The sequence below is a fragment of the Scyliorhinus torazame genome, chromosome 2, assembly GCF_047496885.1.
Source record: "Scyliorhinus torazame isolate Kashiwa2021f chromosome 2, sScyTor2.1, whole genome shotgun sequence".
Lineage (NCBI taxonomy): Eukaryota > Metazoa > Chordata > Chondrichthyes > Carcharhiniformes > Scyliorhinidae > Scyliorhinus > Scyliorhinus torazame.
The window spans coordinates 255,580,996-255,717,473 of NC_092708.1; the positions used below are offsets into that span (position 1 = coordinate 255,580,996).

Below are 136,478 nucleotides of genomic sequence, written 5' to 3' on the forward strand. Positions count from 1 at the left end.
TTCTTCAGGAGGCAGCAAAGGTACGATTACCAGGCAGTCCTGGACAAATTCTCCAAGTACTGTGAAGAAAACGCAATCCAATCGGCAAGTAAAGGTAAGAAAAGCGGCAGTACTCACCTCGTGGCCGGGATCCCGGAGCCCGAATTCCCAGAGGCCGAAATCCCGGGCCTGAGAGAGGGCTGGGTCGAGGTCGGCGACCATCTTGCTAAAGGTATCACGCTAGCACAGTTGCGCGAGCAGTGCGCAGAACCGGAAGTTTTGTTTGCGCATGCGCGAGATGCTGCGCATGCGCAGTCAAGAAAACGGCCATCGGTAAAGGAACAGCGATCTGCGCATGCGCAGTCGCTTCCTACGTGCTACATACCGAGCGTCAGGATGGCAGTGGCGACCAGCACCGGCGGTCCAAGACGGACACACCAATTCGCGCCATCGCCAGACGTTGATGCGAGCAACAATTCTCTCTCCAAGGCGACATGCTTCGACGTTTCTCTGCGGAGTCGCCCTTCCGGCACAGCAGTTGGCCGGAACCAGCGTGCACGGTCTCGGCCAACTTCCACATCTGGCACAGTCATCGCCTTGCATGATATTAGTGATGGTGCTTCTTCAATGGCAACGACCCATCGGCTACAAGATGCCGTCCACCACAAACATAAAAAGAAAAAAGACTCCACCTTGTTCCTGGCATGCAGGGCGGATGGATTGGGGCGTAGGCGCAATCAGCGAGCTTTGCGCCGCCTTCCACGCTCGCAACTGAACCGTACGCACACGCCGGATCCTCCACTGGTTCCCAAGGATGACTTCGTGGAGATGCCACGGATCATGCCCCTTCCATCGCCACCCGTGACCAGGCCACAGCAGCTAAAATCCTCCCCATGCAGAAGCTAAGGCTGTTCCTGGGACCTTGCCACCTGTCAAATCCAGGGCAAACTTTATTGAAGCAGACAAGTATTTTCTCCCTTTTGAGTTGGCATGCCAGTCGAAATGTCCCCGCATAGTCAGCACATCATCTGAGTGTTTACAGAAATTAATTGATAGAATTATAGAGACAATATGTGGTTGTTCTCAAGGACCACAAACCGACGAAGGTGTTCAGTTGCAGATAATTAAGGCCTTACTAACTACAGTAACATCTCAGCACATAGAAATACACAAAGGAACTGTGTTACAGGCTGTTAGAACGCGCTACAATATACACCTGGCCAGCAAAAAAAACTTAGTAAACCAAACCACAGCCAAGGCAACACTAACAAAGATGTTGAATGTTATATTTGCACAAATGAAAAACCAAGCACTGCACGAAGTACAACAAATGGAAAAGTAGAGACTTTGGCAACAGCATCACCTCCAACAGTCCAAGGTGAACCAGTGTGAACCCAAATCTCCACAGCTGAACTGGCTTGAAGACCAGCCTATTCTTGAGGCGGTCACCCATTAGACTGGACTTATAACGCTGTTCATACGTTCAAAAAGTCAAACACTTCTGTATTATAACCTGTTGTTGTTTATCGTTCCAGATATCGTCTGACCGGACCACTGTTCAAGTTTTTTTTTCTCGCATTCATGTTTTGTTATGGTACAACCTTGTTAGTGTGACGCACCCGACATCGCCCCATGTAAATAGTTACGTCATATACACACGCTGTACACAACACACACACACACTCTTAGATGCACTCACGACACGATCATATTTATAACCACGTAGGCACATATCTTTTTTTTTTAAAAAGGGGGGATGTCATGATATTCAAACACACACATCATGATAGACACACCAACAGACAAATCAGAACACACAACACCACAACCAATCACAGAAAGATATAAAAGCACAAACACGACACCTGGTGATCAGTATTGGCTGGAGACAAGGACAAGGACAGACCTGCTACACGACACACTCAGGGAGACAGCACGTGCAGAGTATCCAGAACGAACTGTATACAAGAGTTAAAATAAAATAGAGTTGTACCACATACAACTGTGTTGGCTCATCTGTGCACCAGAGCACCCAACACCACAATCATCTCTCCAGTTAAGACAGAAGACCAGCCATGATCATATTGAATAGCGGAGCAGACTTAACAGGTCATATGGTTTACTTCTACTCCTATTTCTTATGTTCCTAATCATACTCTTTCCTCTACTGCTCTGCAGCTTAATGAATGCTATCCTAGCTGGGATCATAATTAGGCATTTAGAGTCTTGGTAATTTAGACTGCTCTAGTCCATAAAGTAAAGTGATTATATTCTGACTATGACTGTTCTAAATTGTCTCATTAGTGGGCCTCTCTCTTCTCCCTGTTTATTGCATTGTCTGAAAATTTACCAATTCATCTATTGCATTCATGAGAGATTAAATCAAGTGTTTCTCAAGGAGATCAGGAGTAAAAATTACCAATAGTCTTACAGTGCACATCAGAAGTGCCCAGGTGCAATGAAGGCAGAATCTGTGGGTGCAATACATTCAGAAGGAAAAGAGGGAAACTGGGAACCATTTTGGGTTTATCAATGATGAGTATGAACTTTTACTTCATATCTGCCAGTTCTCAGTATAAAAAATAAAGATTAAGCTGCTCACTTCTTGGGCAGGATTCTCCATCCAGTGACGCCGGAATCGTGAAGCGGGATTGGGCGTAGAATCGACGTCAGCCGAAAAACAAGACCGGGGATCGGCACCCAACTGAATGTCATGCTCCGGTGCCTTGACAGTGGCGTGAATGTGTTCTGTGCCACACACTGGCGTGGACATGCAAATTGTACAGTAAACACCATTGGCATATCATTAACGGACCCGACCCAGCAATTTCCAGGCCCTTCACAATGTAGGGTTGAGACCCACACACACACATGGGGAGAATGTGCAAACTCCACGCAGACAGTGAGTGGGGCCGGGATTGCATCTGGGTCCTCGGCACCGTGAAGCAGCACTGCTAACCACTGTGCCACCGTGCCGTCCTTGGTTTCACAACTATTAAAAGAAAGAACAGGGGACTTCTGGTGGCGGCCATGGTGTGAGTCGCTGCACATAGCAGCTCCTGCTTCAGGCTGTTTTTGCAGACCTTTTCCCCATTTGTAGGGCGGATGTTTTGTGGAAAAAAGTTGCAGGGGTGACTGGAGAAATGTTTAAATCCACAGGTGGGGCTGGTGGATGGATCCACGGACCAGAAGTGGGTTGAGAAGAAGGGAGCAATTGGGGCAAGAGATTCTTTGTGCGCCACAGGTCAATATGGCGGAGGGTAAATGGTCTGCCTTGCCTGTCCAATGGTCGACGAAGCAACTGGTGGACATCTTAAATCAGAAGTTTAGCCATCGGATGAAGGAGGCCCAGGAGGATCTAGTCAAAACGGTGGAACCACTAAAAGTGGGAATTGACCACATGGAGCAGAGGCTGTAGTCCCAGGGCCAGACTATTAGGAAAGTGGAGGAGATGGTGGGGGAACAGAAGGAGCAGCTGCCTCGTTGGCAGCAGAAGTAGATCTGATTCGAGAGACCCAGAAGCAGTTAAAGGAGAAGTTGGAGGATCTGGAGAACCGCTCGTGGAGACAGAATATAAGAATCGTGGAGATGCCTGAAGGCATCGAGGGAGCGGATGCTGGCATGTATGTAGCCAAGATGCTGGAGAAGCTGATGGGGAAGGGTACCTTTGACTGGCCCCTGGAGGTTGACCGAGCGCACAGGGCGCTGATGAGGAAGCCACAGGCGAAAGAGCCGCCAAGGGCGATGGTGGTGCATCTTCACTGGTTCCTGGACAAGGAGAAGATATTGAGATAGGCGAAGCAGACGAGAAGATGCACCTGGGGGGGAGGGGGGGCGAGCTTTGGGTGTACCAGGATCTGGGCGCGGACCTGGCGAAGAGGAGAGTCGGGTTTAATCGGGTGAAGGCTGCCCTCATTAAAAAGGGGGTGAAGTTTGGGATGTTGTACCTGCTCACCTCTGGGTGACTTTTAATATTTTGGAACACCAGAGGAGGCGATGGAGTTTTTAGGAGACTATGGACTGGCAGGAGAAGGAGGACATTGAACTGTGGAGCAGTTGTGAGGTCCATTGTTTCTTGTTCCCTTTTTCTCATTTGTTGGTTGTGGAGAACTTTTCTCCTTCAAGATATTTTGTTGCGTTGAGGCTGAGTGCATCTTTTTCATTGTTTCATTGTTGTTTGCGAGTGAGGGCAGCACGGTGACGCAGTGGTTAGCACTGCTGCTGCACGCGCCGAGGTCCCAGGTTCGATCCCGACCCTGGGTCACTGTTTGTGTGGAGTTTGCACATTCTCCCTTTGTTTGCGTGGGCTTCGCCCCCACAACCCAAAGATGTGCAGGGTAGGTGGATTGGCCACACTAAATTGCCCCTTAATTGGAAAAAAAGAATTGGGTCCTCTAAATTTTAATTTTTTAAAAAACTTGTTGTTTTCGAGGTGTGCAAGTTGGGGGGGGGGGGTGAATCAGCAGGGGGTAGGAGGCTTAGGTGTCTCAGGCGGGGTCTGCCAGGCTAGCTGTGTGGGCTAGTTAACAGCACAATGGGAGGGTGTGATCAGGTGGTTAGTGTAGCAGAGGGGATGGGGTTGTTGTTTTGTTCAGCGGAAGGGGTGGGGGGAGGGTGGGGCTGCTGACAAAGATGTTGCTCTGGCATAGCATGGGAGGAAGTGGTGATGGTGGACATCCGAGGGTGGGCCTGGAGGGTCGCATGGCATGAGCTGGGGCCTATCTCATGAAGGGATATGGTTGATTAGCTGGGAAGGGGCACTGGGTGCCCTCCAACCAGGCTGGTCATGTGGAATGTGAGAGAGCTGAATGGGCCAGGTAAACGGTTGCGTGTTTTCACGCACCTGAGGATCTTGAAGCCGACATGGCCTTTTTACAAGAAACACATTTGAAGTTCCGGGATCAGACAAGGCTGAGGAAAGGGTGGGTAGGGCAAGTTTTTCATTCGGGTAGACACGAAGATGAGGGGGTGGCGGTGCAGGTAAACAAACAGGTGGCATTTGAGATGGGGAACATAGTAGCACGTTCGGCTGGAAGGTTTGTGATGGTGAATGGGAAACTGGAAGGGATGCCAGTGGTCCTGGTAAACATTTCTGCTCCAAATTGGGATGATGTAGAGTTCATAAGGGGAGTGCTGGGGACGATCCCGGACCTGATCTCGCACCGGTTCATTATGAGGGCGAAGGTGCACAAGATGTACTCATGGATTGAGTACATTTTAGACCGTGATTTTAGACCAAGCATGCATTGGGTGGACTTGCAAGTAGATCGGGGGAGGGGGGCCCAGCGCCCGCAGTGAGTGCTGGACCTAGGGTTGTTGGTGGATGAGGAGGTGTCTGAGTGGGTGATGGCTGCCATTCGGGCATATGTGGAACTAAATGGAGTAGATGAGGTTTCGTCCGCCACGCTGTGGGAAGCAAGAAATGTTAGGGGGGAGTTCATATCGAGGGAGCATAGGGTGAAGGAGGAGCGAGCAGAGATGGCAAGGTTGGTGGACGGGATTCTGCGGGTGAACAGGAGATATTTGGAGGCCCCGGAGGCTGGATTGTTGAAGAAGAGGACATGTCCTGGGTCCGGATGGCTTCCCGGTAGAATTTTAAAGAAGGTCTTTTGGGAGGGGTGGCGCAGTGGTTAGCACTGGGACTGCGGCGCTGAGGACCCGTGTTCGAATCCCAACCCTGGGTCACTGTCCGTGTGGAGTTTGCACATTTTCCCCCACAACCCAAAGATGTGCAGGTAAGGTGGATTGGCCACGCTAAGTTGCCCCTTAATTGGAAAAATAAATTATTGGGTCCTCTAAATTTATTTTTAAAATAGTTTTTGGGAGACCTGGGGCCCCTACATTTAATGAGGCGAAGGAGAAGGGGGAGCCACCCCCGCCCCCCTCCACGCCGCCCCCCCCCCCCCCCCCGCAGATTGAGGACTGTGTGTCGGGGGTAATAGGAGCAGACCAAGGGCAGCACAGTGGCGCAGTGGGTTAGCCCTGCAGCCTCACGCCGCCGAGGTCCCAGGTTCGATCCCAGTTCTAGGTCACTGGCCGTGTGGAGTTTGCACATTCTCCCCATTTCTGTGTGGGTTTTGCCCCCACAACCCAAAGGTGTGTAGGCTAGGTGGATTGGACATGCTAAATTGCCCCTTAATTGGAAAAAATTAATTGGGTGCACTAAATTTATATATTTTTTAAAAATAGGGGAAGACCAGGCTGCGTTTGTAAAGGGGAGGCATCTGTTAGGCGTTTGTTGAACGTTATAATGATGCCCTCGGAGGGACGGAATGTGTTGGTGGCGGTCGCTCTGGACGCGGAGAAGGCCTTTGATCAGATAGAATGGGAATATTTGTGGGAGGTACTGGGGCGGTTGGTGTTTGGGCAGGGGTTTGTGGAGTGGGTCCGGTTGTTGTATCGGGTGAAGGCAGCGAGTGTATAGACGAACCAGGTGAGTTTGGGGTATTTTAGGTTGGATCGTGGGATGAGGCAGAGATGTCCAGTCTCCCTGTTCCTCTTTGCCTTGGCGATAGAGCCACCGGCAATGGCACTTAGAGCGTCAACGGCTCGGAGAGGGATACTGCGGGGCGGGTGGGGGGGGGGGGGGGGGTGGGGGAGCATAGGGTTTCGCTAAATGCAAACTATCTGTTGCTCTATATATCGGACCTATTGGAAAGCATTGGTGGTATCATGGACATTTTGGTGAAATTCGGCCGGTTCTCTGGGTCTAAGTTAAACACGGGGAAGAGTGAGGTCTTTCCGATCCAGGCGAGGGGGCAGGAGAGGAGGTTGGGCAAACTGACATTTAAGCTAGTGGGGGTGAGTTTCAGGTACCTGCGTATCCAGATGGCGCGGGAATGGGAACAGTTAGATGATCATAATAAAAATCTTTGTTATTGTCACAAGTAGGCTTACATTAACACTGCAATGTAGTTACTGTGAAAAGCCCCTAGTCGCCATACTCCGGCTTCTGTTCAGGTACGTTGTGGGAGAATTCAGAATGTCCAATAGCCTAACAAGCACGTCTTTCGGGACTTGTGGGAGGAAACCCACGCAGACATGTGGAGAACGTGCAGACTTTGCACAGACAATGACCCAAGCCAGGAATCGAACCTCGGACCCTGGCGTTGTGAGGCAACAGTGCTAAACACTGTGCTACCGTACCATAAATTGAATCAGGCGCGGTTGGTGGAGAGGATGAAGGGGGATTTTAAGAGGTGGTACGTGCTCCCGTTGTCGTTACTCCCAAGGTTTCTATTCATGTTCCAGAACTTTCCGATTTTTATTCCAAAGGCCTTTTTTTAGGAAGATTAATGCATTGATCTTGGTGTTTGTATAAGCGGCGAAAACACCTCGGGTGAAGAAGGTGCTGCTGGAGCAGGGACGTTGGGGAGGGGGGGCTGCTGACCTTGCAAAATATGATGAACAACTACTGGGCAGCAAATATAGCCATTGTCAGGAGGTGGGTTGTGGGGGAAGGATCGGTGTTGGAGTGGATGGAAGCAGCCTCATGTTAGGACACTAGCTTAGGGGAATTATTTTTAAAATAAATTTAGAGTACCCAATTATTTTTTCCAATTAAGGGGCAATTTAGCTTGGCCAACCCATCTAACCTGCACATCTTTGGGTTGTGGGGCGAAACCCATGCAGACACGGGGAGAACGTGCAAACTCCACACGGACAGTGACCCAGAGCTGGGATTGAACCTGGGACCTCGGCGCCGTGAGGCAGCAGTGCTAACCCACTGCGCCACCGTGCTGCCCATGAGCAGGTTTTTTGAGGGGATGGAGGATAGATGCGGGTGGGCGCGGGGGGGGGCCCGTGAACCACACCCACATGTTTTGGGCCTGTCTGAAGCTGGAGGGATTTGGGCTGTGGTTCGCTGACATGATGCTGCAGTGCTGAGGGTGAAGGTTGTCCCGAGTCCAGAAGTATCATTTTTGGAGTGTTGGAAGACTCTGGAGTCCAGGGGGTGAGAGAGGCCGACGTTTTGGCCTTTGCCTCTCTAGAAGCCCGGTGACGGATCCTGTTGGAGTGGAGGGACTCAGGGCTGCTGATACCAGGGGTGTGGGTGAGCCACCTCGCGGAATTCCTAGGTTGGAAGAAATCAAGTTCGCCTTGAGAGGGACTGAGTAGGGGTTTACCTGGAGATGGAAACCGTTTATCGACTTCTTCAAGTTTAGTTAAGAAGTCAGCATGGGTGGGTGGGGGGTTGGTGCGGGGGGACTTTGGATTTTAAAAAAAGAGAGGCAGAGTGGGTGGAGGGTAATGGCAGGGCGGTTGGGGTGTGGGGCTGTTGGTTATTTATTTGTTTTGTGATTTCCTGTTTGTTCTCTTTTTGGTTTTGGTTGTGTTTGATGTATGTATATAGATGCCTTAATAAAAACATTTTTAAAAGAAGAACAGGGGCGGGATTCTCCGACCCCCCCACCGGGTCGGAGAATCGCCGGGGGGGCAGCGTGAATCCCACCCCCGCCGGCTGCCGAATTCTCCGGCGCCGGGGATTTGGAGGGGGCGGGAATCACGCCGCGCCAGTCGGGGACTGTTGGCAGCAGCCCCCCCGGCGATTCTCCAGCCCGCGATGGACCGAGTGGCCGCCCGTTTACGGCCAGTCCCGCCGGCGTATGTTACGACAGGTACTTACCGGCGGGACCGGGCTCTGCGGGCGGCCTCCGAGGTCCTTGGGGGGGCACGGGGGGATTTGGCCCCAGGGGGGGCCCCCATGGTGGCCTGGCCCGTGATCGGAGCCCACCGATCCGCGGGCGGGCCTGTGCCGTGGGGGCACTCTATTCCTCCGCGCTGGCCGGTGTAACGGTCCGTGATGGCTAACATGGAGATGAACCCCCCCTGCGCATGCGTTGGGATGATGCCAGCACACGCTGGCGCTCCTGCGCATGCGCCAAGTCGCGCCGGCTGGCGGAGGCCCTTCAGCGCCTATTGCCGTGGCGCCAAGCCCCTTCCGTGCCTCTGGCGCAGCGCGAACCACTCCAGCGCTGGCCTAGCCCCTGAAGGATTCCGCACCTTCGGGGCAGCCCGACACCGGAGTGGTTCACACCACTCCTTCGCGCCGGAATTGCCCGACCCGCCGGTTTCCGAAGAATCCCGTCCCAGATCCTTCGTTGGCAAAGGAGACCCGGGAAATAAATTGGGAGGGCCACTCCATTTGAATTTACCAGGATCTGAGCACAGGCCTGGCAAAGAGAAGAGCAGCCTTCAACAGGGATCCTATACCATCCCATACCAAAGGGAGTTAGGTTTGGCATGATCCACTCAGCTCGCCTCCGTGTGACTGTTGGGGAGAAGAACCGCTTTTTGATTCTCCAGATGAAACAATCTCACTTATTCAAAAATATAATTCAAATTCTGTTCGTGTTTTTTTAAATTATTTTTTTCCAATTAAGGGGCAATTTAGCGTGGCCAATCCACCTACCCTGCACATTTTTTGGGTTGTGGGGGCGAAACCCACGCACACATGGGGAGAAAGTGCAAACTCCACACGGACAGTGACCTGGGGCTGGGATCGAACCTAGGACCTCGACGCCGTAATGGTGTCCACTGCGCCACCGTGCCGCCCAATACTTGTTCATGTTTGTTTCCCAGTGTATGGCCGTTTTATATTGGATGTTTCTATCAGGTTTAGGGTATGTGCTTGTTGTTGGGTTTAAAATTTGATTGCTATTGTTACACTGAAAATTACCCCCTGGACATGGGGCAACCCAGTGATGGCGGAGAAACCTGTTACCTGGGCATCTTGCTGGGCTTGGTCCATGTAAAAGTTGATGTAGTTTTAGGCCCAGGCATACAGGGCATCCGTGACCTGTCGGATGCACCTGTGGGCATCCGCTCGAGCCCAGGAAAGATCCTGAGGCATAAAAGTTCACAGCTGCGATGACCTTGACGGCCACCAGGAACGGGTGTCCTCCCCCTCCATGTGGTACCAAGTCCGCGAGGACATGGCACAGGTGCCGCACCGTATCTTTGCTGAGGCGGAGCCTCCTACTGGCACATGTTGTCCGTCATCAGTTCGAATGACCAGCAACGTCTGTACACCCTGGGCCGTCGCGGGACTCCCCCTCCGGCTCCCTCCCTGGTCTGATGGGCGGCTATGTCCTCAGGGTGTGGTGCGGGGTCCAGCACATGAGCCGCCGCCTCGTGCATCTGCAGACACTGCTACTGCCACCATCTCTGGCGTCTGGCTGCCCGGCCTAGCAACAGCACCACTAGGGCAAGTTCTGCTGAGTCCAAAATCCTTGCCATAACGTTCAATATCTGCAAGGCATTGGGAGAGAGTGTTAGACTGACAAACAGTGGTGGCTCCCACCCCGGGACCCTCCATTCCCCCATTAATCCCCCCCCACCTGGAAAGCTTTGTCCACACAGTGGGCTCCCCTCAACAGACCCCAGACCCTGTACCCTGGACATCCGCTCATAACATCACCTGGATCGGGCACTGGTCCCCTCCCAATGACACTCACCCATCCTCCGACCGTAAACTTGTCCCCCGGAGCTGTGTCCAATCCCCTGGGAGTTCGGATTTTGGCTTCTGCGTCAATAATGTTTCCTATCACAGTATTCAGGCACAGGCATCATGGCCTGATTCAATGACTCCCACATGCTATATGGCCTGCCCATCCACGGGAATCCAGTTGAGTTGTGTGAAGTGCTCACTTAACCATGATTGCCAATTCCCGATTAGCAATAGCGTTCAGCTGCACGGCCAGAGGTCTCGGCAGTCGGTGGGAGTTATGGGTGATCGGTGGGGCAGACAGGTAGGGATGGATACACATGATTCAGGAGTTGGCATGCTGGTGCCGCGCACGATTGCCCCCAGTGCTTCCCCCCATCCTTCCATGGCAGCCCACCCCTGCGGAGGGTTCCCCCACCCCCACCGTGGTCACAAACACCCTGCCGAGCACTGGAGTGGCAAGCCTAATGCCCTCGGGCTCTTGCCTGTGAGCAAAGATTGCTACTCACCCTCTCGGCTCACCGCAGAAGCCCTTCCGCCAGGTTCAAGTTTTTCAAAAGTAGTACTATTCGGCGCCAGCATGGATAAGGGGTGGCTCCTGTTAATTGTATGGAAATGAGAATTAAGTGGTGATAATTGGTTTCTCACCACGCTATGCCGAGATCCTGATTTCGTCTGAGGGAGCGGGCCGGTTGCATCACAAACTATTTAGCGCCTGGTGCGATTCTCGTTTTTGGCCTCTCCCACTATTCCCTGGCCTCTTCTTCCTTGAGCGAGAGCACAACAAAGTCCTTAGAATTATTTTCAGCACTGGGGAGCTGAACTCCGAGATCGGGCCGCGTTTTGAAAGGATGGCCCGATCTCGAAGTTTCCATGGGAAATGGCACCCCACACACATGGGCACTAACACATACAACCCCCCAAGTGAGGACAGCCCACTATCAGATCCCTGGGAACCCCCCTCTTCAGGCACCCCCCCAAGCTCCTTTCCAGCAAACCCCCCTTCCAGGACCCCTAACTGTCACCCACCAGCCTCCGAGGCCCCTATGTACCAGCCCTGTACACCCCCACCCTTCAAACCCCCCCCATCACCCTCCTTTATGGGCAAGGCCGCCCTTGGGCCCTGAGCCTTGTCAGTGCTTAGGTACCAGGGCCAGCTTGGCAGTGCCACCCAGAGACCTCGGCAGTGCCAGGGTGGCAGTGCCAAGGTGCCAGGTGGGCAGTGCCAAGGTGCCCACGCTCCAGGGGGAGTGCCAGCTGGCCACCCTGCACTATCACTGACCACCCAGGGATCTCCGATAGCCCGGGAGAGCCCCTGGGTGCCATTCCGCCTGGTCCACATTCCAGCACAGACCAGCACTGATCGGCGCCAGGCTGCAGCCTCGCTTGGGAAACCGGTGAATCGAGGGAGGCCGGTGTATCCCAGGTACATAGGCCTTAGGACTTACTTAAGTGAATGCCGTCTGATCCCTCCCCTTTTGGGCGGAGTTTCGATTCTGACGCCCCGCGGGATTTGGGTGTATCCCATGAGGCGTGGTGGCTGCCAGGAGGCCCGTGGGAGGCCTCGCCCAGGATTCAAGCACGAGCTTGAGCGCAATGCAGCCAGAGAATATCGCCCTTTATTGTTCTGGGATTGCTTGCTTGGTAATCCTCTTTGGATATAGCTGAATCTGGTGGAAGAGGCAGTGGGGAACCTCTACTTCGATTTGTAACTTGGAATGCTCGAGGTCTGAATGGTCCAGTAAAGCAGGCTAGGGCTTTTGCCCAACTTAAGAATCTAAACACTGATGTGTTTTTACAGGCAACCCACCTACATGTAAAGGATCAGACAAGGCTTTGTGAGAATTGGATGGGGCAGGTCTTTCACTCGGGTTTTAACGATCGGGCTAGAGGCAAGGCAATTCTAATTCATAAAAGGGTACAATTCTCCTCCTCTCAGGTTATTGATGATCCTAATGGTCGCTATATTATGTCTGTGGTTCACTGGCAAACACTCCAGTTATCCTGGTAAACATCTGTGCCCTAATTGGAATTTCTTTTTTTTAATTTAGAGTACCCAATTCATTTTTTCCAATTAAGGGGCAATTTAGCGTGGCCAATCCACCCACCCTGCACATCTTTGGGTTGTGGGACGAAATCTACGTAAACACGGGGAGAATGTGCAAACTCTACATGGACAGTGACCCAGGGCCGGGATCGAACCTGAGACATCAGCGTCATAGGCAGCAGTGCTAACCACTGTGCCACCGTGCTGCCCTTGTCCCAAATAGGATGATTCAAACTTTGTAAATTTGCTAGTGAATTCTCTCCCCAACCTAGATTCACACCGGATAATTTTGGGAGGCAACCTGAATTGTATCTTGGACCCTAAATTAGACTGTTCCAAACCAAGATCTCTGGTCCTATCTGGGATGGCTAGGGAATTGTCCTCATTTGCAGGGCAGATGTGTGGGGTTGATCCGTGGCATTTTCTGCATCCAAACGATAAAGAATTAATTTTCTTTTTTTCCACATGTCCATCTGATTGATTCCCTAATCGACTTCTTTACTTTTGATAAAGCCTTTCTCCCTTCAGTGGTGGCAGCCGATTACTCGGCGATTGTCATCCCAGACCATGCCCCTCATTTTGTTGATTTACGCTTATATTTTGATCTTTCCCAATGCCCGCCTTGGGGATTAGACATGACTTTGCTGTTTGACAACAAATTCTGTGAACATTTGCCTACTGCCACAATGGACTTTATTAAGCCCAATAGGTCGGAGTCAATCGCTCCTTTTATTCTCTGGGAGACTCTCAAGGTCATCAAAAAGGTTGGGGTGGGGGGGGGGAATGATTTCATATAGGGCTTATTGCATGAAAATGGAGCGGCAGAGGCTTCTTTCTGGAAGTACCGCCAGTACTCACTTGCTCCTGCGCCGGAGCTATTGACTCACAGGAAAAAAACTACAACTCCAATTTCAACTGATATCTACTAGTAAGGCTTTGCGTCAGTTATGGAACTCTAGGGGCACCATCAACAAACATGGGGGTGGGAGCAGGCCAGTCACTTTCTAGCTCATCAGCCCAAACAGCAAACTGCCTCTCGAGAGATGCCTATGATTCGGAACGGGGAGGGTAATCTTGTCTCCGCTCCTCTCTAGGTCAATGCAGCTTTCAGTTCATATCACCGTGAACTGTATGAATCAGAACCTCCTCTGATCAAATTAGGTGTGATGGGTTTTCTAGATGGTTTGCATATTCCAACCATCGGGGAGGGCTGGAGACAGGAATTGGATTCCCCTTTACGCTCGGGAGAGATATTGAAGTGCATTGGGTGACTGCAGTCTGGCAAAGCCCCGTGTCCCTCGGCTTCCAGCCGAGTTTTATAAAATGCTCTCGGAGCAGCTCATACTTTTAATAATGGATATGTTTAACAATTCGCTGTCTAGGGGTTTACGACCCTGACCTTTACTCAAGCTTCAATTTCTTTGCTCCTCAGGAGATACAAGGACCAGTAGATTGTGGGTCATACCGACCATCTCACTTTTGAATACGGATCTGCAGAGGTGGAGTAGCCACCCTTTATCCCTGGCAGGTAGGATTCAAACAGTCAAAATGAATGTGCTTCCCAGATTTCTTTTTTCCTTTCAATATATCCCCTTTTTTTGTCCAAATCATTTTTTATTATGGCCAACAAATTGATTCTACTTTTACTTGGGCGATAAGTGTCCCAGAGTCTGCACCATTCTGCTCCAGAGGGACAGGGGATCAGGAAGCTTGGCCCTCATGAATCTGTTTTAATACTGAGCTGCCAACATTCAAAAAATACTGCAGTGGCTTAGCGCTCCTGACAAGATTTGGGGCAAGGTGGAGGCTCAATCATGCACCATCGTCTCCTCCCTTCACAATATAATTACTTCACCGCAGCCTTTCTCCCCTGTAGGTTTTTCCTCCAGCCCTGTGGTGATTTCCTCCCTCAGGAATTGGAAACAGATTTGACAGCATTTCTACTTTCTCTCCCTGTTTTCGTTATCCCCGATTTGCGGTAATCATCTCTTGCCTTCGGGCTTGGACGCATTGTTCAAGTCTTGGCGGAGCAAGGGGACTTTTGCATTTCGGGAATCTATTTGTAGAAGGGAGATTCGCCAGTTTTGAGAAGCTGGCCGACAAATTTCAGTTGCTCAGTTCTAACCTCTTTCGGTATTTTCAAATTTGTGATATTTTTCGTAAGTTTTTTTCCTTCTTTTCCTTTGGCCCAATCCCCCTCCTTGCTGAGGAATATTTTGTCCTTGACGCAACCGGACAAGGAGTCTTTTTCAGATCTGTATGGCTTTATCCTTTCATCGGATCTCGCCGCTTTGGAGGAAATGAGGGAAAGGTGGAAGAGGGAACTGGATCCTGCACTTACTGATGAGGCTTGGAGAGGAGCCCTCTACAGGATGAACTCCACGTCTTCCTGGCCTGACTGTGTCTAATTCAGTTTAAAGTATTGCACAGAACGCATTGGACCAAGGCGACGATGAGTGTTTTTTTCAAGATGTGGAAGACAAGTGTGACTGTTCCTCGCTTGTGCCAGCTAACAACATTCATGTTTTGGTCTTGCTCCAAACTTGTTAGCTTCTGGGTTACCTTTTTTAATTCTATTTTTATTTAAATTGAATTTAGAGTACCCAATTATTATATTTTTTCAATTAAGGGGCAATTTAGTGTGGCCAATCCACTGAACATGTGCTTCTTTTGGGTTGTAGGGGTGAGGCCATGCAGTCGTGGGGAGAATATGCAAACTCCACACAAACAGTGACCCGGGGCGGGATTGACCTCGGATCCTCAGCACCGTAGGCAGCAGTGCTAACCACTGTGCCGCCCTCTTTTTAAAATTCTATATCGGAGATTTGTCGGGTGGCCCCAGAACCATGTCCATTAGCAGCCATATTTGGGGTCTCAGACTCATTTCACTCTGGGGTGGGAGCAGATGTTCTCACCTTTGCCTTGTTGGTGGCCAAGAGTGAATACTGCTTAGCTGGAGGTCTCCCACACATCCTAGTGCATCCACCTGGTTGGGCAACTTGATGTCATTTCTACACTTGGAGAAAATTAAGTATGCCATCAGGCGTCGGTGGGGAAGTTCTACCTGAGGTGGCAGTCTTTTATCTCATTATTTAAGAATCTAGATACTGTCAGATGTTAAGGGGTTTAGTTTAAAGTAGGGTTAATCTGTTACAATTCTAAGGAAAGATGTATGTGTAACCTTTTGCCTTTGTATTTCTATGCCTTTGCTGTTTGACTGTTGATAATATGCTTAATGATTGTTTATGAAACTCAATAAATATATATATACTTTTAAAATTAATACCGCAGACCAAGTGATCGTGGAGCATATCGGACAAAACAGTTCCATTCTCACAAAACCCGGCTATCTTCCGTAGCTGAGACACAAACTCGGTGACGGACTCACTGGTGGACCTCTCCGCCGAATCAAACTGATATCTTTGAACGATTATCAATGGAGTTGGGTTACAGTGTTGCGCCACGGGTGTACTGAGCTGGCGGAATGTACACGTATCCGGCGGCACTGCTCACGTGAGACTCCAGATCACCCCGAATGTATGCGGTCCATGGGCCGTCAACAGTATGATCTGCCGCTCATTCTCCATGATATTGTTGGCCCGGAAGGAATAACGCATTCGTGCAGCATATTGGTTCCAGTCCTCAACACCTATGTCAAATGAATTTATCCACCCAAATAGAGGCATGGCGAATCAAGAAATCCAAATCTGGGTCCAGAAAATCGGGGAGGTGGCTCAGCTGAGTAGGTCGCAGCATCTAAACCAGTTAACTCCACGTCGCCAGTTTAAAAAGGATACAAGGAGTCCGGATGGGAGCAGATGTTCTCACCTTTGCCTTGTTGGTGGCCAGGAGGTGAATACTGCTTACCTGGAGATCTACAGGGAGTCCACACCGAGTAAAAATAAGAACGATATTTTTTTTACAAACAATATATAGACACTTCCTGGTAGACCCCTACTGGGTTCCTTCCTGGTTGGTGCCTTATTGTACTATATACACTGGGTAATCGAGACCCCCCCCCCCCCCCCATAGGGGGAGCTCATACTCCGTAAGGAACACTGGGAAGACAAGCATTCCCACCCCGTAGGTATTGTGCTGGATATTACACTCACCCTCACTTTGAATAAGCTCCTTGAGGTTGGTATTGTTGAGTTCTGACAGAATTGATAGACAGAATTGGCAGCACGGTGGCACAGTGGATAGCATTGCTGCCTCATGGCAGGGGACCCGGGTTCGACCCCGGCTCTGGGTCACTGTCCGTGTGGAGATTGCACATTCTCCCCGTGCCTGTGTGGGTCTCACCCCCACAGCCCAAAAAGATGAGCAGGGTAGGTGAATTGGCCATGCTAAATTGCCCCTTAATTGGAAAAAAAGAATTGGGTACTCTAAATTTTTTTTTTTTTTAAAGAATTGATAGAGAGAAACTGTGTTCACTGGCAGGAGTGTTGGTAACCAAGGGACACAGATTTAATGAAAGCATAGAGTACAATAAAGTAGGGAAGTTTTATAAATCAATGGTTAGGCCAAAGCTGGACTTTTGCCTCCAATTCTGAGCTACACAATTTAAAAAATATATTTTATTCAGGCATTTGCATAAACAAACAACAAATGAAAGCAGAACGGTAGCACAGTGGCTAGCACTGTGGCTTCACAGCACCAGGGTCCCAGGTTTCATTCCCCGCTGGGTCACTGTCTGTGCGGAGTCTGCATGTTCTCCCGTGTCTGCTGGGTTTCCTCGGGTGCTCCGGTTTCCTTCCACAGTCCAAAGACGTGCAGGTTAGGTGGATTGGCCATGCTAAATTGCCCTTAGTGACAAAAGAAGGTTAGGTGGGGTTATTGGGTTATGGGGATAGGGTGGAAGTGAGGGCTTAAGTTGGTTGGTGTAGACTCGATGGGCCGAATGGTCTCTTTCTGCACTACATGTTCCATGATCAATGTTCTAAAATTATACAATGTAATAAATAACGAAAACACACTCCCCTCCTCGCCTTACCCCTCCTCCCATCCTGCCTTCCCCATTTTAACCCCTTAAACCCCCTCCACCTCTGTTGACACCTCATTCCTCCTTAAAGAAGTCAAAGAACAGCTTCCACCTCCGAGCGAACCCATCAACTGACCCCCCTCAGGACAAACTTGACCTTCTCCAGCCGAAGGAATTCCACCAGGTCGCTCACCCACTCCCCTGCATTTGGCGGTTCTGAGTCCCTCCACCCGATCAAAATCCGTCTCCGGGCTATCAGGGAGGCAAAGACCAAAACATCGGCCTCTCTTGCCCCCTGTGCTTCCAGGTCTTGCAACATCCCAAATATTGCTACCTCTGGACTCAGGACCACCTTTACCCCCAACACCTCAGACATTATGTCCGCAAACCCCTGCCAGAACCTCTTTAGCTTTGGACATGCCAAAGCATGTGGCCATGATTCGTGGGCCTCACCGCGCACCACTCACATCTATCCTCCTCCTCGACTCCCTCAGAAAACATACTCATCCGCACACTGCCCACACCTGTCCTCTACTCCCTCAAAGAACCTACTCATACTCGCCACTTGTCATATGTGCCCTATGAACAATTTGTTTTAAATAGAAATTTAGAGCACCCAATTCTTTTTTTCTAATTAAGGGGCAATTTCGCGTGGCCAATTCACCTGCCCTGCACATCTTTTTGGGTTGTGGGGATGAGACCCATGGACATACGAGGAGAATGTGAAACCTCCACGCGGACAGTGACCCGTGGCCGGGATCGAACCAAGGTCCTCGGTGCCGTGTGGCAGCAGTGCTAACCACTACGCCGGGAAACAAAGAAACAGAAAAAAGGTGCACTCACCCTTGATGCTCCCAAGCACCCCACCACCAAACCAACCAAAACATTTCAAAAGGAAAAAGATTTTCCAAGAACAGCAAAAAGAAAACACCTCCTCAAAAGCTCAGTGTCTTCCTTCTCCCGCCAGTCCATTATCCTTCAAAAACGTCATTGCTTCCTCTGATATACCAAAATATTCTGGAAAGTCGCCCAGAGGCGGACCGGATACAGCACTCCAAACTTCACCCCCTTCTTGAAGAGGGAAGCCTTGACCCGATTAAACCCGTCCCTCCTCTTCACCAGTTCTACACCAAATCTTGACACACCCGCAGCTCATTCCCTTCCCAGGTGCACCTCCTAGTCTGCCTCGCCCACTGAAGAATTTTTTTCTTTGTCCAGGAAGCGTGCAACCGCACCACCAGTGCCCTAGGCGGCTTGTCCTCATCAATGCCCTGTGCGCTCGGTTAACCTCCACAAGCCAGTCGAAGGCCCCCTCCCCCATCAGCTTCTCAAACACTTTGGTGTGCTGACCTCCGCTTCTTTGATGTCTTCGGGCATCCCCATGATCCTCAAATGTTGCCTTCTGGAGCGGTTCTCCAGGTCTTCCACCTTCTCCTTCAGCCCCTTTTTGGTCTCCTGCATCACCCCCACCTCGGCCACCAACGAGGCAAGCTGCTCCTCGTGCTCACCCACCACCTCCTCCACTTTCTGGATCACCCGGCCCTGGGACTCCAGCCTCTGCTCCACTCGCTCAATCCCTGCTTTCAGCGGCTCTACCATCTTCGCCTGGTCCTCCAGAGCCTCCCTTCACTGCTAGCTGAACTATCATTTTAAAAATCCACCAGCTGCTCCTTTGACCACTGAGTGGGCATAACAGGACCTTTGCCCTCTGCCATCTTAACCTGTGGCGCACCTCGAAGATTCTCCTGTTCCAACAGTTCCCTTCTTCTCGACCCACTCCTGGTTCGTGGATCCATCCACCGGCCACACCCGAGGAGTTACATCTTCTCCTGGCACTCCTACACATCTTTCCACCCAAATGTTTCATCCCTCTGATGGGAAAGGACTGAAAAATTCCACTTTGAGCAGGAGATACCGAATGTGCAACTGTCACTCCATGGCGGCCACCGGAAGTGAGCAGCACACTTTAAGAGTCCAAGCCCTTGGAGAGGATGCGGAGCAGATTTATTAGCTTGGAAATTGGAACTGGAGTTTTGTGGAAGAACTGAGGAACTTGTGGAAGTAGCTGAGATTTTTCTCCTTAGAGCAGAGAAGATTCAGCGGTTGGTTCAATAAAGATGTTCCAAATTATCAGGTGCTTTGATAGAGTAAATGGAAACTGTTTCCATTGGCAGGAGGGTCGGTGACCAGAGGACGCAGCTTTAAAATATTAGCAAAAGAACCAGAGGGATAGATATGTTTTTATTTTTTAACTTGCAAAGGATCTGGGATGCACTGCCAGAAAGAGGGGTGGCAGCAGATTCAGTAGCAACTGTCAAAATAGAATCAGATAAATACTTGAAAAATAAATATTTGTAGGGCTGTGGGGAAAGAATTGGCCAGGAGGACTGATAGGATAGCTCTTTCAAAGAGCCAGATGGCCTCCATATGTGCTGCAAGATTGTATGATGCTGCATATTATGGGGAGACCCAAGAAAGAGATGGAAAAGTATCCAAAAAAGAGAGATACTCAAAGAATAAAGGAAAAATGTTCTAAGATGTTTGTGGGATTAACACCATTTCCTCATCTTTTGGTAATTGTATGATGTTATGACATTGATTAACACACATTAGGTAACTGGTTAATTGCTGCTTTATGCTTGATTACCATACTGAACTGAGAATGTTTCGCAGAAATTAATTAGTTTGGAAGAGGCCTCATTAGGCTCTCTGTGGAAGACATGTGTTTGCTTTCTCCTTGAGGACCTCTAATAAGAATACAGATAAGAGTCAATAATTTTCTAGATGATCCCATCTTTGGGATTTCCAAGGGGGCAAAGATAGCTTCTAATTTTGCCATGTGTTACTCATTCTTTGATCCTGCTCAGAACTTAAGAAGTTTCCCCAAGCTCCAAATTGTGTGGCATGTAAATTGCAGCCAATTGGTGCGCTGAACCAAGAATAGCATGACTGTCCTTGCCCAAGATTAGAGTACTTCAAGCAGAAATCAGTGATCAAAAGTTAACTGTTATAACCCTCGCGGAGATCACTGTATCAGGACTATCAGATTCCTCGTGAACTCCACGGAATACGAGCTTTCCCAGTAATGGAGGCGGGCCTCCCCTGAACAGGGATTAGATCACTAGTATATAAACCGGACCTGGGCGCAAGTCGTGGGGGAAGAGCCTTTGGAGATTGGAGATTCTTGTACACTGTAAATAAATCTAAACTTTGCTGCTTGGTTCATGCATGCTACTTTAGCAGATTCTACACAAACTCTCTGTGATCAGTCATTGCAGTGTTAATGTAAGCTTACTTGTGACAATAATAAAGATTTTTTAAAAACTTAACTCAAAAAATAGCGTTCAATCCCAGGACACTCTTGGACTGTGTGGTCCACTGTTCCACTAGAATTCATTAAAGAACAATGTAAGACCTGTATTTACGTGTGTGGTGAATGTATAATTACTGATAATTCACCAGTGCACTGTGTTATGTTATTAACCCTGTGGGCTCTACCTATGGGCCATTGTGTGGCTTCACCCACAGGGGATATGTTGGGGCATGTACGGGCTCCGCCCATGGCTCCACCCCCTTTACAGGAAGTATAAGAGCTGCTGACCTGCGGGGCCGCCTTTAGTGGTGTACCGGTCACAGGCAGGCTCAGTTCTAAGCTGATTAAAACCACGGTTTACTTTTCCACGTGTCTTCGAGTTAATTGATGGTCGCATCAACGTTGCATCTCAGGACATCCCAAAGTACTTTACAGAAAAGTGAAATAGTCTTGGCTATGTTGTTGGCTATGTTGTTGGGCAGCACGGTAGCATTGTGGATAGTACAATTGCTTCACAGCTCCAGGGTCCCAGGTTCGATTCCGGCTTGGGTCACTGTCTGTGCGGAGTCTGCACATCCTCCTTGTGTGCGTGGGTTTCCTCCGGGTGCTCCGGTTTCCTCCCACAGTCCAAAGATGTGCAGGTTAGGTGGATTGGCCATGATAAATTGCCCTTAGTGTCCAAAATTGCCCTTAGTGTTGGACTGGGTTATGGGGATAGGGTGGAGGTGTTGATCTTGGGTAGGGTGCTCTTTCCAAGAGCCGGTGCAGACTCGATGGGCCGAATGGCCTCCTTTTTGTAGCCACCTAAAATGGCTGATTCCCTATTAATTTGGCCAAAACCCGATTTAAAATGGCTCACCGAAAAGGCTGATGGGAAAAGCAGCCAACAGGACACAAACGGACAGCTGCAGACAGAATAGCATATTCGTCTCTGGGGAAGTCAGCCCAGATCGATACTCAAGACCATTAGCAGCACATCAACCCAGACATCTGCAGTTTAATCGGCTATCCCCGGGAACAATTGCAACATATTAGCAATTGAATGCCGGGCCAGACCTGTCGGTGCCTGCAGTGGCCGAAACAAAGACAGGTGAACGACTACCCCCCGATCGAGGAATCGCCCCGTTATAGGACGTATCGAACCCAGTGATTGGGAACAAGTCCAATCACTTGGGACCATAAAACCATAAGACCATAAGACATAGGAGTGGAAGTAAGGCCATTCGGCCCATCGAGTCCACTCCATCATTCAATCATGGCTGATTTCAACTCCATTTACCCGCTCTCTCTCCATAGCCCTTAATTCCTCGAGAAATCAAGAATTTATCAACTTCTGTCTTAAAGACACTCAACGTCCCGGCCTCCACCGCCCTCTGTGGCAATGAATTCCACAGACCCACCACTCTCTGGCTGAAGAAATTTCTCCTCATCTCTGTTCTAAAGTGACTCCCTTTTATTCTAAGGCTGTGCCCCCGGGGCCTAGTCTCCCCTGTTAATGGAAACAACTTCCCTACATCCACCCTATCTAAGATCAGGGTCAAAGGCCGCCCCGAGAGGCGGGAAGCCCCTGGGCCCTATAAAATAAGGGGCCAAGTTCAGATCGCTCTCTCTCTCCCTTCTTCGCCTGCTCGCGACCTTCGCAAGAACATCGACCAGAAAGCGTAAGTTTGACTCCAGCGATCGCTACCCGATAGAGACTCCTAGCCATCGACCCGTATCAGCCTTTTGAATCGCGCGGGCCAGATCCGATTCAATAAGCCATTTGTTCCCCTGACCTGGTGGGCCCTTCCTAAAGTTAAGTATTGGCCAGTAGTGATAGGTTTCTATATAGAGAGTAGCATTATTGTGTAAGCATTACTTGTTGTATAATAAATGACCGTTGATTTCAATCTTACGAAGCGGTGTGCTGACTTATTAATCATAACTCGAGCTTGAACCACGTGGCGGTATCAGAAAGATACCTGGCGACTCATGAACAAAGGTGACATAATCAGAGGTAATAAACTAAGGCTAATAAGAGCAACATTCTGCACTGTAAATTCTATGAATCTATGAATGTAGGAAATGCAGCAACCAATTTGCACACAAAATCCCACAATGTGATAATGGCTATATAATCTCTTTTCATGATGTTCATTGAGGTATAAATATTGGCTATAAATGTTGGCCAGGACATCAGGAATAGCTTCCCTGCTCTTCTTCAAAATCATTTCATAGGAGAAGGCCACCTGAAAGGTTAAGCAGAACCTCAGTATATTGTCTCATCAGAAAGAAGGCACTTCAGACAGTGCAGTGCTCGCTCAAATGCGATCCATACTTTCTAAGTAGTTACAATAGAAATCTATTTCAACAGGTTTTGTACAACCCATGAACATCAATATGATAAATTTCAAGCCACGCTGTGTTTCAGCCTGAAGTCAAGAGGGCTTAAACATCATCACCAGATGAAGTGGCATTATCAGCCCATTATATCTCTTGACAGAGAAGCCAATTTGTACTGCTGGCTTATGCTCTGCATCATTAGTAACAGAAAATGTAAGTATAATAGATTCTGGTCATACTCAATATCTCCGAAATCCAGCACTTCTGAATCTACCCATTTTCAAACATAATATTTTTATATGTGCCAAGGCCATGTGCTTCCTGTCAAAACTATTTAATGCAATACATCACAACCTCATCATTTCACCTCAGAGAAAATGAGAGATTTGTGTAGGGAAGTGTGGGTTGTTTAATGGGAGGAAAATCCATTCTTCCAGATTTAATGGTGGAATCTGTTGACCATTCTGCCAGACTGTCAGGTGAGTAATCTGCGGCACGAGGCCACGACCATAATGAGGTAGTGAGAAATCAGTGGTGAGGGAGGGGGCATCAATGGGGGAGACAGGAGAGTTCGGGAGGGGCATCAAAGGAGTATCTGCAGAGATTGAGGAAGGAGGGTAGAAGATAGCAGGAGGCCTGTAGAGGATGTTATGGGATAATGATCTAGAGGAGAACACAGAGGGCCATGGAAGACCTAGAGGGAGAAAAGAGCAGGGAGGATATTATGGGCTGTAGAGGAGATTGGGAGAGTGTTGGATTCTGGGATTGGGAGTTGATCCAGGTGCTGGGAGGTTAACAAAGTAATTTGGTTGGCTGGGGATGGGTGGATGTGTGGGAGAACACCTTTGCTCCTCCTAAGCAACAAGCAGTTCTGGTCTCTCCAGCGCAAAGTTTAGTGCTTATACCGTTTGTTTTTTGTACAACTGTGTTGTGAACTGTTTTAATAATCAAGAATATCCTCCCCTCCACTCCCCGTATGTTGATACAGAGGAAAGGGTACCCCGTTTCTCCAATGCAAAATTAGTGTTTGTACCATTTGGCCTTGTACAAATGTAATGGTTACTGTTTTAATTTTAAAAATATGAACAATGCTGAAAAAGCATTTGTCTATTTCATGTGGTAGTCCTCACCTTCCTTCAGTGGTTGGGTTACCTGAGGTAGAGGAAACCTGGCCAGAAATGAATGTGCCATTGAGTGCTCTTCCCCTTATTATTAATTAGGAACCAGGTTATGCTGAGTTAGGTATATAAATTATACTGCCAAGCAGGCTGAAAATACCCTATGAAAAATAAAGTACAAGTCAGAAATCGATTCTACCCATGCATCACCAAATCCATGTGTCATATTCATATACAAATCCACCAGTTGGGGCAGGGGAGTGTATCTTCAATCACATGACACATAATTTCTAAAACGGTTGTCCACTGAAGGAGGCTGACATTAGATGATGAGCTTCGAAGCTCAGTAGGTGTAGCACTCAATTTTTGATGGAATCTTGTGGCATCCCATTTCCCTGTTGCTTGCTGAAGTAATTCAATTGCAAAATACATTGCAATGTGTACCTTGGGTAATCTATAGAGCTGGAGGGAATTGGTCAATGTGTAATTAAGGGAAGATAACTTAAGGGCATTATCTGCAATTTGAAACAGGTTGCTTGGCCATCAAAAACACGATAATTAGACTACAATCAGAATATTGTGATACGTTAAAAAGACATTGATTCAATGGAGGTGGTTAAGAAAAAATAGCAAATATTTCAGATAAGACTTACTGAGCAGAACATCTCCTCATTGGAGAAAGGAAGAATGAGGAGAGATAGGATCGAGGTTTTTAAAATGAGATAATGAATAAGATGGGTGGAATTTGAACTGTGGATGTTCAAAGGGCACAACTGAAACATCAATAAGTCCAAAGCAATACCTGAGGTTTTTGCCACAGTGAGCACGTGAAATAAAACTCCCAATATTTAACCTCCTTAACAAAAAGCTTAACTGGTTAAGAAAGGGGTGAAATGTTAAGAGGACTAATTTTAGGTCCATATAGTCGTGTTGTGTTGCCCTATTATGTTGTGTTGCCCTATTATGTATTTTCTTTTATTCCCTTTTCTTCTCATGTACTTAATGATCTGTTGAGCTGCTCGCAGAAAAATACTTTTCACTGAACCTCGGTACACGTGACAATAAACAAATCCAATCCAATCCAATCTTTGGAATGTGATGCGTCATGCGCTGTTGAGAATTTGCAATGGAGGGGGTATAAGTGCAGTTATTATTTTTTTTAAACGTCTTTGATGACCATAAGATGTCGCAAAGTGGTCTAAAACAATTAAAGAATTTTGACAATATAATCACTGTTGATCAGTTGGAAAAGCAGCAATAAATATTAGGACAGGTGACCAAGGGGTTAGTCAAAGAGGTAGGTTGAAAGGAAGGTTTTAACAGAAGGGAGGCAGAGAAGTCTGTAAAAAATTTCAGAAATGAGGCTCCAGATGGTACAGCTACCATTGGTAGAAAAGAAAGTCTGGCATTTATATTGCATCTTTTTATGACCTTATGACATCCAAAATACTTTACAGCCAGAGGTACTTTTGTAGTGTAGTCGCACTTCGCTGTTGTAATATGGAAAACACGGCAGCCAATTTGTTCAATAATAATAATCTTTATTAGTGCCACAAGTAGGCTTACATTAACACTGCAATGAAGTTACTGTGAAAATTCCCTCGTTGCCACATTCCGGCACCTGTTCGGATACACTGAGGGAGAATTCTGCATGTCCAATTCACTTAACAAGCACGTCTTTTGGGATTTGTGGGAGGAAACCGGGCACCTGGATGAAACCCACACAGGCACGGGAAGAATGTGCAGATTCCTCAGTGACCCAAGCTGGGAATCAAACCGAGGTCCCTGGTCCTGTGAAGCAACAATGCTAACCACTGTGTCACCGTGCCAAAGGGAGCTCCCACAAACAGCAATGTAATAATGACCAGATAAACTGTTTGTGTGATGTTGAGTAAGAGACAAATAGTGGCCAGGACACTCCCCTACTCTTCTTCGGAATGATATCACTGTATCTTTTACATCCACTTAAGAGAGCAGATAGGACCTTGGTTTAAAGTCTCATCTGAAAGATGACATACTGCATGCTTCCAGTTCTAGTTTTTTGAGCTCAGATCCTGGGGTGGAACTTGGAACCCACAACCTCCTGACTCAGAGGTTGACGCGATACCACTGAGCCATGGCAGAAATGGATGCTGGACAAGAGCTCAAAGTTGGAGGAAAGGAGTCTGGGAAACTGTAGGTTCTGAAGAGATAGGGAAGGGAGGGGTCACAGAGGGAGATGAACATGGGTGGTATAGGGAGGCTTGGTAATGAAGAGGACATAGGGTCAACTTCGAACAGTCAAGGCGGTGGAGTCTGGTTCAAGCTGAAAGGGAGTCCCCTTAAAACAGGGAATAGGAATCTAATGGAGTTTGAGGGAACGGGGGAATCCGTCAGTGTAGAGATTCAGTGGACAGTATTGTCTTAAAGGAGATACAATTTATCATGTGTACATAGGTATCTGATTTTGAATTGTCTTTTGGGAAAAGAGCCAGGAGAATCATGTGTCACTTTTATCACGGTGATGTCATGTACGAGTAACCTGATTATGTTACACGTGGTGCGCTCCAAACGAGATAAAAAATTTGCCAAACATTTGCCTCAGTTTTGTCGAGATTATCCACATGGTTCTATTATTTTGTTAAAAGAGACCGACGGTTCGCAAACTTTTAGCGCCAATGATGAGCAAGCGTTGACCACAGTGGCAACGGCTGCACACTGGATCGAGCAGGTGGAGACTGGTTTGTGTGTTTACTGCATGTTGAGGGGGAGGTGGGTGGAATTGGGACAAATCTGCTCTTGGCCCGTGTCCGGAGATGGCGCAGTAACGCTGGCACCAGGCGTAAGGGTGGCGTCTACTTGTGTTGGGGGAAAGGGGGAAAAGATGCTCTGTCAACAATCCAGATTTCTTCTTAGGTGGGCTGACTTCTTGTGGCGCAAGGGGGCTTAGTGCATTCTCGACGGCCAAACATCACTTTTTAATCTTACGGGTTTTTTTTTAGTGAATCTTCAGGTCGATGAGACAGACGAGAGAGACGAGGGGAACGTGTGTGCGTGATTTGCAGAATGTTACATTCCACCTCCCGGCGAAGTCACGTTCCCGGAAGCGGAGCAATGACATGTTTTCTTTCTCTGGGGTTGGGTGTTGGATCGCCAATTGAAGTCGTGCCGGACTCTTGGAGCTCTCAGGTCGGTGGATAGAGAGAGAAAGAGGCGTGGGTAGGGGAGGAAAGAAGGAGGAGGAGGGAGAGCGAAGAATGTGCTGGAAATTGAAGTGCGTGCCTCGCCGCGTCTCAGCTGCTTGCAAACTTCGACACAAGGTACAGTAGTGACCCGGGCTCCGCACACACTCCCACTGATGCACTTTCAGCTGATCGGTTCCTCCTTTCTCTCTCTCTCCCCCCTCCCAGCCGAGCCCAGCCCTCCTCCATTGCAAAATGCGAAACAAAAACAAACAACCAAAAAAAATGAAGTCCCGTCTCAAAACCCAACTCTCTCACTTTGTTGTTTTTTTCGAGTGCGGAGCAAGTTTGTGCAGAATACCAAATGCACAAGCGTGCGTCGTGTTTTTAGTCTTGTTTCTCCCCCCCCCCCCCCCCCCCCCCCCCAAAAAAAAAAACGTCCGCTCCCTGTTGACCAAGAGCAGGGAGGAGAAAAATATATTCTTTAGAACTCCCATGGTCGTTTCTTCGCTCCCTCCGCAAACAGGGGGGGGGGGGGGGGGGGCAATGGATCGATTATTTGCGATCGGGAAGTGATCCCACTCGCAATGTTCCTCTGACTTGATTTTGCATTTTTATCCCGGGGAAGGGAGTGGAACTGATGTATTTATTTTTGTATATGTGTGTGTTAAAGAGAGGAGGCAAAGGTTATCTTTGCTGTTCCAAGGCGGCCCAATCCCCCACGCTCTGGTCGTGTTGAGGGGGGGGGGGTGTACTTTCTGCATAGAGCCCCCCCCCACACACACTCCATCCCCTCCGTGTCCCCGCCTCCATCATTATTTATCCATTACCGCGGCCCATATGGCAACCGTTACTTTTACTTTTGTTATGCAAATGTAATTTATTTAAAAAAAAAATTCGCGCACGTAATATTACCCACCAGCAGAAAAAAGCCAACATGGCGCTGGTCTGAGGGGGGGTGGGGGGTGTGTGAAGAGAGAGAGAGAGAGAAAAGTTGCTGCTTTTGGGGGGTGGTGGTTGAAAGAGGAAAACAATAACAGGCGAAAGAGGAAATGTTTTGGTAGCCGGCCTGCCTGCCTCTCTGTCCCCGGTGGAGGGTTCTGATGTGTGGTCCGCCAGCAGCTCCAGCCGCAGGTAAATGTCAGCTTGTCAATCAGCGAACCCCGGGGGGGGGGGGGGGTAACTGGCGTGCGGCGCTGGGCTGCACCCCCCACCACCACCCCGGGGGGGGGGATCGGCGCGCGGCGATGGTCGCCAACATCGGATGCAGCAGACCGGCCAGAGAAAGGAAAAGGTGATGGATGCATACATGGATGGGTTTGCAGGCAGGCTCCGGTTGCACGGGGTGCAATGCAACGAGTCGGGCCGGGTCGCAGCTTTTCGAAGTTGTTTTATTTGAAAGGGGAAGGGTGCAATTTTGAATTTAAAAATAAAAGGGCGATGGATGATTAGGCGCGGGGAGTGTGTGCGCGTGTGGGGGTAGTGATTGACGGGCCACGGCCGGGCGCGCGCCGTGTCAGTTGGACCCCGTCCGCGAGCCCCCTCGTCGGGGTTTGAACCCCCCCCCCCCCCCCCCCCCCGTGCTCCCAACCGCCGTCCGCCCGTGTGGCGCAGGCCGAGATTCCACCCTCGGAAGGCCGGCCCCACTGAGGGAGGAACGATCCGGCCCGTCCTCCCTGACAACCCCCCCCCGCCAGCCCTCCCGGGGTCGGGCAGTGCAAAGGACAGGGACGGGGAAGCTCAACAGTCCACAGGCCTTCCTCACTCTCTCTCTCTACCTCTACCCGAGCCTCTTCTCTCTCTCTCTTCCCCCCCCCCCCCATCTCCCTCAGCCGAACCTGGAGATGGGTAAAGAGTGGAAGGAGGAAGTGAAAGTCGGGTGGGAGAGAAGAGATGTTGAGAGGGAGGAATAAGGTGTGAGGAGTACTCAGTAGGGAGGGACGGGGGGGGGGGGGGGGGTGGAGAAGAGGAGGAAACAACCGGGAGAGTGGAAAAGTGAAAGGTGTGGGGGATAAAAAGAGGAGAGGAAAGAAGTGAAAGAGAAAAATGTAAAAACCGACCGAGGGGAAAAAAGGAGACAAACGTGGGAGGAGGCGAGAAAGGCAAAGGGTGAAGAAAAAAAATGGGAAAGGAGAGGAAAATATAAAGAGATGGGGCTGCAAAGGGAAAGAGGGGGATGATGACAATAACCCAAGCGAGAAGGAAGGAAAATTAAATGGGGGACGGAGGACAGGCAGTCATGGTGGGGTAAGAAGAATAAAGATGGAAGGAGGGAGGTGAAAAGACAGCACAAAGGTGATGGGTAATGGGAAGAGCAAATTAGCGAGGGAAGAAAAAGATAAAGGGCGACACCAGAGCAGAGGCTGAAGGGGGAAATTGAGAGAATGGTCTCTGAGGGAAGAGGAAATGAGGTAAGTTGAGAGAATTGTAAAGAGGAAACCTGCATGATGGGGTAAAGGATGAGAGAAAAGCATGAGGGATGTGACATAAAGGAGAGAGAATAATGAACGTAAATAAGAGCAGGCGAAGACCATATAGCCCGTTGAGCCTGCTCTGCCATTCAGTATGGGCATGACTAATCTGTGGTCTCAACTCCATTCCCCCCCCCCCCCCCCCCCCGCGCCCCATATTGTTTGATTATCTGCAACACCAAAAATGTGTATCTCAGCCTTAAATATAATCAACGATGGAAGAAAATTACAAAGATTCACAACTGTTTTGAGTGAAGAAATGTCTCCTTCTCTCAGTCCTAAATGCTGCCCCCTTATCCTGAGACACTGTCTCCTTTTTCTAGATTATCCAGTCAGGGAAAATTAGTGATGAGTGAGAAGGAAGAGCAGGCAGAGAGGTGAATTACGAAAGAAGGGAGCAGATAAACTGAGGGAGAGAGGAATGGCAGAGTTGTATACTGAAGAGAAAAGGAGATCTAGAGCAGAAATGTAGGGTTAGGTGTTATAAAAGAGTGAGGAAAATAATATCAATTGAGTCGAAACAAGCAAGGGAAAAGAAAGTGAGCGGAGGTAGGAGTAATCGGGAGGGGAGAGGAAACAAAGGTTCAAGGATCATGGGGAGGATAGGAGGAAGTGAAGGATCAGGGAAGAGGAAGTGGAGAGAAGACGTGGGGGAATAAGGGAGGAAAAAGTTAAGGGCTGATGCTGGAAATGGATGAGAAGAAAATGGAAGATTGATGAAGGATAAAAGGGAAGAAGTGGAAGTTAAGGGCTATATGAAGAGCTTAGAGAATGAGGTAGCAAGTAGGAGGAAATGGAGTGTGAGGAAATGAAAATAAAGGAGAATGAGAGGAAGGGATGCAAAAAATGATTGTGAAAGGAATTAGTGAAGAGCAAATGAAGAGAAGGACAGAGGAGGAGTGAATAAAAAGGGGATAATCGAATCATACAAAAGAGAAATATGAACTGAGACACCAAGTGGGAAAGCATGTTTTTTTAAAATATAAATTTAGAGTAGACAATTATTTTTCTTTTCCAATTAAGGGGCAATTTAGCGTGGCCAAGCCACCTAACCAGCACATCTTTGGATTGTGGGGGTGAAACCCGCACAGACATGGGGAGAATGTGCAAACTCCAAACTTTAAATTGAGGGGAGATAGATATAAGACACATGTCAGAGGTAGGTTATTTACTCCGAGAGTAGTAAGGGCGTGGAATGCCCTGCCTGCAACAATAGTGGAATTGCCAACACTAAGGGCATTCAAATGGTCATTGGATAGACATATGGACGATAAGGGAATAGTGTAGATGGGCTTTAGAGTGGTTTCACAGGTCGGCGCAACATCGAGGGCTGAAGGGCCTGTACTGCGCTGTAATGTTCTATGTTCCACATGGACAGTGACCCAGGGCCAGGATTCGAACCCGGGTCCTCAGCGCCACAGTCCCAGTGCTAACCATTGTGCCACCTGCCGCTCTGGAAAATCATGTTAAGGGAAGTGCAGAGAAGAACTAATTATTCTGTCAAAGATCTGAGTTTGAGGAAAGATGGCACAATCCTGGGTTTCTCAGTCTGAAAAGCAGTCTGGATTTGGTCTTGCAGAAGTGTTTGGTAATTGTATGGAGCAGGAAAATCTGGAAAATTAAACTGGAGGAGAGGCAATAAACGAGAAAAGAATGGTGCTTAAGTGAAGGAGGTGGGGAGATGGGTTAAGAGAAATATTTTGAAAGATGTGAGGACATGTGAATGAGAATTTGGGAAGGGAGGGAATGGGTGACAGACATTGGGGGAAAGTGATGGGACAGTGGGGAAGAAGGCAGTCCATGATGAGGAAAGGAGAATCATGACCAGGTGTAGGAGGGCAGAGAAAAGGTGGGACAGAGCATGCAACGAATTGAGGGTAGGGTGAATAACATCTTTGTTTTCTCAGCAATGGATCCACAATGTGCTTAGGGCAGCACGGTAGCACAGTGGGTATCACTGTTGCTTCACAGCTCCAGGGTCCCAGGTTCGATTCCTGGCTTGAGTCACTGTCTGTGGAGTCTGCAAGTTCTCCCCGTGTCTGCATAGGTTTGCTCCGGTTTCCTTCCACAAGTCCTGAAAGACGTGCTGTTAGGCGCATTGGACATTCTGAATTATCCCTCTGTGTACCCGAACAGGTGCTGGAATGTGGCGACTAGGGGCTTTTCACAGTAACTTAATTGCAGTGTTAATGTCAGCTTATTTGTGACAATAAAGATTTTTTTTTTTCCTTAGTTTAATTAGATGAAGATGGAAGGTTGGGTGGAGGATAGAAGGAATTTATTTTTACTACTTCCAATGTACTCCTGACATGTTGTTTGAGGTGGTGGAACCATGTCTAGTGCTACCATGTGCTCATGCTTGTGGGTATTGGATCTGGTTATTATACCAGCAGATTAGGTAGGACATTGATCTGATGGGGTAAGGATGTTGAAAGCAGAAACTGGATAGTTGACTTGAGTGGCATGAGAATGCTGGGTTTGATATGGGCGGAGGCACAAATTACTCAGATGAAACATTTGAATGATGGAGATTTGTGCAATGGTGAGGTTGAAGACATGGCTATGTATTGGTTAGGAAGATTGAGGGTGAGAATTTATAAGGAAGTGGCTTTGGGAATGCAGGGTGCAGCTCATGAAGGTGAAACCACAGCTTATGAAAGGTTAAGTGAGGATAATATGGAGGTATTTCAACAAGAAAAGTTACGGAATGCTTTTGGATATTCCAACCCAGTGAGGACTATGACGTCTGTTAGGAGATGACGGTGGAATCCTTCCAATGAAAAGATAATGGAGAAGTTGGTGTGAAGCTAAGATGGGAAGCTAAGAATGAGGAAACAGGTGGAGTAGGAGAAATGTGAGAGTATAAGCAGGAATGGTGTATACAAGGGGGGTTGTGTGATATTTAAAGTAGTTCAGGGTGATTCTAGGAGTATGAAGGGAGAAACTGATTTAGATGCATTCGAGTTTCATAGTTTTATAGACGCTGCCTCATGGCGCCAAGGACCCGTGTTCGATCCCGGCCCTGGGTCACTGTCCGTGTGGAGTTTGCACATTCTTCCCGTGTCTGTGGGTCTCGCCCACACCACCTAAAAATATGTTCAGGTTAGGTGGATTGGCCATGTTAAATTGACTCTTAATTGGAAAAAATAATTGGGTACTCTAAATTTATATTTTAAAAATGCTAGTTTTATAGATGCTGGATCTTCTGGAATGACAGTGAATTTGCCTTTGAGAGGAAAGCAACTGAAAGTTAGGTGTAAAGTAACTTTGGGGCAGATGGCAGAAAGACATGTGTCTCCTGTGTGCAAGGATGGAAGAGAGTTAACTGCATTTTATTGACAAATTGTAACCTGTCCACTACTTTGAGACTCATTTGTCCTCCTTGACCTGCATCTAGCTCTGGTACAGTTTGTACTTGATGTGTATGCTGTTGTACCAAAATAGGATTGTGGGGAGAAATGTGTTAAGGAGCTGTATTAACTATTTTACTTCATGTTAGCACTTATGATAAGCTGTTTTGTGTGCACTGGGTACAGGCTACTTGAAATCCAGGCTAATTGGCACCAATACTGTGCAGTGGCAGCTAATGCGATTTGGAAAATGACTTTCGAAAGCCTTTTTGTGAGATGGCAAACACTTGGACCAAAAGATTTTTAAAAAAGCTGTCATGGAATATGTCCATTTTGTGTAAAGTGACTTCTTGCGCCTCATTGCTTTGGGCAAGCTATAAGCTTTTGGGTAGGATGAGATGTGATGCCATGCTGGCTCGGGAGGATCACAGCCCACCTACGCCTTGTCAATGTTGGGGCATTTTGATGTTCCTGATTCTGTGTGGGTTGTACTTTTGCCAGTGAATGTCCTGTTGATTGATTGCAAATTGTTTTTAAAAGTGGTTGGGGAATATTTTCAAAGGACTGTGGTGCAGGGGTGATAACATTTTGGCTTCAAAAGAGCAATGAAAAAGAACAACTCTGGACGAGAGGAACATTTCAAGGAGAGAACATGTATAATCATTTTGTGAGCTATATTTCACAATTTTGAGAGAATTGTTATTCTCACGCCAATGCTAAAACTTCTGTATATCTCTTTAGTTGATACCTCAATGGGGTTTCTAACATCAGCTACCACCACTACCTAAGTCACATATAGGTTTTTGACAGAGTGTTGTCACTTGTGCAAATCCTGGTAAGGTAGGGAATATCATAGACTACCTGATCCTGTCTTCACCGTAAGACAGCCACATGTGTACTTTAAGAGTGGGTCATTCTGCTTGAACCTGATCAGCAACAGGAATGTGAATAATTTTCCTCTTTCCCCCAACACTGTGGCACTGAAGCCATTTATATTGTTTCAACCTCCTTCCCTGATGGAACAAATAATAAGAATAATGTTTATTGTCACAAGTAGGCTTACATTAACATTGCAATGAAGTTACTGTGAAAAGCCCCTAGTCGCAAATACCTCAGCACAGACTTAGGAGTGAGATGGGGAGAGGAGAGTTCAGCACTGCGGATAGTGTCAAGTATACAGAGGATTGGAGAATAGCTAATAGTGTTCCATTGTTTAAGAAGGGTAGCAAGGATAATCCAGGTAATTACAGGCTGGTGAGCCTAAACAGGATTTACTCCCATTTGGAAATAACATGGTTTTGTGAAGGGGAGGTCGTGTCTCACTAACTTGATAGAGTTTTTTGAGGAAGTGCCGAAGATGATTGATGAGGGTAGGGCAGTGGATGCTATCTACATAGACTTCAGTAAGGCCTTTGACAAGGTCCCTCATGGCAGAAGGTGAAGTCACACGGGATCAGAGGTGAGCTGGCAAGATGGAAACAGAACTGGCTCAATCAAAGAATCGGAGGGTAGCAGTGGAAGGGTGCATTTCTGAATGGAAGGCTGTGACTAGTGGCGTTCCACAGGGATCAGTGCTGGGACCCTTGCTGTTTGTAATATATATAAATGATTTGGAGGAAAATGTAACTGGTTTGATTAGTAAATTTCCGGACGACACAAAGGTTGGTGGAATTGTAGATAACGATGAGGACCGTCCAGAGGATACAGCAGGATATAGATTGGTCGGAGACTTGGGTGGAGAGATGGCAGATGGGGTTTAATCCAGACAAATGTGAGGTAATGCATTTTGGAAGGCCTAATACAGATGGGAAATATACAGTAAATGGCAGAACCCTTAAAGTATTGATAGGCAGAGGGATCTGGGTGTACAGGTATACAAGTCACTGAAAGTGACAACGCAGGTGGCGAAGATGGTCAAGAAAGCAACGGCATGCTTGCCTTCATCGGCCGGGGCATTGAGTTTAAAAGTTGACAAGTCATGTTGCAGCTCCATGAAACCTTAGTTAGACCGCACTTGGAGTACAGTGTTTCTAGTTGCAACACTACCAGAAGGATTTGGAGGGGGTACAGACCAGATTTACCAGGGTGTTGCCTGGTATGGAGGGCATTAGCCATGAGGAGAAGTTGGAGAAACTTACTTTGTTCTCACTGGAATGATGCAGGCTGAGGGGGAACCTGATAGAAGTCTACAACATAATGAGGGACATGGGCAGAGTGGATAGTCAGAAGCCTTTTCCCAGGGTGGAAGAGTTAATTGGTAGGGGGCATAGGTTTATGGGGCAAGGTTGTAAGGATATGTACGAGGCAAGTCTTTTTACACAGAGGGTGGTGGAAGCATGTAACTCGCTGTTGGGGGAGGTAGTGGAAGCAGATACGATAGTGACTTTTAAGGGGTGCCTTGACCGGGGGAGGGGGGGAAAATAGGGATGCCTTGACAAATACATGAATAGGATGGGACTAGAGCAATATGGTCCCTGGAAGGATAGGGGTTTTTAGTTCAGACAGGCAGCATGGTTGGTGCAGGCTTGGAGAGCCAAAGGGCCTGTTCCTGTGCTGTAATTTTCTTTGTTCTTTGATATAGGTCTTTCACAAATAGGTTCAAATTTTAAAAGTTGATAATCAGGCCAAGATAAGAACTGGGGGGATAGAGGAAAGTTAAAAATAAATGAACAATTGAAGTACTGAGGAGGGTTGATTCGGGAAATGTGCTGCAACAACTTCAGTTGTCTTGATGGTGTGTGTGCGCGCGTGCGTGATTAATAGTGTAATCCTGTTTATATCATATGCATTGTCCACTTCTGATGTAACAGACCTATGCAGGTACAATGGGGACTGTAGTGGATATCTCGCTCTTGTATGTTCTTTGTGTCAATTTATGGACATTGTTCACCATCTGTTTCACTAATGTCCTTTAGGGAAGGAAATTTGTGTCCTGTTGCTAACTTTTGGTTGGCTCTTAAATGTTGCTCGTTGCGTCTTTACTTAATTTGCTCTGTTTCTATAATCTTTGCTCTAGAGTCGCCAGGTATCTTTATGATACCGTCACGAGGTTCAAGTTCAAGTACTGATCAATAACTCAATACACCAGTTAGTAAGTTTCAAATCAAAACACATTTATTATACACAGTCAATCACTACTCGTGCCTAAAACGCTACTTACTAGACTATCTCTTAACACTATAGGCCTATACTTAGCTTTGGACTGGCCCACCAGGTCAGGGGAACAAATGGCCTTTCGTTCGGGATCTGAATCTGCAGGCTTCAAAGCTGGTACGGACTAGTAGCTAGGAGCGCCTATCTTGTAGGGTGCGTTGACTGGAGACTTACTTGTTTGGTGCAGAAACTTAGGCAGTTCGCTGTCAAGGGTTGGTTCGATCTGCTGAGTGACCCTGCCAAGAAGGACAAATTGAACTTGGGGACTCTATTTTATAGTCCGCAGGGGCTTCACGCCCCTTTGGGCGGACCCCGTACCTGGTTCTAAGTGATTGGACTGCGTTCCGATCACTTGGATCGATTTCTCCAATACTGGAGCTGTTCCCTGATCGCTCGGTGTTCCCTAAGTGTCCGTTGGTCGTCTTTGTCTTGGCTCCTGCTGGCGCTGAGGAGTCTGGCTTGGCCTTGTTTATCTTAAATGTTTCAATTGTTCCTGGGGATCGCTCATTAATATGCAGATGGCTGTTGGTTTCAGTGCTGTCTGGGTTTCTGCAAGTTTTAATACGCAGGAAACTTTGCACCTGCTAGTTTTTCCTGGCTTGACTAAATTTCCCTGCAGTCTTTGCGGGTCACCATTTTAAAGTCGGGAAGTGGCCAACCCAGGTGGCTACAGTAATGTGGTTGACTCTTAACTGTCCCCTCAATGGCAATTAGGGATGGGCAATAGATGCTGCCCCAGCCTGCGACGCTCACATCCCATGAACAAATTTTTAAAAAGTATCTGTTGTCTCACATTAAAGTATGGATTGTGTGACAGGATTGTTGCTTTGTAATAACCCCCTGTGAAAAACATAGGGGATGTTTGCAGCATAGACTGGGTGATGATTTCGCTCTAAACAATTCTCAATACTGGGAGTCTGTATGATCAGTTAAAATCACTTTTGAGGGAGACTTGCAAATTACAATGTTCAAACAACAATTTAACAAGAGATTGCCTTGGGGCAAGTGCTTAACATTGCCTGTAATTAGCTTGTGTTAATCAGTTCTGATTTATAGTGAATGAAGGTGTTTGTACATGCTGCTGGGGGAGAAGAAGAAAGATGATCAAAAGGACATGGATTTTTGAAAATGTAGCCTAGTTCGTAAAGATGTGACATGGCATTTGTTAGAAATAGTGAACTGACTTATTGGGAAGGGGATTGAAAGCATGTCAAATAACAATATTGCATAAAAATTGCAACATGGATGCAGACCATATTGGTGTTCATCTTCACACAAACAGTGGTTCTAATCCTTTGACCACCCTGTGCTTATATTCTATATTTCCCTCTTAACCGCCTATTTTTACTTTTTAAATGTTGGTTGTATTCGCTCTGATCAATCATTAATTCGGGTTGTGTACTTCACAATTTCACAATCTATTTTTCTCCTTTGTTTTAAATCTCTGGAGAAGCTAGGGAGATTGCTCTTGGAGCATAGATTAAGGGATGATTTAACATGAGGTGCTCAGGATTATGGGGAACGTTTGATACGTGGATGGTGATGGACGTTTTCCATTGAAAGGATTGTTGGATTTCTTAAAAAAGAAACTTACAAGGCTGTGCCACAACTGAAGTGCAAATTTTCAACAGCAGTGCTTCAATTTTCATTTTTTATTTCCAAGCTATTTTCTTTCAGACAAGACATCAAACCAGTTCTGGTGGACATAAACATGGCACTGGTTGAAGGGGAATAGGGAATACGTGAAATCCTGACAATCATTTTGCCTTCAGCCAATGTCACACAAAAAACAATTGGTTAGCACCTCATTTGCTATTTGTGAGATATTGTAGTGTACAATTTGGCTGCTCTGTACCTACGTAATGATGATTATACTTCAACGGTAATTAATTAGCTGTGAAACGCTTTGGTACATCTTGAGTATGTGAGAAGGACCTATGCAAATTCACAAAGAAAGACCTGCGTCAGCACCTTTTGCTGGTTGTCTCAATTGCTTTATAGCCAATAAAACAGATTTTTGAAGTGTGAGCACTTTTGTAGTGAAGGAAATGCAGCAGCCAATTTGCACGCAGTAATATAACATTGATGAGATAATGTACTTTGGGATGTTTAGTGAGGATAAATATTGGCCAGAGCACTGGGGATAAATCCCCTGCTCTTTGAATTAGTGCCATGGGATCTTTTTACGTTCACCTGATGGGTCAGATGTACTATGGAGCACCTGTTTAACAGCTAATCGGAAAGGCAGCACCTCTGGCCGTGCAGCACTCGCTCAGTACTGCATTGAAGTGTCAACTGATAATTTTGTGCTCAAGTTCTGGAGTGGAACTTGAACGCAGAACCTTGTGACTCAGGTGAGTTGGCTACCAACTGGTAATGTTCAACACATTTAAGTTTGACAAGTTTGGTTTTCTTAGCTTTGATGGAAAAATATGCCACATCAGATGTGGCATGAAGCCAAATAAATGAGACCGGTTCCTGATTTTATCTCTGCTCAGTGTTGGCTAATTTCACCTAGCCTGAATGTGAAATTGGAATAGGAATGGTGGATGAACAAAATGGTTTGACTGCTGGAATGAGCTTGCCGAAGGGCAGAGGACAAGAATAGGATTCACTTTCGATGCAATAAACTCCGCAGTTGAATAGTCAGCTGGGAATGTATTATTTGGTCGAGAAATTTTGAATTATTATCCAATGGTTTGAATCTGAATAAAACAGTTTATTTGTTGAATTTGAATGCAGCATTTATGAATTGAGAAGGAGCGATACTATATTACTCAGTCTCTCAGCAAGAAAGACTATTTGAACAAGATGTTGCAGAGCTACTGGCACCTGTGGTTTACACCTTCAGAGAAGAGAGAAAAAAACCTGTTGACCTGAATACAGAGACACCAGTGTGTTCTCAGGTCACAGCTGATGTAATATTTACTATTTTATAAACTTTTAAAGACCTATGGTGTGCAGATATATTTGTTATTCTGAGAATGCATGGCACATCCTCTTCTGATTTAATCAGTAGTGACACAGCCACTCTCAGTAATTCTACCACCAGGCTTGCCTGACCTCTTGTCCAAATGCTGACATTCCCGTATTTCTATGCTGAAGAAGTGTCGGATCTTCCCTTGCTGGCAGTTTAAATTGGTTTTCCGAAACATGGTTTCAGTGTCTGGTTAATGCTGTGTGGATTTGATTGTCAGGCGGGCTGAGGAGATTTGCAAACTTGGCAAGTTGAGTTTCTTTAGAAGTGGTTTTTGCCTCGCGTTTCACTGTTAGTGCAGCACCACGCTACTGAGTCTGCAGAAATGTTGTATGCTTCACAGGAGAGCCTCTTGAGCTCGGTGCTAAAGGGGTGGGGTGTGTGTGTACAATGGTAAATTGTTAGGATCTTTGAGCTTTCTTCCCTGTTGCCTCAACAGCCACCTCTGGTTACAAAGAATAACGCTGAGGCCTAATTGAAGGTAAAAATCCTTTTAATGGCATGTGCTGATTTGAAATGCTTGGGTTTGCTCAGTCTTGTTGCAACTTTACAATGACTTCAGCAATTGCTAGCTGCTAACTCTAGCAGAAGCCTTGGAGACCTTCTCCTCATGCCACCTGGGGTTTATTTGCAGCATGCATACGTGGTATAACAAATTAACTGCACATTATCTAATGGATTGAGTGGAATAAACATCTGATATGTGTTGACTAATCTTTAAGAGAGCTACAAGAAGTCTCAATTGATCTGCTGCCAGTTAGTAAAGAAAGAACTTGCACTCTAAAGTACCTTTCACAACCTCAATGTCCAAAAGCGCTCATCTGCCAATGAAGTATAGTCCCTAGTATAATGTAGGAAACATGGAAATCCATGGGCAACACGGTGCCGCAGTGGTTAGCACTGCTGCCTACAGCGCTGAGGACCCAAGTTCTATCCTGGCCCTGGGTCACTGCACACGAGTTTGCACATTCTCCCTGGGTTTCACTCCCACAACCCAAAGATGTGCAGGCTAGGTGGATTGGCCATGTTAAATTGCCCCTTAATTGGAAAAAAATAATTGGGTACTCTAAATTTATTTTTTTAAAACATCGAAACCCGCTTAAACCCACAGCTTTTTGACTCAGGTGAAAATGGCACCAGCTGAACCACAATTGGCTTGTAGTTCTGAAACAGGAGAGAATTAAATAAATTGCCTAGCTAGGATATTCTACTCGCTTCCAAAAATCAAATGTTCTATTTGTTTTATGTAAGATTTTATTGAATCTAGCATTTTAAAAACTCATTATTTTATGAAAAGTGAGAAGTAGAGGTAAATGTCTCCATGGCCTGCTAGCTGAATAGTATAGGAGCTTGGCTGGAATCCATGTACCACCAAGGTTTGGCAGAGCTGAGGTCACAAAGTCTATGTAATGAGTTCTGTATCTCTGGCTGGCCTCTAAAATTTAAAGTAGACCCGGGGAGTTGTGTTGAAATTTGCGTGCTTGTATATCTGGTGGCGGGTTGGGAAAATTTCAGCACAAAAGCACCTTGGTATTGAGGCAAAGGATGGACCATTGGCAAGAGCTCAGCAATTTGAAGGGGAGATGATGGCATAGGGACTAATGTCATTGGATTAGTAATCCAGAGGCCCAGGATATGCTCCATGGGCATGGGTTCAAATCCCACTATGGCAGTTGGTGGAATTTAAACACTTCCTCTAAAGGCAGTGGAAGCAGAGTCTTTGAATATTTTTAAAGCAGAGATGGTGAACATGTATTTGGTGTAGGAGGGAATGTGGTGTTGAAGTTAAAATGAGATCACCCATGATCTTACTGAATGGCGGAGCAGCCTTGAAGAGGCGAGTGACCTGCCAATCCAAATGTTTGTATGAAGCACATTAGACAAAAGCACCTGGTTCCAATTTTCAGCTGAACATGGGTGATTTTCATTGGTTCATGGAGGAATGTTCTCCTTTATATTCCCGCGCCCCCTGCCCCAATATAGCTGTGTTCTCATCACCACTAGCTGTTAGCAGGATAAATGGATAACCTGTTTTGGCCTGCATCAACATTGCTTTGAGATTGGTAACTGGGAGTTGCCTAAGATGAGTTCAAGTTGACCATTTCCCTGTCTCAACAGCCCTGTTGTGATCAGGAACAAGGTGAAAGTACCATGACCATGAGCCAGGACCTGTTCCTGAGAGACTCACTGCACTGCCAGCCTCTGTGCTATGAACATGTCATTCTGAAGCAAAGGAGTGGACCGTTGATGTCAAATGCCAGATCTAAGTTTTAAACATATATTCAGTCCTTCAGCTGAAATTGTAACCATCAGTCTGTCTGCCTTCTTGGGCTATTGATGTAAGATCCCACAACACTACTTTGTAGAAGAGCAGGGAAGAACTTCCTGGGTTCCTGGTTGATATTTATCCATGAAATGACACCAGTAGAATAGAATACCCAATTCTTTTTTTTCCAATTAAGGGGTAATTTAGTGTGGCCAATCCACCTACCCTGCACATCTTTTGGGTTGTGGGGTGAGACCTACACAGACATAGAGAATGTGCAAACCCCACATGGACAGTGACTCAGGGCATGATCGAACCCGGGTCCTCGCTGCTGTGAGGCAGCAATGCTAACGACTGTGTCACCATGCTGCCCACCAGTAGCATAGATAATAACAGAAAATTCTGAATACCCAGTAGGCGAAGTAACAAATTTTATAATCTTTATTAGCGTCGCAAGTAGGCTTACATTAACATTGTAGTGAAGTGACTGTGAAAGTGCCTAGTCGCCACACTGCGGCCTGTGCGGGTACACAGAGAGAATTCAGAATGTCCAATTCATCTTAACAAGCAAGTTTAATTTAGAGGGAAATGCAGAGATAACCATTTAGGCGGATGATGTATTGTCAGAAATGTTGCTTTTGTGTAGAATAGATGTTTGATCATTAGCACATTGCTGTTTGCCAGACCTTGATGTGCACAAATTGGCTGCCACACTTTGTAAATTGCATCAGTGACTCCACCTATAGTACTCAATTGGATGTAAAGTGCTCTGGGACATCCTGATATCATGAAAGGCACTATATACATGCAAACCTTGTATCTGCTTTTGCATTTTCTTGCTCTCTCTTTCATCAGGGATTCAAAGGTCTTTGTTCTCTTTCTGGAACCCTGTCATGGGGTGAGTGCACTTGTGGTCCCTGTTACGTATGCATCACACAGGTAAATCTAGCCCTGCATTCTGCACTGGACGGTAGGCACAAATTAATTTTGGAATATTGAAACAATGCCAAATTTTTGGAGATATCCCACTTTAAAAAAAAAATCATATTTTATTTTTGTAAATTTAGAGTACCCAATTTTTTTTTTCCAATTAAGGGGCAATTTTTAGCATGGCCAATCCACCTAACCAGCACATCTTCGAGTTGTGGGGGTGAAACCAACGCAGATGGGGAGAATGTGCAAATTCAACACGGACAGTGACCCAGGGCCAGGATCCGAACCCGGATCCTCAGTGCCACAGTCCCAGTGCTAACTACTGCGCCACATGCTGCCTCCCCCGCAATATTGATTATTGATAATAAAGGAAGTCTGCAGTGGTTTATCAATCAGATGTTGACATTTGGTATACAATTAATAGAAAATCAATTCTGTACAGACTGATGCACATTTGATTTAAATTGTGAAAGCTGTCTGGATTCTGAATGGGTGTTTCCTAGTTTCTGTGTGGTCCACATATCTTGATAAGGTGGACAGGTCCTGGAGGCTGTGGGCTAGGTAAGCCACACTAGATACGACACCCCAGAGGCTGAGATCATGTGATGTGGAGTGAGCTCATGCAAATGCAGATCATCTCCATGAATGGAGAGTTTTGTCTTAGGTTGGACGGCACGGTGGCACAATGGTTAGCACTGCCTCACAGCGTCAGGTACCCAAGTTCAATTCCGGCCTTGGGTGACCGTCTTTGTGGAGTTTGCACTTTCTCTGTGTCTGCATGGATTTCCTCCGGGTGCTTCGATTCCTCCCACAGCCCAAAGATGTGCAGGTTAGGTGGATTGGCCATGCAAAATTGCCCCTTAGTGTCCAAAAGATTAGGGTGGGTTATGGGGTAGGGTAGTGGTGTGGGCCTAGGTAGGTTGCCCTTTACAAGGGGTGTTGCAGAATCAATGGGCCATATGGCCTCATGAGAAGGTCCTCACCCGTACTTCACTCCTGCAGGGACCCTGACTCGCGTGAGACAGACTATTCCCCACCAACTCTCTTATCGCTATGTCCCAGTGTGTGAGACCACTGTATACAGAGCCTGACACATGTGTCCTAGTTTATAAGATTACCTGCAGGTTTCCATTATAGGATGATGTGCTACAATTTCAGTAAAGCACAATCTGCAACGCTAGGTATATTATATGTTTGTTTTGTGTTTAATTCAATGATCAGGATAATCAGCAACAACAGTTTATATTTTTGAATGTAATAAAATATCCCAAGATGCTTCACAGGTTCATAACTAAAGCAGCATTTGATACCGACTGGGATATTAGGGTGGATGATCAAAACCTTGGGCGAAGAGGGTAGGTCTTAAGGAACATGTTAAAGGTTGGAAAAAAAAATGGAGGGGCTTAGACGGACTTGCGCCGCTAGTCTGTAGAAAGGCTGTTGACCAATATTACTCTCAGATTTTTCGACATTTTTCATGGGATGTCCTTGGCAAAGCATTAATTGCCCTCAAAATGGGTGTCTTGTGGAGCCATTTCAGAGGGCAGTTGAGTTAGTTGCATTGCTGTGGGTCTGGAGTCACACGTGCAGTAGACCAGACCAGGTGGATGGCAGATTTCCTTGCCTAAAGAAGATTAGTGAACCAGATGGATTTTTTACAAACATTAATAATCGTTTTCATGGTCACAATTGCTGAGACTAGCATGTTCCAGATATATTAATTTAATTTTAAATTCCACCAGCCTCCGTGGCCAGCTGCAGTCGTGGGACTTGAACTCATGTTCCCAGAGAGTTTAACCTGGACTTTTGGATTACCAGCCCAGTGACATTTCCACAAAACCAGCATCGCCCCACAGCTGAAGTACTGGAGGCTGCAGATCTGTAACTAGTGGGCATTTAATGTGATTAGTTGACAAGTATTGTAAAAGAGGATATTGCTCAACATGAAAGCATAGTTTCTGAAACATATATTTGTCAATATAGTAAAGGTGCCAAATTCTGAAGGGTCAGGGGGGAAAGAGCTTTTTGTCTGTTCTGGCTACTGCATTGTTTGGTTAAGTGACCTATCGTGTGGTTACCTGAGCTGCATGCTGAAGGCTCAGCAGCTTCTCTGGAATGGATTTTAAATACAGCATTACAAAATCTGAACTGAAACCGTGACAGTGCGCAGAGGTGAATTTGTGGGCTGCTGTGTGATGTGATTTGATATCTGTCGGGCTGACAGAGTAACTTGTATCAGCAAGCCAGCTCTGGTCAGCTGGTGATTTGGTGATATTTATTACTGTCACAATACTGCCCAGAATGTCCCGTTTGTTCTGGTTTGGAAAGCATTTCCTGCCTTGGCAAATGAATTTGGATGACTGAACAGCACAAAGCATTCAGCTAAACCTGTAAGGCTAGGGCAGCACGGTGGTGCAGTGGTTAGCACTGCTGCCTCACTACACCGAAGACCCGCGTTCGATCCTTGCCCTGGGTCACTGTCCGTGCTGAGTTTGCACATTCTGTGTCTGCGTGGGTCTCACCCTCACACCCTAAAGAGATGTGCAGGGTAGGTGGATTGGCCACGCTAAATTCCCCCTTGATTGGGAAAAAAATTGGGTATTCTAAATTTTAAAAAAATAATAAAAAACTCAACCTGTTTTCAACTCAACTCAACTCAAGCTTGATATGTTATAAAATGCCACAATGGTTTATGCACTTCTTAAAGTGTGGGCGAAGATTTCATATAAAAATCTTAATAGTTTGTCCCAATGAAAGAGAATCTTGGAATGAAAGAAATTCTGCTTTTAATGAATTTGGAGCAATCCAAAAGCATTTCTAATTAGTCACATAGTCACTGTTGTAATTTAGGAAACTGTCCATTGCCAGATCATTTGTTGTGTATTCACTAAAGAGTAAATATTGATCAAGACATTGGGAAGAACTCTACTGCTGCTGTTTGCAATAGTGACTTGTGCTGATCTGTGCCTGCGAGGACAGACTGGGCCCCAGTTTAATGTGTCATCCAGAAGATGGCACCTCCGACTTGTTATGGGAGCTAAACCAAAAGTAAACTAGGCATTCAATTCTTGTTTCTGACCTGGAAGCTAGCTTTTTTGACCTCGAGCTGCGGTTACCAGGATTCCCCAAGACGTGCTTGAGCAGTGGCCTTGAAACAGGTCACGTTAAGCAACTCCAATGTTTTTAACTATTCTCCACACTCCAAGGCATCTTGTGAGAAAATACCAAGAAATACCAGCGGCTAACTAGTAATAAGCTCGAACAGTTATTGGGCGAGATAGTTGAGGTGGACAAGGAGTATTCAAGGACCCCCACCGCGGATGGATTGGCGAGAAGGAAAAAGTTACAGGGACAATTCGATAGGTTGATGATGAAGGGGAGGGTGGTGAGGCAGCTGCGCAGGGCGAGGGGGTTGCAGTATGAGTATGGAGAGAAGGCAAGTCATCGTTTACGGAGCTGGCTGCATCCAGGGAAATTTTGAGGGTACAGACAGGGACGGGGGAGGTGGTGTCAGTGCTCAGGAAGATGAATGAGGCGTTTAGGGAATACAGGGTGGACCGGGAGAGGGGTGGGGGGGGGGTCGACGAAGAGGGGGATATGGGGTGGTTCTTAGATGGGTTGGAGTTTCCCCGCCTGGAGGAAGAAAAGAGGCAGGCGCCAAAGGAGCCTTTCAGGCTGAGGGAGGTAAAGGAAAACATAAGGGTGATGAAGTCCGTAAAGGCTCCGGGAGCCAGATGGTTACCCGGCGGAATTTTAAAAGGTGTTTGCGGTGAAATTGACACCGCATCTGTTGGGGGCGTTCAGTGAGGTGCTGGAGAAGGAGCTGCCGGAGACGATGACACGGGTGACGATTACGCTTATACCAAAGAAGGGGAAGGAGCCATTAGTATGTAGGTCATACAGGCACATATCACTGTTAAACACAAATGCAAATGTACTGGCCAAGCTGGTGGTGGGGGTAATGGAAGAATGTGTCCCGGGGTGGTTGCGGAGGACCAAACGGGCTTTGTAAAGGGCAGGCAACTCTTGAAAAGTACAAGGCGATTCTTGAAGGTGATTATGACCCCGTCGAGAGGACGCGTACTGGAGGTGGTGGTGTCCATGGACGCGGAGAAAACATTTGATCGGGTGGCATGGCAGTACCTGGGAAGGTTTGGGTTCGGGCCGAAGTTTGTGTCATTGGTGACCTGTTTATGTGGCCCTGGTGGCGAGCATACGGACCAATGAGATTAATTCAAAGTTTCAGGTCGCCACTGCTATTCGTGCTAACGATAGAGCCCTTCTGGGGTCAGTAGAGTGACATGGGATTAGGAGGGGGCCCAGCGAGCACCGGGTGTCACTATACGCAGACGACCTGATATTGTATGTGTCCGACTTGCTGAAGAGTATGGGGAGGTTTATGGGCTTATTAGAGAGGTTTGGGGCTTTCTCAGGTTATAAGCTGAATGTGGCGAGAAGTGAGTGTTCCCGGTGAACGAGTTGGGTCGGAGAGCCAGCTTTGGTGGAGGGGGCTACCATTCAAGGTAGCCAGGAATAGGTTCAGGTATTTGGAGATCTAGGTGACGGTGCTGGAACTGAACAAAATTGGTGGAGGGTTTTAAGAGGTGGGATACGTTGCATCTGACTCTGGCAGGGGCGGCCCAAGTGGTGAAAATGAATGTCCTGCCAAGGTTCTTATTCATATTCCAGACACTTCCGATTTTTGTACCAAAGGCCTTTGTTCGGAAGTTGGATACTGTTATTTCAGAGTTCGTGTGGGTGGGGAGGGTACTAAAGCTAAAGAGGATCCTGTTGCAGAGGCAAAGGCAGAAGGGGAGCTTGCTGCATTATTATTGTGTGGCGGTGGTGGGAGGGAGAGGGGGCAGAATGGGTTAGGACCGAGGAAGAGTCCTGTCGAGGGTCCAGCCTGAAGGCTATGGTGACGGCGGCGCTATCGCTGGCACCAAGGAAATATGCGGAGAGCCTGGTTGTACAGTCCACGATTAAGGTGTGGAACCAGCTGAGGAGGCGTTTTTGGATAGAGGGGATGTCGGTGTTAACATTGGGATGTGAGAACCACGGGTTTGAGCCGGGGGGCGGATGGTATGTGTAGGAAGTGGAGAGAGGTGGGGTTGGTGAGGGCGAGGGATTTGTACCAAGAAGAAAGGTTCACGAGCATAGAGGAGCTTGGGGAAGGGGTAAAGCTACCAAGGGAAAGCAAATTTAGATATTTACAAGTAAGGGACTTTGCACAGAAGGTGTGGAAAGGGTTCCCCCAAGCTGCTGACGCATGCCCTATTTGAAGGGTTGCTGCTTCCGCATGTGGAAGGGTAGGGTAGGATTGGGGACATTTATGGACGGTTGGGAGAGCAGGGGTGTGTGCAGGTGGTGAGGATCAAGGAGAAGTGGGAGGAGGAGTTGGGAGGGGAGATAGATTGGGGGGTGTGGAGTGAGGCCTTACGCAGGGTGAATTCGACCTCCTAGTGTGAGGATGAGCCTGATGCAGTTTAAGGTGGTACACGGGGTGCTTATGACATGGGCGAGGATGAGTGAGTGGGTTCTATCGGGGTAGCAGATGAGTGTGAGAGGTGTGGGCAGGGGCCAGCGAATCACGCGCACATGTTTTGTGGGTGTGAGAAGCGGGAGTGTTCGGGACGTTAACAAAGATTATGGGAGAGGGGGTTGGGCCGGACCCTATGGTGGCGATCTTCGGGATATCGGAGAAGCCGGAGCTGATGGAGGGGAGGAAGGCCGATGACATGGCCTTCTCTGATTGCCTCGCGGAGAATTTTATTGGAATGGTGGTCGGCAACGCCTGGCTAAGGGACCTTCCTCCAGTTGGAATATGAACTGAGGGGCTCGGCGGAGGGCTTCCAGAAAAGGTGGGGACTGTCCGTGGCTGGTTCGAGGTGGAGTTTGTCACCGCGGGGGCTGGGGGGACCCTGCGCAGACTGTAAAATTGAGTTGGGGTGTATGTTGCCCGGATTAATTATATTTGGAATAAAATACATTAAAAAATAACAAGTAAGAAGCTACATTGTAAGCTCAGCAGAGACACTGGGTACAGAAAAGGCCTTGGGCTGGATTTACCGACCCTGCATCCGCTGACTGCACCCCTCGTTGACTGGAAATCCGTGTGTCAGCATGAGAACCAGAATATCCCACTGGAGTGAACCTCCGGTAGATTCCGCCCCCTATGTCTATTAAGAAATTGGGCAGACAAACAACCAAACAGATCTGACAATGGGAAATGTCATACGAGGAGCAGTTAAGGACTCTGGGACTGTACTCAATGGGGTTTAGAAGGATGAGGGGGGATCTCATTGAAATTTACGGACTACTGAGAGGCCTAGATAGAGTGAATGTGGAGAGGATGTTTCCACGAGGAGGAGAAACCAGAACCTAAGGGCACAGCCTCAGATTGAAGGGACTATTCTTTAAAACTGAGATGAGGAATTTCTTCAGCCAGAGGGTGGTGAATCTGTGGAACTCTGCTGCAGAAGGCTGTGGAGGCCAAGTCACTGAGTGTCTTTAAGACAGAGATAGATAGGTTCTTGCTAATAATAAGGGGATCGGGGCTGTATGGTGGCACAGTGGCTAGCACTGCTGAGGACCCGGGTTCGATCCTGGCTCTGGGTCACTGTCCGTGGGGAGTTTGCACATTCTCCCCGTGTCTGCATGGGTTTCACCCCCACAACCCAATGATGTGCAGGTTAGGTGGACTGGCCACGCTAAATTGCCCCTTAATTGGAAAAAATTATTGGGTACTCTAAATTTATATTTAAAAAAAAAAAGGGGACCGGGGTTATGGGAAGAAGGCAGGAGAATGGGGATGAGAAACATATCAGCAATGATAGAATGTCGGAGCAGTCGCGATGGGCCGAATGGCCTAATTCTGCTGCTACGTCTTATGGTCTTAAATGTGAAGTATCAGCCGTAACACAAGGTTGAGGGTGACATTACAAGCCAGTACAGTACTGAAGGCGTGTCAGATGCCATCTTTCATATGAGCCATTAAGTTGAGGTTCCATATGGTATGTCTGTACTATTTAAGGAGTCCTCCCCAGCACCCTGGCTAATATTTATCCCTCAATCTACAAGCCTGGGAATCAGGAGAATGGTTGAAATGTTTAGCTGTGATCTTGAACCTGTTTCTTAAGTGTATTGCTCAAACACTCACCTGTGAAATCTCAGTAACTATAGCTTGGGCGTCGACAAGTTGAAAATGTTAGCATCCAGATTAAAAATGAGAATTGACCATTGATATTTGTGGAACCTTGCCGTATGCAATTTGGCTGCTACATTTCTTGCATCACAACAGTGACTACACTTCAAAAGTACTTGTGTCTGGAGTTTGTGAAAGGGCCTCTTGTGTAATTGCAAGTTCATTCTGTTTTAAAAAACTAGTGCCCACCATTGGGAAAGTGGGGGGGGGGGGGACTGTGGGGCGGAATGATGTGGGTTCTAAGCGACAATAAATAGAAAATCATTAGCACAGGGGTGTCAGAGGACCTGGGAAATTTGCAGTGATTACTTTCAATTGTCTAGGCTGTGAAGTAATTAAGGAAGCTAATCGAGTGCTGTGCTATACAACCTACAGAACTGTACTGTGGCTACACACCAGGCCTTTATAATACACAGGGCTGACAGTGTGTGGGATACAGTTCTGGTCACCGTGCGAGAAGAGAGAGGAGCAACAGAAGTAAGTGCATGAAGAAAGATGACAATCTCTATCTCTACAGTCCAGAATGATGGTAGTTCAAAAGTGATCTTCCATAAAATACCAAGTGCAAGTTAAGAGCTGCTTTAGACTCCTTTTTAACTCCCATTTCCTGGATCGATTTAATGTTTTTGGAACAATCTTCAGTCAATTAAGGGAAAAGGCAGGTTATTTTAAAATGCAATGGATAGTTGTGGTTTTGGAGGGTTCCTCTTGTCCATGACTTTTCCGATTTATAGCTGCCTGCAAGGTTTCATTGTGCCATGTTGATCATCAGCTACTGCTGGAAGTGAGGGGCGATCGTAGGGCAGAGGGGATAGTTATTTAATTTTGGGAATTAAATGCAGCACCCATTTGCTGTCCTTGTCTGGAAAGGTGGTTTTTGACTCCATTGGCTACTCTGAGTGAGAAGGTTGAGATCAAGTCCGACTTCAGCATTTCACATGAGGAACAATTAAGTGTAGTACTCAGTGCTCATTGTTGGGTGCTTCCTGTGATTTTAAACAGAGGCTTCATCCGCTTATTCAGTTGAAGTAAAAAAATTCTTGTATAAATAAAGACTTGCACCTTTCACAACCGTGGGATGTTCCAAAGTTGTTTACAGCCGAAGCTACTTTTGAACTGTAGTCACTATTATAATGTGGGGAACATGGCAACAAATTTGTACACCACAAGCTCCCACACGCAAGAAATGCAGTGATGACCAGACAATCTGTTCTATTAATGTTAGATTCAGGGATGAATATTGACCAGGATGCTTGGGGAACTCGCTTGATGATTTCATATAGTGCCATGGAATCTTTTACCTGAGATAGATGACTGGGTTTTCACACCTAAATGAACTATCTTGCCCAAAAGACAGCACCTCCAACAGTGCAGCACACTTGTCAGTCTGAGTGTCAGCCTGTATTGTGCTCAAAAGTTTCTGGAGTGAGACTTGAATCCACAACTTTCAGATTCAGCCATCATCGAGTGAGACCAGAGACTTGAACAAATTCTGTCTTTCCTTCCCTGCCCCCACCAAAGAGATTGGTAGATGGTATTGATGACTCAGTGAGAAGTTGTTGATATGTTAGGTTTTGATTGAAAGAACGACGTGCACATGCTGTGCAGAACACAGCGATACAGTGTTGGGACAAGGGCACTTGAGTAGGATATTGCAACACAAATGTGCTGCAGCTTAAATCTGCACTGGAATTTTTCAGAATCATTTCTCGTGTGTTCCCAATATCCATTCAAGACCATGTTCTTTCTGATTTCCTTTTAGAGAACTCTGCTTCAACATTATCATCCACTCTGCATTAAAGATTTTCTTCCTGACAGCACTCTCCCTGCAACCAACCCCCATTCCTTTTGTGATCATTTTCAATTTTTGCCCATTTGTTACCACCCTACTGGTCAATGGGAAAAATCTCTTCACTTAGCTTGGGAGTTATGCTTTCAAGTTCCACTCTAGAAGCTTGGGCATATAATTCCGACTGGCAACATTGGAGGGAGCACTGCACTGTCAGAAGCTGTCTTTCAGCTGAGATGCTAAACTGAGGGTCCGTGTGCCCGATGGATGAGATGTAGAAAATCTCATGGTGCTGTTTGAAAAGAGCAAGGGAATTCTCCCTGCCATCCTGGCTTTCATTTGATTTCATTCAATTTCATAAAATCATTAGCTGTTCATTATCTCATTGCTGTTTGGGAAGCTTGCTGCTATGTTTCCTACATTATAATAACCATGATGTGGAGATGCTGAATTGGGGTGGGCACAGTAAGAAAGCTTACAATGCAGGGCGGCACAGTGGTTAACATTGCAGTCTTACGACGCCGAGGTCCCAGGTTCATTCCCGGCTCTGGGTCACCGTCCGTGTGCAGTTTGCACATTCTCCCCGTGTTTGCGTGAGTTTCACCCCCCACAACCCAAAGATGTGCAAGGTAGGTGGATTGCACATGCTAAATTGTCCCTTAATTGGAGAAAATGAATTGGATACTCTAAATTTGAAAAAAAAAGTCTTGCAACACCAGGTTAAAGTCCAACAGCACTCGCCTGATGAAAGAGCTGTGCTCCGAAAGCTCGTGATTCCAAACAAACCTGTTGGACTTTAACCTGGTGTTGTGAGACTTCTTACTATATTATAATAGTTGCTCTCCCAAATTATTTAATTGACAAAAAGTATTTTGGGACTTCCTGAGGTCATGAAAGAAAATTTAGTTCTACTTGTAATTCTTCTAAAGCTTGCAGTGATCAGAGAACAATTTTTCCAAATGTCCCAGTATATGAAACTAGTTGTTAGTTTCATTGTTGTATTGTTCCTCTGTGTAGAAAGAACAGGACTGATGTGACAAATGACCTTTCATTAAGTCCTTGTGCTGGGTTTTGTACTGAAGGAGTGCATCAGTATTTGATCTAAAGAGCTGTGATTGTTGCAGAGAAATGTAGTGATTTTGCTGTGAGTGGATCCTCTCCAGTCATGCAATTTCCTGAAGCTTCGAACATGGAACACAGCAAAGGGTGCCTTAAATTGGGTGCAGAACAGAGATCCTGCATAAGAGTAAATTTGTTCTAAAGGGCTAATTAAAATAGGGAGCAGGGTGGTAAAGAAATTACCCCATGACCTACCCCTCACTGTCTCTGTACCCTCCACAACCACCACCTCTACAACGGTCAGATCTGTGGTCATATAATTCTGGCATCTTGTGCATCTGGATTTTCATTGCTCCATTGTTGGTGACTGTCTTCAACTGATGAATCTCAAAGCCCTAGAATTCCCTCAAAACGTTTCTGCCTTTCCACACCTTGACTAAGTGTTTGGTCACCAATCTTGATGCATCTTGCTTTAGTTTGGTGTTGGTTTCTGTCTGATTTTGCACTTCTTATAGATGCATATTACTGTACTGTGGGTCCCAGAGAGAATTCATAACTAAACAGTTCTTTTTTTGGCTTTGCACTGTCTTGTGTCTAAAATCTTGTGATTCCTGGTAGTCTAACTCTCACTTAAAAATAAAGTTTTTTTTTAAACTTAAGAGCACCCAATTCATTTTTTCCAATTACGGGGCAATTTGGCATGGCCAATCCACCTACCTTGCACATCTTTGGGTTGTAGGGGCGAAACCCATGCAAACACTGGGAGCATGTGCATCCACATTTAAGGGCAACACGGTAGTGTAGTGGTTAGCACAATTGCTTCACAGCTCCAGGGTTCCAGGTTCGATACCCGGCTGAGTCACTGTCTGTGCGGAGTCTGCACGTTCTCCCTGTGTGTGTGAGGGTTTTGGTGCCGTGAGGCAGCAGTGGTACCCACTGTGCCACCGTGCTGCCCTCAAACCTAAAAATGAAGTTGATGTCCTGACAGTATGCTATTTGCACCAGCAAGCTGCTGAAATACTAACCTCACTGGGAGATTGTTTTGTTTTGTTGTATGATGCAGAATACTGGGTGACTGAGTGGCTCTTGGAGCAGTCCAGCGAGTGCCTGAGCTGTGAGAGTACTTGGTCAGTATATTTTTCATGCTGGCAGTTACTATTCTTGCATCTCATCTTAGTTCTGTCAGGAGCACGGTGTAAAAAAATAAGTATTTTCAATGGAATTTGGGAAGCAAAAAAAGCAGCCTGGTCTGCTGTTAGTTTCCCCAGTTTAAAGAGAATCCATCGTGGCTCAGTAGGTAGTACACTTGTTTGAGTCAGAAGATTGAGGTGAAGTCCTACTCCAGATACTTGGGCACATAATTCCGATACTTCTAGTGTAGGATTGAGGATACATCTACCCCATCAGCTGGACAGAAAAATCCAGTAGGTCCAATGTGCACTGTGGGTTTTCAAATTGGGGCACCACGGTAGCATAGTGGTTAGCACAGTGGCTTCACAGCACTAGGGTCCCAGGTTCGATTCCCTGCTGGGTCACTGTCTGTGCGGCGTCTACACGTTCTCCCCGTGTCTCCGTGGGTTTCCTCCGGATGCTCCGGTTTCCTCCCACAGTCCAAAGATGTGCAGGTTAGGTGGTAGGTGGATTGGCCATGCTAAATTGCCCTTCGTGTCCAAAAAAGGTTAGGAGGGTTTATTGGGTTAGGGGGAGAGGGTGGAAGTGAGGGCTTAAGTGGGTTGGTGCAGATTCGATGGGCCGAATGGTCTCCTTCTGCACTGTATGGCCTCCTGCACTGTATGTTCTATCCAATTCAAAGAGGAGCAGGGAAGTTCTCCCTTTTGTTTTGAATGATGTTAGCCTTTAACCAAGATAACTGAAGCAGATTTTCCAATCATAATTTTTGTTTGAGTTTGCTAAGTGCAAATTGGCTGCTGTGTTTCCTACTTTACCACAGTGACTAGTATGCTTTCAGATTTCCTGAGTTTGTGAAAGACACAGCTGGATTCTCCGATTTTCAGGTTATGTCCTGACGCCCGGCATGGGAACGCTGGCGTTTTATGACCCAAACATTCGGCGCAAAATGGCCACCGCCCCCCTATCTGGTGGGGAGCTAGCAGGCAGTGTAGAGCACCTGGCTCTAGCTGCGGTATGGCCGGAGATCTGGCGGGTCTGTGGCCGCGCATGTGCACGGCGGCGGCCTGCAGCGGCCCCGCCGTGCAACATGGCGCCATCTGCGCGTGGATCGGGCCTGCCAAATAGTGTCTCCATTTTGGCCGGCTCGTGACCTCCGAACCATGCCCCAACAGTGCCCCCAGCCCCTGCCAAAGTCTACCCTGCTCGCGGATCAGCCCTCCCCCGATTGTGGCAGTACTGGACTGAGTCTGCAGCCGCCATGCCGAGTTCCCGACAAATAATGTAGCATGAGAGACCCAAGCCGCCGGGAACTCGGGGCATCAAGGGGAGGGCCTCGGGCAACGTCCTGAAGCCGTCGATGCGGCGTACTCCGAGTACGTCGCTTTGTAGGGGGCGGAGCATTGCGAAAGTGGTGCCGCCCCCGATTTCAGTCCGAACGTTGATTCTCCAATTGGCAAACGTGATATCGGTATCGGAGAATCTCACCTACTATTTTATGCAAACATCCCTAAAAACATCGGGTTATTGACATTTCTGAAACTCTGCACTATCAGATCAAAAGGTTTCCAAAGGCTGAATAGAAGAAGGGAAATTTTGTGGAGGGCAAATTTAATTTCAGAAACCTGTGTAAGTATAATTGAAGATCTCTTGATAAGAGTCTGTGTGAGAGGAAGGAGAATTAATCTGCCCACACCTGGAGAGCCCCTTTTAATGCAGTAATAAATTGAATGGAAAAAAAAGTGTAGAGCAAGTATGTTTTCCAATCAAAGTTCACTCACATTGCCGAATGCTGAAAGCTTTCCCTTATTTAAATAACAAATTGATCTCCCATGCCATCGTTAATAGAGAATTTGCAAGAGATGTTAAATTACCTGCGCAAAGCTGATGTTGTCATTTTCACCCATGTCCAAGTCTTCCCCCTCCCTCCCTTTCTCGCCCCCTCCCTCCCTTTCTCGCCCCCTCCCTCCCTTTCTCGCCCCCTCCCTCCCTTTCTCGCCACCTCCCTCCCTTTCTCGCCCCCTCCCTCCCTTTCTCGCCCCCTCCCTCTCTTCCTCGCCCCCTCCCTCTCTTCCTCGCCCCCTCCCTCTCTTCCTCGCCCCCTCCCTCTCTTCCTCGCCCCCTCCCTCTCTTCCTCGCCCCCTCCCTCTCTTCCTCGCCCCCTCCCTCTCTTCCTCGCCCCCTCCCTCTCTTCCTCGCCCCCTCCCTCTCTTCCTCGCCCCCTCCCTCTCTTCCTCGCCCCCTCCCTCTCTTCCTCGCCCCCTCCCTCTCTTCCTCGCCCCCTCCCTCTCTTCCTCGCCCCCTCCCTCTCTTCCTCGCCCCCTCCCTCTCTTCCTCGCCCCCTCCCTCTCTTCCTCGCCCCCTCCCTCTCTTCCTCGCCCCCTCCCTCTCTTCCTCGCCCCCTCCCTCTCTTCCTCGCCCCCTCCCTCTCTTCCTCGCCCCCTCCCTCTCTTCCTCGCCCCCTCCCTCTCTTCCTCGCCCCCTCCCTCTCTTCCTCGCCCCCTCCCTCTCTTCCTCGCCCCCTCCCTCTCTTCCTCGCCCCCTCCCTCTCTTCCTCGCCCCCTCCCTCTCTTCCTCGCCCCCTCCCTCTCTTCCTCGCCCCCTCCCTCTCTTCCTCGCCCCCTCCCTCTCTTCCTCGCCCCCTCCCTCTCTTCCTCGCCCCCTCCCTCTCTTCCTCGCCCCCTCCCTCTCTTCCTCGCCCCCTCCCTCTCTTCCTCGCCCCCTCCCTCTCTTCCTCGCCCCCTCCCTCTCTTCCTCGCCCCCTCCCTCTCTTCCTCGCCCCCTCCCTCTCTTCCTCGCCCCCTCCCTCTCTTCCTCGCCCCCTCCCTCTCTTCCTCGCCCCCTCCCTCTCTTCCTCGCCCCCTCCCTCTCTTCCTCGCCCCCTCCCCCTCTTCCTCGCCCCCTCCCTCTCTTCCTCGCCCCCTCCCTCTCTTCCTCGCCCCCTCCCTCTCTTCCTCGCCCCCTCCCTCTCTTCCTCGCCCCCTCCCTCTCTTCCTCGCCCCCTCCCCCTCTTCCTCGCCCCCTCCCCCTCTTCCTCGCCCCCTTCCCCTCGCCCCCTCCCCCTCCTCCTCTCCCCCTCTTCCTCGCCCCCTCCCCCTCTTCCTCGCCCCCTCCCCCTCTTCCTCGCCCCCTCCCCCTCTTCCTCGCCCCCTCCCCCTCTTCCTCGCCCCCTCCCTCTCTTCCTCGCCCCCTCCCTCTCTTCCTCGCCCCCTCCCTCTCTTCCTCGCCCCCTCCCTCTCTTCCTCGCCCCCTCCCCCTCTTCCTCGCCCCCTCCCCCTCTTCCTCGCCCCCTCCCCCTCTTCCTCGCCCCCTCCCCCTCTTCCTCGCCCCCTCCCCCTAGCCCCCTCCCCCTCCTCCTCTCCCCCTCTTCCTCGCCCCCTCCCCCTCTTCCTCGCCCCCTCCCCCTCTTCCTCGCCCCCTCCCCCTCTTCCTCGCCCCCTCCCCCTCTTCCTCGCCCCCTCCCCCTCTTCCTCGCCCCCTCCCCTCTTCCTCGCCCCCTCCCCCTCTTCCTCGCCCCCTCCCCCTCTTCCTCGCCCCCTCCCCCTCTTCCTCGCCCCCTCCCCCTCTTCCTCGCCCCCTCCCCCTCTTCCTCGCCCCCTCCCCCTCTTCCTCGCCCCCTCCCCCTCTTCCTCGCCCCCTCCCCCTCTTCCTCGCCCCCTCCCCCTCTTCCTCGCCCCCTCCCCCTCTTCCTCGCCCCCTCCCCCTCTTCCTCGCCCCCTCCCCCTCTTCCTCGCCCCCTCCCCCTCTTCCTCGCCCCCTCCCCCTCTTCCTCGCCCCCTCCCCCTCTTCCTCGCCCCCTCCCCCTCTTTCTCGCCCCCTCCCCCTCTTTCTCGCCCCCTCCCCCTCTTTCTCGCCCCCTCCCCCTCTTTCTCGCCCCCTCCCCCTCTTTCTCGCCCCCTCCCCCTCTTTCTCGCCCCCTCCCCCTCTTTCTCGCCCCCTCCCCCTCTTTCTCGCCCCCTCCCCCTCTTTCTCGCCCCCTCCCCCTCTTTCTCGCCCCCTCCCCCTCTTTCTCGCCCCCTCCCCCTCTTTCTCGCCCCCTCCCCCTCTTTCTCGCCCCCTCCCCCTCTTTCTCGCCCCCTCCCCCTCTTTCTCGCCCCCTCCCCCTCTTTCTCGCCCCCTCCCCCTCTTTCTCGCCCCCTCCCCCTCTTTCTCGCCCCCTCCCCCTCTTTCTCGCCCCCTCCCCCTCTTTCTCGCCCCCTCCCCCTCTTTCTCGCCCCCTCCCCCTCTTTCTCGCCCCCTCCCCCTCTTTCTCGCCCCCTCCCCCTCTTTCTCGCCCCCTCCCCCTCTTTCTCGCCCCCTCCCCCTCTTTCTCGCCCCCTCCCCCTCTTTCTCGCCCCCTCCCCCTCTTTCTCGCCCCCTCCCCCTCTTTCTCGCCCCCTCCCCCTCTTTCTCGCCCCCTCCCCCTCTTTCTCGCCCCCTCCCCCTCTTTCTCGCCCCCTCCCCCTCTTTCTCGCCCCCTCCCCCTCTTTCTCGCCCCCTCCCCCTCTTTCTCGCCCCCTCCCCCTCTTTCTCGCCCCCTCCCCCTCTTTCTCGCCCCCTCCCCCTCTTTCTCGCCCCCTCCCCCTCTTTCTCGCCCCCTCCCCCTCTATCTCGCCCCTCCCCCTCTATCTCGCCCCTCCCCCTCTATCTCGCCCCTCCCCCTCTATCTCGCCCCCTCCCCCTCTTTCTCGCCCCCTCCCCCTCTTTCTCGCCCCCTCCCCCTCTTTCTCGCCCCCTCCCCCTCTTTCTCGCCCCCTCCCCCTCTTTCTCGCCCCCTCCCCCTCTTTCTCGCCCCCTCCCCCTCTTTCTCGCCCCCTCCCCCTCTTTCTCGCCCCCTCCCCCCTTTCGCGCCCCCCTCCACTCTCCTCTTTCTCGCCCCCCCCTCCCTCTCCTCTTTCTCGCCCCCTCCCTCTCCTCTTTCTCGCCCCCCTCCCTCTCCTCTTTCTCGCCCCCCTCCCTCTCCTCTTTCTCGCCCCCACCTCCCTCTCCTCTTTCTCGCCCCCACCTCCCTCTCCTCTTTCTCGCCCCCACCCCCTCCCTCTCCTCTTTCTCACCCCCACCCCCTCCCTCTCCTCTTTCTCGCCCCCACCCCCTCCCTCTCCTCTTTCTCGCCCCCACCCCCTCCCTCTCCACTTTCTCGCCCCCCCCCCCCCTCCCTCCCTCCCTCTCTTTCTGATTGTCCCAATTTTAGATACATTAAAATGAACAGCTTGATTTGTCTGCTACAGAACTGTGTTGAATTCTTCAGGGTTGGTTTCTGAATTTATTCAGCAGGATAAAAGTTGTACTTAAACTTCGGAGATAATTGACTACTGTAATGTAATGGTATTTGAGGGTTACTTGTTGTGAAACGTGTTGCTGTTTACTCGACAGGTAATATGTACTTCCATGTTCACTACCATAAGGTGTCCATGATGATGTGGGTTGACAATTTATAAATACAAGATTACAAAGTATTTACAACATGGAAATAGGCTATTCGGCCCATCACTTCCATACTGGTGGTTACACCCTGTGCAAACCTCCTCACACCTCTTTGTCTGACCACGTCTACTGCTTTCTCCCTCATGAACTTGCCTAGCTTCCCCTTAAATTCATCTGTGCTATTTGCCTCAGCTACTACTGAGTTTCCAATTCTCATCATTTGCTGGTTAAATATGTTGTTCTTGAATTCCGTATTGGATTTATTAGTAACTCTCCTGTAAATGTGGCCCCTAGTTCTGGTTCCTTTTGGGCAATGGAAACATCCTCTCCATGTCTCCGTGTCAAAATATTTCAACTCCCTAGTCTTTTTTTCTTAAATATTGTTCAGTTCTTGATGGGTATAATCTCTGGGTTCTGGTATCATTACAATAAATCATTTTTGTATCTTCTCCAGTGCCTCTATATACTTTTTATAATATGGCGGTACAAATTGTTGACAAGTGTTCGGAATGGTCTAACTAGACTGCTACACCAGTGTAATGTGACTTCTCTCATATTCAATTCTATCCTAGAAACGACCCCTAGTGTTATTTTTCAAAGAAGTATGTATCATCCTTATTCTTCCTACCAAAATTTACATGCCCATTCTGAATTTTGAAATTGAGTCATGGAGGTCTACAGCACAGAAAAGGCCCTTCATCCTATAGCTTCTGCACCCGTCAAAAACAACCACCTAAGTATTTTAATTCCGTTTTCCAGCCCTTGCCCCGTAGCCTTGTGTGTGCCTCTGTATCGCATGCATACATCTAAATACTTCTTAAATGTTATGAGGATCTGTGCCTCCACCACCCTTTCAGGCAGTGAGTTCCAGACTCTCACCAAGATCTGGATGAAAACGTTTTTTCTCACGTCCCCTATGAACCTCCTGGACCCTTGCCTTAAATTTATGCCCCCGGTCATTGATCCCTCCACCAACGTTAAGTTTCTTCATGTCTTTATTTATGCCACTCATAGAGGGCAGCACGGTGGTGCAGTGGTTAGCACTGCCATCTCACGGCATCGAGGTCCCAGGCTCGATCCCGGCTCTGGGTCACTGTCCGTGTGGAGTTTGCACATTCTCCCCGTGTTAGTGAAACTCACCCCCACAACCCAAAGATGTTCAGATAGGTGGATTGGCGACGCTAAATTGCACCTTAATTGGAAAGAAAAATAATTGGATTCTCTAAATTTTAAAAATAAAGTCTATGCCACTCATCTGACAACTTAAATTCCATTCATTTTTGTAAAAATTGAACAACAATGGCCCTAGTACTGATCTGCCACTTCCCACCATTTGCGCAATCCGAGTATTTACCTTTTAAATCTCACTGCTATCTTTGTTTTAATAAATTTAGAGTGCCCAATTTTTATTTTCCAATTAAGGGCAATTTAGTGTGGTCAATCCACCTACCTGAACATCTTTGGGTTGTAGGGGTGAAACCCATGCAGACAAGGGGAGAATGTGCGAACTCCACACGGACACCATGCTGCCCGATATCACTGCTTTCTTGTGTTGTAGCCAAATTGTTATCCCCGTTTTGTTATCTGTTACCTGACTGCAATTATTTGAGAACTTGGTCATAAATGTTAAGAGGGAATTCAGGAGAAACCTTTACTCTGGGTAGAATGTGGAACTTGCTGCTATATAGAAAAGTTAAAGGAAATAGCATCGATGCATTTTAGGGAGGGTTTGATAAACACATTGGAGAGAAAGAAATAGAATACATATTGATGGGGTGAGATGAGATGAGATAGAGCAGGAGGAGGCTCGAGTGGAAAATATTCACCAGCATTGACCAGTTGGGCTGACTGGCCTGTTTGTGCTGTAAATTCTCTGCTCATTGGAGTTGATTTTTGGTCAGTCGGTCGGCGGATTGTTTTCGGTCAGTCGGTCGGCGGATTGTTTTCGGTCAGTCGGTCGGCGGATTGTTTTCGGGCAGTCGGTCGGCGGATTGTTTTCGGTCAGTCGGTCGGCGGATTGTTTTCGGGCAGTCGGTCGGCGGATTGTTTTCGGTCAGTCGGTCGGCGGATTGTTTTCGGTCAGTCGGTCGGCGGATTGTTTTCGGTCAGCCGGTCGCCGGATTGTTTTCGGTCAGCCGGTCGCCGGATTGTTTTCGGTCTGTCGGTCGCGGGATTGTTTTCGGACTGTCGATCGCCGGATTGTTTTCGGTCAGTCGGTCGGCGGTTGGTTTTCGGTCAGCCGGTCGCCGGATTGTTTTCGGTCAGCCGGTCGCCGGATTGTTTTCGGTCTGTCGGTCGCGGGATTGTTTTCGGACTGTCGATCGCCGGATTGTTTTCGGTCAGTTGGTCAGCGGTTGGTTTTCGGTCAGTCGGTCGCCGGATTGTTTTCGGTCAGTCGGTCGGCGGTTGGTTTTCGGTCAGTCGGTCGGCGGATTGTTTTCGGTCAGTCGGTCGCCGGATTGTTTTCGGTCAGTCGGTCGGCGGTTGGTTTTCGGTCAGTCGGTCGGCGGATTGTTTTCGGTCAGTCGGTCGGCGGATTGTTTTCGGTCAGTCGGTCGGCGGATTGTTTTCGGTCAGCCGGTTGCCGGATTGTTTTCGGTCAGCCGGTCGCCGGATTGTTTTCGGTCAGCCGGTCGCCGGATTGTTTTCGGTCTGTCGGTCGCGGGATTGTTTTCGGACTGTCGATCGCCGGATTGTTTTCGGTCAGTCGGTCAGCGGTTGGTTTTCGGTCAGTCGGTCGCCGGATTGTTTTCGGTCAGTCGGTCGGCGGTTGGTTTTCGGTCAGTCGGTCGGCGGTTGGTTTTCGGTCAGTCGGTCGGCGGATTGTTTTCGGTCAGTCGGTCGCCGGATTGTTTTCGGTCAGTCGGTCGCCGGATTGTTTTCGGGCAGTCGGTCGCCGGATTGTTTTCGGTCAGTCGGTCGCCGGATTGTTTTCGGTCAGTCGGTCGCCGGATTGTTTTCGGTCAGTCGGTCGCCGGATTGTTTTCGGGCAGTCGGTCGCCGGATTGTTTTCGGTCAGTCGGTCGCCGGATTGTTTTCGGTCAGTCGGTCGCCGGATTGTTTTCGGTCAGTCTGTCGCCGGATTGTTTTCGGGCAGTCGGTCGCCGGATTGTTTTCGGTCAGTCGGTCGCCGGATTGTTTTCGGGCAGTCGGTCGCCGGATTGTTTTCGGTCAGTCGGTCGCCGGATTGTTTTCGGGCAGTCGGTCGCCGGATTGTTTTCGGTCAGTCGGTCGCCGGATTGTTTTCGGGCAGTCGGTCGCCGGATTGTTTTCGGTCAGTCGGTCGCCGGATTGTTTTCGGTCAGTCGGTCGCCGGATTGTTTTCGGTCAGTCGGTCGCCGGATTGTTTTCGGTCAGTCGGTCGCCGGATTGTTTTCGGGCAGTCGGTCGGCGGTTGGTTTTCGGTCAGTCGGTCGCCGGATTGTTTTCGGGCAGTCGGTCGCCGGATTGTTTTCGGGCAGTCGGTCGGCGGTTGGTTTTCGGTCAGTCGGTCGGCGGATTGTTTTCGGTCAGTCGGTCGGCGGATTGTTTTCGGTCAGTCGGTCGCCGGATTGTTTTCGGGCAGTCGGTCGCCGGATTGTTTTCGGTCAGTCGGTCGCCGGATTGTTTTCGGGCAGTCGGTCGCCGGATTGTTTTCGGTCAGTCGGTCGCCGGATTGTTTTCGGTCAGTCGGTCGCCGGATTGTTTTCGGGCAGTCGGTCGCCGGATTGTTTTCGGGCAGTCGGTCGGCGGTTGGTTTTCGGTCAGTCGGTCGGCGGATTGTTTTCGGTCAGTCGGTCGCCGGATTGTTTTCGGTCAGTCGGTCGCCGGATTGTTTTCGGTCAGTCGGTCGCCGGATTGTTTTCGGGCAGTCGGTCGGCGGTTGGTTTTCGGTCAGTCGGTCGGCGGATTGTTTTCGGTCAGTCGGTCGCCGGATTGTTTTCGGGCAGTCGGTCGCCGGATTGTTTTCGGGCAGTCGGTCGGCGGTTGGTTTTCGGTCAGTCGGGCGCCAGTTGGTTGGTTGTCAGTCAGTACACAGGAGACAAGATTAATGGAAATTTAGTGTGGCCAATTCATCTACCCTGCACATCTTTGGGTTATGGGAGTAAAACCCACACAGACATGGGGAGAATGTGCAAACTCTACACCGGACACTGATGCGGGGTGCTTTGAGGCAGCAGTGCTAACCACTGAACCGCCGTGCTGCCCTGGGTCTGGGTCTTTGGGGGTAAAGCAAATTACTGCGAATGCTGGAATCTAAAACAAAAACAGAAATTACTGGACAATCGCAGCCAGTCTGACAGTGTCTGTGGAGAGAGGAGAGAGAACGTTTAGAATCTGGATGACTGTCAAATCTGGAGGGAACTGGAAATGGGGTCAGATTTATATTGTTGTGTGGGTGTGGAGTGGAAATCCAGCCCCACCGCACTCCCCATACCCCAAAAACAATAAGGGGGGTTTTGAATCTATGCCACCAGACCATTTGTGGACGACATTCCATCATAGCTAACAAATGTGGAGAGTAGGCATAGAATCATAGAATTTACAGTGCAGAAGAGGCCATTCGGCCCATCGAGTCTGCACCGGCTCCCGGAAAGAGCACCCCACCCAAGGTCCACACCTCCACCCCATCCCCACAACCCAGCAACCCCACCCAACACCAAGGGCAATTTTGGACACTATGGGCAATTTAGCATTGCCAATCCACCTAACCCGCACATCTTTGGACTGTGGGAGGAAACCGGAGCACCCGGAGGATACCCACGCGCACACGGGGCGGATGTGCAGACTCCGCACAGACAGTGACCCAAGCCGGAATCGAACCTGGGACCCTGGAGCTGTGAAGCATTTGTGCTATCCACAATGCTGCCGTGCTGCCCTGACGCATGGACGTCATCCGTGAATCTTACATTAATTGATTTTAACTTGGCACATTACCACCTCCAGTTTGCTCCAGTTAGAAATTTTTAGTTTTAGTCTGAAGGATGCAACACTAGTCACTTCTAAGCATGGATTAGTAAATTTACACTGATGGGAATGATTATTAGGGTGTGGAAGCTCTTCCCTGTACTTGAGGGCTTGAGGCATATAATCCAAGGACTCTTTGAAGAACAGTGGTGCTTTAATTTAGATTTAATAAATTTAAAAGGAAGCTAGAGAGTACGTGAGGGAGGGAGGGAGTAATAAAATAATTCTATGATCACAGGTAAAGCTAGAAAGATGCACAAACACCAGCAGAGACCTGGTGGGCTAAATATTTCTGCACTGCGATCCTGTGTAATTTACATTTATTTTAAAGGCCATAGAAGCCATACCTACAAAATGACTCTCCTGTGCAAATGGTTAGCAGAACCTTTGCATGTGTTCCTGTTTTATCTGGAATGCACATACTGAAAGAGAGGTAGAAGCAGATTCGCTAAGTTTCAAAGTGAATTCGGAATTAAATCTATTAAGAGGCAAAAACTGCAAGATTCTGGGAAGTGTGGGCTAGGAATTTGGATAGCTTTTTGAGCTGGCACAGGCATGATCGGATGAATGGTTTAAAAAAAATTAATTTACGGGATGTTGGTGTCGCTGGTTAGGCCAGCATTTATTGCCCATCCCTAGTTGCCCTCCAGAAGGTGGTGGTGAGTTGCCTTCTTGAACTGCTCCTTGAGGTGTCGGTACATCCACTGCTGTTGGGGACGGAGTTCCGGGATGTTTCCCCAGTGACAGTGAAGGAACAGCGATACATTTCTAAGTCAGGGTGGTGAGTGACTTGGAGGGAAACCTTCAGGTGGTGGGGTTCCCAGGTATCTGCTGCTCTTGTCCTTCTAGATGGTAGTGGGTTTGGAAGGTGCTGTCTAAGGAACCTTGGTGAGTTCTTGCAGTGCATCTTGTCGATGGTGCACATGGCTGCCACGGTTTGTCGGTGGCTGAGGGCTTGAATGTTTGTGGAAAGGACAGCAATCTTGCGGGATGCTTTGTCTTGGATGGTGTCAAGCGTCTTGTGTTGTTGGAGCTGCACTCATCCAGGCAAGTGGAGAGTATTCCATTACACTTTTTAAAAAAACAAATAAATTTAGAGTACTTGATTCATTTTTTCCAATTAAGAGGCAATTTAGCGTGGCCAATCCACCTACCCTGCACATCTTTTGGGTTGTGGGAACCCATGCAGACACGGGGAAAATATGCAAACTTCACACGGACAGTGACCCAGAGCCAGGATCAAACCTGGGACCTCGGTGTGGCAGCAATGCTAACCACTGTGCCACCATGCTGCCCTTTTCCATTATACTCCTGACTTATGCCTTGTAAATGGTGGACAGGCTTTGGGGGTCAGGAGGCGAGTTACTTGCTGTAGGATTCCAATCCTTTGACCTGCCCTGATAGCCATAATATAAGGCCATGAGACATAGCAACAGAATTAAGCCACTCGGCCCATCGTGTCTGTTCCGACATTCAATCATTGCTGGTATTTTTCTCATCCCCATTCTCCTGCCTTCTCCCCATAACTCTTGATCTCCTTATTGATCAAGAACCTATCTATCTCTGTCTTAAAGATACTCAGTGATTTGACGTCCACAGTCTTCTGTGGCAAAGAGTTCCACAGATTCATAGAATTTTTTAATAGATCATAGAATTTACAGTGCAGAAGGAGGCCATTCGGCCCATCGAGTCTGCACCGGCTCTTGGAAAGAACACCCGACCCAAGGTCAACACCTCCACCCTATCCCCATAACCCAGTAACCCCACCCAACACTCAGGGCAATTTTGGACACTAAGGGCAATTTATCATGGCCAATCCACCTAACCTGCACATCTTTGGACTGTGGGAGGAAACCGGAGCACCCGGAGGAAACCCACGCACACACTGGGAGGATGTGCAGATTCCGCACAGACAGTGACCCAAGACGGAACCGAACCTGGGACCCTGGAGCTGTGAAGCAATTGTGCTAGCCACAATGCACCACCCTCTGGCTGATTGAAATTCCTCATTTCTGTCTTAAAGGATTGCCCTTTCCGTCTGAGGTTGTGCCCTCTGGTTCTAGTTTTTCCTACCAGTGGAAACATCCTCTCCACGTCCACTCTATCCAAGTCTCGCAGTATCATGTAAGTTTCAACAAGATCCCCTCTCATCCTTCCTTCTAAACTCCCAACGAGTACAGACCCAGAATCCTCAACCGCTTCTCCTATTACAAGCTGATTATTCTTGTGAACCTCCTCTGGACCCTTTCCAAGGCCTGTACAGCCTTCCTTCGATACAAGGCCTAAAACTGTTCACAGTGCTCCAAATGAGGTCTGACCAGAGCCTTATACAGCCTCAGAAGTACATCCCTGCTCTTGTATTGTAGCCCTCTCTACATGCATGCCAACATCGTATTTGTCTTCCTTTTCTTTTATAAATTTAGAGTACCCAATTCATTTTTTTCCAATTAAGGGGCAATTTAGCGTGGCCAATCCACGTACCCTGCAGATCTTTGGGTTGAGGGAGCTAAACACACGCAAACGGGGAGAATGTGCAAACCCCACACTAACAGTGACCCAGAGCTGCGATTGAACCTGGGATCTCGGTGCTGTGAGGCAGCAGTGCTAGCCACTGCACCATCGTGCTGCCCCTGCATTTGCCTTCCTAACTACCGACTGAACCCGCACGTTAACCTTAAGACAATCTTGAACAAGGACTCCTAAGTCCCTTTGTGCTTCTGATTTCCGAAGCATTTCCCCATTTAGAAAATAGTCTATGCCTCCATTCCTCCTTCCACCGTGCATAATCTCACACTTTTCCACATTGTATTCCATCTGCCGTTTCTTTGCCCACTCTCCTAGCCTGTCCAAATCCTTCGGCAGCCCTCCTGCTTCCTCAATACTACCTGTCCCTCTGCTTATCTTTGTATCATCTGTAAACTTAGCAACATTGCCCTCAGTTTCTTCTTCCAGATCGCTAATGGTTAATCCAGTTCAGTTTCTGATCAATGGTAACCCCATGATGTTTATAGTGGGAGATTCAGCGATGGTAATGCCATTTGAATCTCAAGGGGCGGTGGTTAAATTCTCTCTTGTAGGAGATGGTCATTGCATGGCACATATGTGGCGCGAATGTAACTTGCCACTTGTCAGCCCAAGCCTGGATATTGTCCAGGTCTTGCTGCATTTGAACATGGACTGCTTCATTATCTGAGGAAATGCGAATGGTGCTGAACATTGTGCAGTCATCCGCAAACATCCCCACTTCTGACCTTATGATGGAAGTGAGGTCATTCATGAAGCAGCTGAAGATGGTTGGGCCTTGGACACTACCCTGAGGAGCTCCTGCAGTGATGTCCTGGAGCTGAGATGATTGACCTCCAACCACCACAACCATTTTCCTTTGTGGCAGGTATGACTCCAATCAATGGAGAGTTTTCCCCCTGATTCCCATTGACTCCAGTTTAGCTAGAACTCCTTGATGTCATACTCTGTCAAATACTGCCTTGGTGCCAAGTGCAGACACCTCTGGCATTCAGCTCTTTTTGTCCATGTTTGAACCAAGGCTGTGTTGAGGTCAGCAGCTGAGTGACCCTGACGGAATCCAAATTGAGTGCCCGTGAGCAGGTTATTGCTGAGTAAGTGACGCTTGATAGCACTGTTGATGACTCCTTCCATTGCTTTGCTGATGATGGAGAGTAGACTGATAGGGCAGTAATTGGCTGGGTTGCATTTGTCATGTTTCTTGTGTACAGGACACACATGGGCAACTTTCCACATTGCCGGGTAGATACCAGTATTGTAGTTGTACTGGAACAGCTTGTCTAGGGGGGGCGACCAGTTCTGGTGCACAAGTCTTCAGTACTATTGTCGGAATAGTGTCAGTGCCTTCAGCCGTTTCTTGATATCACGTGGAGTGAATTGTACTGGCTGAAGACTGACATCTGTGATGCTGGGGACCTCCGGAGGATATCGTGATGGATCATCCACTCGGCACTTCTGGCTGAGGATTATTGCGAATGCTGCAGCCTTGTCTTTTGCACATATGTGCTGGGCTTCTCCATCATTGAGGATGGGGATATTTGTGGAACCTCCTCCTCCAGTGAGTTGTTTAATTGTCCACCACCATTCACGGCTGGGTGTGACAGGACTACAGAGCTTAGACCTGATGCATTTGTTGTGCAATCGTTTGGCTCTGTCCATTACTGGCTGCTTACGCTGTTTGGCACACAAGTAGTCCTTTGTTGTAGCTTCACAAGGTTGGCACCTCATTTTTTGGTATGCATGGTGTTGCTCCTGGCATGCCCTCCTGCACTCTTCATTGATCCAAGGTTGATCCCCTGGACTAGTGGTAATGGTAGAGTGGGGGATATGCTGGCCATGAGGTCGTAGATTGTGGTTGAATACAATTCTGCTGATGGCCCACAGCACCTCATGGATGCCCAGTATTGAGTTGCTAGATCTGTTCGAAGTCTATTCCATTTAGCACAGTGGTAGTGCCACACAGCACGATGCAGGGTATCCTCAATGTGAAGTTGGGACTTTGTCTCCATGGGGACTGTGCGGTGGTCAATTCTACCGATACTGTCACGGACAGATGCATCTGCAGCAAGCAGATTGGTGAGGACAAGGTCAAGTATGTTTTTCCCTCTGTTGGTTCCCTCACCACCTGCTGCAGTCCCAGTCTAGCAGCTATATCCTTTAGGACCAGGCCAGCTTTGTTTGTGGTGGTACTACTGAGCCACCCAGAGCACATTCTGCACCTTTGCCAAGGGAGTTATCCTTGGTGTTCAACATGGAGGAGTACTGATTCATCAGCTGATGGTGGCCAGGACGTGGTGATCAGCAGGAGCTTTCCTTGTTTAAGCTGAAACCATGAGACTTCATGTGGTCCATAGTCGATGTTGAGGACTCCCAGGGCAACTTCCTCCCGACTCTTGGTGCGGCCACCCTCCGGATGAGACAGGACATACCCAGGAATGGTGATAGTGGTGCCTGGAACATTGTCTATAAGGTATGATTCTATGAGTCTGACTATGTCAGGCTGTTGCTTAGCTAGTCTGAGACAGCTCTCCCAGCTTTGGCACAAGCCCCAGATGTTAGTAAGGAGGACTTTGCTGGAATTGTCGTTTCCGGTGCCTGGTTCGATCCCGGGTGGTCTGTCTGGTTTCATTCCTGTTTTGTGTTTCTGTAGCGGTTGAGTACAACTGAGTGGCTTGCTCACATTCTCCCCATGTCTGCGTGGGTTTCACCCCCACAACCCAAAGATATGCTGGTTAGGTGGATTGGCCATGCTAAATTGCCCCTTAATTGGAAAAGAAATAATTGGCTACTCTAAATTTTATTTTTTAAAAACTGAGTGGCTTGCTAGGCCATTTCAGAGTCAACCACATTGCTGTCACATGTAGGCCACATGAGGTAAGGGTGGCAGATTTCCTTCCCTAAGGTTTTTACAACAATTGACAATGGTTTCATGGCCATCATTAGACTTTTGATTTCAGATATTTTATTGAGTTTGAATTCCATCACGTCCTGTGGTGGGATTTGATCCCAGGTCCCCAAATCATTATCCTGGATCTCTGGATTACTAGTCAGTGATAATTCTACTGCCTCCCCCATGCGCTACAATTCTGTTAATTGAAGAATCAGCAGAACAGCTGGCCTAAAACATGGTGTGTGATTGTAGGTGAGATTGGGCATTTCTGGGGAACCTACAAAGGTAAGCAAAAACTACATTTAAGTTGTGGCTTCCATGACCTCCGAGAACATCTCAAAGCAAGTTTCTGGCAATGAAATAATTTTTGAAGTATAGCCACTGTAGTGTAGTAGGCACCTTCCATCTTTCCTCACCTAACACTTTTCGTTATAACCCTTTACTAGATCTCTCGCATATGCTTATCGAGCAGCAAGTGGTTAGGATCTGGAATGCACTCCCTGTGTATGTAATAGTGGTAGATTCAAATGTTAGTTTCAAAGTGGAATTGAATGAGCACCTGAAGAGAGAAAATGGGAAAGGGAGGGCGGGGGGGAGGCAAGTAGGCTAACTAAGTTGCTCATTCAGAGAGCTGGCACAAACATGGGCTGAATGGCCTGCAACCCTGTAAAGATTCTATGATTCTAGCCTCCCCCCCCTAGGTGCACCAATGCTGTTCCTCTCAACTTTTCCCTATGGTGTGATGGTGACCAAGTAAACTGAATTTAATGATGTTGGTTGAAGGGTAAATATTGAACTGGACAGTGGGACAAATTCACCTGCTTTTCCCTAGGGGGCTGCATAGGGATCTTAGTTCTTGTGGGTAACTTTATGGATTCTGTGGCAGCAATCTTTGGAATGGAGCTTGAATATTCTGACTTTGACAAGAGTATTAATTACTTCATCTTAAAAAGAAACTTTACTCTCTGCATATTATTTCATAAATCTTATCGGTCAAATTAGAGAGTACTATATGTCGACACTTTTGTGCTTTGAAGCTTCTACAGTGAATTTCATAGGATCTGTAACTGTATAAATCATCAAATTCAGATGGGGCATGTTGGGATATGAAATTCCAACACAATTTTCCGACTAGAAGTCAGCAGAAAATCGGAATAAATCTTTACAAATTGTTGATTATGCCAGCAGCAAATCGGATTAAATCTTTACAAATTGTTGATTATGCCTCAGCTGGATCAGGTATATTAATAAAGTAAATGATTGGGCAAAACCATGACCAATGAATTTCGATGTATGCAAATGAGGGTATTCATTTCGGGCCTAAAAGGATAGAACAAGGTTCTTTCCAAATAGTCAGAAAAAAGAAAAGTAGGGCCAGATACATGGATCATTTGACACATCATGAACAAGTGAAGAAAATAATCAAGCTATCTAATTGAACGCTGGCCTTCAGCTATTTGAAAATTAGAATTCAAGGGGGTAGAATCATGCTTTAGTTATGCAAAGCTTTGGTTAGGTCACTCCAGGAATACCGAGAATAATTCTCGGCACCACCTCTTCAGAAGGATATATTGGTCTTGAAAGGAGTGCAGCATGGGGCCTGATTACACAAACTGCCTTTTGTATTCCTGAATACAAGTGGAGATTGAGATATGAAGGGGAGCTGATTGGGCAATCTAAGAGGAAGACATTTTTAAAGGTTAGAGCTGACCGTAAAAAGGTGGAAATTAATAAACACCTCCAAACGTCTTCCACCTTTTGTGTGGAATTGACTTCCGCAAATAGCAATGAATGCTAGATCAATTACTAATTTTAAAACTGAAGATTTTTGTTATCTGAAGATATTAAGAGATATGAGGAAAAGGTGGGTTTATGGAGGTAAAGTTCCAGATCAACCCTGCTCTGATTGAATGGTGGAACAAGCAGCTGAATTGTGTACTCACTTCTTATGGTGTCCAATTTTGGATATCACTTTACAGCCAAGGCTGTAGTAGAGACAGTGGAGAGCAGATTTGCCCTAACATAAGGGATGGAGGACTGCAGTTCTGTAAAGACTAATGAAGCTGCAGTTCTTATTAGAGCAGGAAAGGTTCCAAGGTATTCAAAATCATGAGGTGCTTTTCATAGAGTACATGGAGAGAAATTCTCATTGGCAGCACAGCTGGTAGCTAGTGTTTGGATCTTTGTCAGTCTGGCCTTGCTCAACATCTGTGTTTTCTACCCTTCCTTCATCTGCCTTCCCCTAACATATGAAATGATGTCTGAATATTGCATCTTGCTGCCAGTGCCATTTTTGCAATCTGGCCACGACAGGGCCCTTTGGTGATTGCTGCTGCGATGTGCATCCATCCTAAAGAGGCATAGTCTTCAATTTTTCCAGTCAAAAATGAAATGTGCTGCATAGGAATAGGAGCAAACCATTCAACCCTTGAGCTTGTTTACTATTCAGTCAGATCATGTCTGATCTGTATCTTGACTCCGTGTACTTGGCTTTGTTTTGTAACATTAAAATGTTGCCCAATAAAAATCTATCCAGCTGTTTTGCAATTTTCAGTGGGCATGCCTCCTGCACTTATCCCCCACCCTTCTACCAAGGCTCAGTGGCTTTTTTTTGTTCGATTCCACATGAAGACCTATTTCCTGTGTGATGAATGTAGAAATTTTATATTTGTGGCAGTAATGTTACTTAAATACCTTGGCTTAAAATACATGCAGTGTGTCTACTAACTCTGCAATTAAGGAGTCGTGGAAGGTGAGGTAATTAATTACTTTAACCATTTACCACTTTACAGAATTATGGTTAATGGGATATTGTTTTGATTGCTGGAGATTTCCTGAAGAGTTGATAATATTACGATCCCAGACCAGACCCCAACAGTGGTAGGATACTGGGCAGAAACGCCAATATTATATTTTAATTTTGTAAGACTGTGACGAAAGGATACCTCGCTCCAGGAGTGGTTTCATGAAGAAATAGGGAGATAGTATTTTAAAACAATCTCATTACTAACACTATTAAAATAACAATACACCAGAAAATAACTTACAATTATCCCATAAACAATGCTACTTCATACAGTTAATACAATACCCTTCACTGCTATATTTATTCCCACTCAAAACAACAAGAAAAAAACATTTAAATACCATTAGCGCAAAGGAATACTTGCTGTACAGAGAAAGGCGGATCTTGAACCATTGCTTCAAAGAAAGACCTGAATTATCATAGAATTTACAGAGCAGAAGGAGGCCATTCGGCCCTTCGAGTCTGCACCAGCTCTTGGAAAGAGCACCCTGCCCAAGGTTCACACCTCCACCCTATCCCCATAACCTAGTAACCCCACCCAACACTAAGGGCAATTTTGGACACTACGGGCAATTTATCATGGCCAATCCACCTAACCTGCACATCTTTGGACTGTGGGAGGAAACCGGAGCACCCGGAGGAAATCCACGCACACACGGGGAGGATGTGCAGACTCTGCACAGACAGTCATCCAAGCCAAATTCTGATAGTATGTCTTCAGAAGATGCTGCTCGGCTTGTTTCAGTTCCCCCTGTTCTCAGACAATTATAGAACATAGAAAATACAGCACAGAACAGGCCCTCGTACTGCTTTAAAGACTGTTATCTCTTTTAACTGAACTTCAGAGAGCAAACTGCTTGACCTCTGTTCATAGCTTCATCTGGAACTCCACTGACCTGTTTTCCCTGCAAAATACCTGATACCTTAGCTCCACTCAGTAGCAACCTCATTTTACCAAGCTGAAATCTAATTAGCTCCATAGGGACTCCTTAATCCAAACAAAACTGCATTAACCCAAACCTTTTACAATAGCTTAATTGTACCCGGGATCCCTTGTCTTATATAGAATCCCTACAGTGCAAAAGGAGGCCATTTGGCCCATCAAGACTACACCGACTCTCTGGACGAGCACCCTACCAAAGCCCACTCCCTTCACCCTATCCCTGTAACCCCACCTAACCTTTCGGAAACCACGGGCAATTTGACATGACCAATCCACCTATCCTGCACATCTTGTGGGAGGAAACCGGAGCACCCTGAGGAAACCCACACAGACACTTGAGAGAACGTACAACTCCACCCAAAAACAGTCGACAAGGCTGTAATTGAACCCGGAACCCTGGCGCTGAGGCAACAGCGCTAACCGCCGTGCCAGTTTGCGCACCAACTAGGATTTCTTTTAAAACACACTGCAGCAGTCAAACTCTAACCCAGGCTTATAATCCTTGCTACACCAAATACCTATAATATAATCTGAAATTCCTACATTCATCACAATTTGAGGGATTATATTTAGTCCTAGCTAAACAGGCGATGGGACATCTTAGTGGGATACAGATGTAATTAATGGGAGGAGACCGATCTGTCTAGTTTGCAGTTTTGCAAAATGCTGTTAGGTTGAGCAGAAGAGTTCGACAAAACAGAATACTGGATCTGCTCTTAAGGGTGTCTCTCTCCAAATGTTTGCACAGATAAACAAGATATGTGTTTTTGTTAACTTTATAAGTGGCATTTTGAACTGTATTGGGTTACTTAGTGGCAAGTGTAGATAAGGTTTTTTTCCTATTTATTTGATGATGCGGGTAATGCCGTGTTTCAATGAAAACTCCTGGAGTGAAGTATCCTTTCATCAGAGTTTTACAAATTGAAATTGTTTGAGGTTCTCGTCCGATACCCTAACAGAGATCTTGGATCTGGTCTGATACCCTAACAGAGATCTTGGATCTGGTCTGATACCCTAACAGAGATCTGGGATCTGGTCCGATACCCTAACGGAGATCTGGAATTTGGTCCGATACCTAACGGAGATCTGGGATCTGGTCCGATACCTAACAGGGATCTGGGATCTGGTCTGATACCCTAACAGAGATCTGGGTTCTGGTCTGATACCCTAACAGAGATCTGGGATCTGGTCCGATACCCTAACAGAGATCTGGGATCTGGTCCGATACCCTAATAGAAAGCTGGGATCTGGTCCGATACCCTAACAGAAAGCTGGGATCTGGTCCGATACCCTCACACCTGACATGAACTCCCAAATGGCCGAGATTTAATTATAGGGTTATGACCCCTTGTTTCAGTTTCCCCCCTGTTTACAGAGGCAAGGGTTTCTCGAAGATTGAAGGATTTGTTAGCGTAGGTAAAGATCTCCGTTCGATCACCCCTGACCAAAGTGCAGAACTCTCCAAATCCCAGGTTGCTTTAATCCTGCCATGTTTAGGAATTATTAAGTAAACCCCTCAGTCAGCAAATATGGCAAGAATTAAAAATGTTACCAGATTTGACAGCAAGCCAGTTGGGGGAAATTATTGTTGTCTCAGTTTACTGCAGCTAGCTGCTTCCCCTCGACAAGGAATGTCCAAACTTTACATCAATAAAATATTTTTGCCTGATTTGTAATGATTCTAGCTGATTTTAATGATTTCTTTTCTACCTGCATCTGTCTGTTTGTGTTCACTTGGTGCCCCAGGCAAACACCATTTATAACACAGACACAAGCCATTCTGTAAGGATTGATGGTGATTACTTCAGCTCACTTCATGATTTAAAATACATCCTGAGAGTCTATGGTTTAGCTCCATAACAACCTTTGCCCAGGAGAGGGAATGTGCAGTCTGTCTTTGGTGCCATTAAGTTTGAACTTCTAGTGGGAGCTTTCCATTCATTTATACTTTGTGTCTCTTCCCCACGCTCCACCCTTCCCACTACTCACCCCCTGCCAGAGAATGATATAGTCTCATTGCGTGGATGGCAAGGTAGCACAGTGAAGCACTCTGTTGCTTCACAGTACCAGGGTTCCGGGTTCGATTCCCGCTTGGGTCACTGTCTGTGCGGAGTCTGCATGTTCTCCCCGTGTCTGCGTGGGTTTCCTCCGGGTGCTCTGGTTTCCTCCCACAAGTCCCGAAAGACGTGCTTGGTAGGTGAATTGGACATTCTGAATTCTCCCTCTGTGTACCTGAACAGGTGCCGGAATGTGGCGACTAGGGAATTTTCACAGTAACCTCATTGCAGTGTTAATGTCAGTCTACCTGTGACAATAATAAAGATTATTAATTATTGTATGTTTCCAATGAAGAATCTCCGGTCCATTGCATGGTAGTGTAGTGCTTATGTTTTTGGATTTGTGATCCATCTAGGGAATGAAACGTCAAATCCTGCAATGGCAACTGAGTTTTTAAACAAAGTTGATCTAAAAACCTGGTATCAGTAAAAGTGACAATGCAACTAGCACCTGGCCTTAAGAAAAAACCTGACCCTGATTCAGTAATGCCCTTTAAAGAATGAGACTTGCCAACCTGGCCTGATCTGAACTTGTATCCAGCCTCCCATCCCTCTTGGTTGGCTCTTTCATGCCCTCTGCAGTGGCCTAACAAACCATTCAATTATGCCAAATCATTACATCTTGCCAACCAGGAATCGGCAGTAACTGCAGGCATTGCCGGCAAAAACTGTATCCAGAGAATGAATCGTAGAGAAAAAAATACTGACTAATCCATTCAATTTTGGGTGGGTCTGAGAGGTGTGTGCAGATAATCATCTTTATTATTGTCACAAGTAGGCTTACATTAACACTACAATGAAGTTACTGTAAAAAGCCCCTAGTCGCCATATTCTGGCGCCTGTTATTGCTAATCGAGCGCTAGTTCTTTATTGCTCACATTCCCAAGTTCTACTCGAATACATCACTGCTCTTAGCTGAGTAGTAGTATTTAAACCTGCAGTCAGCTGCTTCAATAAAGTGCGAGTTTAATAGTGTCTGAGGCTCTCCTGACACATAGAACCTTGTGTATTCTAGCAATGGCGAGGGAGAAGCCGCCTTTGGTTAAGGCTGTGGATGCGAACCTGCCTTATCGCCTCATGATCCATTGCAGTGTGCCCGTGCAAGGAAACAGGATAATTGGATAATTTGAGGGCCATGCTCAGGTGGGGTAGTGTGTGCTGTGTTTTCCGAAGACTAACAGGCATTGTTGCTCTCCATTCCATTTGATTTTTGCTGTATATTTGAACATAACCGTCAAAAAAACAAACTGTTTGCATTGACAGTCACATCTCTTAGGGAGTAATGACAGGAATTCCTAGGGATGATTCCCTCTTTACTTGGGGGAATGCCAGGCCTCATTTTCAGTAATCCTTCATTTAAACTTAGTTGTTGGTGCAAACCTTTTGAATTAAGGGAGAGGATGGCCATCAAATTAGATTATGGGTGGAACCCCACAAGTTTGGGGAGGGGGAGATCAGTAACACAAATCTATTGTCCATTTTGCCTGGGTGATTTTGAGTGTTATATTTGGTAAATGAGTCTGTCATATGTTTAAAACTTCCATTCTGCTCTTGTTTTACAGGTGCAATTATGAAATGTCCTGCCTCTTGATGTCATACAACATGAACTGCACTGATTGTAATGTATCCAGGTTAAGCAGCACAACCATGGGTAAGATGATGTTGGGACACAATGGGGTCAGAGGCAGCAGAGACTATGATGAGGGAGTGGCCGAAACCGAGAGCAAACATCGCAAGACGTACCCACTCCGGAAGCGCATGCATGCGCAGCCAGGCAATTTCTCTTCCCAAGGGGTTGCCAAGGAGCTGCACGGGACAGTAGTCCATGAAATGAGCACCACGCAGGATATTGTGGAGCAGTGGAATTACCAAGGCAGTCAGGACAGACTTCGAGGAGAGGCACCCCAGGCAGAGAGGAGCGAAGACACTGGCAAAGAGAACTCGAAGATTGCTGCTGTGATGCCACGTGTTGCTGAGTCACGCCCACGAAGGCTGGCCAGCCTGAATGCGGAGGCGGTCAACAATCTGCTGCTGGAGCGTGAGGACGGCCCAACGTCCAACAGGCGATGCCGGAAGGGTCCCAGCTGCGGAATGGAGTACGCTGAGAACCGGCCCGAGGGCAGGACAGGCCACCCAGCCAAAAAGCGAATTGGTAGCTCGTGTGGTTCATTGGACGGTGACGTTTTCACCTGCACTGAGAGTGAGCCTGCACCAGGCAGGAGTGGCTGGGAGAGCGGATTGGCTGAGCTACCCGCTAAGAAACGCATGGCCAGTCTCAATGCTGCCGCATTCCTCAAGTTGAGCAACACAAAGGACGTTTCAACTGGGCGGCGCAGCCGCGTGGATGGTGAGAGCAAAGCGGGCAAGGCGAATGGTGGGACGCGGCCCTCCTGCCCACATCCACTGGCTGGGCGCCGCTGTCCGCGAGCCAAAAGAAGGGACTCTAGGAGTGACATCGCAACGAAGCTCAACCCTGGCACTGGGGATGTCAAAGGGCACAGTGAGGAGCTGGCCAGCGCAGGGCAGCACGCTAGAACATTGCCCATTAACACGGACCTTCCCTGCCCATATACGGACGAGACCAATGGATATTTCCATCGGCTATCGATGCTTGTGGGAAGCCAAGCCATGATTCAGCCCAAGTACCAGGCTCTGGAGGAGAGCTCTGTTTCTGGTGCCGAGTTTACACAACCAATGGCTCCATTTCAGTCACACTCTACGTTGACTTTGCTAGACAATTTTGTGTCTGGTCCGGACCACTACGAGTTTCTGCCTCCTGAAGTCTGCCTTGCTTCCCCGGTGGATGATCTCTACCTACACTACGATCGAAGTGATCTGTTGCCCATTGACTGCAATTCTCCGCATGGCTGTCACATGTGCCCAGCTGCTTTCACCTGCTGTACTCCGCCCGATGATGAAGGGAGTCTCCTCATTTCGCAGAGTGCCGTGCCTTCAGGTGTCCCCTACACTCATGCTCCATGTGGGGGCAGCCTTTGCTATGTGGGAGATACAGCCACCATGCAGTGCATGGGCATGACTGGCTATGATCTTTGCAGAGTGCTCCATCCATCATTCAACAGGGATGTAGTCAGGAGGACTTTACCCTCCGATCGGACAAACTGTTTCCACGAGTTGGGGGTGAAAACGGGTAAGTGGGTGAAAACTTACATTACACAAACATTTAGTAGGCAAGGTTGTTTAAATATCATGGTACACCAAAATTTGGGGCCATAAGTATCAGATAGTCACAACTGAATCCAACAGGAAATTAAGAATCTTGCCCAGAGTGGTGAGAATGTGAAACTTGCTACCCATAGAGTAACGGAGGCAATTAATATAGATGCATTTAAGGGGAAGCTAGAGAATGCTGAAGAATCATAGACTGGTTAGAGCATGGGAAGCACGGTGGCGCGCAGTGAGTAGCACTGCTGCCTCACGGCGCCGAGGTCCCGGGTTCAATCCCGGCTCTGGGTCACTGTCCGTGTGGAGTTTGCACATTCTCCCCGTGTTTGCGTGGGTTTCACCCCAACAGCCCAAAGATGTGCAGGGTAGGTGGATTGGCCACGCTAAATTGCCCCTTAATTGGAAAAAATGAATTGGGTACTCTAATTTAAAAAAAGTAAACTCTTACAAAATTATTAAAATTCGTTTTGAAAGCCAAAATTGAAGCTGCTTCCACCACACTCTTAGGCAGTACATTTCAAATCTTAACTATACTCTGTATAAAAAGCTTTTCTCATGTTGCCATTAGCTGGGGTGGCACAGTTGTTAGCACTGCTGCCTCACGGCGCTGAGTCACTGTCCGTGTGGAGTTTCCACATTCTCCCCATGTCTGCATGGGTCTCACCCCCATCACCAAAGATGTGCAGGATAGGCGGATTGGTCACGCTAAATTGCCCCTTGGAAGTTTGTTTTAAAAACTAAAAAAGAAAATGTTGCTGTTCTTGTGGGGGAAAATAAATAGGACCATTAAGCATTGGAGGGTTATGCTGATGAGGAAGGCTATGAGGAGGATTGAGGGAAGTATAAATGCTGACATGGACTGGCTGGGCTGAATGATTTTGTGTTTACATTCTATTTAATTATGGAGAAACATCTTGTGCGATAACCTCCTGGGAGTGTTGTGGGGGTGCAAGAAAAGCACCTCTTCTATATGCAGAGTGCCCTTCATCTGGTACGCATGCTGATTTGTGGGTAAACGGGGTAATTTGAGTTGTGGTTTATAATAATCTTCTTTATTGTCACAAGTAGGCTTACATTAACACTGCAATGAAGTTACTGTGAAAATCCCCTAATCACCACATCCCGGCGCCTGTTCAGGTACATACAGGGAGAATTCAGAATGTTCAAATGACCGAACACACGTCTTTCGGGACTTGTGTTAGGAAAGCCAGAGCACCCGGAGTTGGCAGGGTAACCAGAATGATTGGACTGTTGCTCATCTTTAAAGTAGCAGTATTCAATATGTGGGACTTGGAGCCTACTCCTGTCCTTTCCTGCAGCCACTTTCAGGCCCACATTAAAGGTCCAGGAGCGGGAGGGAGATTGGTGAGTGGAGTTGAGTAGACAGAATTAGTCAGCTAAAAGTGAGTGTCTGGAATGAGCTGCCAGAGGCAGTAGTAGAGGCGGGTACAATTTTGTCTTTTAAAAAGCAGTTAGACCATTATATGGGTTAGATGGGTATGGACCTAATGTGGGCAATTGGGACTAGCTTAGTGGTAAAAACTGGGTGGCATGGACAAGTTGGGCTGAAGGGCCTGATTCTATGCTCTAAACCTCTATGACTTGAGTAACTGTACACTTTTGTTTTTCTTTTTTAAATTTAGAGTACCCAATTCATTTTTTCCAATTAAGGGGCAATTTAGCATGGCCAATCCACCTAGCCTGCACATCTTTGGGTTGTGGGGGCGAGGCCCATGCAAACATGGGGAGAATGTGCAAACTCCACATGGGCAGTGACCCAGAGCCGGGATCGAACCTGGGACCTCAGCGCCGTGAGGCAGCAGGGCTAATCCACTGCGCCACCGTGCTGCCCTGAGTAACTGTACACTTGAGGTGCTGTATACAGTAACAGTTACCCTTTCTCTTTTAAAAAATAAATTTAATAACTGTTGACCAGGACACTGGGGACAAATTGCCTGCTCATCATTGACTAGCACCATGGGACTTTGGGCAGATGGGGCCTCCGTTTAGTATCTCACCTGAAAAGTAGTACCTCTGACCGTGCAGGACTCCCTCAGTACTGCAACAGCATGTCAGCCTAGATTTATCATGTGAGGACAGGTTGGGCCTGTATCATTGCAGTTTAGAAGAATGAGAGGCGGTCTTATTGAAATCTAGAAGATCCTGAGGAGATTGACCAAGTGGATGCTGAAAGGTTGCTTCTTGTGGAAGACGCGAGAACTCCAATTTAAGATGGAATTGAGGTTTCCTCCAAGGGTCGTGATTCTGTGGAACTACGTTCCCAAGAGAGCTGTGGAGGCTGGCTCTATTTTTAAGGTTGAGTTAGAAAGATTCTTTCCAGCAACTCTTCAAGACCATCCACCCCTTCCTTGCCGTGTATTCACCATATCCCTGACCGCCGCCCCCTGTTGAGACTGTCCGTGCTGTACTCAGCAAAGTACTCTGCTTTGTACCCTTATGGCCCCACCTCAATGAATTTCAGGCTCGACATGCGGGTGAACTTTTCAACCACCTTCAGCTACATGTTCACTTCTTCAGGCAGGTCTTCCCCACTCAAATTCAACAGATCCTTTTACCCGCCTCCAAAATTCTCCCTCCATGTGGAACCCCTCCCTTAGGCCGGTTACCTGCCCTTGATCTTTTGACACACAACTGTCGACATGAGATTGACCGTCTCCATTTCTCTGGTCCCCTCACCCAGTCTAATCTGTCACCTTCTGAACTGGCTGCACTCTGCTCTCTTGGGTCCAACCCTGCTTTGTCATCAAACCTGCCGACGAGGGTAGGGCTGTTGTCTGGCCTACTGACCGCTGAACGCCAACTCTCAGGCACTTCCTCCCCTTGAACCATGACCCCATGACCCCATCACTGAGCATCAAGACATTGTTTCCAGGACTGTCACTGACTTCATCTCCTTGGGAGATCTTCCAACCTCAGTCTCCCAACCCTGCTTCTACCTCGCCCTCAAAATAGACAAACAGGACTATCCCAGTAGGTCCATCGTGTCAGCATGTTCCTGCCCCTCCAAACTAATTTCTTCCTATTTTGACTCCATACTCTCCCCTTGCCCAGTCCCTTCCAACCTACATTTGTGATTCCTCTATTGCCCTACTTCATATCAACAACTTCCAGTTCCCCGGCCCTAACCGCCTCCTTTCCCATGGATGTCCAATCCCTCTGTACCTCCATTCCCCACCAGGGTGGACTGAGGACTCCTTCTTCAAACAGATGCCTGAACAATCCCCATTTACTAACACTCTCTTCCATCTGGCTGAACTTCTCCTATCACTGAACAATTTCTTCTTCAACATGTCTCATTTCCTCCAAACCAAAGGTGTGGCTATGGCTACCCACATGGATCCCAGTTTGCCTGTCTCTTTATGGGGTATATGGAACATTCCTTGTTCCAGTCCGACTCCGGCCCCATCCCACGACTCTTTTATCGGTACATTGACGCCTGTTTTGGTACCGCTTGTTCCCGCCTGGACCTGGAAATTTTTTATTAATTTTGCTTCCAATTTCCACCTCTCTTATCACCTTCGCATGGTCTGTCTCCGACACATCCCTTCCCTTCCCTGACCGTTCGATTTCAATTTCTGGGGATAGACTGTCCACTAATATCCATTACAAGCCTATTGACTCCCACAGCTACCTCGACTACAGCTCTTCACACCACACATCCTGTAAGAATTCCATCCCATTCTCCCAATTCCTTCACCTCCGCACATCTTTTCTGATGATGCTACTTTCCAAAACGGTGCTGCTGACATGTCTTCGTTCTTCCTTAATCGAGGTTTCCCACCCATTATGATCGACGGGGCTCTCAACCGTGTCCGTCCCATCTCCCACACCTCTGCCCTCTCACGCTCTCCTCTCTCTCAGAACCAGGATAAGGTCCCGCTTTGTCCTCACTTTTCACCCACCAGCCTCTGCGGTCCACTCCTCCATCACCCCCGACACATCACTCTCTTCCCATGGCACCTTCCCTTGCAATCGCAGAAGTTGTAACATCTGCCCCTTTACCTCCTCCCTGCTCACCATCCCAAGCCCTAAACACACTTTTCAAGTGAGGCAGTGCTTCACGTGCACCTCCTTCAATCTGGTCTATTGCATTCTCTGTTCCCAATGCGGTCTACTTTACATTGGAGAGACTAAACGCAGACTGGGTGACTGCTTTGCAGAACACCGCTTGTCTGTCTGCAGGCAGGTCCCAGACCTTCCTGTCGCTTGCCATTTCAACTCGCCGTCCTGCTCTCATGTCCGTGAAGCCCAGTGCAAATTGGAGGAACAGCGCTTCATCGTCCGATAAGGCACATTTACAGCCTTCCGGACTTGACATTGAGTTCAACAACTTCAGACCGTGAACTTTCTCCTCCACCTTCACCCCCTTTTTTATTTCTATCAATTTATTTTCATTTCTTCCATTGATCTGTTTTCCCCTCCCCAGCCCACTGCACTTGGGCCATCAGTTCCGAGTTACCCTTTCAATCACTGCTCACCTTTCTTCTGCCTCTTATGTGCCGCTGTCAGCCCCCTTTTTTAAATTGGAAATTTAGAGTACCCAATTCATTTTCTTTCCACTTAAGGGGCAATTTAGCGTGGCCAATCCGCCTACCCTGCACATCTTTGCGTTGTGGGGGCGAAACCCACGAAGACATGGGGAGAATGTGCAAACGCCACACGGACAGTGACCCAGAGCCGGGATCGAACCCGGGACCTCGGCGCCGTGAGGCAGCAGTGCTAACCACTGCGCCACCGTGCTGTCCTATCAGCACCCTTCTTAGCCTTTATCGCCCCCATTCACATTCCTTTTGTCTTCTGTCCTCGAGATCCTTGTCCATCTCCACCTATCGCTGGCCCCCTATCCAGCCCACCGTTCCGCGCCCCCTACAGCACTATGAATCTGACCCTATTTCCAGTTCTTTCTAACTTTAACAAAGTCATACAGACTTGAACTGTTAGCTCTTTCTCTCCACCGATGCTGTCAGACCTGCTGAGATTGTCCAGTATTTTCTGGTTTTGTTTCAGATTCCAGCATCTGCGGTAATTTGCTTTTATCTTAAGTCTTCCTTGTCAGACAAGAATATTTATAAGAATATGGGGATAGGAAGGAAAGTGGAGTTGGAGTCACAATCCGATCAGCCATGATCTTACTGAATGGCGGAGGAGGCTTGAAGGGGCCCCCATTGGTCTGTTCCTTCTCCTAATTCTTATGTTAGTATTTTTGTTCAAGTCTCTGGAGTGCGACTGGAGCCCACAATTTTGGACTCAAGGTTAGAATGCTATCCATTTGAGTCACAGCTCACAGCAGCCATCAATATTCTACAATTCCTCTTTCAAACATTATTAATTGGTTTCAGAGTTCACCTTCATAGAATATGGAGCTTTGTGACCATGGATTTTTGTACATGATTAGCTCTTCTAGGATTTTGTTTCCAAGTCATTGTCCTCTGAAGATATGACATTCTGTTCCACATGTATTCTTACAGCATCCATCTCTTCCTCTCGACAGCCCGTTATAAATTCTCCATTCTGGGGCAGCACGGTGGCACAGTGGTTAGCACTGCTGCCTCACTGTACCGCGGTCCCAGGTTCGATCCCGGCTCTGGGTCACTGTCCGTGTGGAGTTTGCACATTCTCCCCTTGTTTATGTGGGTTTCGCCCCCACAACCCAAAGATGTACAGGGTTGGTGGATTGGCCATGCTAAATTGCCCCTTAATTGGAAAACATTAATTGGGTACTCCAAATTTTTTTTTTAAATGAAAAAAAATCTCCATTCCCTCTGCCTTGTCGGGCTGCTTGTCTGGCATCTAGCTTTTGATGAGCCTCAATTTCCTCCACTTAATTATTTGGGAAGAGGGTTAAATCTTTGTGTCCACAACTCTTTGATTCAGTTTAAGTTTCTACATCTGTTGCTCTATCATATTTGGTTTAGCAGATTTAACAAAATATGTCAGCAGTTGATGAAAAGTTTTCAATTTTGTTAGATGCGCTGGTGAGATGGGGCGGCACAATGGTTAGCACAGCTGTCTCACGGCGCAGAGGACCCGGGTTTGAACCCGGCCCTGGATCACTGTTCATGTGGAGTTTGCACATTCTCCCAATGTCTGTGTGGGTCTCACTCTCACAACCCAAAGATGTGCAGGGTAGGTGGATTGGCCATGCCAAATTGACCTTTAATTGGGAAAAAAAACTGGGTACTTTAGATTTATTATAAAAACATTGGTATGCTGGTGAAGGGAAATGGGACCAATGTGGAGGGTTGAGGGAAGAACCTTCAGATGAGCAGCCACTTAGTGTGGTGTAATGAGCTTGGGAGGGGTTCGGAATCCACTGATAGAAGATGATAGGCTGGAAGTTGTGGGGGGCAATGCCCAGTTTTGCTATTCCCACTGCTATCCTACATACCCTGCCTGCCAGGGCCAGGAATCCATTCTTTGCCTTTATCCTGAGTGAGAAGGTGTTCCCCATCTGTGTTGCAAGTGGATACAGCAGTAAAGCTGTGTGACGCTAAATGAGTAAAAGAAAACCTGTGAGCTGGATTTAATGTTGGCCAAGGAGTTCTTGCCTATTGTTTGGTGAACTGGTGGGAAATGTGATTTGCTTCTGTGTGGGAGGTACAATTAAATTAAGTGCCTGTCAGGCACTTAACTGGCCAGCTTCAGGCATTGTCCAGGATTTAGGACCTTGGTGGTGGAAATCCCGCCTGCTGAGAGCTGCCAGCCAATTGAAGGTTGACCGTGCTGTTTTGGCAGCAGTTCCAATGGGTGCATCCAGGGGCTTCACCAGGGATCATCATTGGGTCATCAGGCGAGTGAGGGTGAGATGGGGGGTCACAGGGAAGAGGTTGCGGGAGTGGAGAATGGATGGCGTCAGAGGCAGTGGTATTCAGCCTGGCACCTAGGGAACGCACCAGTAAGCAGCTGGCAAATCTGACTGAGCTTGCTGAGCAGACTTCAGGAGGCACGAGAAAGCCATGCAATTCATTTAATCCCCGTGCCACCGCTAAATTCCGATGGACTCAGATATTTGGTATCAATTTGCTCATTAATGAGACTAATGGACATCCCACCATGTGCAGGAGATTTCCCTGCTGGTGGGAGACTAACTGTCGCTCCTCTGGTTACAGAGCCCAGCTGCCATGTTTGCTGCAGTGATGGACTTGATTAAATCCTGCCCTGTATTTCTTTTACACCTTTCATCCCCCAAGTGCCTTTTATTTTGAGAAGTGTAGCCACTTTTAATGTAGGAAGTACAGCAACCAATTGGCGTACAGGATGGAACCAAAGAACAGTAATATGATGATGACCGTAATCTGTTTTGATGATGGTGTTTGCTGGATAAATATTCGCCAGGACACTGGGGTGAACGACTCTGCTCTTTTTCAAAATCGTACCATGGAATCGTTTTGTGCCCACCTGAAAGACCAGATGGGGACTTGATTTCATGTCTCATTTGAAAGGGGGCACCACAAACTGTGCAGCCCTCCCTCAGTACTGGGGTTCTACTGCTGAGCTACAGCTGACACCTCGGAAAAATTAATTGTACTGCCCACCTCTGCCCCAGCTGAGATCAACTAACCCCTGGCCTTGTCTGCCATGACGTGCGTGTCCTGGAACAAAAGTAGAAATTTGCCCTGCGAGAAGAAACTACTAAAGAACCGATTTATTCCAACATCCAGTCTTTATGGGGACAGAGTTCTAGATTCCTACTGGGAGTTTCCTGATTTCCCTCCTGAATTGCCCAGAAAAACCATTTTTCCCAGCAGAGAAAATAGTTCCTCAGTAGCTACTGGTAGAATTGTACAGCACGGAAGAAGGTCTTTAACCTATCGTACCAATGTCTCATCTTTGAAAGAGCTATCCAGTTATTCCCACTCCTGTGTTTTTCCCAGAGCTGCTGTTCTAGGAACAGACAAAGCCCTTGAGGAATAAAAGAAAAGGAGGAAGGAACTTGAGCAAGGAGGATTAAAAGGGGTCATGAAAAGTCATTGGCAAACCGGATTAAGGAGAATCCCAAGGCTTTTATACGTGTATAAAGAGCACGAGGGTAGCCAGGGAAAGGGTTAGCCCACTCCAGGACAGCGGAGGGAATCTGTGTGGTGCCAGAAGAAATGGGCGAGGTACTAAATGAGTACTTTGCATCAGTATTCACCAAAGAGAAAGACTTGGTGGATGATGGGTCTAGGGAAGGGTGTGTCGATAGCCTGGGATCATGCCGATAACAACACGGAGGTGGTGTTGGGTGTCTTGAAAAACATTAAGGTAGATAAATCCTCAGGGCCTGATGGGATCTCACCCAAAATACCGAGGGAGGCAAGGGAGGAAATTGCTGGGGCCTTGACAGAAATCTTTGTACCTCTTTCTCTACAGGTGAGATCCCAGAAGACTGGAGAATAGGGCAGTACGGTAGCATTGTGGATAGCACAATTGCTTCACAGCTCCAGGGTCCCAGGTTCGGCTTGGGTCACTGTCTGTGCGGAGTCTGCACATCCTCCCTGTGTGTGCGTGGGTTTCCTCTGGGTGCTCCGGTTTCCTCCCACAGTCCAAAGATGTGCAGGTTAGGTGGATTGGCCATGATAAATTGCCCTTTGTGTCCAAAATTGCCCTTAGTGTTGGGTGAGGTTGCTGGGTTGTGGAGATAGGGTGGAGGTGTTGACCTTGGGTAGGGTGCTCTTTCCAAGAGCCGGTGCAGACTAGATGGGCCGAATGGCCTCCTTCTGCACTGTAAATTCTATACAACTATATCTATATAATAGCCAATATTTATCCTTTGTTTAAGAAGGGTAGCAAGGATAGTTCAGGAAATTACAGGCTGGTGAGCCTTACGTCAGTGGTAGGGAAATTATTCAAGAGGATTCTTCGGAATAGGATTTACTCTCTTTTGGAAATAAATGGACTTATTAGTGAGAGGCAGCATGGTTTTGTGGACGGGAGGTTGTCTCAATAACTTGATCGAGTTTTTTGAGGAAGTGATGAGGATGATTGAAGTGAGGGAAGTGGATGTTGTCTAAATGAACTTCAGTAAAGCCTTTGACAAGGCCCCTCATGCCAGACTGGCACAAAAGGTGAAGTCACATGGGATCAGAAGTGAGCTGGCAATATGGGTAGAGAACTGCCTCAGTCATAGAAGCCATGATGTGGAGATGCCGGCGTTGGACTGGGGTGAGCACAGTAAGAAGTCTTACAACACCAGGTTAAAGTCCAACAGGTTTGTTTCGATGTCACGAGCTTTCGGAGCGCTGCTCCTTCCTCAGGTGTGTGTGTTCACCTGAGGAAGGAGCAGCGCTCCGAAAGCTAGTGACATCGAAACAAACCTGTTGGACTTTAACCTGATGTTGTAAGACTTCTTACTGTGCTCAGTCATAGAAGACAGAGGGTAGCAGTGGAAGGGTGCTTTTCTGAATGGAGGACTGACTAGTGGTGTTCCACAGGGATCAGTGCTGGGACCCTTGCTGTTTGTAGTATATATAAATGATTTGGAGGAAAACTTAACTGGTCTGATTGATAAGTTTGAGGACAACACAGGTTGGTGGAGTTGCGGATAGTGATGAGGATTCAGTTAGAATGTGAGGGAATGCATTTTGGAAGGTCTAATACAGGTGGGAAGTATACAGTAAATGGCAGAACCCTTCGGAATATTGACAGGCAGAGAGATCTGGGCGTACAGGTCCACATCACAGAGTGGCAATGCAGATTGAGAAGGTAGCCGAAAAGCCATATGGAATGCTTGCCTTCATCGGTCGGGGCACTTGAGTATAAAAATTGGCAAGTCATGTTGCAGCTGTATAGAACCTTAGTTAGGCCACACACACTTGGAATGTAATGTTCAATTCTGGTTGCCACACTACCAGAAGTGGAGGCTTTGGCCAGAGTACAGAAGAGATTTACCAGGATGTTGCCTGGTCTGTATGGTATTAGCTATGAGGAGAGGTTCAATAAACTCTTGATTATTTTCACTGGAACGATGGAGTGTGAGGGACGACCTGATAGAATTATGAGGGGCATGGGCAGAATGGATGATCAGAAGCTTTTTCCCAGGGAGAACGAGTCAATTACTAGGGGACATAGATTTAAGGTGCGAGGGGCAAAATTTAAAGGAGATGTGCAAGGCAAGTTTTTTGTACAGAGGGTGGTGAGTGTCTGGAACATGCTGCCGGGGAGGTGGTGGAAGCAGGCATAATAGCGATGTTTAAGAGGCATCTTGACAAATACATGAATACGATGGGAATAGAGGGATATGGACCCCGGAAGTGCAGAAGGTTTTTGTTTAGACGGGCAGCAAGTTCGGCGCAGGCTTGGAGGGCCTGTGCTGTTCTTTGCTGTTATCGAATGCCCCTTTGAAAGCTATGATTGAATCTGCTTCCATCGTCATGTTAAAGTCCAACAGGTTTATTTGAAATCACAAGCTTTCGGAGCGCTGCTCCTTCTTCAGGTGAAGTGGAGGCAGATTCACAATCATAGCATATAAAGGAGAGACACAATTGCAAGATGATTACAGGTTGGAATGTGAAGAATGGTTGGAATGTGAGTCTTTATAGGTAAACAAATTTTTACAGGAACAAACAGCGTGAGTGGAGTGAGTGATAATCGAGGTGTAAATTGTCTCAAGCCAGGACAGTTAGGATGGGCAGTATGATGGGGGTTACATGTAATGTGACATGAACCTGAGATCCCGGTTGAGGCCATCCTCATGCGTGCGGAACGTGGCGACCAATTTCTGTTCGGCGATTCTGCGTTCTCGTGTGTCTTGAAAGCCGCCTTGGAGAATGTTTACCCAAAGATCAGAGGCTGAATGTCCTTGACTGCTGAAGTATTCCCTGACTGGAAGGGAACATTCCTGCCTGGTGAAGGGAACATTCCTGCCTGACGATTGTTGCGCGGTGTCCGCTCATGCAGACATTACGATAACGGATGAACGGAAACTACGCAACAATTGCCAGGCAGGAGTGTTGCCTTTCAATTGGGGAACTCTTCAGTCAAGGACATTCATCCTCCGATCTCCAATGCGGCTTACAAGAGACACAACGCAGAATCGCCGAGCAGAAACTGGTAGCCAAGTTCCGCCCGCATGAGGACGGCCTCAACCGGGATCTCGGGTTCATGTCACGTTACACGTAACCCCCCACCATACTGCCCGGGTTTGCAGAATCCTACTAACTGTCCTAGCTTGAGACAATTCACACCTCGATTACCTGTTATCACTCACTCCACTCGCACTTTTTATGTTCCTGTAAAGATTTGTTCACCTGTAAAGACTCACATTCCAACCATTCTTCACATTCCAATCCGTAATTATCTTGCCATTGTGTCTCTCCTTTATATGCTGTGATTGTGAATCTGCCTCTACTTCACCTGAGGGAGGAGCAGCGCTCCAAAAGCTTGTGATTTCAAATAAACCTGTTGGACTTTAACCTGGTGTTGTGAGACTTCTTACTGTGCCCACCCCTTCCAGTGCCGGCATCTCGACATCAGGATCATCATCTCGGGCAGTGCATTTAGATCATCATAACTTCTGTTTAAATAAAAACTAGTCTCTTCCCTGGTTCTTAGAACTGCATCCTTTGGTTACCAAGCCTCTCACCAGGAGGAAGTTTCTCCTAATTTTCACTACCCTTTTTAACATTTTGAAATACTTTTGTCATATCGCTCTTGAATCTCCTATGTTCAAGGGAATACAAATCAAGTTTAAACCTTAATTTAATCCTTTAAGCTCCATCGTTCTTGTGCCATCTTCCAGCTTTCAAACACCACACTTGCTAACTGGAGGATATTGATCCCTCCAATTTTAGCCAAGGACGGCCAATACTTTTTGACTTGAAATGTTAAACCTCCACGGATTGTATGGAACAAATGGAAAGACAAGAGGTCAGCATGTGAATGTTTTATTGAGCTAGCATTGGCTTTAACCCGAGTAGTATTATAGGGCCCAGGGTCCTGAAAATGTTATAGTCGGATAAAGTTAAGCTACCATGAGATTAGCGCAACAGGTTTCTAAAGGAGACCCAAGAGAGTAAAATGATGTTTACCTCAGGACTTGGCCAGCAATATGTTGTATTATTAAAAATACTATATTAAAACCGTTGCCAAATAGGGAGTTAAAGGTTCACAGGCTAAACAAGCAGATTTAAAGGAAATTTTGGCATTGGGGCCCTATTGACACATTTTGTTTAGTTAGTGAGTACTCCTGACCTGACTGATGTTGAAATAATTACTGAGCCTGGCCATGTAAGAGGGCTGTATTAACATCCATATATTAACTCTCAGAATGCTGGCTGCGAAGTGTTAGTGATTCTAGACTGTTAGTGATTCCAGACTTGAGCATGTCAGTATGGCTGAAACAATGATGATTATTTGTTGAATGAGAGGACCTGACCAGAGCAACCAGTGGTTTTGTTGCTGTTGTCTGTTTCTGTACTTTGTGATTATGGTGCTGTGTTTTGCGTTAGCCTTATTGAAAATTGCTGAAATTTGACTTAGTTCCCTAAGATTGCGAGTAATGTGAAACTGTCTTGTGCAGGTACTTGTTTACAGCAAATACTCGGAGACTTGCAGACATAAGCCTGGTCCTGGGGTTTATAGTGAACCCTATGTTCCTCCTCCAATCGAACAATTGTAGCGGACTAGTGAGCCAGACTGATTTGTTCAAACGGTAGGAGTTGGAATGTGTCCATAATGGCTCAATTGGTTACGCTCTCTCAGCTGAGTCACAAGGTCATGGGTTCATTCCCTGTTTCAGAGACAAGAGCACAAAATCCAGGTTGACACCCAGTATCTGAATGAGGGGTCTAAACTGGAGTGCTCAGGTTGAAATAAAAAAAATCCCACTGCATTCCGAGAAAAGCAGGGGCATTCTATCTGCTGTCCTGGGCCAACATTTATTTCCCCAAACTGCATCACCATTAATAATTTATCCCTGCTGTTTGTGGGACCTTACTGTGCACACATTTTCTAGGCATCATTTTCTGGGACAATATTTGTTCTATCCTTAATTGCCCTTAAGATGGTGGTGGTGGTGAGTTGCCATATTTCCTACATCCAACAGTGACTAAATTTAAAAATGCTTCACTGGCTGTGGAATTTTTTGAATGACCTGAGGTCACGAAAGGTGTTGTATAAATGCAAGTCTTTCTGTCTTCACATTCATTCTACTAACGGTGCTCTTGTGTAGGGCCATTTAGGATTCTGGGAACTATTATTGTTAACCCAAGTTCACTTTGCTCTTCACATTGTTATGATGCACGGAGTTACTTCACCATTTCTGAATCACTTCAGATGTGCTATGGTGTTTGCAAATCAAGCTAAGGCAGCTCACTGAGGTCGGTCTCTCCTGGTCAAATAGAGTAGCTGCACCTTAAATGTGGCTTGGGAAACTAGAAGAAAAACATAACTGAAGTAAAACATAGCTGTGTGTATATAATGTATTTAAGATAATGTCCTGGACTTGTTTAATGATTTCTGTGAGAGGAAGGAGAGCAGCTAAAAGTCTTGATATGTGTTGAAGCCAATGACAGCGGATCATAAACCTGGAACTCCCTAACAACACTCTCGGAATCCCTATACCATATGGACTGCAGGAGTTCACTATCTTTTGGAGGGCAATTCATGATGGGCAACACTTGCTGGCCTTGTCAGCAACACTTGCATTCAGTGAAGTAATAAAAAGGGAAAAAGTTTGACATCCTTCAGGTAGAGTTGGGCATGGTGGCACAGTGATTAGCACTGCTACCTACAGCGCTGTGGAACTAGGTTCGATCCCGGCCCCGGGTCACTGTATGTGTGGAGTTTGTACATTCTCCCCGTGTCGGCGTGGGTCTCACCCCCACAACCCAAAAATGTGCAGGTTAGATGGATTGGCCACACTAAATTGCCCCTTAATTGGGAAAAAAGTAATTGGGTACTCTAAATTTGTAAAGAAAAAAGTCCTTCAGGTAGAGTTTTCGGAATTAGGAAAAACGTTAACAAACACGACTTCCAAAGGTGATAATCTCTGGATTATTTCAGTGCAGGTGCTACCAAGTACAGAAAGGGAAAAATAGCACAAGTGAATGCATGGCTGGGGAAATGATACAACACCAGGTTAAAGTCCACTAGCTTTCAGAGGACTGCTCCTTCACCTGAGGAAAGAACAGTACTCCGAAAGGTAGTGATTCGAAACAAACCTGTTTGACTTTAACCTGGTGTTGTAAGACTTTTTACTGTGCTCACCCCAGTCCAACGCCGGCATCTCCACATCATGGGGAAATTATGCCAGAGGAAGTGCTTCAGAATTCTGGTGTATTGGGACCAATTATGGGACATGGGGAAAGTTGGACGAGTTCACCTGAATATCTTTATGGGGAGGTTAAAATGTTAAATAGTGCCGTGGGGAGGGGTTAAATTAATTTGGGGGGGGCATCAAGACTCAACAGCAGTGTCAAGAGTGAGAGGCAAATAGCAACAAAATAAAGAATTATGCCGAATGAATCAGATGGAGTGAAAGAAATCAAGCAGATCAGCAGGCATTGGAATACATGAAATGAAATGAAAATCGCTTATTGTCACAAGTAGGCTTCAAATGAAGTTACTGTGAAAAGCCCCTAGTCGCCATATTCCGACGCATGTTCGGGGAGGCTGGTACGGGAATTGAACTGTGCTGCTGGCCTGCCTTGATCTGCTTTAAAAACCAGCTCTTTAGCCCTGTGCTGAACCAGTACATGTCTGTTAATGAGAGGAATGTTAGAAATAAAGTTGATTGCACGAGTTGTGATAGAGCTGCAATGGAGACCTGGTTTATATATGGGCATAAATGGGAACTAAACGTTCCTGTTTACAATGTGTGTGGTCAGGAGGGAAGGAACAATAGACAGACGGATGATGGGTGGTTGTTTTGCTTGAGAATAACAGTGCAGCTCTACAGAGGAACAATGTGTTTGAGGACTCGAAGACTAAATTAATTTGATTAAAGCAGTTGAGCAGCAAAGGAGCTATTACATTGCTCGTGTTTACTGTAGCCCCCCAAATAGTGAGGCGATAGATAAGATTTAGATTTATTGTTATGTGTACCGAGATACAGTGAAAAGTATTGTTCTGCGTACAATCCAGGCAGATCACTCCATACATGAAAAACATAGGGCATACGATAAATGCACAGTGTAAATACATAGACATGGGATGAAGTACGTGGAATGTAGTGGGGTTTTCACAGTATCTTCATTGAAGCCTACTTGTGATAAGCTATTATTATTATTACACAGTAGAGAAGATGCATAGAAAGATTAGTTCAGACCATGAGAGGGCCATCCAGCAGCAGGGAAGAAGCTGTTTTTGAATCAATTGGTGCGTGTTCTCAGATTTTTGTCTCTTCTGCCTGATGGAAGAGGTTAGAAGATAAAATAATCTGGGTGGATGGGGTCTTTGATTATGCTGCCCGCTGTCCCAAGGAGCGGGAGGTGTCGACCGAGTCAGTGGATGGGAAGTGGCTTCGCGTGATGGATTGGGCTGTGTTCACGACTTTCTGTAATTTCTTACGGTCATGGACCGAGCAGTTGCCATACCAAGCTGTGATGCAGCCACATAGGATGCTTTCTATGGTGCATCTGTAAAAATTGGCAAGAGTCACTGTGAACATGCCAAATTTCCTGATGAAGTATAGGTGCTGTTGTGCTTTCTTGATCGAGTGTCGACATGGGTTGACCAGGACAGATTGTTGGTGATAGTAACATCATAAATAGGTGCAGGAGCAGGCCCTTCGTGCCTGCACCACCATTCAATATGATCATGGCTGATCATGCAAATTCAGTATCCCACTCCCACTTTCTCTCCATACCCATTGATCCCTTTAGCCACAATGGCCACGTCCAACAATCTGGCCCCAACAGCTTTCTGTGGTAGAGAATTTCCACAAGTTCACAACTGAGAAGTTCTTCCTCATCTCAGTCCTGAATGCCTTACTCCTTATTCTTAGTCTGTGACCCCTAGTTCTGGATGTCCCCAACATCGGAACATTCTTCCAGCATCTAACCTGTCCAGTCCCATCAGCATTTTATGTTTCTGTAAAATCCCCTCTCATTCTTCTAAACTTCAGTGAGTACAAGCCCAGTCGATCCAGTCTTTCTTCATATGTCAGTCCTGCCATCTCGGGAATTAGCCCAGTGAACCTTCACTGGACACCCTCAATACCAAGAATGACCTTCCTCAAACTAGGAGACCAAAACTGCACACACTACTTCAGGTGTGGCCTCACCAAGGCCCTGTATAACTGCAACAAGACATCCCTACTCGCCATGAAGGTCAGCATGCCATTAGCTTTCCTCACCGCCTGCTGTCCCTGCATGCCGACCTTCAGCGACTGTTCCACCATGACACCCAGATCTCGTCGCACTTCCATTTTTCCTAAACTGCCGCCATTCAGGTAATATTCTGCCTTCTTGTTTTTGCCACCAAAGTGGATAACCTCGTATTTACCCACATTATATTGTATTTGCCCACTCAGCCAGCCTGTCCAAATCACACTGCAGCCTCTTTCCATCCTCGCAGCACAACTGCCACCCAGCTTAGTGTCGTCTGCAAATTTGGAGATATTGCATGCAATTCCTTCATCCGAATCATTAATGTATAGTGTGAACGTCTGGGGTCCCAGCACTGAACCCTGCGGTACCCCACTGATGTCTACACCTAGGAATTTGAAGCTGTCAACCATCATGGCACCATTGATGCAGACAGGTTATGGATGACACTTGGCTTCCTGAAGTCGATGACCAGCTCCTTAGCTTTGTTGACATTAAGGGAGAGATTGTTATTGCACTATGCCATGATAAGCATCTATGTGAAAAGCATTTGGAGAATTGTAAAAATAATGGGGGGGAGGGGGGCTTGGTTGTCTTAATAGAATTGGGAGAAAAACATTGGAATGGAAAGTATTTGTAAATGTGCACAGAAAAACTTTCTCCATCCGTAGTTTCTATCTCAATGAGAAAGGAAGCAGAAATAAAAAGAGTGCTGCAAATAATTGGGTTAGGCAGCATTTGAGGAGAGAGACACCCATAGACTCATCAGTTTGATGATAAAGTCATTCAATCTGAAATGTTAACTCTTTTTCCACATATTCTGAGCTGCTGAGTATTTTGAGCATTCTGTTTTTATTTCAGATTTCAGCATGTGCAGTGTTTTTGTATCGGAGGGAGGAGGTGGGCTCTATAGGTTGAGTGAGTGGCAAACATTTGGCAGATGGACTATAGTGTGGGAAAGTGAGAAGTTGTTCACTTTGGCAGGAGGAGTAAAAAAAAACAGTGTTATTTAAATGGAGAATGACTGAGAATGCTGAGATGTAGAGGGATTTGCTGCTTTTGTGCATTAGTCACAAAAGATTAGCATGTAGGTGCAGCATGTAATCAAGAAGACTAATGGCATGCTGTCCTTTATATCGAGAGGAATTGAACATCGAAGTAAAGATGCTACGTTTCAGTTCTAAGGGGCATTGGTGAGACCTGCGTGAATACTGTGTGCTGTTTTGGTCTCCTTATTTAAGAATGGATGTAAATGCATTGGGCGCAGCTTAGAGAAGGTTTACTAGGTTGATGCCTGGAATGAGTGGGTTGTCTGGTGAGGGACGGTTGGACAGACTGGGCTTGTTTGCACTGTAGTTTAGAAGAGCGAGGAATGCCTTGATTGAAGTATATAAGATCCTGAATGGTATTGACAAGATGGACATTGAAAGAATGTTTTCTCTTGTGCAGAACTAGGGGCCACTGATTCAAAATTAGGGGTCACCTGTGAAGGACAAAGATGAGGAGAATTTATATTCTGAGGGTTGTGCGTCTTTGGAACTCCCTGCTTCAGGCAGTGGAAGTGGGATCACAATATTTGTAAGGCAGTGATAGATAGATTTTTGTTAGACAAGGCAATCAAAGTTTATTGGGGGTAGATGGAGTATGTGGAACATAACACATGGTCTTATTGAATGGCCGAGCAAGCTTGAGGGGCAGAATGGCCTCTTATTTTGTATGTTTGTAATTCTGAAGAATTACTGACAGCAAATTAAGTGAGTTTCAGTGGAAGAAATCTGGTAATAATGATCAGAATATAATTAGATTTAAAATAGTTATAGAAAGAGTCAAAGAAAAATTAATGGTGGAAATACCCAACTGGGAGACTCAATTTCAATAATTTGAGAAGGGATCCGATTGACCGATTGACCAGGAAATGAGTACTGGTGGATCTTTAAGATAGTTCAGGGACAATCCAAGCATACTTTAAAATGAAGAATGATGGGACATCTAAAGCTAGACCTCCCTGAATCACCAAGGAAATAGAGGTTCAAATAATTCTGGAAAAGCAGGTTTGCTGCCAATGTCGGGTACAGAATACAGTTTAAAAAGAACCGGGCACAAAGTGTGTGCAGGGGGGAATTGAAATGTGATAAAAGATGATAGCATCGATGAATCCCTCACCATCAACATCCTGGGAGTTACCATTGGCCAGACACTGAACTGGACTAGCCATATAAATACTGTGGCTACCAGAGCAGGTAAAAGGCTAGGAATCCTGTTGCGAGTAACTGACCACCTGACTGACTCACCTCCTCCCAAAAGCCTGCCCACTATCAACAAGGCACAAGTCAGGAGTGTAATGGAATGGGGCGGCACAGTGGTGCAGTGGTTAGCACTGCTGCCCACAGCACTGAGGACCCGGGTTCAATCCCGGCCCCGGGTCATTGTGTGGAGTTTGCACATTCTCCTCGTGTCTGCGTGGGTTTTGCTCCCACAACCCAAAGCTGTGCAGTGTAGGTGAATTAGCCACGCTAAATTGCCCCTTAATTGGAAATAAAAACTGATTGGGTACTCTAAATGTATTTTTAAATAAAAGGAATGTAATGGAATACCCTCCCACTTGCCTGGATGAGTGCAGCTCCAACAACACTCAAGAAGCTTGACACCATCCAGAGTAAAGCATCCTGCTTGATTGCTACCCCTTCCACAAACATTCAAACCCTCCACCACTGACGAACAGTGGCAGCAGTATGTACCATCTGCAACATGCACTGCATTAACTCACCAAGGTTCCTTCGATAGCATCTCCCAAACCATCTAGAAGGACAAGAGCAGCAGATACCTGGGAACCCCACCATCTGGAGGTTCCTCTCCAAGTCACCCACCTTGGAAAAATCTACATTCCTTCACTGTCGCTGGGTTTAAATCCTAGAACTCCCTTCTTAACAGCACTGTGGGTGTACCTACACCTCGGGGACTGCAGTGGCTTCAGGAGGCAGCTCACCATCACCTTCTGAAGGGCAATAAATGCTGGCCTAGCCAGCGATGCCCATAATCTTGTAAATGAATAAAAAAGGGGCTCAGAGAATGGGCAAAGGAGGAGTAACAAAGCACAACCCAAAGTTTCATCTTAAACATAGTTAAAGAAATGGCAGGACAAGGGGGGAATCGTTTGAGTGCAGAGAGGTAGACAGAGGTACTAAATCAATATGTAATATCTGTCTTCAGAAAAGATTGAGGTTGGTGACACAATTGAAGAGGAGGGAGTAGATATATTGAATAGGATAAAAACAGATAGAAACACGTTTGCAGGTTGCTGAGGGAAGTAAGGAGTGATGCCACAGTACTGGAGGAATTTAAATGCCACTCTTCTGTTCTTTTAGTGAAGAAGGATAGACACGGCAAGTCTATGCCACTCCACCATGAGAAACCTATTAGAGACCACTGTCCAGGAAAAAATATAATTTGCACTTTGAGAAAGATGGCAGGAGACGTGTCAGCCAGCACAGATTTGTTACAGGCAGATTGGGCCGGAGTAACCTGATTGAGTTTGTTAAAGTAACAGTGTTGACAAAGGAAGTGCAGGGATATTGCAAATATAGACTTCCAAAAATCATTTAAATTATCGCTGAAGATTAACTACTCTCTCTGAGAGAAGAAATTCCTCCTCATGTCTGTCTTAAAAGGCGTCACCTTTACTCTGAGATTATGCCTGCATGACCTGGACTCTCCCACAAGAGGAAACATCCTCTCGGGCTTCTCAGTGGCTTGACAAGGTAAATACTATGGGTCAATAAGGTCGACTCTCGGGCAGCACGGTAGCTCAGTGGTTAGCATTGCCACTTACGGCGCCGAGGTCCCAGGTTCGATCCCGGTCCTGGGTCACTGTCCGTGTGGAGTTTGCACATTCTCCCCGTGTTTATGCTGGTTTCGCCCCCACAACCCAAAGATGTGCAGGGTAGGTGGATTGGCCATGCAAACTCCACACGGACAGTCACCCAGGGCCGGGATTTGAACCCGGATTCTCAGTGCAGTAGGCAGTAATGCTGACCACTGCGCCACCGTGCTGCCCTATTTATAAAAAAATAAAAATAAATAAGATTGACTTTCATTCTTCTAAACACCCAGCCTACTCTACCTCATAAGAAAATCCCTCCAGACTCTGGATCAACCCCGTGAACCCTCTGGACTGCCTCCAATGCCAATATTTCTTTCCTTCGATAAGGGACCAAAACTGTTCACGATACCCCAGGTGTGGTCTAACTAGTGCCTTGTATAGTCTTAGCAATGTTTCCTTTTGAGATATAGACCAAAATTCAATTTGCTTTCCAATTACCTGCTGAACTTGCAGGCTAGCCTTGGATTTACGCACGAGGACCCCAAGGTTCCTCTGCTTCATTTCAATAATATTCAGCTCCTTTATTCTTAGTACCAAAGTGCATAACTTCACATTTTCCTACATTGTATTCCATTTGCCAAATTTTTGCCTATTCGCTTAATTGTCCATATCCGTTTCTATCAGTTAGCCAATCCTCTATCCATGCTATTATAAAACCCCAAACACAACAGGCTCTTTTCAAGTATTTTTTGTGTAGTACCTGGGAAAGCAGAAGGCGATGCAATTTAATATGAATAAGTATGAAATTATGCATTTTGGGAGGGATGTGCTGTGGTTGTCTCGTCTAATTGGCTCATGCATGGGCAAGGATATGAGGCGGCGCATATTCACAAATCTTTTCAGGTATAGGGCATGTTGATAAGGTGGCTGGGAAAAGTGTATGATGTATTTGGCTTAAAATAGGGACATTGTATATAAGACCAAAGAAATTATGCTGAACCGTTACAAATCATTGTGCTTTAGCTCAGTTCTGGGCATCCCACTTGAAGCATGTTGAAGCCTTGGAGAAGGCACAGGAGGTTTACTGGGGTGAGGGACTTCCATCGTGTGGAAAGATTAGAGCAACTGGAATTGTTCTTGGAACAGATTAGCTTAAAGAGTGAATTAATAGAAATGTTCAAAAATGAGAGGATTTGATGGAGCAAATAAAGAACAAATTGTTTCCCCTTGCAAGTAGGTCGGTAACCAGAGGTTGTAAATTTAAAATAATTGGCAAAAGAACCAGAGAGACAAAGCAGGGAATGTTTTTCTCAAAGGTTAACGCACTATCCAAAGGAGTGGTGGAAGCAGATTCCTTGGGAGCTTTCAAACAATGTACTTGAGAATTGATTTGCAGGGTCTTGGGGGGGAGAAGCTGAGATGTGTGACTAAATTGGACAATTGTCAGAGTCAGCACAAGGATGACTGACTAAATGACCTGACCCTGTGCTCTCCGATATTATATTTGAAAAACATCCCAAGAAACAAGACTTTATCAAACATAAATTTGACACTGACCCACATAAGGAGATAGTGGGACAGATGCACAAAAGCTTAGACAAAAGGTGGACTTTAAAGAGGGTATTGAAGAAGGAGACTATTTAGAGGTTATCCCAGAGCTTTGGGCCTGGGCAGCTGAAGGTGTGATTGGAGGGGTCACGGAAATCAGGGTACACAAGAAGTCACAATTGGAGAAACGTTCTCCCCGTGTCTCACCTCCACAACCCAAAGATATGCAGGTTAGGTGATAAGACGAAATTGCCCCTTAATTGTGAAAAAAATAATTGGGTACTCTATAATTTATTTAAAAAAAAACAGTTGGAGAAACGCAGAGTTCTAGGAAGATTTGGGGCTGAAGGTGGCTACAGATGGAGAGCAGCAAGACCATGAGAGCTGAGGTGTGAACATGGAGATAAATGTATCAGGTTAGGAGTTACAAGATTCCTATCAAGTGTTCTTGAATACCAAGCAGGACTGCACCAAGGGCAAGGAGTTTGACTTGCAGTTTTTTGTTTCATTGCTGGAGGTTGAGAGGTTTGGGTAGGTGCTGGGGAGAGAGAGGGGCGGAATCGGTGTCTCAGCATTCAAAGTGACAGCTTGCATTTACACCACGTGTTTAACAGTAAAATGTACCAGGCTGCTTAACAGGAGGCTAATCAAATGACTAATCACTGAGCCCCATATTGGGATAAGTGACTAAACACTTGGTGAAAATAGTTGGTTTTAAAGGAGAAATTTCAGGGATTTTAAGGCCAAGGGTTTGAGAGGGGAAATTCCAGGGCTTCAGGCCTATGCAGCTGAAGGTGAAGTGAAGGAAATCTATGGTGAACAAGAGGCCAGACTTGAACGAGTGTGGAGATTCTGGAGTGTTGTGGGATTGGAGGCCGAATTGAGAAGGGCAAGGCCATGGGGGGGGATTTGAAATCCAGGAAAATAACTTTAAATGAAGCCAGTCAATTAGGATTGTTTTGTGCCCGCTATAAACTAGATTAAAAATGTCTGAACTAATTGCACAAGGCTTAGTTCTGCTCCACTCCAGTTCAGACCAAGGAATATTTTACTCCATCCGTCTGGACTGGATGAACCCAAGTGTCAAATAAAAGCCCAATGATTAACCGAAGGTCAATGTGGGAAATGGTCTCTGGAGGCTCAGCTTGGTGTCAGTTGGCAGACCTCCAGCCATGCTATAATCTGACCTTGGTTGCTTTATTTGGTTGCTGGTATTGGATGTATGAATTAGAAAGCATTCCAATTCCTCAGATTGAATTTCCCCATCTCCTCTTGTGAATGCAATTTATATAGCAAGTTAAGTAATAAAACTTCCAGGGCACTTCCGAAGAGCATTTTAAAGCAAAATTAGACAATGAACCAAATAAGGTGACATTGGGCAAGATGGGCCAGAAGCTTGGCAAAGAGGCGAGTTTTAAACCGCATTTTACAGAAAGCAAAGTCGAGAGGTTTAGGGAGAGAATTCCACAATTTGGTGCCCAGGCAGACGGCCGTGAGTGGCAGAGCAATTAAAATTGGGGATTCTCGCGATGCCAGATTCTTTTACATTCATTGGCTGAGCCAGAATTTATTGCCCATCCTTGAGGACATCTAATTTAAGAATCAACCACGTTGCTGTGGATCTGGCGTCACCTGTAGGCCAGATGAGGTAAGGACGACAGATTTCCTTCCCTAAGGACATTGGTGAACCCAGATGGGTTTTACAACAATCAACAATGGTTTTATGGTCATCATTAGACTTCTAATTTCAGATTTTTATTGAATTCAAATGTCACATTGAGGCTTGTGGGGCTGGAGGATATTTCAGAGATAGGGAAGGATGAGGCCATGGAAGGGTTTGGAGAGTGGCATGTGGCGCAGTGGTTAGCATTGGGACTGCGGTGCTGAGGACCCAGGTTCGAATCCCGGCCCTGGGTCACTGCCCACGTGGAGTTTGCACATTCTCCCCTTGTCTGCGTGGGTCTCACCACTGCAACCCAAAGATGTGCAGGGTAGGTGGATTGGATATGCTAAATTGCCCCTTAATTGGAAAAATAAAGAAAAATTAAAATATATATTTTTTAAAGTTTACGAAATGTAAAATGTGAGTTGCAATTGTTGCCCAGTGATGACAAATTCATAAATGAGGGTTGCAGGGCAAAATTGAAGTCAGTAGCTAAGAAACAGAATTTAGAGTTCGGAAGCAATTTAAATGCAACTAAAGGCTCTTTTAAAGAAGCAATGGTATAATGTTATATGTGCATCATTGTGGTGATTGAATGGAATAAAATAGCAAATAGAACACAAAAACAGGCCATGTAGCCCACTGAGTTGGTGTTGGTGTTTGGACTCCATTTGATCCTCTTCCTAATGTACCAACATAACCCTTCTCCCTGATATCCTAACTAACTTCTCTTTAAATGTACAATTAAACTCAATAACTAACTGGTAACAAGTTGCACATTTCACCACTCTAGATAAACAAGTTCTGAACTCCCTACTTGATCCCTTGCTGACTAACTGATGACCTGTAGTTTTGCTCTTCCCAGAAGTAACAATGCTCTCTCTCAGGCATGGCCTTGCCCTCGCTCTCCGCCACTTCCTCGACTCAGTCCATCACTGCTCTCGCGGTGCTCTGTCCCTACTCCCACCCTCTTTCTTTTTATGAGACTTTGGTCTTTCCTGATCAGTATAACTTTGTATTTCTGACACCCTTTCCAAAACCTCCATATAACATTTTAATAACAGGGTGGCACGGTGACGCAGTGGTTAGCGTTATTACTTCACAGTGCGAGGACTTGGGTTCAATCCCATCCCCGGATCACTGCCAGTGTGGAGTTTTTGCGCATTCTCCACAGAGGTTAGCACAGTTACTTCACAGCTCCAGGGTCCCAAGTTCGATTCCCTTTCACTGTGGGTCACTGTCTGTACGGAGTTGGCACGTTCTCCCCATGTCTGAGTGAGTTTTTTCCGGGTGCTCCGGTTTCCTCCCACAGTCCAAAGATGTGCAGGTTAGGTGGATTGGCCATGCTAAATTGCCCTTAGTGTCCAAAAAGGTTAAGTGGGTGTTAGTAGGTTACAGGGATAGGGTAGATAAATGGGCTTGAGTAGGGTGCTCTTTGTAAGGGCCAGTGCAGACTCGATGGGCCGAATGGCCTCCAGCACTGTAAATTCTATGATTCTATGATCACCGTGTCTGCTTGGGTCTCACCCTCACAACCCAAAAATATACAGGGTAGGTGGATTGGCCACAAAATTGCCTCTTAATTGTAAAAAAAAAAAGAATTGGATACGCTAAATTTATTATTTAAAAAAAAAAACACATTTTAAAAAATAAATAAATTTTAGAGTGTCCAATTCATTTTTTCCATTTAAGGGACAATTTAACGTGGCCAATTCAGCACATCTTTGGGTTGTGGGGGTGAAACCCCGCAAACACGGGGAGAATGTGGAACTCCATCCGGACAGTGACCTAAAGCCGGGATGGAACCTGGGACCTCGGAACTGTGAGGCAGCAGTGCTATCCACTGCGCCACCGTGCTTCCCTATTTAAAAAAAAAAACCCAAAACATTTTAATAACTGGTGACCGGAAATGAACTCCTGTGATCTAATTAACATTTGATACATAGCAAACTCTTCAATTCTCTTCCTTATTGCTTTTCTTCTGACCTTATTGACTTGAGTCACAACTTTGTGATTTTTGTCATTAATACTGCGAGACTGTCTTCACCTCTCTACCCCATTATATCCTTTCTCCGGTAATAAAATGAAATTGCAATATGTAATTACTCCTACTTACCTGAAATTAATTTGCCAATTTATGTGCCCATTCTGCAAGATTATCCAAATCATCCTATAATTTGTTCCAATCCTGCTCCGTGTTGAATACCCTCCCTCCCCATTTGGCATTTACATTTTCACAATGCCCATTTGTGCACAAATTTAGTAATGGTGCTTTACAAAGTCAAAATTATTGATCTAAATTGTGTACAACGGAAGCACCAGCACTAAGCCTTGTGGGACCTCACTTTCCTCTGTCACTCATTATTACCTCTACTCTCTGCTTCCTCTATTGCACCCAGCAAGCTGTATATATTGGTATCTGCACTTAATTCTGCATAAAATCCCTATAGTGCAGAAGGAGGCAATTCTGCCCATCGAGTCTGCACCGACCCTACCCATGTCCACTCCCCCGTCCATCCTCTCTCTGCCCATAACCTAACCTAACCTGGACACGGGGACAATTTAGCATGGTAAAGCCACCTAATCTGCACATCTTTGGACAGTGGGAGGAAACTGGGGCACCCGGAGGAAACCCACACAGACATGGGAAGAATGAAAACGCCACACATTCACCCGAGGCCGGAATTGAACCCAGGTCCCTGGTGCTGTGAGGCAGCAGCACTAACCACTGGGCCACTGTGCCATCCCCCATGACCTGCCCTTATTTGTTCGCATATATGTTGTACCCGATTTGTAGGCTATTAATTATCCGCTGTATTATCCTGGTCTACTCTGTATTACCTCTTCAAAAGAATTCAGTGAGGTGGGGCAAGCAAGACTTTTGAAATCAGTGTTAATTTTTCATAATACTTTTGGTTTCTAAGTGGTTTTTCTGTAGTCTCTTTGTCATAGAGATTATAGTATTTGTCCTACGAATAATCTTAATTGTATGACTTATAAAGTTATAAGACCATAAGACATAGGAGCGGAAGTAAGGCCATTCGGCCCATTGAGTCCACTCCACCATTCAGTCATGGCTGATTTCAACTCCATTTACCCGCTCTCCATCGCCCTTAATTCCTCGAGAAATCAAGAATTTATCAACTTCTGTCTTAAAGACACTCAACGTCCCGGCCTCCACCGCCCTCTGTGGCAATGAATTCCACAGACCCACCACTCTCTGGCTGAAGAAATTTCTCCTCATCTCTGTTCTAAAGTGACTCCCTTTTATTCTAAGGCTGTGCCCCCGGGTCCTAGTCTCCCCTGCTAATGGAAACAACTTGCCTACATCCACCCTATCTAAGCCATTCATTATCTTGTAAGTTTCTATTAGATCTCCCCTCAACCTCCTAAACTCCAATGAATATAATCCCAGGATCCTCAGACGTTCATCGTATGTTAGGCCTACCATTCCTGGGATCATCCGTGTGAATCTTCGCTGGACCCGCTCCAGTGCCAGTATGTCCTTCCTGAGGTGTGGGGCCCAAAATTGCTCACAGTATTCTAAATGGGGCCTAACTAATGCTTTATAAAGCTTTAGAAGTACATCCCTGCATTTATATTCCAAGCCTCTTGAGATGAATGACAACATTGCATTTGCTTTCTTAATTACGGACTCAACCTGCAAATTTACCTTTAGAGAATCCTGGACTAGGACTCCCAAGTCCCTTTGCACTTCAGCATTATGAATTTTGTCACCGTTTAGAAAATAGTCCATGCCTCTATTCTTTTTTCCAAAGTGCAAGACCTCGCACTTGCCCACGTTGAATTTCATCAGCCATTTCTTGGACCACTCTCCTAAACTGTCTAAATCTTTCTGCAGCCTCCCCACCTCCTCCATACTACCTGCCCCTCCACCTATCTTTGTATCATCGGCAAACTTAGCCAGAATGCCCCCAGTCCCGTCATCTAGATCGTTAATATATAAAGAGAACAGCTGTGGCCCCAACACTGAACCCTGCGGGACACCACTCGCCACCGGTTGCCATTCCGAAAAAGAACCTTTTATCCCAACTCTCTGCCTTCTGCCTGACAGCCAAGCGTCAATCCATGTTAGTACCTTGCCTCGAATACCATGGGCCCTTATTTTACTCAGCAGTCTCCCGTGAGGCACATTATCAAAGGCCTTTTGGAAGTCAAGATAGATAACATCCATTGGCTCTCCTTGGTCTAACCTATTTGTTATCTCTTCAAAGAACTCCTAACAGGTTTGTCAGGCACGACCTCCCCTTACTAAATCCATGCTGACTTGTCCTAATCCGACCCTGCACTTCCAAGAATTTAGAAATCTCATCCTTAACAATGGATTCTAGAATCTTGCCAACAACCGAGGTTAGGCTAATTGGCCTATAATTTTCCATATTTTTCCTTGTTCCCTTCTTGAACAGGGGGGATTACAACAGCGATTTTCCAATCCTCTGGAACTTTCCCTGACTCCAGTGACTTTTGAAAGATCATAACTAACGCCTCCACTATTTCTTCAGCTATCTCCTTTAGAACGCTAGGATGTAGTCCATCTGGGCCCGGAGATTTATCAATTTTTAGACATCTTAGTTTCTCTCGCACTTTCTCCTTTGTGATGGCTACCATATTCAACTCTGCCCCCTGACTCTCCGGAATTGTTGGGATATTACTCATGTCTTCTACTGTGAAGACTGACGCAAAGTACTTATTTAGTTCCTCAGCTATTTCCCTGTCCCCCATCACTAGATTACCAGCGTCATTTTGGAGCGGCCCAATGTCAACTTTTGCCTCCCGTTTGTTTTTAATGTATTTAAAGAAACTTTTACTATCATTCCTAATGTTACTGGCTAGCCTACCTTCATATTTGATCCTCTCTTTCCTTATTTCTCTCTTTGTTATCCTCTGTTTGTTTTTGTAGCCTTCCCAATCTTCTGACTTCCCACTACTCTTTGCCACATTATAGGCTTTCTCTTTTGCTTTGATGCATTCCCTAACTTCCTTTGTCAGCCATGGCTGCCTAATCCCCCCTCTGATAACCTTTCTTTTCTTTGGGATGAACCTCTGTACTGTGTCCTCAATTACTCCCAGAAACTCCTGCCATTGCTGTTCTACTGTCTTTCCCACTAGGCTCTGCTCCCAGTCGATTTTCATCAGTTCCTCCCTCGTGCCCCTGTAGTTACCTTTATTTAACTGTAATATCTTTACATCTGATTCTACCTTTCTTTCAAATTGGAGATTGAATTCGACCATATTATGATCACTGCCTCCTAAGTGCTCCCTTACTTTAAGATCTTTAATCAAGTCTGGCTCATTACATAACACTAAGTCCAGAATGGCCTGTTCCCTCGTGGGCTCCATCACAAAAAGCCCTCCTGTAAACATTCAATGAATTCCCTTTCCTTGGGTCCACTGGCAGCATTATTTACCCAGTCCACTTGCATATTGAAGTCCCCCATGATCACTGTGACCTTGCCTTTCTGACATGCACTTTCTATTTCGTGGTGCATTTTGTGCCCCCGGTCCTGACCACTGTCAGGAGGCCTGTACATAACTCCCATTATGTTTTTTTTGCCTTTGTGGTTCCTCAACTCTACCCACACAGACTCCACATCATCTGACCCTATGTCGTTTAGTGCTATTGATTTAATTTCATTCCTAATTAACAAGGCAACCCCGCCCCCTCTGCCCACCTCTCTGTCTTTTCGATAGGTTGTGAATCCCTGGATGTTTAAATGCCAGTCCTGAATCCCCTGCAACCATGTCTCTGTGATGCCTACCACATCATACCTGCCAGTCACAATCTGGGCCACCAGCTCATCTACCTTGCTCCGTACACTGCGCGCATTTAAATATAGCACCTTTAATTCTCTATTGACCGTCCCTTTTTGTTTTCTTAGTGTGGTGGACCTTGGTTTACTGAGCCTTTCCATACACTGTCATATTTTGTGGGATGGGGACTATCGTAACCTCTCCTGAGTTTTGTCTTTTCATGCTTTTTTGTATTCCTAAGCAGCTACGCTTCCCACTGATTACTTCACCTCTTGGTTCCCTGACTTTCCCTTCCCACCCCCCCAATCTTTAGTTTAAAGTCCTATTGACCACCCTATTTACTCTTTTCGCCAGAACACTGGTCCCAGCTCGGTTCAGGTGGAGACCATCCCAACGGTATAGGTCCCCCCCTGTCCCAAAACTGATGCCAGTGTCCCATGAAAAGAAACCCCTCTTTCCCACACCACTCTTTCAGCCACGTGTTAACTTCCCTTATTCTTGCCTCCCTATGCCAATTTGCACGTGGCTCGGGCAGTAATCCAGAGATTATGACCCTTGAGGACCTGTTTTTTAATTTGAATCCTAGCTCTTTATAATCTCTAAACAGGTCCTCTTTCCTAGACTTGCCTATGTTGTTGGTACCGACATGGACCACAACAACTGGATCTTCCCCCTCCCTCTCCAGTATCCTTTCAAGCCGGTCAGAGATGTCCCGCACCCTAGCACCGGGCAGGCAACATACCATGCGGGACTCTTTATCCTGCTCACAAAGGATATTATCTATCCACCTGACAATAGAATCCCCTAAAACTACAACTTGCCTATTTACTCCCTCCCCTTGAATGGCCTGCTGAACCATGGTGTCTTGGTCAGCTGACTCATCCTTCCTGCAGCCCTGTTCACCATCCACACAGGGAGCAAGTGCCTCATACCTGTTGGACAGGGTCAAGGGCTGAGGCTCCTGAGTTCCTGACTGCTGGTTCCCTTTACCTGCCTGACTTGCAGTCACACCCTGCTGTCCCTGGCCACTGGCAGGATATAAACTACTTACTCTGACAGGTGTGACTGCCTCCTGAAACACAGTGTCCAGGTAAGTCTCCCCCCTCCCGGACGTGCCTCAGTGTTTGAAGCTCAGACTCCAGCTCATCAACTCTGAGCCGGAGCTCTTCGAGCAGCCAACACTTACTGCAGATGTGGTCGCTGCAGCTCGCAATGGGATCTGCCAGCTCCCACATCAAGCAGCTCAAGCACATCACCTGACCAACCATTAATAATTAATTAATTAGTTTAATTTAAGTTTACGAGTTTAGCTGTGTTTTTTTTTTAAATTTGGGGCAAATTTGCTATCTACCAATCAGATCACAGCTTCCCTCTGACGTCACTTTTGGAGGAAAAAAACTGGAAAACTGGAAGTTACCGTTAGGTTTTTATACTCACAGAGACTGCTCCTCCTCCTCCGAACGGCTCCCGAAATTAGGCCCGAAGAAAGAGAGAACACAAAACAGTAGGGAAAAAGCACCTTCTCCCATATAAAGGGCATATCATGGTATTGCAAATCTTTATAATGTGTGCAAGAGCTTCACCTGCTTTTTTAACTTATCTTGAGATATGCACCATTGTGTTCCAGTTAGCAATTAGCCTGACATCTGAGCCTCAATGAAGGGGGGTGTAGAATGGACCAAGTTATAATGAGAATTGGTGTAATTTTTGTTTTATAGTGGCACTGTGACCATGTTTGGATGTGATCGGAATGGGACAGTACTATAACTGAGTTGTACTTCCAAGTGTAGGGTGCAGTGGATAGTATTATAATGAAGGTTGTGTAAAATTTCTTTGGCTTGAGATTAGCATCAGGAACATGGCAACAGAAGCAGGCCATTTAGTCCCACCAATTTGCTGCTGTTTTTGAGTGGAAAAGATGAAGCTGGGTAGGAGAGAGTTGCTGATTAATTATTTTTCTTTTCCTTTCTAGACGGGTACAGCTCCTTGAAGCCACTCAGTGTAACCATCCCAGTCACAGGTCATCCAGTGTCGCCAGCAAACCTTGTCTCGGGCTGCCCTGTCCCTACAGCCCCTCCTACTGCTGAGCCTGTTCCTCACTTGCAGCGCCCTGGTTCGGACACACCAGCAACCTCTCGACCTCACACCTTGTCCATGCTGAAACTGAGCAGGGAGTGCCCTCAGAGCTCCAAACCTCCCAGCAGCTCCAAGTCCAGCCTCCGCAACCCAGCCAGTTCGCCAGCCCAACAGAGTAAAGCAGGTACAGGGCACGTGGAGAGCAAGCAGCAGAGAATCAGCAGAAGACGAGCCACAAATGGTTGGCTTCCTGTAGGAGAACAGTATGAGAAACCTGTCTATGTTGTGGTAAGTAGATATTGCAGAGGGTTTCTCTGATAGGGAAACTTAGAAATTGCCATTTAAAAAGGTAACATCGTAGTAGGTTTAAAAAGTCAAATTCATCTCCTTGTATAATAACCAGTTGTTGTATTTTGAAGAAAGACAGACTTGCTTTAAAATAGTGCCTTCGACTCAATGTACCAAACTCTTCCAATGAATGAGGTAATTTTGAAGCTTAGTCACTTGTTGTAGTGTAGGAAATGCAGCAACCAATTGCGCACAGCAACCTCCCACAAAGAGCAATGTAACAATACCAATTAGATCAGTTGTAGGTGTTGGTGAGGGATAAATGTTGGCCAGAACCTGGGGGAATATCCTTGCTGGTCTTCAAATTCTGGGCTGAAGCTCCAGGGCAGTTCTCCGAGTACTGTCATGTCCGAGTTACCATTTCAAATGAGATGTAAAACCAAGAACCTGTCTGCTCCCTCGGGTGAATGTAAAAGTTTCTATGTCACTAATTCATAGTGGAAAAGGAGTGTCTTCTCCAGTATCTATCCTGGCCAATGTTTATCCCTCAACCAGCGTCACTTTAAAAATAAGAACAGATTAGCACCCAGGTGTTCGGGGTGCTAACAAGAAATTCCTCTTTGTGCAGAGAAGTGGGAATCCGGAACACCTCGCCAAGAAGCTGCTGAGGCTGGAGGTCATTTGAAAATTGCACGGCAGGAATTGATGGATGTTTCTGTTGCATAAGTGTATTGAGGTTTGCCCTTGTGGGTAGATGAAGTTAATTAGATCAGCTGTAATTGAATGCTCGAGCAGGATCGAGGGGCTGAAAGTTCTCCAATTGCTCCCATGTACTGAAAGCCTGTTTTCGTTGCAGCACATACCACGAGTGGCAAGCTTCCATGAAAGCTCTGACCTTTGCAAAGATGATTCTGGATAGGAGCGAAAGCAACAGGGTAGTTGTTATGGGGGACTTTAACTTTCCAAATATTGACTGGAAACGCTATAGTTCGAGTACTTTAGATGGGTCCGTTTTTGTCCAATGTGTGCAGGAGGGTTTCCTGACACAGTATGTAGATAGGCCAACGAGAGGCGAGGCCGTATTGGATTTGTTACTGGGTAATGAACCAGGACAGGTGTTAGATTTGGAGGTACTTTGGTGATAGTGACCACAATTCGATTACGTTTACTTTAGTAATGGAAAGGGATAGGTATATACCGCAGGGTAAGAGTTATATCTGGGGGAAAGGCAATTATGATGCGATGAGGCAAGACTTAGGATGCATTGGATGGAGAGGAAAACTGCAGGGGATGGGCACAATGGAAATATGGAGCTTGTTCAAGGAACAGCTACTGCGTGTCCTTGATAAGTATGTACCTGTCAGGAAGTGGTCGAGCAAGGGAACCGTGGTTTACTAAGGCAGTCGAAACACTTGTCAAGAGGACGAAGGAGGCTTATGTAAAGATGAGACATGAAGGTTTAGTTAGGGTGCCTGAGAATTACAAGTTAGCTAGGAAGGACCAAAAAAGAGAGAGCTAAGAAGAGCCAGGAGGGGACATGAGAAGTCTTTGGCAGGTAGGATCAAGGATAACCCTAAAGCTTTCTATAGATATGTCAGGAACAAAAGAATGACTAGGGTAAGAGTAGGGCCAGTCCAGGCCAGTAGTGGGAAGTTGTACGTGGAGTCCGAGGAGATAGGAGAGGTGCTAAATGAATATTTTTCGTCAGTATTCACACAGGAAAAAAACAATGTTGTCGAGGAGAATACTGAGATTCAGGCTACTAGACTAGAAGGGCTTGAGGTTCATAAGGAGGAGGTGTTAACAATTCTGGAAAGTGTGAAAATAGATAAGTCCCCTCGGCCGGATGAGATTTATCCGAGGATTCTTTGGGAAGCTAGGGAGGAGATTGCTGAGCCTTTGGCTTTGATCTTTATGTCACCTTTGTCTACTGGAATAGTGCCAGACGACTGGAGGATAACAAATGTTGTCCCCTTGTTCAAGGAGGGGAGTAGAGACAACCCCGGTAACTATAGACCAGTGAGCCTTATTTCTGTTGTGGGCAAAATCTTGGAAAGGTTTATAAGAGATGGGGTGTATAATCATCTGGAAAGGAATAATTTGATTAGACATAGTCAACACGGTTTTGTGAAGGGTAGGTCGTGCCTCACAAACCTTATTGAGTTCTTTGAGAAGGTGACCAAACAGGTGGATGAGGGTAAAGCAGTTGATGTGGTGTATATGGATTTCAGTAAAGCATTTGATAAGGTTCCCCACGGTAGGCTACTGCAGAAAATACGGAAGCATGGGATTCAGGGAGATTTAGCAGTTTGGATCAGAAATTGGCTACTGGAAGAAGACAAAGGGTGGTGGTTGATGGGAAGTGTTCAGACTGGAGTCCAGCTACTAGTGGTGTACCACAAGGATCTGTTTTGGGGCCACTGCTGTTTGTCATTTTTATAAATGACCTGGAGGAGGGCGTAGAAGGATGGGTGAGTAAATTTGCAGTTGACACTAAAGTCGGTGGAGTTGTGGACAGTGCGGAAGGATGTTGCAAGTTACAGAGGGACATAGATAAGCTGCAGCGTTGGGCTGAGAGGTGGCAAATGGAGTTTAATGCAGAAAAGTGTGAGGTGATTCATTTTGGAAGGAATAACAGGAAGGCAGAGCACTGGGCTAATGGTAAGATTCTTGGCAGTGTGGATGAGCAGAGAGATCTCGGTGTCCATGTACATAGATCCCTGAAAGTTGCCACTCGGGTTGAGAGGGTTGTTAAGAAGGTGTACGGTGTGTTAGCTTTTATTGGTAGAGGGATTGAGTTTCGGAGCCATGAGGTCATGTTGCCCCTGTACAAAACTCTGGTGTGGCCGCATTTGGAGTATTGCGTGCAATTCTGGTCGCCGCATTATAGGAAGGATGTGGAAGCATTGGAAATGGTGCAGAGGAGATTTACCAGAATGTTGCCTGGTATGGAGGGACGATCTTATGAGGAAAGGCTGAGGGACTTGAGGCTGTTTTCGTTAGAGAGAAGAAGGTTAAGAGGTGACTTAATTGAGGCATACAAGATGATTAGAGGATTGGATAGGGTGGACAGTGAGAGCCTTTTTCCTCAGATGGTGATGTCTAGCACGAGGGGACATAGCTTTAAATTGAGGGGAAATAGATATACGACAGATGACAGAGGTAGGTTCTTTACTCCGAGAGTAGTAAGGGCGTGGAATGCCCTGCCTGCAACAGTAGTGGAATTGCCAACACTAAGGGCATTCAAATGGTCATTGGATAGACATATGGACGATAAGGGAATAGTGTAGATGGGCTTTAGAGTGGTTTCACAGGTCGGCGCAACATCGAGGGCCGAAGGGCCTGTACTGCGCTGTTATGTTCTATGTCCTGTTGGCCTGGAGAGTTACGTAGAGTGTCACCCATTGCCAGTGATGGTCATTCATCATATAGGCGATGGGTGAACAAAACTTGGTGTGGGTCAGGGCACAGGCAGGAGAGTTTTGGATGAGCTTGCATTTAACGTTATTTCAATGCTAACCTCCGACCGTACACTCTTATTTGTCTGGTGATTTTTTAAACAATGAATGAAATGAGACTTTCAGCAATGAATAGGCTGGATCGGGGTCAGACGGACTGTGTTCCAGAGGTGGAGATAGATGTTCTTTGTGTTGTTGAGGATGTGAGGTTAGAAGCTCGCCGCTTGAGGGGCGGCATGTGGCGCAGTGATTAACATTGCTGCCTCACGGCGCCAAGGGACCCGGGTTCGATTCCGGCCTTGTATCACTGTCCGTGTGGAGTTTGCACATTTTCCCCGTGTCTGCGTGGGTTTCACCCCCAGAATCCAAAGATGTGCAGGGTAGGTGGATTGGTAACACTAAGTTGCCCCTTAATTAGAAAAAAAATTGGGTACTTTACATTTGTTTAAAAATAAAAAGCTCTGCTCTGGGTCATATAGGTTATGAACATCTGATGTAACAAGGGAGTGACTCGGAAGGGGATGGATTTAATAGTTGGTAAGGGAGCCATTCAGCATAATTCTGAAATTACCGGTTGCTAATGTACAGAACTTGGTACTAAGCATGCAGCATTAAAATGTATGGCAGTTAATTTTGTTTAAAGTTGTTAAAAGTTATCAAGTTGAGTTAAAATGTTGAGGGTTTGTATCTATTTGGTGAAACGTGCTCAATAAAAACCAATAGCAACCTCCCAGTCTCACCGCCCTGACTTGAATCATTATTGTCCTCCCTTCATTGTCTGATCAAAACCCTGGAGCATTCTACTTCACACATCATGGGAATTACAAGGGTTGAAGAAGGCAGCCCATCATTACCTCTTGGGACACCTAAGATTAGCCAATAAATGTGGCCTTGCCCGTGATGTCCATGTTTTGAGAATAGCTTTTTAAAAAAAACTTAGAGTACCCAATTCTTTATTTTCCAATTGAGGGACAATTTAGTGTGGCCAATCCACCTCCCCTGCACAACTTTTGGGTTGTGGGGATGAAACCCACGCAGACACAGGGAGAATGTGCAGACTCCACACGGACAGTGACCCAGGGCCGGAATTCGGACCCGGGTCCTCAGCGCCATGAGGCAGCAGTGTTAATCACTGCGCCACGTTTTGCACGAGAATAGTTTTTTTTAATATGGTAAAGCAGGCTGTGTTTATTTGTTTGTCATGGAGGTGTGAAACCAGTAAGAATTTATAGTTTCCAGTGTGGGGAGGAAGAGAAATTGCAGTGATGGACAAATGTGAATATATCTCGCCAAAGAGGCACTATCCAGTTTAATTTTGAATTGAGAGCTTCCCTGGATGTTTTGGTAATGGAGACCACTTTAGCATGTATTGCTCGGTTGGCTTATTGACTTATTTTCCTGAGGTTTCAAGATTGTTTTACCAATCTGGTACCATTTAGCATCGCTCCTTGTTGATTTGTGATTCCATGATCCATAAGGGTGCTCGAATTCATGTAGGATGAGCATTCCTGTGCCTTCAGGTTACAGCTAAAACCTAAATTAAAGCAGCCGCAGTCATTATCATAATGGTTCCATATCTTTCAACTGGTTCTAAATTAATGTCTGCAGGTTTCTTTCAAAGCAGGAATTCTCAGAATGACGTAAAATGTTACTGTGTTCTGACTGGCCAAACTTGCAAGATCCTGCCTGTTGGAAGCTGACCAAGAATTTGACTCTACACTATTCCTCTGGAATCTGATTATTTTTGAGCAATTCTCGGGATTCAGGTGCTGCCCCTCCAGTTATTGCCCAACCCTCATTTACCTAAAGAGGTGCTGGTGGGCCGCTGTCTTCAACCAATGCAGTATAGAGATGTAATGCAACTGAGTAGCTTGCTCGGCTACTTCAGATAGCAGCTAAGAGTTAATCACTGTGTGGGACTGGAATCTCATATAGGTCAATCTGGATAAGGACAGCAGGTTTTCTTTGCTAAATGACAATAGTGAACCAGAGGGGTGTTTTGATAATCCAACAATGTTATGGTTAGTGGTGCTGATACCAGCCGTTTATTTTCATACTTTAAAAAAAAAACTGAATTCAAATTATACCAAACACAAATAAAGTGTTGGGAAGGGTGTCGAGAGCGAAACGGCTAAGTTTCAGGTCGAAGGCCTTCAGATTTCCAGTATGTTTTTGTATTATTTTGAGATTTCTAGATTACTAGTGTTGCTAACTTTGGTTGGCTCTTAATTCGTTGCCCTTTGGGTCTTTACTGAATTTGCTCTGTTTCTAAAACCTTTGCTCTAGAGTCGCCAGGTATCTTTATGATACTGCCACGAGGTTCAAGTTCAAGTACTGATCAATAACTCAACACACCAATTAGTAAGATTCAAATCAAAACACATTTATTCTACACAGTAAATCACTACTCATGCATAAACTCTACTTTCTAGACTACTCTCTATCACTAAAAGGCCTATACTTAGCTTCGGAATTGGCCCACCACGTCAGGGGAACAAATGGCCTTTCGTTTGATCTGAGTCTGCAGGATTCAAAAGCTGGTATGGACTGGTAGCTAGGAGTGCCTATCTTGTAGCAAGTGTTGACTGGAGACTTACTTGGTTGATGCGGCAGCTTAGACAGTTCACTCCCAAGGGTTGATTCGGGTTGCTGAGTGACCCTGCCAAGAAGACCGATTTGAACTTGGGGGCTCTACGTTATAGTCCCCAGGGGCTTCCCGCCCTTTGGGGTGGACCCCGTATCTGGTTCCAAGTGATTGGACTACGTTCCGATCACTTGGATCGATTTCTCCAATACTGGAGTTGTTCCCTGATCGCTGGGCGGTCCCTGAGTGTCTGTTGGCCTTCCTTTGTCTTGGCTCCTGCTGGCTCCGAGGAGTCTGGCTCGGCCTTATTCACCTTAAATGTTTTGATTGTTCCCGGGGATCGCTCATTAGTATGCAGATGGCTGTGAGTTTCAGTGCTGTCTGAGCTTTTGCAAGTTCTAATACACAGGATTTCTGCACTTGCTAGTTTTTGCCTGTGTTGGCTGAATTTCCCTGTAGTCTTTGCGGACCTCCATTTTAAGTCGGGAAGTGGCCAACCCAGGTGACTACACTAGTTAAGTAACACTCATGCACAACAGTGTCCTCCTCCTCCTGTCACGGTTCCCAATTATCATTGCAAAATGACTCTCTTCCACAGTGTTGCTGAATGAAATTTTTTTTCAGAAGTGCAGTCACCATGGTAGTGGAGAAAATGCAGCTGCCAATTTGCTTGCAGCAAGCTCCTGTAGACAATTGCGTAATATCTGAACAGAGGCCTGTTTTGGTAGTGTTTATTGATGGCAGAATAATGCTCGCTACTGTATGAATAGTGTCATGAGGTTTTTAATGGCTGCCCCAGCAGATAGATAAGACCTTACTTGACATCTCTGATAAGGAATGTATCATTTATCACTATGACACTTCTGTGCTTTGAAATGCTGGCATAGGTTATGTGGTCCGGTTCCTGAAGTGGAGCTACCGGTTGAGTCAAACTGAAACTGAGCCATATAGACCTGTGCTTGTCATGAATTGGTTATCTCAGTGGGGCGATATTGTATTTGACCTTGGCATCCCTCAGAGAAGGGAAACGTGAGGTTGGTGGCACTCCTGGTCCCCGATCTAATGACCTGTACTAAGGGGTCATCATGACAAGATGGCTACTAATACTGAAAATAGGAATTCAAAAGAAATTACCCCAGTGTTTTGAGAAAGTGGAACTCCTGACCATGTATTTGAGCAGTTGAGGCGGAAAGCACAAAATGCCTTTAAGGAGAAGTAGATAACTATATGAGGTAGAAAGGAATGTAAAGATACACTGATAGGGTTTGATGGGGTACTGTGGGAGGAGGCTACTGTGAAGCAAATGCAGCATGGGCCTGTTGGGCTGAATGGCTCGTTTTTGTGCTGGATGAGAGGAATATTGCAATATGCTGCTATGTCCTGATTAGATGGTTAAATGATATGCCATTAGCCACAATTCACCACATGAAGAATGGCCCATTTGCCTTCAAGAGGAGTAACAGTTGATGAAGCAGTCAAATGTCTTCAGAACTGGGGCTAATAAGTGTGGGCTAATAAGTGTAAGAAGAATGAATGTGGGGTGCAACATATCGGGGCTTCAGAGCTTAAATGTTGGCTATTGCAATAAAAATGTTGGATCACCAACCAATTACAGCAGGTGCTGCCCTAGAAATGAAAGATTGCTGTCAGGATGTGCACAAATCAGGATGTGCACAAATCATAATGTCTAGTGTTCTTCGAAGTTAGAAAGAAGTAACTCTTAAGTGGTACTGCTAAGTGGATATATGCTGGAAATATGGAAACCGTCCAAAATTACAGCAATCCCGACTGTCGTCTTTATTGAATTGTGCCAATATTTGTTTATTTTTGCCGCTATATAATTCCATTCAGAATTTCGGGCTAATCTCTTGTAGTACTCTAGTAAATTCTGTTCAGCAGCCAATTTTTTAGTTTAACTAGCTTCAGTTAGAATAGTCACTTGGTTGTAGAGAGCTTGAATATTGCTGTAAAGAGACTTTTTTCACCGTTTCTTCTTGTGTATCTATTTGCAGTCAGACCAAACACAAGATTGTAATGCCATGTAATATTGAGATTGTAATTTAATCTAACTGCTTAACTAATGTTTGCATTACACCTTCATAATATATACATACGAGTCTCAAAGGCTCAATCTACATTTATTTACAGTCTGTAAATCCATGACTGCATTGTTGTCTGTAAGTAAAGCCTTTTACTCCATACCATCTGGAAATCGGTAAGCTTCCCTCATTCGCTGTCACAAAATGATTTTGTCCAGTGTGATATTGACCCACACGGCCCAGAAAGTCCTCCAGCCTGCAGCTTTCAAGATCGCTACAGCCTAATAAGCATGGCCGATTGTCCGCCACAATTCCCATGTCCAACCATTGGCTGCCTTCAACTGCCCTAAGCTCCTAAATTCCCTCCCTAAATCTTTCCATCTGTTCCCCCCCCCCCCCCCCACACCCCCCTCCTCACTCGCCCTCCTTCAAAATGTACCACCCTGACCAAGCTTTTGGCCCCCCACCCAAATATCACTTAATGTTGTTTGATGTAAAATTTTGTCAAATGATTACTCCTGTAAAGTGCCGTGGGAGATTTTATTATATCAAAGGCATAATATAAATGCAAGTTGTTGGAGGCTAAGTTTGATTTTTGCTGTTTTGTCTCCTCACAGTCACACAGTCACATTATGCCAATACCTTTATAGGGTGAGGTGTTGTATGATAGGAAGATACCTTTTGAGGTCAGTGCCTTTGTGGAGACAGTCGCTATGTGGTGATACGACTAGTGTATTTTCCCCAATTCTTTCTGGAATATTGGTCCGTTTGAGTTAATTTCCTGCCAACAAGCTTCGTACAATGTGTACTATCCCATATTCATTGAATCTCCTGAGGCAGCTGTGTAGCCTGAAGTGTTGTTCAAGGAGAGAAAATTCTCTTGGTGTTTCTCCTGACCCTAATGGTTTTTGATAGAAACGCAAAGGATATCCGCATTCTGTTTTGCATGTTTTAACCTTGACAGAGTGTGTCCTATTAGAAGAGGAACCACACTTTTTTTTTAATGCAGTGTTTTGTTGATAATAGTTGACACTCAATTTACCTTTTGGGGTGTGTATGGAAGAAAGTACATGGCAAAACAACTATGTGCATTTCTGTAGCATCTTTCATAACTTGAGGGTGGCCCAAAGCACTTCACAGCCAGTGAAGTACTTCTGAAGTGTCGACGTTGTTGAAATTTTTTTTTTTTAAAAAGCACCCAGTTTGTAATTCCATAAACAATATGATTTTGATCAGGTAATTTATTTTACTGATATTGGTTGAAGATAAATATTGAGCAGGACACTAGAGGGAATTCCCCTGCGTTTTGAAATAATGGCATGGGATCTTTTACATTTAATTAGAGAGGGCAAGCAGGGCCTCTGTTTAACCTCGCATTCACAACACCGCACTCCCTCAGTATTGCATCCGGATGATCAGCCTAGGTTTTGTGCTTAAATCCCTGAAGTGGAACTTGAATCCATGACCTCACTGAAGGGGAAAACTCCATGGGCTCAGTGTCTTTGCTTTCATGAATACCTTCTCACTATTATCTTTCTAACCCTTTTTGCTCTTCAGGGTGAAGTGGAACTCCTGATTCGGAAGTGCTACCCCGCAGTTGAAAGAGATGGAGAAGTGATCAAGGTTCGGGACACTGTTTTATTGAAGTCAGGGCCCAGGAAGAAGTCCATTCCTTATGTTGCCAAGGTTTCTGCACTCTGGGAGGACCCTACATCAGGTTAGCATGTTGATTTAATACAGTGCAAAGCAGGACCTACAAGGAATACATGGTGAGGCTTTAGGATTTAGAAATCATGCAGGCGTTGGTGAAATGGATTTGTTCCATCTGTCTAGTCGGCTAATCCAGGGAAGGGAGATAAATCATGTTCTTTAAATGGAGGGAGGAGGCAGAAGAGAGAGATCCAACCCATAAAATGGGTTGTGTGTGATGTGTGTGCTTTCACTATAAAAAGATGAGGGACGGGGTGCTATGCTTTCCCCTCAGCCCAACTTCTTCCCCTTTATATATAACTTCTTTTAATCAATACTGATAGGCGTGGACTGGAAATAGATCCTTGCTTATCCCAAGCTATGTTTTTAAAGTGACATCATCCAGTTGGTTCTTCAAGGGCCAGGTCTGTGGGGATCTGCTGTTGTGTGGCCTGCAGTGCAAGGATGAAGTGATTCTACATTACTGTGGAATTTGGAGTCTTGTACCCAATTTACTTTCTAGGCCCCCCCCCCCCCAATCCCAATCAACATATTGTTTGGGGGTGGGCGGTGTTGGTGAGATGTGTCTAGGGGTATCTGTGACAAGCTAGGACCGTCACACTGTCTGTCCAGGTGGAAGGAATTGACCATCTCCATCTATGAAGGGAAGTATTGCATTATTTGGGGCTCGAGCCAGTAAGAATGTGTCTGGTTATGTGTTTCTTCCTTTCTTGAGCCCACAGTTTGGATTATTACAATCCTAAGAAATGGCCTTTTGTTTTGTTTTGCTTATGTGAGGGGAGAGTTGGGAGCTCGCCACAACTGATGTTTCGCCAATACCTCTGTTTAATGGTTGCTTAGGGGCTGTGAAGTGACGTTTATTGCCTGGGAGGGTTATTGTACTTGTAATAAGATGTCAGGGGAGTTGTGCGGGGCAGATGTCCTGTGAAATGTCACAGTGATTGATGACGATCTGTGATGAGCATGAAGAAATGGCATCTCTGTTCCGTCTACCATTTTTAGTGCTGCGATAGAGCTTGTTGTGGAGTTTTGGTGACTGCCTGACAGACCATTACTCAACAGTTTAATTTCTTCCCCATCACATTCTTTTAACTCTATACCCACCCCCAAACACCCTGTTCTTCAATTGCATCAGCTGCTGCTGAAAGCTGGCGATGAGTACATCACTTCAGCTCTGCTTTGACTCTGATTACAATGGTCTGGCATTATGAGCCCAATCCCAACATTTACACAACTGAAATCCAGCTCCCAGTTTCTTGTAGGTCCTAAATCCTGCTGCTCCGACAGTGTACAGAAATGGAAGGCAGCAGGAACAGATTCAGAGATTTTGATTTCCTGTGCCACTATAAAGGGGAGGTTTTGCACCATTATCATCAAAATCATACAGCACGGAAGGCGACTAATCAGCTCATTGTGCCTGTGTCAGCACTTTGAAACAGCCATCCAGTCTGTCCTATTCCCCTACTTTTTATCATAGCCCTACAAATTCCTCCTTTTTCGGTGTAAAAACAAATCCTATTCTGAAAGTTGATATTGTGTGCTTTCACTAAACTTAATGGTGCATTCTCAGTGATAACAATTAATTCGGTATTTTTTTTTTTTTGTAACCTGGATTGTAACATGCTGAGGTTAGTTGATACTGCCTGAGCTGCATTCAAATAGCTGATAAATTTGCAATTGCTTAGTTGTAAATATTTCACACATCTGGCACTTAAGTGGTACTCTCTGTTTTCAATTTCTAACATTAAGCATTCATTATGAACAGCCTTGTAAATCAGCCAAGCCTTCTCTTAGGATCCAGCCACTGGACCCAGCTTTTATATGAGATTACATAGAATTTGCAATATAGGAACAGACCATTCAGCCCAGCTGGTGTGCACAATGGGAACTTCATCCCACCCGACTGCATCTAACCTATCAAATGAGCATCTTCCATTCCTTTCCTCCTCATGTTTACCAGCTTCTCCTGAACTGCATCCATGCTATTCACCTCTGTTACTTCATCTGGTAACGAATTCCACATTTCATCTCTCCCTGGTTACTTTTTCCTGAATTGGATTTATATTTACAGCCAGAGTTTTCAACTCCCCCAACAGGTGGAAAAAGCTGTTTCTATGCTATCAAGCCCTTTCTTAAAGACTTCTGAATTTTAACTTTTTTTTGAGACAACCGAAGTATAACCCGTTCAGTCTTTCTGCAGCACTAGGGACTTTATGCCAACTTTATTCTCTGAACTGCTCTAAGAAGCTTTTTGATGGGCTGTTATGAGGAGAGGGAATTCCAGTGGTAATTAATGCTTGACTTCCACCCCACCCATGGTTTAGACTTGTAAATCTAAACACAACAAACTGCTTTGTTGTGGCTGCCCTGAAAACTCCCTTTTTTACTGCTCCTTCAAATGAATTTGTTGCCTCCTGTTCTGAATCTGCTGACATGTGGAGCTGGTTTAGTTAGCTCTGTGGTAGTCGGAAATGTGCTTCCATATTCCTAATTGGCTTAGTGCGGCAGCAGGTGAGCTTTGACCTCTGCTGTCAACAAGCTTGTCAATCCATAGCTGGGGCATTACCTCCAAGCCTGATCTAATTCCTGTCTCACCACCTCCTGTCATGTGTCTTACTGGTAGAGGGCAATGACTGCCCTGCCCAACACGTCTCTCTCCTCCCTCTTCCCCACTTGTGACTGTCCATCTTCTCTCCCTCCTCCCCAATTGCTAACCAAGCTCGAAATTTTACTTTTTACTGCTTAGCTACCTGGAGCCATTGTAATCTGTGTCTAGCAAAAGAGCAGGTGATTAATGCACCCTAGTGCCTCAGTTCAGGAATCAGGCACCAAATGCTAATTACACTTGTCTGGTTTAGTCAAACGTCAGTGCTGTCAGCTCCCGACATGCGGGCCTTGTTCAACTGAGTGAACATACTACTCGGAAGAACCAATTCTCTACTGCCAGCTATGGCTCAGTGAGTAGTAGTCTTTCCTCGAGTCAGAAGGTCATGGGTTCAAGCCACTCTCCAGAGACTTGGGCACATAATACAGGTTGAGTGTCCCAGTGCTAGTACAGGGGGAATGCTGCACTGTCAAGTTGTCAAACAGGCAAATAATACTTAACTTAGTTACCCTCATTAAAAGCTCAACTGAAGAGGGTTGGTGAGGGTAATGCAGTTGGTGTGGTCTCGATGGACTTCCAAAAGTTGTTTGCTGAAGTGTCATGTAATAAATAGGCTTGCCAGCAAAGGTGAAACTTCTGGAATGCAAGGGGCAGTGACAACATGGATACAAAGTTTAAAAATTGCTGGAAATGCTCGGGTCAGGTAGCATCTGTGAAAATAAAAAGTTAATATTTCAGGTCAAGACCTTTGGATACAAAGTTGGCTCAATGACAGCAGACAGTAGTTGTGAATAATTGTTTTTCACACTGGAGGAAGATACCCCAAGGTTTGGTGCTGTATCCACTACTTGATGTGCATTAATGATATGTGCGCAGGGCACAGTTTCAAAATCTTCAGATTAAACAAAACTTAGAATTATTGTGAACAGTGAAGAAGATAGTGATGGGCTTCAAGAGGACAGAACGAGGCTGATGGCATTGACACAAGGCAGTTGGAAATCAATATAGATAGGTGTGTAACAATCCAATTTGGTAAGAAGAACGAGGAGAGGCAAGAGCGTGCAGGACAGAGACCTGAGCGCATATCATTGAAGTTGGAGGGCAAGTGAGAAAGAGGTTAAAAAAGCAGATGGGATCCTGGAATTTATAAATAGAGACAGAGTACAAAAGCAAGGATATTATGATGAACCTTTATAAAACTGCAGTATTGTGCCCAATTTTGGATGCAGCAGTCTGTGAAGGATGTGAAGTCTTTGGAGAGGGTGCAGAAAAGATTTATGAAAATGATGCCAGGGATGAGGGTCTTAAGTTACATGGAGTGATTAGAGAAACTAACATGTTTTGGATTGAGAACCGATTTGATTTGAAATCTCTCGACCGACTGTTCGTCTCGTCCATCTTTTAGACATATCAGTTTGTTGGTCTGAATAAAGGTCAAGGAGTATTTCTGTTCAACAGTGTTGCAACATATTGTGCGCACGCTATTTTTCCATCATAATTGGTCATATATTCTTTCTTTTTTTTTAAATAATATTTTATTGAAAATTTTTGGTCAACCAACACAGTACATTGTGCATCCTTTACACAACATTGTAACAATACAGATAATAATGACCTTTTTTAAATTTAAACAAAAACAACAACAAATAAATAAATATTAAATAACAAAAAATAAAAACTAGCCCTAATTGGCAACTGCCTTGTCTCAGGCCACACCCCCCCCCCTCCATCCCTCCCCGCCCCCCCCCCCCCCCCCCAAGTCCTGGGCCGCTGCTGCTGCCTTCTTTGTTCTCCCCTATCTATCTTTCCGCAAGATATTCGACGAACGGTTGCCACCGCCTAGTAAACCCTTGAGCCGACCCCCTTAGGACGAACTTAATCCGCTCTAACTTTATGAACCCCGCCATATCATTTATCCAGGTCTCCACCCCCGGGGGCTTGGCTTCTTTCCACATTAGCAATATTCTGCGCCGGGCTACTAGGGACGCAAAGGCCAAAACATCGGCCTCTTTCGCCTCCTGCACTCCCGGCTCTTGTGCAACCCCAAATATAGCCAACCCCCAGCTTGGTTCGACCCGGACTCCTACTACTTTCGAAAGCACCTTTGTCACCCCCATCCAAAACCCCTGTAGTGCCGGGCATGACCAAAACATATGGGTATGATTCGCTGGGCTTCTCGAGCACCTCGCACACCTATCCTCCACCCCAAAAAATTTACTGAGCCGTGTTCCAGTCATATGTGCCCTGTGTAATACCTTAAACTGAATCAGGCTTAGCCTGGCGCACGAGGACGACGAGTTTACCCTGTTTAGGGCATCTGCCCACATCCCCTCCTCAATCTCCCCCCCCCCCCAGCTCTTCTTCCCATTTCCCTTTTAGTTCGTCCATCATAGTCTCCCCTTCGTCTCTCATTTCCCTATATATATCCGACACCTTACCGTCCCCCACCCATTTCTTTGAGATGACTCTGTCCTGCACCTCTTGTGTCGGGAGCTGCGGGAATTCCCTCACCTGCTGCCTCGCAAAAGCCCTCAATTGCATGTACCTGAATGCATTCCCTTGGGGCAACCCATATTTCTCGGTCAGCGCTCCCAGACTCGCAAACTTCCCATCCACAAATAGATCTTTCAATTGCGTTATACCTGCTCTTTGCCACATTCCATATCCCCCATCCATTCCCCCCGGGGCAAACCTATGGTTGTTTCTTATCGGGGACCCCCCCAGTGCTCCGGTCTTTCCCCTATGTCGTCTCCACTGTCCCCAAATCTTCAGTGTAGCTACCACCACCGGACTCGTGGTATAGTTCCTTGGTGAGAACGGCAATGGGGCTGTCACCATAGCCTGCAGGCTGGTCCCCCTACAGGACGCCCTCTCTAATCTCTTCCACGCCGCTCCTTCCTCCTCTCCCATCCATTTACTCACCATTGAAATATTAGCGGCCCAATAATACTCACTTAGGCTCGGTAGTGCCAGCCCCCCCCTATCCCTACTACGCTGTAAGAATCCCTTCCTCACTCTCTGAGTCTTCCCGGCCCAAACAAAACCCATGATACTCTTTTCTATCCTTTTGAAAAAAGCCTTCGTGATCACCACCGGGAGACACTGAAACACAAAAAGGAATCTCGGGAGGACCACCATCTTAACTGCCTGCACCCTCCCTGCCATTGACAATGCTACCATATCCCATCTCTTGAAATCTTCCTCCATCTGTTCCACCAACCGCGTCAAATTTAGCCTGTGCAATGTGCCCCAATTCTTAGCTATCTGGATCCCCAGGTAACGAAAGTCTCTTGTTACCTTCCTCAACGGTAGGTCTTCTATTTCTCTACTCTGCTCCCCTGGATGCACCACAAACAGCTCACTCTTTCCCATGTTCAATTTATACCCTGAAAAATCCCCAAACTCCCCAAGTATCCGCATTATTTCTGGCATCCCCTCCGCTGGATCCGCCACATATAGTAGCAGATCATCCGCATATAAAGATACCCGGTGTTCTTCTCCTCCCCTAAGTATTCCCCTCCATCCCTTGGAACCTCTCAGCGCTATCGCCAGGGGCTCAATCGCCAGTGCAAACAGTAATGGGGACAGAGGACATCCCTGCCTTGTCCCTCTATGGAGCCGAAAATATGCCGATCCCCGTCCATTCGTGACCACACTCGCCACTGGGGCCCTATACAACAGCTGCACCCATCTAACATACCCCTCTCCGAACCCAAATCTCCTCAACACCTCCCACAGATAATCCCACTCCACTCTATCAAATGCTTTCTCGGCATCCATCGCCACTACTATCTCCGTTTCACCCTCTGGTGGGGCCATCATCATTACCCCTAACAACCTCCGTATGTTCGTGTTCAGCTGTCTCCCCTTCACAAACCCAGTTTGGTCCTCATGAACCACCCCCGGGACACATTCCTCTATTCTCATTGCCATTACCTTGGCCAAGACCTTGGCATCTACATTGAGGAGGGAGATTGGTCTGTAGGACCCGCATTGTAGCGGATCCTTTTCCTTCTTTAAAAGAAGCGATATCGTTGCTTCTGACATAGTCGGGGGCAGTTGTCCCCTTTCCTTTGCCTCGTTGAAGGTCCTCGTCAGTAGCGGGGCGAGCAAGTCCAAATATTTTCTGTAAAATTCAACTGGGAATCCGTCCGGTCCCGGGGCCTTTCCCGTCTGCATGTTCCTAATTCCTTTCACCACTTCTTCTACCGTGATCTGTGCTCCCAATCCCATCCTTTCCTGCTCTTCCACCTTGGGAATTTCCAGCCGATCCAAAAACTCCATCATTCTCTCCCTCCCATCCGGGGGTTGAGCTTCATACAGTTTTTTATAAAATGTCTTAAACACTTCATTCACTCTCTCCGCTCCCCGCTCCGTCTCTCCATCTTCGTCTCTCACCCCCCCCCTATTTCCCTCGCTGCTCCCCTTTTCCTCAATTGGTGTGCCAGCAATCTGCTCGCCTTCTCTCCATATTCATACTGTACACCCTGCGCCTTCCTCCATTGTGCCTCTGCAGTGCCTGTGGTCAGCAAGTCAAATTCCACATGCAGCCTTTGCCTTTCCCTATACAGTCCCTCCGGTGCTTCCGCATACTGTCTGTCCACCCTCAAAAGTTCTTGCAACAACCGCTCCCGTTCCTTACTCTCCTGCTTCCCTTTATGTGTCCTTATTGATATCAGCTCCCCCCTAACCACCGCCTTCAACGCCTCCCAGACCACTCCCACCTGAACCTCCCCATTGTCATTGAGTTCCAAGTACTTTTCAATGCATCCCCTCACCCTTAAGCACACCCCCTCATCCGCCATTAGTCCCATATCCATTCTCCAGGGTGGACGCCCTCTTGTTTCCTCCCCTATCTCCAAGTCTACCCAGTGTGGGGCATGATCCGAAATGGCTATAGCCGTATATTCCGTTCCCCTCACCCTCGGGATCAATGCCCTACCCAACACAAAAAAGTCTATGCGTGAATAGACTTTATGGACATAGGAGAAAAACGAGAACTCCTTACTCCTAGGTCTACTGAATCTCCACGGGTCCACCCCTCCCATCTGCTCCATAAAATCCTTGAGCACCTTGGCTGCTGCCGGCCTCCTACCAGTCCTGGACTTCGACCTATCCAGCCTTGGTTCCAACACCGTGTTAAAGTCTCCCCCCATTATCAGCTTTCCGGTCTCTAGGTCTGGGATGCGTCCTAGCATTCGCCTCATAAAATTGGCATCGTCCCAATTCGGGGCATACACGTTTACCAACACCACCATCTCTCACTGTAATTTGCCACTCACCATCACGTATCTGCCCCCGTTATCCGCCACTATAGTCTTTGCCTCGAACATTACCCGCTTCCCCACTAATATAGCCACCCTCCTGTTTTTCGCATCCAGCCCCGAATGGAACACCTGCCCTACCCATCCTTTGCGCAACCTAACCTGATCTATCAGTTTCAGGTGCGTTTCCTGTAACATGACCACATCTGCTTTAAGTTTCTTAAGGTGTGCGAGTACTCGTGCCCTCTTTATCGGCCCGTTAAGCCCCCTCACGTTCCACGTGATCAGCCGAGTTGGGGGGCTTCCCACCCCCCCACCTTGCCGGTTAGCCATCATCTTTTTCCAGCTTCTCGCCCAGTTCCCACGCGGCTGTATTTCTCCCAGACGGTGCCCCCCCGCCCATCCTTTCCCGCACCCACTCCCCCCTTTCCCCAGCAGCAGCAACCCAGTAATTCCCCCCCCCCCCCCCCCCCGCTAGACCCCCCGCTAGCGTAATTACTCCCCCCATGTTGCTCCCAGAAGTCAGCAAACTCTGGCTGACCTCGGCTTCCCCCCGTGATCACGGCTCGCCCCATGCGGCGCCCCCTCCTTCCTGCTTCTCTATTCCCGCCATAATTATCATAGCGCGGGAACGCGCCTCTCCCTCGGCCCCGCCTCCCATGGCCAACGCCCCATCTCCTCTCCCTCCCCACCTCCCCCCATCACCACCTGTGGGAGAAAGAAAAGTTACCATACCGCAGGATTAATCATACAATCCCTCTTCGCCCCCCCCCCCCCCCCCCCCCCCCAACTCGTCCCACCACTTTGTCCAAACGTTCATTTTCGTAGTCCAATCATTCCAATTTTTCTTCTACAATAAAAGTCCACGCTTCATCCGCCGTCTCAAAGTAGTGGTGCCTCCCTTGATATGTGACCCACAGTCTTGCCGGTTGCAGCATTCCAAACGTTATCTTTTTTTTGTGAAGTACCGCTTTGGCCCGATTAAAGCTCGCCCTCCTTCTCGCCACCTCCGCACTCCAATCTTGATAGACGCGGATCACCGCGTTCTCCCATTTACTACACCGAGTTTTCTTCGCCCATCTAAGGACCATTTCTCTATCCTTTAAACGGAGAAATCTCACCACTATGGCTCTGGGAGCTTCTCCTGCTCTCGGTCCTCGCACCATAACTCGGTATGCTCCCTCCACCTCCAACGGACCCGTCGGGGCCTCCACTCCCATTAACGAGTGCAGCATCGTGCTCACATATGCCCCGACGTCCGCCCCCTCCACACCTTCAGGAAGGCCAAGAATCCTCAAGTTGTTCCTCCTTGCGTTATTTTCCAGTGCCTCCAACCTCTCCACAGATCGTTTCTGGTGTGCCTCCTGTATCTCCGACTTCACCACCAGGCCCTGTATGTCGTTTTCATTCTCTGCTGCTTTCGCCTTCACGACCCGAAGCTCCTGCTCCTGGGTCTTTTGTTCCTCTTTCAGCCCTTCAATCGCCTGTAATATCGGGGCCAACAACTCTTTCTTCATTTCCTTTTTTATCTCCTCCACGCAGCGTTTCAAAAACTCTTGTTGTTCAGGGCCCCATATGAAACTGCCACCTTCCGACGCCATCTTGGTTTCTGCTTGCCTTCCTTGCCGTTGTTCCAAAGGATCCGCTGCAATCCGGCCACTTTCCTCTCCTTTTTCCATCCGTGTCCAGGGGGAACACCCTTCTGGTTTACCGCACGGTGTTTTCAGCCGTTAAAATTGCCGTTGGGGCTCCTATCAAGAGCCCAAAAGTCCGTTTCACAGGGAGCTGCCGAAACGTGCGACTCAGCTGGTCATCGCCGCACCTGGAAGTCTCATATATTCTTTCTTGCACTCCCTCCTGAATATATGTCACTATAGGAGCTTATGGTATCAATCACAGAAGTGCATCTGAAATTAATTTGGTATTTGTATGTCAAAACATGAGCTGGATGTAAATCTGAGGGATATATTGGCTGTACTGTATGGAATGGATTAACCAAGTTTTTGTCTGGCAAAGTTGTGGAACAGATATGAAGTAAATGTAATTAATGTAACTGTCATAATCCATTGAGTGGATTGCAAATATTAGGTGCATCTGTCACAGAACGTGGAATGGATTACAAGTAATGGCCTGAATGTCTACCACAATGTATTAAATAAGTGTCTCAACAACATGAACTGGATTGCAAGTAGTGGAGTGGATATCTATCTCAAATAATGTAATAAATTTGTATCACAAGACAGTGGACTATCACTACCTTGTGTAGAGACACATGGCTTGTACAAAGCTGTTTGTTACAGTAATTTGTTGTCTTCGAAGATTTTCAATTAATTTTATTGAAAAGGCTGTGGCCAAGTGTCAACATCTGTTTACAGATGTGTAAATCAGTATCCTTTTTCATGGGTTTTATTGAGTACCTAATGCTGTTTGTTTGGTGACTGAATAATTGATCGTATCCCCCTCCAACTAACCATGGGCTGAACACTGAGTGACCAGATGAAACTAGGAGCTGAGTTGCAGCTGTGCCTGATTCTGATCTTGCTGCTCATTTGTTCAGCGGAAGTCGATCGTTACTTTTGCTGGCTTTTTTTAACACCTCTAATTTTGGGGTAAAGGCTGTTTTTAGACCAACCTGAGATCAACACGTACCATGGGTTGTAAGTAAAAATGTATAGACTCATGGAGTATAGCAACCTGTGTAGTGGTGCAGAAACTGTCTGCTTGTCTTTGAGAGATTAAATATATTTTCTGGTATATCAGCAAAGGAATGCGAGATGATGCATTTTGGAGGATCAAATCGAGATATGAATTATAATGTAAAGGGCAGAACCCTTAGGCACATTAACACGAGGGATCTGGGCGTGCAGCTCCACAGTTCCCTAAAAGTAGCAATACAGGTGGCCAGGTGATTAAGAAGGCATATGGCATGCTTGCCTTCATCAACCGGGGCATTGAGTACAGGATTTGGGAAATCATGTTGTGACTATGTAAAACCTTAGGCCGCATTTGAGTATTACCTGCAGTTCTGGTCACATTATCAGAAGGATGTGGCAGCTTTGCAGAGAGTGCAAAGAAGGTGCACCAGGATGTTGCCTGGTCTCGAGGGGTGTTGACTGAGGAGAGGTTGAATAAACTAGGTTTGTTTTCACTGGAAAGACAGAGGCTGAGGGGAGACCTCATAGATGTCTACAAAATTGAGAGGCACAGACAGGGGTGGCAGCGGCTTTTTCCAAGGGTGGAAGTGTCATTTACAAGAGGCATAGGTGCAAGGTGAGAGAGGGGAAGTTTAAGGGAGATGTGCAAGGTCAGTTTCTCACACAAGAGAGTGGTGGGTGCCTGGAATGCACTGCCAGAGGACGTGGTGGAAGCAGCCGCATTAGCAACATTAAGAGGCATCTGGTTGGGTACATAAATAAGGAAGGAAATCGAGGAATATGGACTGAGTAAGGGCAGAAGGTTTTGTTTCTTTAGTTGAGGCGTCATGATCGGCACAGGCTTGGAGGGCCGTGTTATAATATGCACCCATGCACATCATGAGGTAAAAACAGGCAGTGACAGACACCCAGGTTAGCCAATAAACATACAGGACAGAACACAACCAATCACCAGACAGAACATCAGAGGGGGGCTTCCAACTATAAAACACACAAGGCGTCAGCACCCTGCCTCTTTCCACTGGTGCCAACTGTAGTGACAGTCAGGGATCAGAGCTAGCCTGGTCTAGTAAGTTAGAGTTAGTACACTTCGACTAGTAGAGTGTTGACCCACAGCCAGCTGTGTGCATTGTTACAGAAGTTCAATAAATCGTATTGAACCAACGCCGACGTTTGGTGTATGCTTTACAGTTCATCTACATCCTGTTGCAGTCGGTGTTACCCCAGGGTGAATAACACAACATGATACCAGGAGTCGACTGCATCTAAGTAATTTACCTTGAATAATTCAGTGACGACCAGCAAGTGGCTTCCAGTGGCATGGAGAAGATCCAGGCCCCTCCACTGCTCCAGATCTCCGGAAATCTCGGCGCCAACTGGCGGGTCTTCAAGCAGAAATTCAGTCTATACATTGAGGCCTCGGGCCTCGAGGATGCGTCCGATGCCAGAAAAATTGCGCTGCTCCTATCGACTGCGGGGGACCAGGCCATCCAAATCTTCAATTCGCTCACTTTTGCCGATGGCGAGGACAAGACCAAGTTCCAGACCATGTTAGCCAAATTCGACAGTCACTGTGAAGTCGAAACGAATGAGAGTGTTGAGCGCTATGTCTTCCAGCAACGCCTTCAGGGTAAGGATGAGCCTTTCAAATCCTTTCTAACTCATCTCCGCATATTAGCGCAATCCTCCAACTACGGTGACACCACTGATTCCTTCATCAGGGATCAGATCGTGTTTGGGGTCCACTCCGACACCCTGTGGGAGCAGCACCTAAAAATAAAAAACCTGATCCTGCCAGCAGCCATCGAGACATGTAAAGTGCATGAACAGGTGAAAAGTCGCTACTCCCGCCTTAAATCGGCAGAACAGGACCAACTTGCCTCCCACGAGGCAGAGTGTGTACATGCCATCGCCCGAATGCGGTGCCTTAGCATCGATGAAGGCGGCCATTTTGCGCGCTTTTCCCGGGGTCCCACGCAAGTGCACCACGGATGGGAGAACGAAGCGGCCGAAGACCCCACTGCGCAGATGCGAGCGGCGGCTGACCGCACTGCGCATGTGCGAAGACGCACGGAGCGTTACGACGTCAACGTCATGACGTGCCCGAACTGCGGCACCGCCCCACTTAAAGCGGCAATGCCCTGCAAGAGGCAGGCGATGTTTAAATTGTGGGAAGCCTGGACATTATACAGTCTTGTGCAGGTCTGCACCTCTGATCGTGGGCCAGCGATCCCAGTTCCAACGCAAAAGCGTTCGAAGTGTGCAGCAAGGGCTGCTGGATTCGGAACCTGGTAACACCACGGATCCAGAGGACGACGTTTCCGGCCATTCATTTACCTGACCTGGATCACCTCCCAGTGCTGTAAAAGGTGCAGCAACTCAGAAACCGCCAAAAGCTGACATACGATGCTCATGCTACTGATTTGCCTGTGCTTTCTCTCCGGAAGATGCTGTTCGCATCAAGTTGCCTGGTGGAGGCTGGTCAGCTCCAGCTGTTGTTGTTCAACAGGCTGCTCCCAGGTCGTTCGTGGTTCGCATGGCTGATGGATCCATTGTCAGGCGCAACAGAAGGGCACGATGCAAACTTGCCTGCCCACCACCAGATCTCACGTTCCCAGCTGTCGTTATGCCTTTTCCGGACACCTCGCTCCATGAGGCCACCAATCTGGCTGCAATCCCTCCTGTCAAGGTGCCGTCGTCCCCACCTCCACCTCTCAGGCGGTTGACAAGGATCCGACGCCAGTCCCAAAGATTGGACTTATAAATATTTCCTTTGTACATATTGTTCTGTATCTGCACGCTAGACACCAATTATGTACATATGCATTCACTCGCCATTTACTGTGAATAGTTATATCTGTAAATATTTAGTATATGCTCTAAGCAACCGCCAATTTTTTTTAAAAAGGGGAGATGTCATAATATGCACCCATGCACATCTTGAGGCAAAAACAGGCAGTGACAGACACCCAGGTTAGCCGATCAACATACAGGACAGAACACAACCAATCACCAGACAGAACACCAGAGGGGGGACTTCCAACTATAAAACACAAGAGGCATCAGCACTCTGCCTCTTTCCACTGGTGACAACTGTAGTGACAGTCAGGGTGTATATATCAGCCAGCACCTTCTACACGTGGATCAAAGCTACCCTGGTCTAGTACGTTAGTTAGTACACTTAGAGTAGTAGAGTGTCAACCCACAGCCAGCTGTGTGGATTGTTACAGAAGTTCAATAAATCATATTGAGCCAACGCCTATGTTTGGTGTATGCTTTACCGTTCATCTGCATCCTGTTGCAGTCCGTGTTACCCCAGGGTGAATAACACAAACAGGCCGAAGGGTCTGTTCGTGTGCTGTAGTTTTCTTTGTTCTTTGAAGTGATTGTTGAGGATTGCTCCCTAACCAGTTGCAGCAAAACAATTCTCTGCAATGGATTCTAGTCCCCACCCCAATCCCATCCTCAAACGTCATTGCCTCAAGTCCCCCTGAACCTCCTTTTCTTGCATATCAACATCATTTGAAGACATGACATTGGGTTCCTCACAGAAAGATTACAGCATGGAAGGAGACTGCTCAGTGTCGACTCCTCTGCAAGAGCAATTTAGTTAATCCCACTCTCCCACCCTTTCCCTACACCCTGCAAATGTTTTGGCTTCAGGTGCTTATCCAATTCTCTTTAATAAACCATAATTGATTCTTTCTCCACCACAATTTCAGGCAGTGCTTTGCCGGTTGTAACTTAAAACTTTTCCTTGTACAGCCCGTGGTTCATTTACCAGTTTTAAATCAGCATTCCCTTTCATCTGCCACCTACCCACCCCATTCCACCAACGTGTCCATGTGCTCTTGAAGCCTATTACCATCGTCTTCAGCATTCGCTATGCTTCCAGGTTTTGTGGAATTTGAATGTTTTATAATTTACACCCAAGTCTAAGTCATTGAAGTATACCAAGAAAAATGCACTGATGATATCCAGCTCTACCGTACCATCACTTCTCTGGACTCTTACACTCGCTTTGCTGCTTTAATCAGACATTGCTGTGGATGAACTGCAATTTCTTTCAATTAAATGATGAGAACTTGTATCTGTGGTGCCCATCATAAGCTCCGTTCAATAATCTTCATTAGTGTCACAAGTAGGCTTACATTAACACTGCAATGAAGTTACTGTGAAAATCCCCATATCATCTACTCCTGCTCCTGTTCGGGTACACAGAGGGAGAATTCAGAATCTCCAATTTACCTAACAGCACGTCTTTCGGGACTTGTGGGAGGAAACTGGGAGCACGGAGGAAACCCACGCAGATCATGCAGACTCTGCACAGGCAGTGACCCAAGCCGGAAATCGAACCTGGGTCCCTGGTGCTGTGAAGCAGCAGTGCTAACCACTGTGCTACCCTTACTCCTCCCTGGTCACTTGTCTCAAGCTGAATAAGGCTGCTTGCCGTATCCTATATGGCCACAAGGTCAGTTTGTGACTTCATATCTGCTCCATTACTAAGATTGTCTACTTTTACCGTCATAATATCACCTGATCCCACCTCACCTCAGCCCATCTGATCCTGAAGGTCTCGCCGATGTTTTCATTATCTCCAGGATTGACTGTTCCAACACATCCCTTGTCAGTTTTCCACCTTCCATAAAATTGACCTCGCCAAAACCCTCCTGCCTAGATACTCCATCTAAATTAGAATGGTGTGACCAAGTGTTAAGGTCACTTCGGTAGTGGGAATGGAAAAGCAGAATTTAAAAATTCTTCCACTAGATGCGGACATTACTGGCAAGGCCAGTATTTGTTTCCTATCCCTAATTGCCACTGCATCAGTGGTAAGGTGGGTGAATATTTAAGTTAGTGCACGGGGTGCTGATCAAGCAGGCTGCTTGGTTCTGAATGGAGTTGAGCTTCTTGAATGTTGTTGGAACCACAATCATCCAGGCAAGTGGAAAGTATTCCATCACAATTCTGACTTGTGCCCTGTGAACAAGCTCTGGGGAGTTATTTGCCTCAATTCCCAGCCCCTGACCCCTTGTAGCTATATGGCTTGTTCAGTTTCTGGTCACTGCTAACTCTGGATGTTGGCTCGGAATTCAGTGATGAGAGATGGTTATATTCTTTTGTTGGATATGGTCAATGCCTGGCACTTCTGTAGCACAAATACTGCATTCTGGCTATCACCCCCAAGCCTGACTGCTTCAGTATCTGAGGAGTGGCAAATAATGCTGAACATGGTGAAAGTATCAGAAAACATAATCACTTCTGATCTTCCGATGGAAGGAAGGCCATTGATGAAGTATCTAATGATGCTGGGCCGAGGGCACTACCCTGAGGAATCCAGCAATGTCCTGGGACTGAGCTAATTGGCCTTTTGGCACTGCTTCAACCAGTGGAGAGTTTCTCACTGATGCCCATTGACTTTAATTTATCCTGAGCTCCTTGATCCTGCCTCGCTGTCAGGAGCAATAATCTCTCCTTTTCTCTGGAATTCCGCTCTTTCGATCATGTTTGGACCAAGGCTGGAATGAGTAGGTCTGGTGTAACTCAAACTGAGCACCTGTGAGCAACTTATTGCTTTGTAAATATCGCTTGATGGCATTGTTTTAAAAAAAATATATGTTCATTCAAAAATTTTCAACAAATTTTTACAAAACACTCCAGAAAGGAAAAAAAATATACAAAGAGAAATGAGAAGGGCATTACATCAACACACAAAGCAACTTAATCCTCTAAACATTAAACTATCTAACAAACTAAGAACAAAAATGGGGCAAACGCCCCTTACATAAACCAAAACAAGAACCCCCCCCCCCCGGGTTGCTGCTGCTATTGACCTCCACCTAACGTTCCGCGAGAAAGTCTAGGAGCGGTTGCCACCGCCTGGAGAACCCCTGCACAGACCCTCGCAAGGCAAACTTCATCTTCTCCAACCTGAGAAACCCCGCCATGTCACTAACCCAAGCCTCACGCTTGGGGGGCTTCGTGTCCCTCCACATGAGTAAGATCCTTCTCCGGGCTACCAAAGAGCCAAAGGCTAGAACTCCGGCTTCTTTCGGCTCCTGCACTCCCGGCTCGTCTGACACCCCAAATATTGCTATCCCCCAGCTCGGTTTTACCCGAGTATCCAAGACTCTGGACATAGCCCTTGCGAAGCCCCTCCCAAAACCCCTCAAGCGCCGGACACGCCCAGAACATATGGGCGTGATTTGCTGGGCTCCCCGAACACCTCACACACCTGTCCTCTACCCCAAAGAACTTACACATCCTCGCCCCTGTCAT

The 136,478-nt window shown here is 46.9% G+C and overlaps 1 protein-coding gene across 9 annotated transcripts; it reads left to right on the top strand.

Annotated features, from left to right (window-relative positions):
• Window positions 1-26,792: 26,792 nt before the first annotated feature.
• LOC140397579 (bromo adjacent homology domain-containing 1 protein-like) lies at window positions 26,793-119,723 on the top strand. 9 transcript variants are annotated; one of them, XM_072486171.1, is made up of 5 exons: window positions 26,793-26,917; window positions 27,189-27,506; window positions 76,830-78,415; window positions 109,494-109,885; window positions 119,524-119,723. In XM_072486171.1, the coding sequence occupies exons 3-5, from the start codon at window positions 76,843-76,845 to the stop codon at window positions 119,686-119,688; spliced, it is 2,130 nt and encodes a 709-aa protein (XP_072342272.1). In that variant the 5' UTR covers window positions 26,793-26,917; window positions 27,189-27,506; window positions 76,830-76,842; the 3' UTR covers window positions 119,689-119,723. The 9 variants fall into 9 exon arrangements, with proteins under 9 accessions (XP_072342272.1, XP_072342274.1, XP_072342276.1 ...); XM_072486173.1 differs by having other exon boundaries at window positions 27,189-27,375; XM_072486168.1 differs by lacking the exons at window positions 26,793-26,917; window positions 27,189-27,506 and adding exons at window positions 29,400-29,779; window positions 76,283-76,410.
• The last annotated feature ends 16,755 nt before the right edge of the window (window positions 119,724-136,478 follow it).

What these genes read in the sequence shown, in the direction of transcription:
- LOC140397579 (XM_072486167.1), top strand. Translation starts at nt 28,616, where the DNA reads ATGGTCGCCAACATCGGATGCAGCAGACCGGCCAGAGAAAGGAAAAG. An exon ending in CCGGCCAGAGAAAGGAAAAG is followed by an intron (nt 28,663 to 76,829) that starts GTGATGGATGCA and finishes CTTGTTTTACAG; the next exon opens with GTGCAATTATGAAATGTCCT. An exon ending in CGAGTTGGGGGTGAAAACGG is followed by an intron (nt 78,416 to 109,493) that starts GTAAGTGGGTGA and finishes TTTCCTTTCTAG; the next exon opens with ACGGGTACAGCTCCTTGAAG.